Genomic DNA, 104,968 nt, shown 5'->3' with positions numbered 1-104,968 from the left:
TTACGGAGTGCGATTATCAGTCTTAGTTTGGGAGCAGTATTGTCTCAAAGTTGGCCGAAACGGTCAGCAGTGTCTTTGAGAAATCGTGTTTTGGGCCGATTTTAAGCAGCCACTGCGTCTGATCCGAGGCGGGCATATTGCTCCCTCAACGGGCAGTTGGTCTTTGGACCTTCCTTTAGCATGCCTTTGTTACGGAGTGCAATTATCAGTCTTAGTTTGGGAGCAGTATTGTCTCAAAGTTGGCCGAAACGCTCAGAAATGTCTATGAAAAATCGTGTTTTGGGCCGATTTTAAGCAGCCACTGCGTCTGATCCGAGGCGGGCATTTTGCTCCCTCAACGGGCAATTGGTCTTTGGACCTTCCTTTAGCATGCCTTTGTTACGGAGTGCGATTATCAGTCTTAGTTTGGGAGCAGTATTGTCTCAAAGTTGACCAAAATAGTCACAACGGTTTTTCAAAGACACTTGCGACCGTTTTGATCGACTTTGAGACAATACTGCTCCCAAACCAAGACTGACAATCGCACTCCGTAACAAAGGCATGCTAAAGGAAGGTCCAAAGACCAATTGCCCGTGGAGGGAGCAAAATGCCCGCCTCGGATCAGACGCAGTGGCTGCTTAAAATCGGCCCAAAACACGATTTTTCATAGACATTTCTGAGCGTTTCGGCCAACTTTGAGACAATACTGCTCCCAAACTAAGACTGATAATTGCACTCCGTAACAAAGGCATGCTAAAGGAAGGTCCAAAGACCAACTGCCCGTTGAGGGAGCAAAATGCCCGCCTCGGATCAGACGCAGTGGCTGCTTAAAATCGGCCCAAAACACGATTTCTCAAAGACACTGCTGACCGTTTCGGCCAACTTTGAGACAATACTGCTCCCAAACTAAGACTGATAATCGCACTCCGTAACAGAGGCATGCTAAAGGAAGGTCCAAAGACCAACTGCCCGTTGAGGGAGCAAAATGCCCGCCTCGGATCAGACGCAGTGGCTGCTTAAAATCGGCCCAAAACACGATTTTTCATAGACATTTCTGAGCGTTTCGGCCAACTTTGAGACAATACTGCTCCCAAACTAAGACTGATAATTGCACTCCGTAACAAAGGCATGCTAAAGGAAGGTCCAAAGACCGATTGCCCGTTGAGGGAGCAAAATGCCCGCCTCGGATCAGACGCAGTGGCTGCTTAAAATCGGCCTAAAACACGACCCCAGCATCGCCGCGACCCCTTAAAAAAATTTCGCGACCCCGCTTGGGGTCGCGACCCTAAGGTTGAGAACCACCGGTCTATACAGTGCGCCGCCGCTGCCCGCGCGTCACGAGGGGATGCCTATACGCACTTGGTGTGCCGTGTGCCATTAGACCGCCGAGAGCTAATCAAAGCCGGAGAGTGGACACACACACACACACACACACACACACACACACACACACATACACTTACACACACACACAGAGTGAAAATCTAACACGAAAACAAAACAAGGAGCCACGTCGTCCACCACCGTAGAAAGCGGGGCGCACACACATCCCTTTCCCACTCTCTCTCTCCGTCCGGCCGAGTGCCGCAGACTGATTCCGAGAGTCGTTGCCATCGCTCTGTCCGTCCCTCTCGCACCCACACGGGACGCACGGCCGCGCCACGAGTGCGAGAGAGAGAGAGAGAGACACACGGCGACGCGGACGACTCTCGGTCGGAGTCAGTCTGCCGGGCTTGCTGCTACACTGCCGCCGTGCCGCCCTGCGCCGCCGCCACAGGGACTCCCCCCGCCCGTTATTAAAACCACACCGCACCTCTTTATCCAGATGGAAAGTTGGGCCGCCCAGTGTTGTTTCTTCCCAAACCAAAACCGTGCGTGTGTGTGTGCGCGCGTGTGTGTGTGTGTGTGTGTGTGTGTGTGTGTGTGTACGGGCCCGGCAAAAAGGGGAAACAACTCACTGACCGCCCCGCGCCGTGTCTCTGTGCGCGGCGGAAAAGCCACGCCAAGCTGTACGCTTCGCATTTTGTTATTCAATGCAGGGCCGAATAAAGCAATTTGTCGACGGCCCCCTGACGGTTGCCTGCCTGTGCCTTTGGCGCGGCCCGGCGTGGCGCGGCGTGGCGTGGCGGCCCCAGCACGTAATCATATTCATTCGGATGCATCACCCTCGGGGCCCCGCGCAGCCCTAAGCATGATTGCGCGCGCCGCCCACGCCGCCCCGCCCCGCCCCGCCCCGCCCCAGGCACCGCGCCCTCCGACGGCGCAGCAACCCCTGACGCGCGCGTGCCTGTAAAACCACCCCCGCCATCTGACTCACATATGGAGCCGTGGCTGGCGGTGCGGCGGGGCTTCGACACGGTCGCCGTCGTCGTCGCCACCACCATCACCATCAGCTCCGCGTCGCCCCCAGCGCACCATCTCCGGCCCGGCCCGGCCTGGCCGCCACCATCGCCACATTCATTACCACCGAGAGCACCAAGGCCTCCCCCGGCGAGTCCACTCGGCACACACCCCATGGTGCGTCGAGGCGCCGCCCCGCCCCCGCGGTGCCGAACCCTTTCGGAGCCCTGCGCACACCACCACACCAACAGCACCGAGTTCGCCGGAAAAAAGGGTCCGGATTACGGCCTTAAGCGCTCGGGGACGCGCGCCGCGGGGACGCCGCCGAGGTCCTCGGCCAGCACGCCGCCACGCCACGCCGCGCCACGCCCTGCCGGACGTCACGCGATTCTCTTTCATTAAAAGAGGAATGGTGGCCACCACGCCGCCGAGGTCCGCGAGGGCCGCGAGGACCGCGAGCTAGATGGAAAGCGGGGAGCGGAGCGCGCTTTAGCCAAGCCCCGCGAAAGCCCCGCGAAAGCCTCGCCAAGGCAAGCCGGGCAGCGCGGCCGAGGGCAGCAAATTGGGGGCCAGGCAAAGAAGTGACACATTCCGGAGAGCCACTTGAGGCCAAGGCAGGCCAAGGGCCAAGGCGCCGCGCCAAGCAGCGCGCCAACGAGGCCGGGATGAAGGGACGCCATCCACACACACACAGACGCACTCGGACACAGACACGGAGGAGTGCAACGACGCGCACACACAGTCACACAGACGCAGCGGGGGCGGAAGGCCATGGCAATGGTCTTTGCGTTCTCGCCGTCCGACTCAAGCCCCGCAGGCCGGGCTGCCCGGAGGCCGCCCCGAAACTAGGTCGGCCGGGGTGTGCATCGCGGGGCGGGGCGGGGCGGGGCGGGGCGGGGGCCACACAGGCTGCACGCTGCACTGGGCCCGGCAGGGTGCGGCGGGGTGCGGCCGGCACACCGCATCCTATTACAACGGTAATGACGCTTTAAAGGGCCGGGCCGCACATGCACCGTGCACAAAACCACGTCACACGCCTGCAGACTCATTCCGACAGTCGTTTTCGTCGCTCTGTTCACTTCCCGGCGCGGCCCCGCCGTGCACCGCAGACGGACTCCGAGAGTCGCTCCGTCTCTCTCGCACCCGCACGGCATGCCCCGTTCGGCCCCGTGAGTGCGAGAGAGACGGAGCGACAGGCGGCCGCCGCCAAGTGAGCATGACACACGGGACACACAAAAGAAGCGCAAGGACGTCGAGTTCACCGCGACGCCGCAGCGCTGCGCCGCCAGGGCTGCCAGGCACGCCGAGGCACGCCGAGGCACGCCGACGCGGCGCTGGCATTCAGCGGCAGAAGCAGCAGGAGCATGGGCGGCGGAAAAACAGAAAAACACGACGGGGAGACAAAAGAAGGCGTTACACTCGGACATAAACCACGCGGGGGAGGGGGAGGGGGACAGCTATTGGTCCGTCATCTTCCTGGCATTAGCAGTGCGGGGGCGGGGCGGGGAGGGGAGGGGCTGGGGGTACTTAGGCCCAATGCTGTACTCTCTTCTTTTTGAGCCGCCACTTTTTTCCCGCCTCTCCGCCGCCGTCTTTTTTAAACGGAGCCGTCTCTTTCTTCTCAGGTCTGGCTGTCCGACCGCCGGCTCCGCGGTCTGTCTGTCTGTCTGTCCGTCTGTCTGTCTGTCCGCCCGTCCGTCACGGAGGGCGCAGGGCGGGGTGCTGCCAGACGCCGCCGCGCCCTGATGCAGAAGCAATTGGCCCAGCCCATCCAGCCGCCTCTCTCTGTCTCTCTCGCACTCGGGGCGCGTCCCTGAGGGGCGAGAGAGAGAGAGAGAGAGAGAGAGGAGAGAGAGAGAGAGAGAGAGAGAGGCGGAATGAGACTACAGGGGTGCGGGCGCGCATCTCGTCGCGTCTCCGGCAGCCAAACAGAGGTGTAATTCTACACCCCGCGCGCCCAGCCCGCCCAGCCCGCCCAGGCCGCCCCGCCAGCCTCATTTACACCCCTCCTTTGTTTCACGCTTATGCGAAATTGGTCGCGCTGACGTCATCACTCGGGCAAAGAAAGGCAAGCGGAAAATCCGCGGCAGAGAATGGAATGGAGCACGCGCACCTGGCATGGCGGTCCGCGAAAAAAAATCGTGAAAAAAGAAATTGCGCGGCCTAGCGCCGCCGCCGCCGCCGGGAGTCGAACCCGCGACAAAAACGAAAAGCGCAGCGTGTGCACACTGCAAGCTGCGTGCGCCTGGCTTTCGCCAAGGCGTAAATGAACATAGACTCGTACTACACAAAGACGGGCTCAGACAAAGGGGGGTAGCCACACAATGGCCACTACAGTGGACCCCCTCCCCCTCTTTACACACCTTCCACCCCGCCCTGTCCGCCCCCGGCGCACTTTAGCTCACCTACCCTGGAGAGTCAAGAGCAGGGCGCCAGAAAAAAAATGAAAAAAATGTAAAACTGTAAGGGTGCGGCGCCAAGAGAAATAATACTAAAAAGCAGGAGGAGCACACAGCGGCATGCAGTGCCAGACGAAGAAGGCGCTACATAAATTTGTGAGTCATAACCCGGAATCGGCGGCCCTTCATCGAGAAGGGTGCGTCGTGCTGCTGCTGTGAGAGAGAGAGAGAGAGAGAGAGAGAGAGGGGGGGGGCCTCCGCTGCAGTGATGGCGACGTTCTTGTCCGCGTCGCAGTGTCGATTCTCCTCACGACGCTGTGTCCGACTCGAGGCACGGACCACGATGATGATTAGGATGGGGGCGGACGGGCGGGGCGGGGCGGGGCGGGGCGGGGTGGCAGGGCGTTCGGAGCTCATTGCATTACCCGGCACGAAGGTCGTCAGGGAGTAGAGCTGTGTCGCTTCTATACATACACCCTCCTGGGCCGGCCCCGGCGGCCCCACCAGCCCGAACCGAAAACACACAGGGGCCAACAGTCAGCACAAGTCCCTACTGCGAGTCTGCGATCCCCGGCCCAGGCCCTGGCCCAGGCCGCTTGGCCCAGGCCTCCCCGCTGTCCCAGTGTCCCTCGCAGTGTCCTCTCTCCCCGGCCCAGCTCGCCAGCCCCGGCCAGCCCCGGCCAGCCCGCGCGGCAAGATCACGCAGTGGGTTACGGAGGGCCCTCCTGGGGGGCTCCCGCAGCTCACAAGGGCACACAGAGGCCCCTTGCGCCCCTCCCCCTCGTCCTCTCTCTCTCTCTCTCTCTCTCTCTCTCTCTCTCTCTCTCTCTCTCTCTCTCTCTCTCCACACACACACACACACACACACACACAAAAATTAACACTCGCTCATTCAAGCACACACTGTTAATTGCAAGGAACGTCTTTTTGAGCAGACGAGTTTGTTGGCGGTTATGATTCGACTTGTTTTGTTTTTCCGTTTCCGCCGTATGGCTCGCATTGTACAATCCCCGGCAAAAAGGCACAAAAAGTGGCGGGATGAAGGCGCACGGACACGCAAACCCGCCCAGGCACGTCGGCGCCGCTACGCTCTCTGCTATGAGCGTGAGCGCGCCAGCCAGGCAGCGCGCCGTGGCGATAGGCCAGCCCGCCACACACCCGTGGTCGGCGGGCTGGCCCATGCGGCGGGGGTCTCGTTACCATTACCATTAAGGGCGAGACCACCACTGATCGTATGCTTTTTCGGCGTCTCGCCCACCCCGTCCATCTTCTCTCTCTCTCTCTCTCTCTCTCTCTCTCTCTCTCTCTCTCTCTCTCTCTCTCTCTCTCTCTCTACCTCTCTCGTTGCGCCCTTTTGTCTTTTTCTCTCTGTCTCGCTCTGATCGTTCGTTTGCAGCCCAACGGGCCGCGCCGGCCGCCCACCCCTCGCACACCTGCGACTCTGTAAATCATGCCACCGCTGTTATGCCCTATCTCTCTCTCTCTCTCTCTCTCTCTCTCTCTCTCTCTCTCTCTCTCTCTCTCTCTCTCTCTCTCTCTCTCTCGCACACACACTCACGCGCGCGCCTCCATACCAGAGCGCCATCCCTTTACCGCGCTTCTTCGGAGAAAAATGGACACGCCGAAATTTATGGAACGCTGCTGGTATTCTGGGGGGAAGAGTTGTGGAAAAGGAAGGGGGAGAAGTGGCACTGCGGAGCGCTGACCAGAATGGCTTTCCAAAAGGCGCGGGGGAGGGGGGGGTCGAGTGCGTTAAGGAGTCCCCGCCCCCAAAAGGTGGACAAGCCTCGGCGCCACAATGGGTCGGGGATCAAGGCGCGCACGGCACGCACGCATTCAGGGGACACAATCCGAGGGGGAGGGGGGAGGGGCAACTAGTGACCCGGTGCGGCTAAAGCCTTGTCACTCTAAGGGCGACATACGCACACTCGCACGCGCACATTCACACACACACACGCACACACACACGCACACACACAGAGTCACAGCGACGTGATTGGAGCCACCCCCTCACCCATCCACGCGAGCTCGTCTGCTCTATGACCAAATTAATTTTCCCGCCAATGAGAGCCAACAGAGGCATAGCAGCGCTTTATTATCGCAGCCGAGCGATTTCGGAAGAGATTCGTTTCGACGCTCCGTCTCTGTCGCACCCGTGGGGATGTCCGTGAGGGTGCGAGAGAGACAGAGCGCCCTCGCCCGGCAGGATGATGGCGCCAAAGTTTTGACTCGCGTGTGGACATGTCCGCGCGCGTGGCGGCGTGGCCGTGCCCTGCCCTGCCGCGCCGTGCCGTGTGCTACCCTGACCCGGCCCGCCTCCATCCCGTCCATCCACCTTCGTGTTGCCCAAGAACAACATCAACAGCAAAATTTCAATATTGATTAGCCCCGGGGCGTTTAATTAAAACTACAAGCAAAAACCCGGGGCGCTCCGTGCAGGCAGGCATTACGGCGGCATGAAGCTCTCAAACGGGATCAGTGCAAAAACAAAACACACTAAAAATGTTTGTTTTGCTACAGCGTATGGTTTCCATGAAACAAAAATTACAGAAGCATACGCGTTGATGTTGCAGTAGCAGAGAATCTCATTCAAAAAGGATTCTCTATACTATGATAAAAATTCTCTGCATATTTCACCATATTATAGAGAATTTTCACCATAACATAGAGAATCTTCTCTACACGACTTTTAGAGTGCGGGCCTTGACAGCTGCTGGAATAGTTTTCCCTGGCCCTCCCAGCTGCCGGAATAGTTTTCCCTGGCCCTCCCAGCTGCCGGAATAGTTTTCCCTGGCCCTCCCAGCTGCCGGAATAGTTTTCCCTGGCCCTCCCAGCTGCCGGAATAGTTTTCCCTGGCCCTCCCAGCTGCCGGAATAGTTTTCCCTGGCCCTCCCAGCTGCCGGAATAGTTTTCCCTGGCCCTCCCAGCTGCCGGAATAGTTTTCCCTGGCCCTCCCAGCTGCCGGAATAGTTTTCCCTGGCCCTCCCAGCTGCCGGAATAGTTTTCCCTGGCCCTCCCAGCTGCCGGAATAGTTTTCCCTGGCCCTCCCAGCTGCCGGAATAGTTTTCCCTGGCCCTCCCAGCTGCCGGAATAGTTTTCCCTGGCCCTCCCAGCTGCCGGAATAGTTTTCCCTGGCCCTCCCAGCTGCCGGAATAGTTTTCCCTGGCCCTCCCAGCTGCCGGAATAGTTTTCCCTGGCCCTCCCAGCTGCCGGAATAGTTTTCCCTGGCCCTCCCAGCTGCCGGAATAGTTTTCCCTGGCCCTCCCAGCTGCCGGAATAGTTTTCCCTGGCCCTCCCAGCTGCCGGAATAGTTTTCCCTGGCCCTCCCAGCTGCCGGAAGTTTTCTTTGGTCCTCCCAGCTGCCGCAGCGCCGAGGCGAGCTGAGGCGGTTGTCCTCGCAGGTACACTGTGCGGGACGGCGACTTCCAGAGTGGCGCCGCGAGGAGGCGCCGCGCGCAAACGCTAACCCTGCGTCACCCTGGATAGACAGCTCAGAAGAACAATGAGCATCCCATAAATTGCGAGCAACGTAGTGTGCACGGCGTGCCCTGCCCGCCCTGCAGGGCCCGGGGCCAGGGCCGGGGCCGGGGCCGGAGGGCCGGAAGGGAAAAGGGCGGGAAAACGGCGTCAAAGGGACAGAGGGGAGGGGGAAGAGGGCAGGGGGAAGGGGAGGGGTGACTGCGGTACACTGCACAGGTCGGGCCCCGGGCAAATATTGGCCAAACCGAGCGCCAAAACCTCGCCGGCCCGAATTATTCCGACTTCCGGCGAGGGAGAGGAACTTCGCGCGCAAACGTCCTCGGGGCACACGCGTCCGCGGGCAGGCAGGCAGGCAGCCAGGCAGGCAGGCAGCCAAAGCAGCCGGTCGGGCATTGGTATTAACGTTAGCGTCACCCCAAGAAAGCATCTGCAGTACAAAGATGGCGCACCACAGTGGGCCACCGTTGCAGGCGGCCACACGCGTTTTGAGCTCCATAGTCACTAAACAGGACTCGAACGGATCGTGTGACCCCACCAATGGACTCCTCGTTCGGAGAGCAATCCATTGTTGGGGTCACACGATCGATTCGAGTCCCATTTAGCGACTCTGGAGCTCAAAACGCGTCCGGGATTTTGACCGCCTCCACCGGTCTTCTGGCCCACTGTGGGGCCGTGTGTCGCGTCCGGCACCGCCTCCACCACCAGCAGGGCCAGGAGGGGCTCCGCGATGACGCATTCTGCCAGCGTTCCCCATCTCACCGGGCGCACGGCGAGGCGCTCGGCCTACGTGGCGGCGGGGTCGGCGTGGAATCGGATCTGGAGCCTCCGCTCGGCCCGCCCGGCCCCGCCCGGCCTGCAAGCTTGTTTTGTCCCCCTGCAAGACGTGAGCCTGGAGCAAGCCTTCCTGCTGCTGGAGCCTGGAGCCTGGAGCCTGCCGGCACCTCCAAGTTTAAAGAGGGCCGTCGCGCTGCACTTTAACTTTGACTTTGACTTGCCGGGACCGGCCGTGGCCGGCCGGGGCTCCGGGCGAGGCTGGGCCAAGCACGTGTCGCCAAGTCGCACCTTCCTGAGGGCCACAACTTTTAATTGGTTATGACCCTGAAGAGAGCGGGCGCGCCGAACGCAACCCTTGGCGCGGCCAGGCGGGGCCAGGCCATGCAGAAGGCAGACTTGCCGAAGCGGCGGCCCCGCCAGCACACTGAGAGTCGTTTCCGTCGCCCTGCCTCTCTCGCACCGACTAGGGACGCCCCGGTAGTGCGGGGGAGACAGAGCGGCGACGACGACGCTCGGAATCAGCCTCCGGCGGGCGGCAGGGCCGAGTGGAGGCCGAGCGACCCGGCGGCGCCGCGCAGCCTCTTCTAATATTTGCTTCACTTATGGCGAACCCCTTCGCGGTAACCCTTGCGACCGTGGAGGCGCGGGCGTGAGTGTGTGTGAGTGTGTGTGTGAGTGTGTGTGTGAGCGAGAAAGATGGAGGGAGGGGTGGTAAGCACGGGCGGAACAGAAAGACGGACGAAGAGCCGGACGGACGGACAGACGGACGGACAGAGCCGTAGCCGCCAATCTAAGCCGGTTGTACGACGGGGTGGCGGTGGTCCTAAGACCTTCCAATTTGATGCCCTTCGTAGGGCATACCATTAACCGCAAGAGCAGCCCTCCGAGTCCAAGCCCAAGCAGGCCATGGAGCAGGCAGCCGCCGCCCGCCCCGGCCGCGTCGGCATGCCTTCCGTGAAGCGTTGTCCAGCCAGCAGACTCAGGTTCCGGGAGTCCTTTCCGTCGCTCTGTCTCTCTCGCACCCATACGGAACGCCCCATGAGTGCGAGAGAGACAGAGCGACGAAAACGACTCTCGGCATCAGTCTGCAGTGGCGGCGGCGCGCGCGGTTCGACGTTCGGTTCGACGTTCGGTTCGACGTTCGGTTCGATCCTCCTCCGGTCGAACGTGTCCGTCAGCCAGGCGGCCGACCAGGGCGCACGCGGCGCAGTCAGACTTGCAACCGCAAAGCGCCGAGCGGCGAACGCCAAGCGGTGATGGACGTTAGGGGCTCAAAGGGGAACGCCCCGCCCCGCCCCGCCCCGCCCCGCCACCGCACCCAGGGCCGCGCGGTGAAGTTGGGGCGAATCTGCCCGCGGCCACTCGTTTGACAGGGAGAGCGAGAGAGACGGGCAGAGGCGACGGCATGGCCGTTTGGCACGAGTGAGACAGAGAGAGAGAGAGAGAGAGAGAGAGAGAGAGAGAGAGAGAGAGAGAGAGAGAGAGAGAGAGAGAGAGAGAGAGAGAGAGAGGCCGGCGATTGGCGCCAGAGCCCGGCCGCTCCAAACTTGGTTCATAAAACAGAGGTCTTTGAAGCGCACCGCAACAGTCGTGCGAGGCTTTGGCCGAAAGGGGAAAGTGGCGGGGGGGGGGGGGCTCAGTTTGGCACCGGCCTCCCAGGCCGCCCAGCGCTCCGCCAATTAAAAAGATGAGCCTGCCACTGTGAGAACGCGCGCGTGTGTGTGTGTGTGTGTGTGTGTGTGTGTGTGGAATCCGGCAGCCCCCTTCTCTAGGGGCTTGTGCCGCTGCGCCCTTAGTTTCGTCCGAAATTAAGCCGAATGTATCAACTCTCTTCTCTCTCTCCTCCCTTTAGTGCCACGTGCGCGCTCACACGCACACACACACACACACACGAGACCACGGGGAGGAAAAGAGACCCCCGGCGGGGACAGTGGGCTGTAGGAAAGCGCGGCCTCGCTCCGAGCCCCGCCGCGCCACTGCGGGGGCACTTCGGACTTCCGACTCGCAGGCCCGGCCAGGCTGGCGGGGCCGTTTCCGAGAGTCGTCGCTCTGTCTCTCTCGCACCTACACGGCGCGCCCATGGGAGCGAGAGAGACAGAGCGACGAAAGCCACTCCAGTCTGCCGGCTGGCGGCCTAGGCCTGGCCGGGCGAGACGGCGGCGGGGAGCGAAAACCACTGTTAATTCAATTTCTGCCAACGCCGCTGCCGACTCGGCCCGAGCCTCTCGGCCTCGCCTTCGGAATTATTCAATTTCATCCGTCGGCGTCTCAAAGGGGAAAACGCCCACGAATAATCATCAGCGGCTGGATTTGGATTTAGTTGGGAACGCCTGTTGTTTCGGACTGCAAACAGCATGGCGGTTCGTTCGTTACTGGAAAATCGCAGGCTACCGTACAGAGCAAGCGCCATATACTTTCCTTCGCGTTTTGCTTATTGTTCACAGTGTCCCCAGCAGGACGAACCGCGACAGTGCCCTGTCCGCCCCGCCGCGCCCCGTGGGCGTACGTCGTCGTCCCCGTCGCACCCTTCCTGACTCCGACTCGGTGACTCCGTGACTCTCGTCCCCGGCGAGCGGTGCCGGAAACTCACGGCCCTCTCTATAAAGCGTGCCCCCTTCCCCCTTCCCCCACCCCTCCCGGCCCCACAAGGGGCGCAAAAAGCGGCCACACTGTATCATTGTGCGCGCGGCTTGCCCGAGTAGCTTCTTGCACACGGGGAGGTCCTTGGGTCCTTCGGCCGCAACCCTCTTCAACCACTCATAGCCACGCCACTAACAAGACCGCACCGGGGGCGGCGCGGGGGCGGCTCGGGGGCGGCGCGGGGGCGGCGCTGGAGGTGGAGGCCGTGGGGGTGAAATCATTTTTTTGTGCGTCATTTTTCCGGAGGGGTGGTGAAGGCGTATAGGGGTGTCGCCGTTTAAATACCGCTGCCGTGCATGGTCTGTTTCGGTGCGTTCCAGAGCGTTCCAGTGCTCAAAGGCTAGGCTAGAGTACACATCGTTATCAACATCATTATCATCATCATCTCGGTAAAGCCTCCGTTCCTCATAGTTCAAAAAAATACATGGAGCTGAGTAAACACTCCCCATCCCCGAAGAACACCACGAGCGCTCTCTCTCTCTTTTTCTCTCTCTCTCTCTCTCTCTCTCTCTCTCTCTCTCTCTCTCTCTAAATGTGCGTCGTGTTTGTCTGGCGGGTTGCCTGCTTGCGGGGCGGCACGGCGGGGCTGGCGGGGCTGGCGGCCATCGCATCGCCTCAGAGGGTTGGTTGGGTCAGCCAAGGTCCCGCTTCGCTGCGACCAAAGCCTTTTACTCTTTTCCCACCCCACTTTCCGTTTTTCTCCCCTCTCCCATCCCGGTCCACTTTTTTGGCTTTTTGTTCCTCTTTGTTCCTCGGCTGCTCCAGCCGCCTGTCCAGCACGGTTTGCGAGGCAGTTGCAACACACCCGACCTTGACTCGGGTGTTTTTCCCCGTTTTTTTTCCTCGGCCCCCGTCGCGTATTTTGAAGGAAAAGCTCCCCTTTTGGTCAACTTACTTGGTGACAAATGGACGGCTGCTTTAGCCCTTTTTTTCTTCCCTCTTTTTTTTTCGCGGCGTGGTCACGTCAACGCCACACTCAGGCTAATACCCCGTCGGCCCTCCTTACCTGCAACACGAAAAAACAACGGGACAAACTGTCAGTACACCGCAAAGAAAAAAGTGGCGGGAAACATTATTTACGCTCAGTGCGGGGGGGGCGGGGCATCGGGGGGCTACCCGACAAAGCGCCCCATTCAACGCACTTCAACATGAATAAAGAGGCAGACGACGGAGAGAGCCCTTCAGTTCCAGCTGGAACCACCGCGGAGGGGAGGGCCGGCCTTGCAAGTCGTGCGAAACCGTGCACACGGGAACGACTTAGATAATTGACTTGCTTCACTTTTTTACATTTCACACACACACACACACACAAACAAACAAACAAACAAACAAACAAACAAACAAACAAACAAACACGCGCGCACCTCTTTGCGCTGCAGCTGACCTGTGGCTGCCGTTTGGGTTAACGAGGCACATGATGCGACCCAAATTATTTATCAGCTTAGGGCGGGGTGGGTTTGGGGCGGGGCCGGGCGGCGGTCGAGGGTGCCGGCCAGAGAGATGACAAAGAGAGGTCGGGATGCATTTAGAGAGACCCCTCGCGCCGAATTTGCATCGCGCAAATGAGCCTTTGCCGTGTTTCTTTTCCTTGGCCGGCGTCTCTCTCTTCGCCGCCGCGCCGCCCAGGCGGGGCTGGCAGGCAGGCAGGCAGGCAGGCAGGCGGGGCTGGCAGGCAGGCAGACAGGCGGGGCTGGCAGGCAGGCAGGCAGGCAGGCAGGCAGGCGGGGCTGGCAGGCAGGCAGGCAGGCAGGCGGGGCTGGCAGGCAGGCAGGCGGGGCTGGCAGGCAGGCAGACAGGCGGGGCTGGCAGGCAGGCAGGCAGGCAGGCAGGCAGGCGGGGCTGGCAGGCAGGCAGACAGGCGGGGCTGGCAGGCAGGCAGGCAGGCAGGCAGGCGGGGCTGGCAGGCAGGCAGGCGGGGCTGGCAGGCAGGCAGACAGGCGGGGCTGGCAGGCAGGCAGGCAGGCAGGCAGGCAGGCAGGCAGGCAGGCAGGCGAGGAAGTCATTTGTTGCCGCCTTCTGTTTAGTGCTTCATCCCTCGCGCCATTTACAAGTTTATTTTTCCGAGCAGCGCCATCAGCCGCAGAAGGCCAGGAGGAGGTAGGGGAGGGCGGGGCGGGGTGCCCTTCGCCTAGCCGCGCGTATGTCGCGTCGCGTCACCTCCGCGAAAAATTTCACAAGGCTGCGGCACCATGCCTCGCCCCTGATCGAACACTCTCCACCGGAAAAGCTGTATTTTCTTTCTTTTTTTTGGGGGGGGGACGTTTTGCAGTGTGTCGCTCCGCTCTGCTCGGCTCTGCCCTCGCGGACGCAATGCATTGGATTCGCAAAGGGAATGGCGCGTTGGCGCGGCGCATCAACTTGCTAATGCTTGGACGCCTCGCGCCGCCGCCTCATTCCGAAGGGTCGTCGCTCTGTCTCTCTCGCACTCACGGGGCGCCCCGCAGCGGTGCGAGAGAGACAGACCCTTCGGAACCGCAGGCGGCTGCCGGGGGGAGTCCATCCGTCCGCAATGAGCACCAGCACCACGACCACCACGACCAACAGTGGCAGCAGCGCGGCGGCCACCGAGTTGAAAGTCCATCATTGGCAGCACAAAGGCAGGCAGAGGCAGGCCAGTGCAGCGGCAGTCTTTTTGGACTGCAAATAACCCATGTCGCCCCGCCCGGCCCGGCCCGGCCCGCGCGGCCCCCACACAGATGCTAATCCGGCGCGGGACGCCCGAAATTGGTCCGCGAATCGAGCGCCGCCCCGCCGTGGGTCCGCGAACGCGACGCTAAAAGCCGCCGCGCCGCTGCACCTGCGCACAGTGGGCGCAGGCGGCCAAAGCTCTACACGCGTTTTGAGCTCCAGAGTCGCTAAATGAGACTCGAACCGAGCGTGTGACCCCCACCGATGGATTCCTCGTTCGGAGAGCAATCCATTGGTGGGGTCACACGTCCGGTTTGAGTCCCATTTAGCGACTCTGGAGCTCAAAACGCGTCTGGAGTTTTGGCCGGGGTCCGGCCCACTCACCCAGACGTTATTCACCCAAAACCCAACAGGCCCAAAGTCAATACACCCACGGCCAATTCACCCTCTAAAATTCACCCGAGGTCCGTTAACCCGTTCTCGATCTCACCCACGTCAAAATAATTCGCCCAAGCCAACTGTGGGAGCGAGGAGTATTGCTTAAAGAGAGGGGTATTGTCAAAAGCCACAGAGCGGTCGGTGATCGGCCAGGGAAAACTATTCCGGCAGCTGGGAGGGCCAGGGAAAACTATTCCGGCAGCTGGGAGGGTCAGGGAAAACTATTCCGGCAGCTGGGAGGGCCAGGGAAAACTATTCCGGCAGCTGGGAGGGCCAGGGAAAACTATTCCGGCAGCTGGGAGGGCCAGGGAAAACTATTCCGGCAGCTGGGAGGGACAGGGAAAACTATTCCGGCAGCTGGGAGGGACAGGGAAAACTATTCCGGCAGCTGGGAGGGCCAGGGAAAACTATTCCGGCAGCTGGGAGGGCCAGGGAAAACTATTCCGGCAGCTGGGAGGGTCAGGGAAAACTATTCCGGCAGCTGGGAGGGCCAGGGAAAATATTCCGGCAGCTGGGAGGGTCAGGGAAAACTATTCCGGCAGCTGGGAGGGCCAGGGAAAACTATTCCGGCAGCTGGGAGGGCCAGGGAAAACTATTCCGGCAGCTGGGAGGGCCAGGGAAAACTATTCCGGCAGCTGGGAGGGCCAGGGAAAACTATTCCGGCAGCTGGGAGGGCCAGGGAAAACTATTCCGGCAGCTGGGAGGGACAGGGAAAACTATTCCGGCAGCTGGGAGGGCCAGGGAAAACTATTCCGGCAGCTGGGAGGGCCAGGGAAAATATTCCGGCAGCTGGGAGGGTCAGGGAAAACTATTCCGGCAGCTGGGAGGGCCAGGGAAAACTATTCCGGCAGCTGGGAGGGCCAGGGAAAACTATTCCGGCAGCTGGGAGGGCCAGGGAAAACTATTCCGGCAGCTGGGAGGGACAGGGAAAACTATTCCGGCAGCTGGGAGGGCCAGGGAAAACTATTCCGGCAGCTGGGAGGGCCAGGGAAAACTATTCCGGCAGCTGGGAGGGCCAGGGAAAACTATTTCGGCAGCTGGGAGGGCCAGGGAAAACTATTCCGGCAGCTGGGAGGGCCAGGGAAAACTATTCCGGCAGCTGGGAGGGCCAGGGAAAACTATTCCGGCAGCTGGGAGGGCCAGGGAAATCTATTCCGGTAGCTGGGAGGGTCAGGGAAAACTATTCCGGCAGCTGGGAGGGCAAGGGAAAACTATTCCGGCAGCTGGGAGGGCAAGGGAAAACTATTCCGGCAGCTGGGAGGACCAAAGAAAACTATTCCGGCCTAGAGTCGGCCTAGAACCGTTTTGGCCGCCTGCGCCGGTCTCCTGGCCCACTGTGCGCGGCGGCGGCCCTCCTGGGACCCGGCCGGCGCGGCGTGGCCGCGGAGAGTGCACGGCGACTTCCGGTCCGCCCTTGCTCTAATCTGGACGCCGCCGGGGGCTGTTTGTGGCCGGCCTCGTCCAAGGCCTCGTCGTCTCGGCCTCCCCTGGCGGCCTGGTGGATGGCCGGGCCGGGCCAAATAATTGGGGGGAATCTTTGGGACGGCCGGATAGAGAGGAGACGTGCCCTCCGCTATGGCGGCCCCGGCCACCACCACCAACGCCTGGGGCCCACCCGCTCTCATCCTCCCGTTTTGATTTGATCTACCTGTTTTCGTGCGCCTGTTTTCATGCACCTTTTTTGATACACCTGTTGGCCTGTTGGGTTCGGACCTAGGTTGCAGCCGTTTTGACCCACCTGCTTCGGTGGGCCCGCACGGACCCCGCCATACCGTTTTCCATAACGTTTTCCCAGTCAAGACATGATAATGGCGCGGCGGGCAAAAAAGACAAAAGGGGGCAAAGCGCTGCAGCAAAGGAACGGACAAAAGTCGATCATCCATCAAGTTAATGAGCAATCACTCGGCGGGGGTGGGGGCGCCGTGGCCGGGGGCGTGGCGGGGGAGGGGAGGGGAGGGGGAGGGGAGGGGGAGGGGGTCGTTCCAGAAGAGCGTGCCGGCGAATCGCAGCAGTTTGACGGTCACTGAAGCGGCTGGGGTGGACTGCCGCTGCCCCGCCAGGGCCGCCAGGCGCCCCGGGCTACGCGGCTGGAGGGGAGGGGGGAGGGGAAGGGAGGGGGTCTCGACCTCCAAGAGGCTCATTATTTTTCCAGCCCGGTTTGGTTTGGAGAGCGGGCTTCACCGTTCGAGTTGAAAGCACACAAAGAGAGCGGCCAAGCCGGGCCGAGAGCCGAAACCGAAAGCCCAAATGATGCTAGCCATAGCGCGTAGCCGGCCAGCCGGCCCAGCCAGGCAGCCAGCCAGCCGACGAGGCGGAACCGGAAGGACAACACAGTCGCGACAGGAACTGTAAAGGCGACCGAAAAATCGCATCCCCCTTCAGATGACACATTTACCGCAAACAAAAGAATTTAAATTAATGGAAATATGCACCACAAAGTATAGCCCTGACCCTCAGGAACAAGCAGCAATGACGCTCCAAATCGCACTGACCGCTCGAATTTCCGTGGTGAAACCACAGAAGGTGCACGAAATCAACTTGGCGACTGCCAGCAGGCATTTCGTAAAATCGTTTATCTGTTGTTGATTTTTTCTTTCTTTTTTCTGCCGTCGTGGTAATTAGTCGCCGACATTGAAACATTTCCCCGTCGGATTCGCGTCCGCGGCATCAAAAGAAAGAGAGAAGGAGGAGGAACGGGAGAGAAAGGCGGCGCCTTTGTCGCCGACGCTCTTTTGTTTGGCGGGGACTTCGGCCGCCGCCGGATTGACTTTCCGCCTCGTGCATTTGCCCGCAGTGTCGTGGCTCAGTCGGTTAGCCGGTGGACCGCCGAGCGCAAGGGCGCGGGTTCGATACCAGTCGCAGGCCAGATGACCGGTGGAGGCGGCCGGAAGCCCAGACGCGTTTTGAGCTCCAGAATCGCTAAATGGGCCTCGAACAGAACGTGTGACCCCACCAATGGATAGCTCTCCGAAAGAGGAATCCATCGGTGGGGTCACACGCTTGGTTCTAGACTCTGGCGCACAAAACGCGTCTAGGCGTTCAGGCCACCTCCTCCGGCCTGCTGGCCCTCTGAGAATCGGCCTCATCTCATCATTTCTGGTCCAAACTCACCCGTTAAGCTCCCGCACGCACTGCTGCGCAACGGGCCGGCCTACCTCGGCGCCTGGCGCCTGCGGTCGGGCGGGTAGGCAACCCAACGCACGGCGCCGCCTTGCGGGAGGGAAACCCGCTCGGGGGCTCCCTTAATTTCCCTCTTTTCTCACGGGGTCTCAGCAGCAGCAGACTGATTCCGAGAGTCGTCTTCGTCGCACTGCCTCCCTCCCAGCTGTACGGGGCGTTCCATGAGCGCGAGAGAGACAGAGCGACGAAAGCGACTCCCGGAATCAGTCTGCAGGGCGCGGCCGGGCTTGTGAACTCGAGGTGTTCCGTACAGGTGTCGCAGGCCCCTGGGCCGCCCTTCGGCCTGACCGGCCGGCCCAGCAGTTCCCCCCCCCCGCCCCGCCCCGCCCCGCCCTTAACGACCCTTCGGTGGGAAGAGCGCCAAATGACCAAACCCTTGAGTCGGCGACAAGGGTCCTCTGAGGGCACGCCGTGCCGGCCAGTAGGGGTGGTCGAATGTACACTTTTTTCGAAATCTCAAAAGTTAGATGGCGCATTTTGTAGTATTTTTTCTGCTGATTCCGAATATGTACTTGGTTTTGAGAAAGGAGTAAAACTGAGGGCGCTACCAGCCTTTTAAATTTTGAAAAATTGCTTAAAATGCGAATTTTTAAAATTTTACTTTTTGTCCGTTTGAAAATCACAGTACATTTTCGGAATCGGCAGAGAGAATGCAACAAAATGCGCCATCTAACTTTTGCATAATATTTGCAAAATGGATATTTTGACGAAAATAGTGTTTTTGACCACCCCTTAAGAGCGTACTTTTCTCAAAATGTCCATTTTGCAAAAAATATGCAAAAATTAGATGGCGCATTTTGTTGCATTCTCTCTGCCGATTCCGAAAATGTACTGTGATTTTCAAACGGACAAAAAGTAAAATTTTAAAAATTCGCATTGTAAGCAATTTTTCAAAACTTAAAAGGCTGGTAGCGCCCTCAGTTTTACTCCTTTCTCAAAACCAAGTACATATTCGGAATCAGCAGAAAAAATACTACAAAATGCGCCATCTAACTTTTGAGATTTCGAAAAAAGTGTACATTCGACCACCCCTACCGGCCAGCCGGCCCAAACCTTTCCTACTTATTTCCCTGCTGTGCAGGTGTGCAAGCAGTGTACCAGAGCAGCGCTCCCTGCCCTCCCGTCTAAATGCGTGGGGGAGTAGGGCCTTCAACGGCAACAGCCTGAATGAAACGAACGAAAAACTTACGGCTTAGTTTTACTAGTGTAGAACTGTGAAAGGCAATGTGGACTTCCCCCTCGAAGAAGTTGTCTCGTGCAACCCTTCCGTCGACGGGTGCATCGGAATCTAGCTTCCCGCATTTTACAGGCGGTACAACTGAGGCTGCACGTTACACCTTCCTTGACGCGAACAGGCTACGCCCTTCTTGAAGGGCCCTCCTGCACCTTAATGCATGGGGAAGTTTCCTAGGGACGCTTCGAGGAAGGCTTAAGACCGGGAGGCCCTTCTGCGGGCGTAACGCCCCGCCTTAGTTTTGACGGTGTTGTGGCAACACTGGGCGGCGTTGTGGCACGGCCGGCACGGCACGGCCCATGCACGAAACAGAAACACGTATCATTTCTCCGGCAGAAAGAAAAGAAAGTTGCTGACAACGCAACGCGCTGCTGCCCGTGCTATGCCAGCGGACCGATTCCGAGAGTCTCGCGCTGTCTCTCTCGCACTCACGGGGCGCCCCGCATGGGTGCGAGAGAGACAGAGCGACGAAAGCGACTCTCGGAATCAGTCTGCGGCGCTGCCACCTCGGCCAGATAAATCACGGCCTCCTCGATGTGCCGCCGCCATGGCACGCCACTGCCCCGCCCGCGCCGCGTGGGTGCGAGAGAGACGGAGCGACGGACCGCTGCCGGGGCCACCACGCCGCACCACGCCCACCGCGTGACTGATCGCCAGCCCCATTAATAATCGACAAATAGCGAAATGCGCAGAGGGAAGCGCGCTCCAAAAATGGAAACTACATCAAGGTCATTATCCTCCGGGCCAAAAGAGGATATTAGGACACCCTTGTTAATGCGCGAGCGGGCGGCACCAAAGTTAAGAAGGAAAACATTATCTTCCCTCTGGCCGTTGCGTGGGGCCCTGGGGCCGTGGCGTGGGGCGTTTACGCGCGCGTCGCCGCTCCAGTAGTTCTTCAGTTCTCCCTTCCCTCCCTTGTTTGTCCTAATTGCGCGTTTATTATTCATTAGCAGCCCAGGCTCGCCAACCGAACAGCGAACAACGCGAAAAATAAATTCCCCCCGTATTAATTCGCGCACGGGGGACTCGGGGGGCGTAAAGGGGGAGGGGTTGTCGTCAACGTTGTCCTGCACACTGATTCCGAGAGTTGTCATCGTCGCTCTGTCTCTCTCGCACCTGTACGGGGCGTTCCATGAGTGCGAGAGAGGCAGAGCGACGAAAACGACTCTCGGAAATCAGTCTGCTGGACAACAATCGAATGAACCCCCGGACTGACTGGAGGAAGGCGTGCCCCGCGCCGTCGTCGCCGTCGTCATCGAGGCCCTGCCGAACAAGGGGCGCCCGCCCCGCCACGCCCCGCCCCGCCACGCCCCGCCCCGCCCAGACTCGGCGACGACAAAGCTTTTTGTTTGAAACGTTTCAAGGGAGAGCGAGGGAGAGCCTCTGCGAGGAGAGCTCGGCGAGGAGGGCCTCTGGGAACAAGTAGGCCTGCGCCGCAACACTAGCACGGCCGCGCGGCCCCGCCGGGGAGGGGAACGGCACGGGGATCATGACGGCCAAGTTGGGGGAAGGCGGGGGAGTGAGATCGAGTTTCAGGGCCCCGCCACGCCGCCACGCCACACGGGCCGGCTAATGCAAAGCACCGCCAGACTGGTGCCGAGGGTCGTCTCCGTCGCTCTGTCTCTCTCGCGCCCATGCGGGACGCTCCGTGAGTGCGAGAGGGACAGAGCGACGAAGACGACTCTCGGAGTCCGTCTGCAGCACGGTAGCCGCAAGCAGCGACGCCTTGCAGTGCACCGCCACCGTGCCGGCCGACTGCTACAGATTTGCAAACAACTCGTTTGACTCGGAAGCCGAAGCCTACGGGCGGGGCGGGGCGGGGCGGGGCGACCTGGGGAGCACGCGCATGCATATTCATCCGACAAAGAAAGCACGGAAGGGGTTGCTCATCAGGCCGGCCAGCCAGGCAGGGCGGCAGATTCGAAAAGCCAAAGTGCGTGGCGGCGTGGCGCGGCGGCGAAGCGAGCCAGCGGCTGCGAAGAGCGTGGCGGGGCGCAGGGCGTGGGGGGCGAGGGGCGTGGCGCCCGCCCGGAGCAAGGCCCGGAGGGCTTATAAACCCAGCAGGCCGGGCCGGGCGCTGGGCACGGCCTAAGCCGTAACGTTGGTGACCGCGGCACTCACGGCCTCCGCACGGCCACCAGCGGACCGACGCCGAGAGTCGTTTTCGTCGCCCTGTCTCTCTCGCACCTATGCGGGCCGCCCCGTGAGCGCGAGAGAGACCGAGCGACGACGACGACTCTCGGAATCAGTCCGCTGCCACGCCGAGGCCGCCGTCAGCGCCACTACCCCTACCGGCCACCAGCCACGCCTACTTCGTGCCGTGCTTCTAACCTGGGAGAAACTTGAGAACGCCCGCCGCGCCCCGCCGCGCCCCGCCGCGCCCCGCCGCGACAGTGTGCCATACGATATCGCCGGGCTGTGTCCACGCCTGCGACCTGCGCCCCCGTGTCCAGGCGAGGCGGTAACGCTTGTGAGGAGTTGTGGGCGACGGGGAGAGGCCGAGAGAGAGAAAGAGAGTGATTGAGAAGGGGGAGGGTGAGAGAGAGAGAGAGTGAAAAAGCGAGAGAGAAGGGAGAAAAGGACGACGACGTCGTCACCACCATCGCGGCGGCGTCGCGCCGCCCGCCGCCGTCGTGCGGCCCGGCCCCAGCCTCGCTCCGACGCCCCTTCACCCCTCACTGCACCTAAGCCACGTCGCGGCGCGCGTGTGTGTCTGTGAGTGTGTGAGTGTGTGTGCGTGGAGCGTGGCGGGGGTGAGGTAGTCTAGTCCTTCCTCCGCCGCGCGCGGCGCTTCGGCCCTTCGGGGCGCCCAACGAGAACGCTTTATCACGTCCTCCCTCCGTGGCGTGGCGCGGCGCGGCGGGGCGAGGCGAGGCGACGACCCCCTCGCCCTGCACCCCTTCCCCCACCCCCTCCCCCTCCCCGGCGTCACTCCACCACATCGCGTCGCGACGCCGCCGCTGCCGCCGGTCCTCGTTTCGTGCCGCGTCCTTTCGTCCTTTCACAGGCAGTGATTAATCATGTGCCACTTCCGCGGAAAAGCGCGCTAGGCACGAAAACGGCGCCAATTTTGAATCGCCGGACGGGGAGGGGGAGGGGGAACGCGGCGAGGCGGGAAGTGGCGCTCACACACACACGCACACACACGCACACACTCGCAGTTGTTATTGTTTTTATTGTTGGCGCGGCACCCCACCGCAAAACCACCCCCCATCATCACCACGACGTCGTGATTGACTCCGGACGGGGGAAGGAAATGTGTGTGCGCTCCACACACACACGCGCACACACACACACACACACGACGACACACTCACACACGCACAGATAGACACACGAGCGCGCGTGCTTCGCCAAGTACATCGTCGAGTGCATCGTTGTCGTCGGACATCGCCGCCCCCGAAGGGTGCTCTCTCCAAGGGGTTACCCACTCAAATTTTTAGCGTACACAGGATTCGTGATTACCAAAATTACCTTGATTACCAGGATTACTAAGATTACCGGGATTACCAGGATTACCTAATGATTACTATGATCACCAAAAGATTACCACGATTACCAAGCGATTACCATGATTACCTAATGATTACCATGATATCTCAGCGATAACAAAGTCTATTAGCATTCTTTGATAATAACCGTGTTCTCACTTTCACTTGAATGCCTCGTCTCCGGAAACAGAGCTACTGCGAATAATGCATAGTGTATTTGCCGGCCAAAGCTCACCATAGGAACCAGCCAAGGTGATGAGAAGTGACGGTGTTGCGCGATTTCGTCTGCTTGGTTTTCTTGGGGTATGGTACAAGATTCTGGCGTGGTCGGGCGTAAGAGAAGTTTATTTTGCCGCCATTCCACCCCTGACTTCCAAAGAGACTAAGTTATAACAAGTTCCATTTTTTGGTTAAATATGAAAAACTGCAAACAAAAAATAATTATTAATAATAAAATATGGTGGAGAGGCAACTTCTTTGAGAGTCCTCTTAAGTAGTATCTTTGTCAGCAATAGTTTTGGATAGGAAAATAATAGTCAATTTAGTTCACAAAAAATTTAAAATGTGGCACGAGGACGCACATACCAGATACGCCTTGGGTGGCTTCGGGTCACTTCGGGTGTCCGGGGAAGACACCTCCCCAAGCAGGGACTATGTCGGCCTCCACTCCCACACTGGTGCCTTGCGGGCCTAATTGGTGGCCTACCTTGACATTGCCATTACTATTAAGGGCTAGACCACACATGATCGTATGCCATTTCGGGCCCGACACATGCCCGCCTGCACTGCGGGCGTTAGACTCCCGCCCACACAGTTGCGATTACCAAGATTACCACAGGATTACTACGATTACTACAAGATTACCACACGATTACCACGATTACTACAAGATTACCACGATTACCAAGATTACCGAGATTACCACGATTACCCATGATTACCGAGTGGGTGTACACAGGATTACCTCAGTGGGTAACCCCTTGGCTCTCTCTCTCACACACTCCCTCCCTCGCTATCTCTCTGTCTCGCTCTCTCTCTCTCTCCGGGGAGCTGCAGGCAGACTCATCCCCGTCGCGATCGGCACGGTGTCAAACGGATTGCAGTAGCATGGCACCCAATCTGTGAGGGGTGGGGGTGGGGTGGGGGTGGGGTGGGGACGTCCCGGTGCCATTAGGGGGTCGGCCGGCCCTCCTAAATCACGTGTGTAAGCAGCGGCCAGCGAGACGTGGCCAGCGCACAGTGGGCCAGAAGACCGGTGGCCTCATCGCCTCGCTCCTGCAGGGCTGGCCCCATGAGTGCGAGAGAGACGACACCCTGCCCGGAAACAGCCTCGCTGCCCACGGCCCGCCTGGAGGGGTCCGAAGAATTAAGCAGACAGTGTACCGGCGGCGGTGTCGGCCGCTAAACTCCTCTGACGTTTAAAATTTCCCGCTGCGCATAATTTTTAAAAACGAGAACTGTGTGTATGTAAAGCTTGGGAGGGGGGGCTGGTGAAAATGAAGCGCTCAGACGTGTTGGCGGGCAAGGGGCGTGGAGGGAGGAACAGAGAGAGAGAGAGAGAGAGAGAGAGAGAGAGAGAGAGAGAGAGAGAGAGAGAGAGAGAGAGAGAGAGAGAGAGGGGGCCTTGCCTCTCGGAATCATTCTCCAGGCCCACGCGGCTGCGCCGAGGGCTGCGCGTGGCGTGCATGGCGTGCGGGGGCCAAGTTTGCGACAGCTGTACGTTCGGATGACACACGGGGGGGTCCAGCGCTACCGGTGGGAGCGGCAGGGGGCGGCCGGGGGCGGGCCGGGGGCGGGCCGGGGGCGGGCCGGGGGCGGGCCGGGGGCGGCCGGGGGCGGGCCGGGGTGTGGGGGTACAGGTTGGGTCAAAAGTCAGTCTGCAACAACGTGCACACGAGTTATTGCAGTCCGAAAGAACACGGCAGAAAAAAACACTGCGGCGAGGTTAGGGATCGCGAGACGGTCACGGCTCTCCATAGGCGCCCTAGATGGATTTAGGGTAAAGAGTCTGGGCGGGGGGGGGGGGGCTAACCCCTTTACATGCCCAGCACAATAAGAGCCCTGCCCCGCCCTGCTGCCACAAATCTGGAAACGTTTTCTCGCCCTATCAGATCTGCCCTACTCCTTTCCTCTTACCCAGTTGCCCCCCTTCTCAACTTCTCCTTCTCTCTCTCTCTCTCTCTCTCTCTCTCTCTCTCTCTCTCTCTCTCTCTCTCTCTCTCTCTCTCTCTCTCTCTCTCTCTCTCTCTCTCTCTCCCGCTCTCCTTCCGCTTCCTGCCGCGAGAGGGCGGGCGTGCGGGGGCGGCTCCACGCGTCCGGAAGTAGTCGTGGAGTGGAGGCACGCCGAGGCTCGCCGACGAGGAGCTCCAAGCCGCGAAGGGCGAGCACGGCGGGCACGGCGAGCATGGAGAGCGCGGAGAGCACCAGCACCGCGCGGAGCGTGAGAGGGCACGGCAAAACCAGCGTTTACAGCACCTTCCGAACAATGCTTTAGTCGCTCTGTCTCTCTCGCACCCACACGGAACACGCCATGAGTGTGAGAGCGTCGAAAGCGAAATAGCTCTGCAGCGAGAAACAGAGCGCGCGCGCTAAAGAAGGGTCCATCGTTTCAAAAAGCCAAAGTCATAAATCTAGTGCCACGCCACACTCATCAGAGTCCGACAGGCAGCGGCCGCGACGAGAAGGAGACATCCTGTGAGGACGACAGCAGGGCACAGTGGGCCAGAAGACCGGTGGAGGCGGTCGAAGTCACGGACGCGTTTTGAGCTCCAGAGTCGCTAAATGGGGCTCATACGGAACATATGACCCCACCAATGGATTGCTCTCCGAACGAGGAATCCATTGGTGGGGTCACGTGTTCGGTTCGAGTCCTGTTTGGCGACTCGGGAGCTCAAAACGCGTCTAGGGTTTTGGCCGGCTGCGCCGGTCTTCTGGCCCACTGTGCAGGGCAGCGCGGCGCAGGCTGCAGCGTTGGGCTGCAGGCCCCCGCGCACTTGTCACTCAGCCCCGCGTCGAGTCGGAAGCACTGGAAGGACAAGCCTCTGATTGGTCAAAGGGACGCGGGCCTGCCGACTGATTCCGAGAGTCGTTTTCGTCGCTCTGTCTCCCTCGCACCCACGCGGGGCGCCCCACGAGTGCGAGAGAGACAGAGCGACGGGATGAGTCCGCCGGCCATGGGATGGGAGGTCCGGTCCAACAAAGACACGGCCGGACGCGGCGGAGCGGCCAAACTTGACGGGGCTCAAACAGCGACTTAGCGACCACACTACAAATCCGGCCGCCGAACTCATCCCGTTTAATTGCGACCCGCCATTGTTGCCGTGCGAGGCGAGGCAGCCGGCAATCAATCCGTCCGCCAGCAGACTCATTCCGAGAGTCGTCGCTCTGTCTCTCTCGCACTCATGGGGCGTCCCGTGTGGGTGCGAGAGAGACAGAGCGACGACTCTCGGAATCCGTCCGCAGCGTTGGGGGCCCCGTCGGGGGTGGCGCGTGGCGCTCCACTTCCGGCTCTCCAGACACAACTCGGGGACTATTTCGAGACAGTGGCGCGGCAGGGGCGGCCAGGGCCAGAGGGCGTAGCTACGCGTAGCGGGGGGACAGTGTAGGCGGATAGCAGGGCTGGCTGCGCAGATTGTAAGCTCACAGGCTAACCGTACCTCGCCTGCTTGTATACATCCCTCGTACTACCACCGGCACCGGCGCGTACTACAATTGCCGTTCGGGGGCAGGGCGGGGCGGGGCGGGGCGGGGCAGGGCTAGGACCCCCGGCGCCCATAATCAGTACATCAGCAAACAATGCGCACCCCCGCGCAACGCCCCCAAATCGGCACCCCCTCCACTACGACGCCCCCACCCCCCTCAGCCCGAATCAACACTAATTCACCTGTATCACATTCACACCCCCACCGACCCACCCCGCCCCCTCCATACACGCGTTACAGCCGGCTCAACACGGGCAGTGGACAGGTCATATCGTCATGTCGCCATTTGCTTGCTGGCTGACACGGACACCGCGCCACCGCACACACAGACACACACACACACGCAGGCAGATACAGGTGGTACCTCACTGACACGAACCCCAACCCCGACTAACATGCTCACACAGACACACACGCGCACGCGCGCACACACACACACACACGGATGCACACAACGCAAGCGCACAAAGGATCGGCAGCTGCCCGTCCGCCGCGCGTTCGGCCACTGTGAGTGACCAACTTCACGACCTGATTGTGGTCCAAACTCGTCCAATCGGACTAGTTCCGTTCCGACTCCAGCAGCGGCGGCGCAGCGCCCCTACACTGCCAACCGCTCGCCGCGCCGCGCAAAATAGTTGGCTCGTTATCGAAAGCCAGTTTGCAGCGCTTCCTTTGTTTGTTTTGCTTTGTTTCGGCGGCGCATCTGCTCGGCCCGGCCGCACTTTGCGCGACTGTACCTCGGACTGTACCGACCACTGTGCGTGCCACGCCACGCCCTGCCGGCTGCAGGTTCGTTATTGCGTTTGACACCCTTCGGCCCTCGCCGCCCCGGGCTGCGTAGCGCTGCGTGGCGCTGCCGCTGGCCGCCGTAGGGCGCTAATGCTATTGGCTGGCGGCCCTGGCTGCGCTGGCTGGCACACCGGCAGGGTCGCCCCAAGGGTGCGCGCCGCGCTGACGCTGTCAGTGTGTCAGTGACAGCAGGGGGCGGCCGGCCGCTGCGGTGGTTCAAAACGCTCCGGACGACGACGAGGACGCCCACGACGTCGATGCGGTGCCGGTGCTGGCGGCGCACAGTGGGCCAGAAGAAAGGTGGCGGCGGTCAAAACTCTGGACGCGTTTCGAGCCCCAGGGTTGCCAAATGGGACTCGAACCGAACGTGTGATCCCACCAATGGATTCCTCGTTTGGAGAGCAATCCATTGGTGGGGTCACACGTTCGACTCGAGTCCTGCTCAGCGACTCTGGAGCTCAAAACGCGTCTAGAGTTTTGGCCGCCTCCGCCGGTCTTCTGGCCCACTGTGGTGGCACTGTGTAGTCCTGCGGCCGATGGCCGAAAGCACCGACGGGGCAGTCTAGGGCTTCTGCTGCTTGTGGCGCTCCGGCAAGCCAGGCAGGCCAGGCAGGCCCTCCACAATGCGCTCATCTCTGAGTCAATAGCAGCTTGTCTCCCCTCTCCAGGCCTCGCCTCCCCGTCCCCGCCACGCCCGCCACGCCCCGGGCCGCATCACTGTGCGTTGGACCGGAACTCAGATCCAAGCAGGCGGTCTGGCCGGCCGGCCCGGCGCGGCCCGGCGTGGCGAGGACGTCGTGGCCAGAACCACGGCGATATGACGACGGCGCGACGGACGGCCGGCCGGACTTTCGGCGACCGCCGGGGAACTGGACGTCCACGTCCGATGTCCGATCGGCGAGGAATTCTTTTCGGAAAGAGCCTCGCCTCGCCGTCCTCGTCGTCCCCGCGGCCCCGGCGGCCCCTTTTGCCCGCTTGCCCCGGAAATGACAAGGATGTGGGGGTGTCCCGGCCGTCCCCGCCGCCCTGGACGTCCTGAGGCGGGGATACGGCGGCAGTGTAGTGACAGCGGCGATAATAACATTTCCCGCGCCCTACCACACGGCGCCGCCAGGCCGCCAGACCCCGCGGCGCAGTGGTTAGCGCGGTGGGCTGTGGAATCGAAGGTCCGTGGTTCGACCCCCGACCCGGAGTTTCTGCTTTCGATTTTGAAACGCATGACGGCGTTCGTATAGATCAGACCCTCGCAAAAGCGATTCCGGCTTTGCATCCCCTTTCTCATCATTCTACTGCCGACAACAGCAGCGCGTTCGGATTGGTCTCTGATTTCAACGCCACACTTGTGTTTCACGAGAGTGACAGCCCCCGAGCCAGCCGAGGCGAGCGCAGCGCGCCGTGCGCGACAGGCCTCTTTGTTTTTTCATCGGGATCGACCGCGGCTCGGTTATTACAAGCAGGAGGGTGCAGCGTGGTGCAGCAGCGGGCAGCGCCAACCAGGGAGCAGCCTGCACCGCCTGCACGGCCTGCATTGATTGCGCGACACCACTGCAAAGTGCAAATGCATCCGCATTGCATCCAAACTCTGTTTGCACGGGGCGGGCCAGAACTTGGTGCGGCCGCCGCAAGCTGTACCCACCCCACCCCACCCCACCACGCCCCGCCCCGCCGTAGTGCTAAGTAAGAGCTGTCGTGCGTAGCGAAGAATAAGTCGGTGTCAACCGGCACCGCCTTGCCAGCCAGACGGGGGCGTCTCAGCTGCGCCACGGCACCGCCGCCGCTGCTGCGTAGCGCGTAGCGCCCTCTGGCCGGAAGTTTTTATCTCCTTAATGCACTCCGATGCGCGCCTCAAGGACGGCCAGTGGCGGAGCCAGGGCCGGCCTGCGGGGTCACAGTGGGCCAGAAGACCGGTGGAGGCGGACAAAACTCTAGACGCGTTTTGAGCTCCAGAGTCGCTAAATGGGACTCGTACCGAACGTGTGACCCCACCAATGGATTGCTCTCCGAACGAGGAACCCATTGGTGGGGTCACGCGTTCGGTTCGAGTCCTATTTAGCAACTCTGGAGCTCAAAACGGGTCTTTGCCGCTCCATCTCTCACGCACTCATAGGGCGTCCCGTGGGTGTGCGAGAGAGGCAGGGCGACGAAAACGACTCTCGGAATCAGTCTCCTTGCTGACGCTGCTGACGCTGCTGACGCCAGGTGAAAATATTTGTTATGACACCCCACCCGATACGGCTCGCGGCTCAAGGGCGCGCCCGACCGGCTGGAAGGCCTTGAGGCCCAAGGACCATCAGACACCCATTCATTCCAGGCTTCCAGGACCTTTCAGGCCGAAGCCGCGCCGTGCGAGGGCCGAGGACGGGGAGGGCACAGCCTGTGCCACAGGGCGCTGGTCCTGTTTTTCTGTGGCAGTGTAGCGGAGTCGAGCGGAGCGACAGAGAAGGAAGATGGAAGGGTCCGGACGGGCGATGCTCGAGCTGTATCAACAGACGCAGCGAGCAGACGTCTGTGTGCGTGACTGGAGAGAGAGAGAGAGAGATGGAAGCACGCTGGACCGGCACGGCAGCAACACAGTCGAGGGGCACAAGCGTTCCGAGAAGCGCTCGCATGCTGGAGGGAGATCTTGAACCGTCATCTCGAACTCGGCCTGCACACTAGATGTTTCTGTACGTTCATATTGACCATAATTGTACAATTGCGACGTCGACTTATTCAAACACCGATTACTGTAAGCTAAAGTAATAGTTTTCCGCATTGTGCTTGAGTATTTATGAAATTGTGCCTAATTTTTGTAGAAATTTGTACATGACATGCAACTGCACGTAGTAGTGACAGTCCATACGCGTTTCGGGTGAGCTCGGCAGCACCCCGCGCGAGGCTAGAGGCCCCTCGAAGTGGAGTCATTCCCCGTCCCGAGTCACTCCGTCAGTGTGTGACCCACCTGACAGCCACAGCAGCACGGCCAGCAGCGCCAGGGGCGGATGTCGCGTGGGCATCATATCCACGGCACTCGAACACACACACACACACTCACACACGCGGAGCCCGGTGCGGGACGCGGGTCGCCCTTTCGGGGCTCGTCGTGCACGTGGTCGCGGACGTGGCGCCGGCGTCCGGGGGCCTGCTGGCCAGCGTGCCGGCCTCCGGGGCCTGCTCCGGGGCCATGGTCCGGCGGCTGTCCGCGGCGCCGTCCCTCGTGGGAGCGCAGGGGTGGCGAGGCGAGCTTCGCGACGCGAGCGACGTGCGTGCCGGCGGCGCGGCGACGCTGGGCGACGGTCCGACGTGCTGTAGCGAGGAGGGCGGCCGGCCGACTGCCGAGCCGAGCCGACGCCGACGCCGACGCCGAGCCAGCGAGAGCCGAGCCGAAGGGAGGAGGATGCCGCCGTCGACGTCGGGCCGCGAGGCGCGAGGCGAACCTCGCCAGCGGACCCAGCGGAGAGGACGCCCAGGGAGGGGTGGGGGCGACGCAGGGGTGGGAAGGGGGGAGGGGGTGCCGGGCCGTCGCCAGCCCAGCCAAACTACCCCGTGCGTCGCCTTGGCGCTGGACCACGGAGGGGAAGGGATGTGATTGATACGCACACACACGCACCCACATGCACACACACACACACACACACACACACACACACGACGCCGTGCCGCGTCCGCGAGCAGAGAGATCTTCTTGTTTTGTAGGTTTTGTCCGCCCTGGGGACCGCGCCGCCGGGACGACGCGACGGCCGGGTGCCCCGCCTTGCTGCTATAATACACCCGGCCGGTGAGACGCGGACGCGGCGGCGCTCTGGTGCGGATCGTCTCGTCGCTCTGTCTCTGTCCCACCTCATGGAGCGTCGCGCGGGGTGTGAGATGGTGCGAGAGAGACAGAGCGACCGAGCGATGCTCCGGAATCGCTCCTGGAGGGAGCTGGAGGCTGGCTTGGAGCATCGCGCTGCAGTCTTGGCGGCGCGGTGCGCGGTGCGGATTGCACGCGCCAGCGAACACCAGCGGGCCTTCCGTAGGGGTGCGAGCGAGACAGAGCGACGAATCCCCGTCCGGAATCAGGCTGCAGGAGGAAGAGAATGTGAAACAGGGATGAAACGCTGGTGGCGGCGTGGTGGCGGCGCGGGGCGCTTTGTCGCTCCCTTTCGGCCATTCAGCACCCCGCGGGCTGCGCGCGGGACCGGCGGCGGCCGCGTCGTCGTCGCTCTGTCTCTCTCCCACCTTGAGGGACGCTCCACGAGTGCGAGAGAGACAGAGCGAAGAAAACGACTGTTTTTCGCCGGGTGAGTCTGCAAAGTCTGTTTGCCGCCGCACCTTGACGCCGTCGTGCTTTACCGACGGTCCCTGCGGGAGATCCAGGATCACCCAGAGACCCAGACGAGGGGAGAGTATCAATTCATTCATTGCAGCGGGCAGTGGGGGGGGGAGGTCAGCTGTTGGGGAACAAAACGAACCCCCCGCCGGCGGTGTGTGGGTCTACCTGGCGGTGCAGGTGTGTGGGTGGCTGGGAATGCAATCACGCGCGGACCAACAAGTCCGTCTCGCCCTGCGCCGTGAGTGCGAGAGAGACAGAGCGAGACTCTCGGAATCAGTCTGCTGCGGACGGGCGGACGGACGACGTCACACCGGGAGGTGTGGGCACCACAAGACGACACACCGAACGCAGGCGTGAAATGCCGATGGGATGGGGCTGATGGGACGGGTGCATGCGGGTGTCTGTTGTGTCTGTCAGAGTCTCCGAATTCCTAACGCAGCTCGACAGCCCGACGCGGCGCTACCCCTTGCGGCGTTCCGCTGCCCAGGGGTAGCGCCGTCCATACCCCGCGCGCGGCGCGCGGCCACCCCCGACGCGGTGGGTAGCGCCGCCTTGTTTTCGCCGAGCAAAGCGAAGGGCAGTCCCCCCTGGAAGAAAGTTTCAGCGGTCGGCTGCATTCGGAATTGTGCAGGTCGAAGCCAACCGACCCCCTTCGTGCTGTCTGAGAAGAGACCCGTCCGAGCTGGTGCTGAACAAAGCTCAGTTTTTCGCACGAAATAATTCAGGGAATCGTCCGGTGCGGTGTGAGAGGACTATCCAGAGTCGTCAGTCAGCCTGTCCTCCACCAGTCGGGACACTTTGACCCGCGTGCTACACTGGTGGCCCTCGTGGCCCTACACTGTTTGCCCTTGGGTCGACCGACATCGATGATTGGAGCGTATTGAGTGTCCCCGCGCGGGGACGTCGGACTGGTCGGACAGAGCGAGGGGGTGGGGGAGGGGGGTCTTTGACTCGCGCCGCGCCTGTGACCTAGGGTCACCGCACGCACAGTGTAAACTACCACGGCACGGGTTACGCGGCGTGCCGGGGCTGGCGAGCCTTTACGCGTGTGGCGTAGGACGACGCATTGGGTCCGAGTACGCCCCCGCCGCCCCCGCCGCCCCCGCCCTGCCCCCGACCACCCCGTCCGCCCCCGCTGCAACCCCCGGCGCGAAACACAAGCCCAAGGCAGGACGCCCCGCCCGGACGGCCCGCCCAGAGCCCGGGCCGCGGAGTATAGTTCTTATCGATTGGGTGTGGCCGTGACGTCACCCCACCCCTCGCGGCCACCCTCGCGCGCCGTGGCGGGCGTGGCGGCGGGGCGTGGCGGGGCGCGGCGGGGTGTGGCGGCGGGGCGCCTCGGGTTCGGGCAGTCGGGACGCGGGGCGCGCCCTCGACAGTCGTCGCCTCGCTCGTGCCCTCCGTCTGGTCCGCCGTCGAGTCCGTGTCTAGCGTCCGCCGTTCCACCATGGGCCGCGCGACGTCCTAGCGCCCTCGCTGGTGAGTACGCCGTCGTGCACCCTGGTCACCAGCCCGGGTGGCAACCCTACCTCCGCGACGCACTGCTTGGCGTCGCCAAAACGCGGCCGTCGCTCCGCTGGCGCGCTGGTCGTGCACGCGCGGCCCAGCCGCCCAGCCCAGCGTGCGGCCACCGTGCCCCGGCTGGACTCGGTCCGCCCGCCGCGCTCCGCTCGCCCCGCACCCATCGATCCGTTTGGCGGACGGCCCCCGAGCCCCCGAGGCCCCCGACGGGGCCTTGCTGCGCCTTGCTGCGCCTTGCTGCGGCCGAGGCTCTCGGCCCCCAGCCTTCGGGAGCCCCCAGCAGCCCCCGCAGCCTCTCAGCATGCACTCGCGGCTCGCGGCCCCGACGGCGCCCTTGGGGGTCCGAAATGGCGCACCGTATGGGCTTGCTGCTGCTGCTGCGCGGCCCCATGGCGGCGCGCGCCCCCTGGACGGCGTGAGGCTTAGCCTAGCCCAGCCAGCCCCACGGCCCGCGGTGGCGCGGTGCGGGGGTACAGGCAGCGGACAGGGATGACGTCTGGGGAAATTTTCGCCCGTAAACCGCGGGTCCGGCTCCAGCGCGCCGAAGCAGGCCTTGGCCGCGCTGGCGGTGCTGGTGCTGACGGGGGGCGGGGGCGGGGCGTGGGGGTGGCGCCGGGGGCGGTAGGGTAGCGGGGCGGGTAGTGCTGACGTAAGAACATCCCCCGCGACCGTCGCCAGGACACGGCTCCGGTTACAGCTGCTGCGTCTTTGCTTGCCGACGCCCCTGCCATAACGTTCTCGTCTTCCTCTCCAGCTGGGCCTGCTCGGCCTGCTCCAGGAACCAGGCGCCACCAGGACCGCCTCGGCGAAGCCAGCCAACTTCTCGGACTTCTCGGAGTCTGTACTCGTCGTCCGGAGCGTCGTCTGCTTCTGATCGGGTGGGTACTGCGTCGTGGGTCATGAACAGCAGCAGCACCTGAAAAACCCCAAAACATGGCCAAGTGACCCAACAGACAGGATCCAAAATTAGGGAACGCACCCCTAGCTGCGTGCGATCCGCAAACCCATTCAACCAACCAATTCAGACTTTTTCGTAGCTAATCATGGGGCGGGCGATGAAAAAAGTTCAAATTCAAGCTTACATTCCTCAACGAAGACAAAAATTTTCTGTGAAATGAGTTTCAGAACGTTTGCGTTTGGCGATGCCAGCCAAAAACGGCGAAAAGTTCGCGCGGTGCAGGGTAGGCAACCCATAACCCTTCAGGGTGCTCATACTCTAGTGATTTATTTGATTCAGATCAGAATTTCCCCCATAAGGGTGATATTAAATGATACCATACGGTCCGTCACCTTTGAGACAGTCTTCATTTTCTTTGACATCGAAGCTATCTAAAGTATCAAGTATGGCTTTGTGACTTCATATTGGCAATACTTAAAAACTTCCTGTGATGATTTTGATTTAAATCTCTTTGTTATGAATGGGCACCCTAACCTAGTTTGCTGTCAGACGACTGACAGAAGGATAAGGAGTTTGACGGAAAGAAATCTTAACAGCCATGCCCCCAACTTCAATTGGGATAGCGTAGCACACATTTCGAATGTGCTCCCTTTTTCTTGACCAAGCTATGTTCATTAGTACCACTGATACCTAGAGGGAAGATACTGAAGTATGCAAATATTGTATATTCTGTTTTGTATTTTCTTAAACAAAGGCTTTGATCCAATGACTATTTTTGCTTTGTTTTACAGACGTGAAAATGTCGTCGGTCAAGGTAGCTGTGAGGGTTCGGCCCTTCAACAACAGGGAGATTGCCAGGGAGAGCAAGTGCATCATTGAGATGACGGGCAATACTACCTGTAAGTATTTGCGTGCTGTTTTCTCCCTTCGCTCAACCTATAACAACTTGCAGTAACATTCATTTTGTAATTTTTCACCATAGCCATAGCCAATCCAAAGACAAATGACGCCAACAAGAACTTCAATTTTGACTACTCGTACTGGTCGCACACAGATGTGAGTAAACGCTGCCGTTTCTTTATGGTTGATACACTAATATTTTTAGCTTTTAGAGATATAAATATCTTTTTGTTTTATATAATTATAGGAAACAGATCCAAGTTTTGCAACCCAGAAAATGGTGTACAATGACATTGGCGAGGAAATGCTCGAGCATGCCTTTGAAGGTGGGTACAATTAAATTTTTCTGGTTTTATATCGTGGGTTGTCAATGTTATATTAATCTTGTCGATTTTAACAGGCTACAATGTATGTATCTTTGCTTATGGGCAAACTGGTGCTGGAAAATCCTTCACAATGATGGGCAAACAGGAAGAAGGACAGGAAGGAATAATTCCTCAAATATGTAGTGACTTGTTTAATCGTATCACGGACACCACCTCTGAACTGCTCCACTATTCAGTCGAGGTATGTAAATGAAGTACAAAACTGTCATTCTGAGTGCTCTGCATGCATGTTCTTATGACGTTGTTTCTTTCTTTTCAGGTCAGTTACATGGAAATTTACTGCGAGAGAGTAAGGGATCTTCTGAACCCTAAAAATAAAGGCAATTTACGAGTTCGTGAGCATCCTCTTCTTGGCCCCTATGTTGAGGACCTCTCAAAATTGGCCGTGACAAACTATCAAGATATCCATGATTTAATTGATGAAGGCAACAAAGCCAGGTAGCAGCCTGATTATTATCTTGTCATCAGTTTGTATTGAGAGTGGTCATTGTTGCCTTTGTTTTAACAACTTTCTTTATTTCCTCTTCACAGAACTGTTGCTGCCACAAATATGAATGAAACCTCTAGCCGTTCACATGCAGTCTTTACAATCTTCTTCACTCAGCTTAGGCATGATGAAATGACTAACTTGTCCACAGAAAAAGTGAGCAAAATATCTCTTGTGGATCTGGCAGGGTCTGAGAGAGCTGACTCTACTGGTGCCAAGGGAACTCGCTTGAAGGAAGGTGCAAACATAAACAAGTCCCTGACTACTCTGGGCAAAGTTATTTCAGCATTAGCTGAAGTTGTGAGTATTTTCAGCTGTACATACATACCTATGACCTTTTTGAATAAAGTCTGTGAAATATTAACTAATATACTCTTTTATCTTATGTCATCTTATCTTCCCAACATCTTTAGTCGGTGAGTGCTTGTTTTAACAAATGCTTATGTGGGCTATATCCAGCTGGTGACTGGCATAATTTTAAGATCCGTTGCCGTTACAGGTCACAAAGAAGAAGAAAAAAGCTGATTTCATTCCCTACCGTGACTCTGTTTTGACATGGCTTTTAAGAGAAAATTTGGGTGGCAATTCTAAAACGGCAATGATTGCAGCCATCAGTCCAGCTGACATAAATTATGATGAGACTCTGTCCACCCTGAGGTAAGTGTTCCAAACCTTTGTGTGTTTTTTCCTGTCCACCTTTTAACCATTGTGGTGTGTCCATAACATTGCTTTTGTGTGTGTGTGTTGTAAGGTATGCGGACCGTGCTAAACAGATTGTATGCAAGGCTGTTGTGAATGAAGATGCCAATGCTAAGCTTATTCGAGAACTCAAGGAGGAGATTCAGCGACTTCGTGATCTCCTTAAAGCTGAGGGGATTGAAGTCCAAGAAGGTAAAGTTTAAATCTAATCAATTTTCTAAATTTCTATTGCAAAAAAAAAAAACAAAAAAAAAAAAACTAGTTGGTTTAGACTGATCTTATCCTGGAGAATAGTTTGTAGATACTGACTTGAGCATGGTTTTCCTTTCATTATGGAAACTGATTGTTAGTATGGAATAGTTGCAGATCATCTATGGACTGCCATATATGTGTCTGTATATTATGTCTCTCTCAAAGCTCATTTGAAAAATCTATTAAATACTTCAATTATCCTGCCACTAAATGCACGGATGATTCATTATTCAGTCATCAAGCCCCAATTTATTTTAATGTTCACCTGTTGCAATTCTATTCCTCATGCATCCCAGGGCCTGATGGAAAAGTTTATTATGAAAAGAAAGATTCCTCTAGTAAGTAATGTGTTGGGGCATGTCAATTAACTGCCATTGCTGGTTTCCATTTCCATCGACTGTGGCTTTGTCTGGAATGGCTTCTCCCTTCCTAAACCTCATCCTCATTATTGTACCTGGGAACTTATGAATTGCCTACACAGTCCTTGTGTTCGTATCCAAGTGGACAAGGTTTAATGTAGCAAGTTGGTGGCATTAGCATAAAGGCCTATCCTGTTTTGCTTCCAAATGGCTTTCAAGTTTTTCAACCCGGCTTTTATGTTCATAAGACAGGAGAGTGATTGAGTTACAGTAATGTAGTAGTCTATACAAATTCATAGAGTTAGTGTAGTTTACGTAATTGTATGCACAGGATTTGTATGAATTCTGCTGAACAGGATTCATCATCAAGGCTTATGGAGCTTTTAATTATAGTTTTATTGAATCTTGTTTTTTAGCTCAAGAGAGTGTTTCCCTTCTTTCTAAGAGTTCTTTGTCATTTGTATGCTTTATGCATCATGTATGTTTGGGTCTTGGCCAAGGCAGTAATTTGGCCTATCTAGCAGAAAATGTTCTTTTATGTCCATGCCTTTTAGCAAACTTTCAATTTGCTTGCAAAGCAATTGGTTTGAAAAAAGATGATGTTACATACTTTTATTTTGTTCCATGCATTAACAGTTTGAACTCTGGCATGTGCGTGCATTGCTTAGTACAGGTCATAAGCATTCATCGGTACTTACAGTACTTTCCCCCCATTTGCTTCAGAAGAGCATGAATCATGTGTTCCTGCTAATTGGAGAGTTAAAAAAAAAAAAATTCTACTTGGAATTAACATTTTTTTGTGCATGATGAACTTTTCCAGAGGATGGTGGTGGTATGCGTATGAAAATGCCAGAAGGAGGTCGCCCACGCATGACCTCAGGTTCAAGCATTGCTGAAGATGCTGTGGATCAGCTTCAAGCAAGTGAAAAGTTGATTGCAGGTAAAATATATTTCTTTTTTTTCCAGAATAATTTCATGTTTTCAAATGATGTTTCCCATGTTTAATTCTATCTTTTAATTTCTTAGAATTGAATGAAACATGGGAGGAAAAATTGAAGCGAACAGAAGCCATTCGTTTGCAACGTGAAGCAGTTTTTGCTGAAATGGGAGTAGCTGTCAAGGAAGATGGTATAACTGTTGGTGTGTTTTCCCCCAAAAAGGTTAGAGAGTTTGCTAAAAACAGGCAGAATAATTTTTTCCATGCTGTTAACTAATTTCTTATCTTATATACATTTTTTCAGACTCCTCATTTGGTGAACCTCAATGAAGATCCATTCATGTCAGAGTGTCTTATTTATTACATTAAGGATGGAGTGACCCGAGTGGGATCATGTGACGCTAATATTCCTCAGGTATGGTTTGGACTGTGTCTTTTCAACGCCTCAGTTGAATCCAATCTATGTTGAACCATTCTAGAGTTTTGAAATTGAAATAAGTCTGACCAATCATTGTTGTCTTGTGTTGTGCAGGACATTCACCTTTCTGGTTCTTTCATTCAAAGTGAGCATTGTGTGTTTGAAAATGTGCATGGGGTGGTCACACTCAGGCCCAAGAAAGAAGCACTGTGCTATGTCAATGGACGGGAAATTAACACAGCAATTGTCCTGAAGACTGGCTCAAGAGTCATTCTTGGAAAGAACCACGTTTTTCGATTCAATCATCCAGATCAAGGTAACTTCTTGACTACTTTAGAAATGGATCCTTGCATTCTTTGTACTGATTTGCATTCCCACACAGTTGTGTAATTTTTCAAACTCACCTACTTGATACTCTGCTTGATTGCAGTTCGAGAACAACGCAAATCATGTGTGATTGAAGCTTCAGAAAATGAACTGGACCGTAAGTTATAGATTGAATTTTTTATGGAATGGTTCCTTGTAAATAAAACAGTGTCTGTGAGCATTTGTCTTGTTTTTCTTTCGTGACCATTTAGCTCAAGGGAACCAGCCAGGAACTAAAATATCTCCTGCTGAGACACCCAGTGCAAATGAAACAGTGGATTGGGATTTTGCCCAAGTAGAACTCTTAGAGAAGCAAGGTATCGATCTGAAAGCTGAGATGGATAAACGATTATTGGCTCTAGAGGAACAGTTCCGTAAAGAGAAACAAGAAGCAGACAATATATTTGAGGAACAACGAAAGGTATGTTCATTGTCTTTTAAACTCACTGATAATGTCACTCCGTGATGACTTTAAAAACCAATTTAATTTTTCCAGAACTATGAAGCCAGAATTGATGCTCTTCAAAAGCAGGTGGAGGAACAAAGTATGACTATGTCCATGTACAGTTCATACACTCCTGAAGATTTTAACACTGAGGAGGACATTTTTGGTTTGTAGTTGGCATCTTTATTCTGCACATTTTTCACCTAAAATCATGCAATATCATTATCATTTGTGTGCATTTTCAGTCAACCCATTGTTTGACGCAGAATGCAACTGGTCTGATCGAGAATTCCAACTAGCTGCATGGGGTTACCGCAAATGGAAATATCATCAATTTACTTCATTACGAGATGATCTTTGGGGCAACGCTGTGTTTCTGAAAGAAGCTAATGCAATATCAGTGGAGCTGAAAAAGAAGGTTGGTCATCATAACTGTTTCTTTAAAATAGTATTAAAACATGAGTTAATAACATATATGATAAACAATGTTTCTTCCCCCAGGTTCAATTCCAGTTCACTCTATTGACTGACACGCTGTATTCTCCCCTACCACCTGATCTCCTTCCTTCAGCATTGCTCGATGATGATGATGAAGAAAGACCCTTCCCAAGAACAGTTGTTGCTGTTGAAGTACTGGACTTGAAGAATGGAGCCACACACTATTGGACTTTGGACAAGTTAAGGTACTGTAGTTCCAGGGGTTCAAGCTTCTGTTTGCTTTCAGTGGGCAGCCCTATGTGATCATTACTCGTTTAGTCTGGTCATGTCTTCCTCAACCCTCGTGTAGATCAAGTTCTGTAAATTTTAAGTGTACTCGGTCGGATGTGTGTAAAACTTGTCATCTGCTCAGTGATAAAAATTGCATCTCTCTTGAGGCTCATTTCTCAAAGTATCAGCGTATTCCTGGTTGTATGGACGCAGTGCAGTGTAGATCCTGCTGCATTTTGCCATGTAATGCACAACAAACTTAAAAGGAGACTTTGCAAATGTTTTTCTTTCACCATAGTTTACACGCACTAAATTCTATGGCACGCTTGTTTGCCTCTGCATATCGTCCAAAAATTCATTAACTTGGTCTAGCTTTAAACAAATGTCTCTCTTCCATTTTTTCTGATGGAAGTATCGTTTGAACTACCCCCGGTCTCAGAGGTAAAGTCTCGTTGTTTTACCTTGTAGACTCCGGTTGGAACTGATGCGCCAAATTTACAATGAAGACGTTAGTCCAGACCCAGGGACACCAGAACAGAGCCGAGAAGACTTTTTCCAATGCTTCTCACCGTGTTCTTATAAGAAGCCCTTAACCATCCTGTTGCCATCAAGGTTGGTCCTTTATGGCTAACTGGTGTTCGGCCTGCTCCACCTTGTGCATTGCATCTGCCTTTGCATTGTTGCATTGCTTTGTTGCAGCACTTTGATTTTCTGTCTCAGCCCCCAAGACTGTAGCCTGCTTCCTGCTCTCACCTGGACACAAATTGAGCCTTGTTGGCTTTATATTTGATGCTTTTTATTTTATTCATCACTTGTCTTACAGCATGTTCGTCTCTCCTGTCATCTGTTTTTATTATGTATCCTATCTTTGTGTAATGTTTCTGATTCTGCTTTCATATTTTCAGCATTATCGATTTCTTATGACAAGATCTTGTAATGTTTGTTGTCACCTTGCAATTTATTTCTGTGAAGAAGATAGCTAAATGAAATCTTCTATGGCTTAGATTGCTTTCAAGCTCGCTCTTGCTTTTTTTTTCTCATAACCGGTATTTTTTTATAAAAGAAAAAACAGTGCAATTGGTTTTGTCTTTGTTTCATCTGCAAACCCCGCCAGGGGCAACACTTGATTCAGATGCAGAATTTATTTTTCAATTGATGTTTGTTTTATTTTCTGCACAAATCTTGCAAACCTTGTATGATGTCAGAGGAACTTTATCATTTATGCTTTAATGGCCACATAGAGTTGTACTGTATGAGTATTTTAATTTACGTTTCTAGTTTGTAGCGGAGTATATGTGCACATCAAGTCTGTTCTTCAGTTCCTTATGTAGCTTGATTTACTCATATTGTAAGTGTGCTTTGTTTGGCTCTCTAAAGGACCAGCTTTGATCGTAACTTCTCCAGATGTGTTGCTATTTCCAGCTGCAAAAGAAGTGAAAGATTGTTCTGTGATAGACTCTGTCTTGTGATGTTTCCATTGTAATTTTTCTCAAAAAAAGTTTTTTTTTCTTTACCTCAGGCAACGGCTGGAGTTAATGCGAGAAATGTACCACAATGAAGCTGAGCTCTCTCCTACATCCCCTGATTACAATATAGAATCACTGACTGGCGGAGATCCATTTTATGACCGGTTCCCCTGGTTCCGCATGGTCGGCAGGTAAGTTTTTTAGATGAGCAGAAGCATTGTTGCCTGCCAAACGTAATGTATGGTAAGTTATATTTTAAAAAAATAAAAATGTTTTTCTTTTTGTTACAGAGCATTTGTGTATCTGAGCAACCTTATGTACCCAGTGCCTCTTATTCATAAAGTTGCTGTGGTCAATGAGAAAGGAGATGTTAAAGGTTACCTTAGGGTTGCTGTCCAAGCTGTTGTGGGTAAGTAACACACACAATACTTCTGTGGGTTTAAGGAAAAGTTTTCTGCTTTGTAATCTTATTCCTTTTTATTTGTTTTTGAAATTTTTCAGATGACGAAACTACTGAACATTCCAGTGGGGTACGTCAATCAGCTCGTATTAATTTTGATGACGATCTGGTTGCAAATGGTAAACGCTACCAAAGTAAAAATGCATTCCTAGCTAATACTACAGAGCGCTTGGAGGAACGATTTGTTGAGGGCCATGATGGAAAAAGTGAAGGTAAATAGTTTGGATCTTGTGTATTATTTGAGTTTTACTCTTAAAACTTGTAAACTAACTTATAATTCCTTAAAAAGCTCCTGAGATGTCAGAAAAAAGTGATGGAGTTGGCGATCTTTCACTCGTCCCTGAAACAAAAGACGATGAAATTCCCGAACACCTTGTTGGGGGAAAAGAATTTACATTCCGAGTCACCATTCTTCAAGCTGTAGGCATCAGTACTGAATATGCTGATATTTTCTGCCAGTTTAAGTGAGTCTCCTAATTTTTCAAAATAGTATAGTTTTAACCGACCTTTAGTTGAGCTATATTGGAAAAAAATGCTATTTTATTACAGTTTCCTACATCGACATGATGAAGCTTTCTCCACTGAGCCTGTCAAGAACACTGGGAAAGGAGCGCCCCTTGGATTCTACCATGTTCAAAATGTAAGTTTCAAACTAATGTGAAGGGTATCCTCCTCACCTATTTATAGCTGCACTTTTGTCTTGAATGTACTACTTTGTGTGTTTCATGCCTTTGTAGATAACTGTTAGTGTAACCAAATCCTTTGTGGATTATCTCAAAACACAACCTCTAGTGTTTGAGGTATTTGGCCACTATCAGCAGCACCCACTTCACCGAGATGCCAAGCAGGACATCCACAGGTACTGGAAGAAAACAGTTTTAATTCTTTGCTACTTTTGCTCACAAGTTGAGACTTTTGTGTTAAATCTCCTCTTTTTCTTCAACAGTGTACGAGTTCCACCAAAACGCATGCAGCCCCCTTCCATTCCAATCAGTCCTCCTGTCCGTTCAACTAAGTATGGCATCACACCAGCTCCCTGCACCAGCCACATTCACTCAAAATATGATGTGCTGGTGTGGTTTGAAATTTGTGAACTAGGTAAATCTACTTAGCTCTCTGCCGCTGTCAATGTTCTGATTATTTTCAAAATAATTCATGAAATAAACTCCTGTTAATTTAACAATCAATTCCAGGTCCGAATGGCGAATATGTTCCAACTGTGGTCGACCACAGCGATGAACTGCCTTGCCGTGGCTTGTTTCTCCTGCACCAGGGCATTCAACGGCGCATTCGCGTCACCATCGTCCACGAAATGGCTAATGAACTGCGTTGGCGAGATGTGCGGGAACTTGTTGTTGGTGAGTTGTTCTAGTTAAAACTAAAAACGTTGCACTCATTCGAGACTCTGTGAGCTAGCCTCCACTATAAACTGTGCGCCAATATCCTTAGGTCGCATCCGCAACACTCCGGAACCAGAAGAGGAGGACAGTGACAGCTCTGTTCTCTCTCTGGGACTGTTCCCTGGGGAATACTTGGAACTTCCTGGGGAAGATCGTTGTGTGTTCAGATTTGAAGCAGCATGGGACAGCTCCCTTCACAATTCCCCATTGTTAAACCGAGTTACTCCTTATGGGGAACATATTTTCTTGACAATATCTGCATATATGGAGGTACATTTCTGATTACTGATGGTCTCCCTTTACATATTGGAGTGCTGAATGTTTCGAATGTATGGAAACAATTTGACTTGTTACAGCTGGAAAATTGTGGAAGACCTGCAATCATCACAAAGGATCTGAGCATGGTCATATATGGACGAGATGCGCGCACTGGACCCAGATCACTCAAACATCTTTTCACGGGGAACTATCGCAACATGGAGGCCAACCGTCTTACTGGTGTTTATGAACTGTTGCTGAGAAGAGCTTCTGATGCAGGTAGCCCAGGTTTGTTGCATCGCATTAGATGGACCTAGATGTAGAGGCTGATTGCATGAGGAGTGAATCTTTAAAAATGTTATTAAGTTTAAAGATGAAAAAAAGAATATGGAAAACAAACAATAATGAAACATTTTTAATTAACACATGACGTTAATTTTCAAAAAGAATCAACCATCAACCATGCTTTGTTTCCAAATGTGTGTTGTCCCCATTAATGTTCGATACGGTTTGTGTTTAATGTGGTGTTCAAGATTATCGCAGATCTCTGCTCATGATGTCCATCTGCAATCAAGTTGGAGTCTTTGCAGTAAAAAGCATGTCTATACAGCTTGCTGCCCATGAAAGTTTAGTGTTATCTAGGCCATTTCTGATACTATTGGAATGTGTCATCGAATGGAACTGAAGTTTTCTCCCAAAACAGTCTGGAAATTATCAGAATCTCTTCAAATCAAGTATAGATTTCACTCTGAGCTGTATTGTGGCTAGCTCTTCTAGTCTGAATAGTGTAGCATGATGTTATGTCAAGTTAAGACTAGCAACCTTGATGCCCCGGTTTTGTGTGGATTTTACTAGTTAACTGCATGGTTTAGTTTTTCCATAAACAATTTTGTGATTATTTTTTTTCAAGCAGTCCTTGAGCTTGGTTTGTTTTGAGCTCTGACATGTATCCAAGTTCCCTGAAAGTGCGTAGTTTTAAAGGCATATGAGCTGGAGTATTTCCAATTAGAAGTTAGTATATTGGTGCATTAGATGCACACCACCTTAAATTTTAAATTAGTATTTGACTTAACTATCCCATCTTTGTTTTGCCCCAGTTGTCTTTTGCAATCTTAAATTGAACCCTACCTAGGACCATTACAATGCATGGATTTAATCCACTGGTTGGTTTAGCAGCCTAATTTGTAGCCCAATAGACCATGAAGTGCCAATGCCTTCAGTAGAATTCAACTAATTAAATTTTGTACATTGTTCCTGAGACATGTTTTTAGTTAAAATAACTCAAATTTGAAAAAAAAAAACAAAAAAAAACAATAAATAAATGAGACCTTGCACTGTGACTGGAATAAAATATATTCCATAATGATCAATTCATTATTGAAACATGATATGCTTGTCAATTCTCAGGTGTTCAAAGGAGACAGCGTCGTGTGCTGGATACTAGTATGACTTATGTCAGAGGAGAAGAGAATTTGCATGGATGGAGACCACGTGGGGATTCCCTAATTTTTGATCATCAATGGGAATTGGAGAAGCTAACTAGGTTAGAAGAAGTGGAAAAGATGAGGCATCTGCTGCTACTTCGTGAGCGATTGGGAATTGACCGGGCTCAGCCACCTCATCCAAGGTTGCATGATTTTACCAAATCAGAAAAGGTAAGCTAAAAACAGAAGGTTCTGTGTTTCTCACCCACCTTTTCTCCCTGCATAAACATATTTACTACATTTGCAGGAGGTGTGCAACATGGTTGCTAAGGCTAATGCTGAGGGGCACGCGAGTCCTGTCAAGCTCAAGAGTCCTGATGAGTCGGTTTATGAGCCGTGGGAAATGACAGACCGAGAAAGGGAACTAACGATGAAGTGCGTCAAGTTAATTCAAGGGCGCATACCTAACAAGGATCTTCCAATGCCAAAGATAGACTTATCCCCTGGTGATGAGCCGACCGACATGTCCTCTTGCATGTCTTCAACAGCCTCTCAGGAGTAAGCATATTATTAATTATTGCCCTTAGGCAAGCACTTCATTATAATTTTAACCAACTGTCTTCATTTTCTAGTCTCTTCTCACCTGATCGAGCCTCAAGAGCTCTTCCAGGGCCTGATAGCACCTGTCCAAGTGATAGCTTGTATTTGAATGGTATTCATCCCCAATCACCAACAAGTGGTGCATCTTCCCCATGTCGGGATCAGTTAGTGCTGTACGTTCCTGAGATGGAGGAAATCCGCATTAGTCCTGTCATTGCTCGCAAGGGTTATTTGAATATCTTAGAACACAACACAGGCAGCTGGAAGAAGAGATGGGTTGTAAGTACACTTAATCCAATAGGAATATATAAATATTTTTTATTTACTGTATTTCAATTCAAAACATACTTCTGTCCTACAGGCTGTACGGCGCCCCTATGTCTTTATCTTCCGAAGTGAAAAGGATCCAGTTGAGCGAACTTTAATCAACCTAGCCACAGCTCAGGTTGATTTCTCAGAGGAACAAAGATCTAAAATTCCAAACTCTTTCAGGTACCTATTTTCACTAGGTTGCTATCATTTATTATTAAATGGTTTCAAAGTTTTCACAAATGTCCTACCCTTGGTTTTTCTAGCATGACTACCAAGCACCGCTCGTTCATCATGCAAACTTTGAGTGATAGGGAGTTACATGATTGGTTGTATGCTATCAACCCACTGCTCGCCGGGCAGATCAGGTGAGATGCAATCCTTTGTTCTATTATTGTATAATATCTTGTTGTGTTAAACCAACAAACTTTTCACACTCCTTAAATTTTTGCAATTTAGGTCCAAACTAGCTCGTCGAGAACCCGGACAAGTAGGGAATGGAGCAATACCTGTCATGAATGGTCCCAGCCACCAGCAACAGCCACTTCAACCCATCCAAGATGTTGCAGCTGGCGCCAACTGACCTCTATTCTGCCACTGTAGAATGTCATAATCGGTCATCAATGCTTCTTTTGCTATAATTTGGCGCTGACTTTATCTCATGTTGTGAATACTCCTATGGTGTCTGATCTTTGGACCATTTTTATTGTGTATCCGAGAATGCATGAATGGGGTGGGGACTTTGCAAAAAAAAAGTATAGATCTTTCCACTTATTGCAATATTATCGTTGTGTGTATCTTAGCCTCAACAGATAGCTTGCATATTTTTTTTATTGTGAGGGCTCACATTGGCAGCCAAGCGTGCTTGTTACACAAAAAGTGCCAATTGCCATTTTACCAGTGGTAGATTTGACTGTCATACTGTTGTGGTTTTCTTATGTTTCCTTTTCTCTTGGAAAGGTTCCTTTGATGTCGTTTGTTTCTAATGTAAAGCAGAATAAGGACAAGACCTGGAGTAGGGTTGACTCAATAGGCGGATGTGATAATTTATTTTGTTATTTTTATTTTTGTAAACACTTTTATAGTTTCTGTTGGAATTTTGTGAATGTATTCACTCTTCAGTGATAATTGTTTTAGCTTTGGAGCAGTGCTCTTGATGATATTCTGTATCTTAATGATTGTTTATTTTTTATTTTAAATAGTAACTTAGTAGTTTCCATTTCTGAGTGACTTTTGTGAAGTGTGCCATTTCTTTTGAATACCTGGTTAGACCCAAAGTTATGTGTCAGATGTACTTTGCTGAATCTGCAAATACCGAAGGCTACGAGATGGTGCTGCTTGTCCTTGAGCTTTTCGTTGGGAGTGATGCATATTTAAATGTTTCAATTGACTGCTGTAGAAATTGTTTTGGGTAGGAAATCATGACTTGAATTCAACCGGTGTGTTTGCTTGTCAGATTTTCTGTTCAATACATTTTTATTTTAGCTGTCCATAACGGCCATGTACCATTCCACAAAATTGAACCCTCCTCTTTTTAATTTCCATAGATCTCAGTGAACTGCAAAGTTGTTTTGCCCTCTCCATTTTGTTTCAAATGAATGTAATTTTTCCCCAACGTACCAACACCCATTGCCAACTTGTTTCCTCCTGCGAAATTTGTGTGAGAGTTTATGTGTGCTGTAGAGAGAATGCTTTTTTGTGATTCCTTGTGAATTATCCAATCATCTTAACTCTCTTAGAGTCCTTAACTCTCTTTTTGCGGATAAAAATATTTTTAAATAAGTCAGATATGATTAAGTGTTAGCCTTTTTGTAAGCTCTTCAATCTGAAAGTATAGTCAATAAGTTATTCTGTTCTAATTTGAATCCAATCAACTTTTTTATAATTTCTCAAGTTTCAGTCATTTTCCAGTTAATGAACTTGTATTTTTAAAATTCTGGATCGAAAAGCTATTAATGACTCATTCTATTTTCTAGTGGTTGGATGAGTAGCTGTATGAATCATGCATTAAGATGTAAAGCTGCATCTTTAAGGATTGGTTGTAATTTACAATGTATGAGTGAGATTTCCACTGATTGTCACTGCTCTCAGTTGTTAATAACTCGCTAGCTGATTACTGTATTTCCGCATGATACTCCTATTTCTCTAGTCAATGTGTGGAGTTATGCAGGAACACGTGAGATTTGGTGCACAATTATTTTTAAGAGTGTAACCCCCATTAGTTATATGTGAAAGATAACATTTAAAAAATTATGAAAGCCATCTAATTTTGGTTGTGTATGAAAACCTTGCCACATTTTCCTTATGTGTATGTTGTGTTAGTTGTCCTCCCTAAGATAACCTTTTAAACAGTTGTACAAAGTCTTCATTCAACTTCTCTGCTGATAGTTCATATCAGCCGACCAAGTCATAAATTCTCCTATTGAAAGTGCTATGTTTCATCCTGAACATTTTGTAATCTACAGTTGCATCATGTAAAGGGCTTTTGTTCAATGTTGGATCTACCTTAAATACGCAACATTGAAGTAATTATGTTGACCAAATATATTTGACAGCAAAAGGTTCTAATGTTTTGGGAGGATTAAAATTTTAAGTTCAACTTATTCCAATGGTTTGTGCAAATTTGACTGAGATTTTTCATTTAAAATTTAAATCCTGTACCATATTTCTATTGAAGTTGAAGGAGCAGTGAAGTAGTCATAATACTGCATTGAGGTAAAGAGAGATACTTAGAAATAGTGTTAACGACTGTTTTACTCTTGAAATGTTTGAAGTTATAGTCTCATTATGTGAGGCCTTTGTATTGAAATCTTCAAACAGACTTTGCTTTTATACTGTTAAATGGTGCAAGTTTACCTCAATATTTTTCCTACACTTGTAATAATAATGCACATTCGCTCGATACCTCACTGCAACTGCAATACTAGCTGTAAATGTGCTGTGCCTTTTGGTCCTGTGTAAATTTGTCTCGTAAGAAGGAAGTCAATGTATGAAAGATGCTATTGTTAGTTGTTTAAGTGGTAAGTTGTTTAGGGAAAGTGGCAAATTTCTTTCACTAAGAGAAAATTAAAGTTCTTTTTGTTGCTAGATAGCTTTGTTCCTAAGGTATTTTGTCTTTATAGTGGCCAATGACTGCTTCTCTATTTAAGATCTGGGAAATTTTATCCAGTGTTACAGATGAGCAGCAGCATGTCACATTTTTGTAAAGGACATCTTGTGTAAGGTTTTCTACATCTAGTCTATATGTCACGTGTCATGTGCTTGTTTTGGCCAAGTTTCCACATTTTATTGGTGTTTAAATGGCAAGTTGATTTTGTTGACACTATTGAGCAATTTGCTAAAAGACCTACCAGTATGTAGGTTTCTTCAAAATTTAAGGATAAAAGATGAATTGGGGAGTTGACAAATCCAGTCTTTCTTGTTTCTACTGCACTCAGCAATGGAACTAGTCATCAAAACTATTTTAAACTTGCTTTGCTTTTTAAATCATGTTTGTACTATTAAGGCAATCTCCATCAAACTTCCAGTGAATCATGCTTTTGTCAGCCTTATCATCATTAAGTCATCAAAGAATTCAGTATTATCTTACCTCAAACGCTTCATTGTTGATTCCTTTACTGTTACGCTAAGATTAGCTCTGGTTTGCGACTCTTCTGCCTTAAATAAATTGTGAGCTACCAATTTAATCAAGCCTCCTTTAATTTTGTGACGCAAGGACATTTCCTTTGGCTTTTAATGTGATAATAAATACAAAGATGTAATTTTTTCTGGTTTATTATTTACACTGACCTCAGAAACCACAGTGCGCACTGTCGTCTGTGAGGAGAAACAGATCAACGACAAGGGGGCTGGGAAGGAAAAGGGAGGAGCGGATCCAGGGCGCTGCAAAGGGGGCAACTACCCCCTCCTTGGACGGAAGCCGTCTGCAGACTCATTCCGAGAGTCGTTTTTCGTCGCTCTGTCTCTCTCGCTCTCATGGGGCGTCCCCTATGGGTGCGAGCGAGACAGCGGCAGAAACGACTCGCGTAATCTGGCTGATGGGAAGGTAGGCAAACCTCACTCTGCAAGTAGGCAAAAAGCGCCGCGTCATCCTCTCCTTACACGAATCCTGGATCCGCACCTGGGGGGAGGTAGAGGGGGGACAGGGCAGGAGGGCAGACCTAGGGGAAGGCCGGCGCCCCGAGCAGGCTTTGCACGAACTGGCCGTACATGGCGGCGCCCTCGGCGTTCTCCTGGAAGCCCCGCAGCTGGGTCTTGCACCGCTCGAACCAGCCCGCGATGTTGGGGTACTGCGCCAGGTCCACGCCGATCGCCTGCACACAGATTTTATCCACATAGAAAAACACGCCCGAAAAATTGATCGATTGAATTCGGGGGACTGGTCGGTTGGTTACCTGCGCGCTGGCCACCGAGGCCACGATGACCGTGTCCGCCACGGTGAGGCTGTCCCCCGCCACCCACGCCGAGTCCGCCAGGTACTTCTCGAGCTGCTGCAGCGCGTCCAGGACGGGCTTCTTCTTCGCCTCGGTCGCTTGCGTCTCCACCCGCATGATGATGGGTTTCTAAACGAGACAGCCGAGCAAGCGAAGCGTGAGAAAAATGAATTGTTGCAAAACCAGATTGACCAGTATTTGAACCCGCGTCAGATGACTCTATGCAAGAGTCGTTTTCGTCGCTCTGTCTCTCTCGCACCCACACGGGACACCCCATGAGTGCGAGAGAGGCAGAGCGACGAAAACGACTCTCGGAACCGGGCTGCAGGGACACTCACTGTGAGGCTGATGATGGCGCCGTACAGTGTGGTGGCGTCGAAGTACAGCCTACGGTCCACCATGGCTCTCTTCTTCTCGTCCTTGGGGTACAGGTCGTCGCGGGCCGCGTACTTGGTCACGAGGTACGTGCAGATGGCACGGCTGGAGCCAAACAAGGCCGAGTTAAAAAAAACCTTTGTTTTCCCAGGAAACAAGTGCGGGACACTGTAAGAGAATGGCGTACCTTTCCCACAGGACGAAGCCGCCGTCGTCGAGTGTGGGTATAGTGTGCTCGGGGTTCAACTGAAACATACAGTGCGCCTTTCCTGAGAGGAGGTTCTGCTGAAAGCCAAGTCAGCTGGTCCAGGGGGAGATGGAGGCTGTGCCTGCTCCAGAAGGCAGCGGGTCGCCCGAAAAGTAGGCAAAAAGCCGCACTTTGCCTCTGTAGGTAGGCAACTTTCTTCTTTTTTAACGTTTTTGAACCAATTTTCAAAAATTTCATGTGGAATCCCCAGTAAAATTCGGGTGATCTCGTAATTTTGTGTACACCTAAAATGAGCCGCGCCTCGTGCCGCGTTACCTTGACGAAGTCCTCGGCGAGGTGCTCGCCGGCCAGGATGTTGACGGTGCGGATGTCCAGGTCCAATCCGATTTGGCGCGCGGTCACCAGCACGGAGCGGCAGGGCGGCGAGGCGCTCAGGTAGTACAGGACGGGCTTCGGCCCGTCGTACACTGGAAGGGAAACGCCCGAGGGTTCAAATCCCCGCAACTTTCTTCCTTTCCTTTTCAGTGAAATTGAAACTTTATCACTGTTTACGTTATAGACCGGTGGGCCTACCTTTGTTCTGGATGCCCAGACCGCCGTTGCTGGCGCTGCTGAGCGGCTCCGACTTGGCACACATGCAGCCCATGTTGTCTGAGTTGTCTGAAAACGCGTCGCGCTCACGCCAGTGCACCGCCAAAGCAGGTACTGCAGGCACTGCCCACCGCGGGCATCAATGCAATCGAACATAGAGGTGTCGGGGCCGCCCTGATAAGGGCGCCGCCGGGCAGGTGCGAAAGAAAGAGAGAGAAAGAGAGAGAGCACGAGGACGGGCGGGAATGTGCGAATGACGCTCGAGAGTGTGTTGAAAGCTAATCGCGAGCCCGATTGACGATTATCGGAATGTCTGATGATCGGAATCTCGAAATTCGGACACCGGGGCGCGCGCGCGGCGCTGAGAGCGGACAGCCCTTCGGACAGCCCCGCCCCGTTCGGCGGCAACGCCTGCGGCTGACTGCGTAGGCAACAGGCAACTCGCCGGCACGCGCTCCGATTGCTCTGTCTCTCTCGCACTCGCGGAGCGTAACGTACAGGTGCGAGAGAGACAGACGGCTCTCGGAATTAGCCTGCTGGTTCGCAGACTGGCAAGGCCGGCCGGGATGACGGGCCGAACTTAATCAGCGGGGACTTGCATCACACCATCAACAAGGCGCCACCTGATACGCCGCGGCTCGCGGCTTCGGTTCGAACGACCGACGAACTCATGGCAAGACCGAGGCAGTGACACGCAGTGACATGACTGGCGTGCGCGCTTCAATTTGATGTCACGACTAAACGCAGCCAGGGCGTGGGATTCCGCAACCCTAGCACTTCTGTCGCCGTGTCTTTATCTCACTCTCACTAGAGACGCCACCCGAGTGTGTGTAATTGAAATTGAAATTTGTTCATTGGGTCCACTTTAAAAGGACTGAAGAGTCTCGCAACAAAAGGAGAGAGAGGGAAAGGGGGGGGGGATTCGCCCCGCGATCCGTGTCCTGGACAGTCATCATGCCCTTCACGGTGGAGGCCCCTACGCCCTTCACCCCGCCGCCACACACCTCTGGAAAAAGGGGAACTGCACTTCTCGGTGTTCGAACCCGGGACCCGCGACCCGTCTCGGGCATGCATAATGTTTGCGAGGCAGAATACACGCCGAGCCGTGCAGTCATTGCCCTGCCTAGAGGTAATGGATGTTGACACTTGACTCGGCGTGTGTGTGTGTGAGTCCATGCCGGCGTGTGTGTGTGAGGGCAAACTTAACTGGCGTGAGGCGAGGCAAACCAAACATTACTTTGGCTCCAGCACGAAGCCGGCAGATCCTCCACCTAGCAACAGGTTGTGTGTGTTCTGACGCCTTCATCAGCGGCGACAACAGGCCCCGCCCCCACGCCGACGGAAAACAGTGTCGAAAAGTTAAAATATCTCGCGGGACGAGGAGGCTAGCTCCAAAGGGACCAAAAAGCTGGAAAGGGCGAGGTCGCGTCCGGACCAGTCCGGCTGCAGTTTGCGGCAACACGGTGGACACGGCGGTGGCCCCGCAGCATGCAACTTTGCTGTGAGGATGTTCGGACCTGCGGCCATGCCCCTCGCTCCCGCGGGTCCGGTACAGTCCGGGCAGAAACCGCACGCGACGCGGCCAACGCCCACACGCCGACCAAGCTGACCTGTACACTGCGCGCGTTATCAGTGGGGATCGAGAGGCATCGATATCCCACGCACTGAGTGCGTCAACGACGGCCTCTGTCGCGCGGAGTAGCGACGGGCCGTCTCTTTTGCCGGTGACTGTACCCAAGCCACCGCGTCCCGCGTTGCTACCCCCTAGGAGCACCCCCAGAGCGCGTAGCGCCGCCGTTGGCTGGGCGTTTTGGCGCGGACTGTGCCGGTTGGTGGGTTTGTCTGCGCGGGCCGGGGGGCGGGCTGGGGGGCCGGGTCGTGCCCTGACACCGCGGCCCCCTCGCCCAGTCCCGACTCCAGCGACGCAGTGGCGGCTGGGCTATAGTATATAAGGCGTCTCTCGGCCGCGGGCGCCGCTAAAGGTGCTACTGGTGGTGCCGCGGAGGGACGACCAGCACCTCACCGCCGACGCCATGAACGTCCTCGCCGCCAGCCGGCTGGCCGGCACCCTGGCCCTCTACCTCGCGGTGGTGAGTCAACTGCACTGGCAAAACAGAGGCACACAAACGATCTACGCCGGTAGAACGGCGTGTGCTATGCTAGCCATTAAAAGCAATAACCCGTTTTCAGCCCATTTTGGCGCCTGTGAGGTGGGCCACCGACGGGGCCCGCAACGCACCGGAGTGCAGACGGTGGCCTACCTTGCCCCTTGCGAGTGCAGGGGCGAGGTAGGCCGCCATCTCCACAGCAGTGTGTGGCTAGACTGGCCGGTGGCCTACCTCACAGGCGCTAAAGGCCAGCGACAAGCATTTCAAAGCACTTGGAGGTGGATCAGCTGCGATGCTGCCAAACGCTCACGATGGAACAACGCTTTCGTTGCCACAGCGTAGCGGCCTACCTGAGTGTAAATAGCTCGACGAAGGGGTTCAGATTGAGGTTCAGAGTTCGTACTAAAAAATCTCATTCAACGAACGTTAATGAAAGCAGATGATCCATCGTGTTTCACAACTGCTGTGATAGCCGAGAGGTTAGAGACGTGGGATCGAGTTACCGCAGGCCGGCGTTCGAATACCAGCGTCACAAAAGTTTTTTCGACTTGCTATCCTAAGGGTGGTGGTTCGAGGCCATGAGAGCGGAGCCGTGTGCAACAGGCCCACATGCCGGAGGTTCGACTCCTAACAAATATTTCCATTTAATTTTACTGCCTCACCCAGTGCGGTTCAAACCCGTAAACGTGAGCCCACTCCGAGCATGGGGCGTGGTGGTCCAGGGAGTAGAGGCGTCGGTTCTGAGTGCTAGGGTCGGCGGTTCGACTCCCCCAACTTCTTGCGAAATTTTGACCGGGTCGGTCGAGTCCTGTTGCGTCAAGAACCCACCTCATGCCGGTCCCCTCATCATGGGCCGTGGTGGCCGAGAGCGTAAAGTCGTGTGATCCCAAGGGCGGGGTCCGGGGATCGAATCCCATCATTTCATTACATTTTTCAACCGCCTTCCTCCCAGTGCAACTCAAACCCGTCGTCCAACACGCTGCCAGACGTACAAGCGTGATAGCGTAGTGGTCAGAGTCACATTCACCTGGCCACTCCGCTGTGGGTGTCTAAAAAGCAATCCGCTTCGGCGGGTTGGCCTCGGCACTGGAGCGATGGAGTATTTGATCCATCAATCCAGACCACCCGGTGTGTGGTTGCGGGTGGTGCCTCCTTGACTTGTCGGGGAGGCGATGATAAGTCCTTTGAAGCTGGCCTAAAACGCTGTATGTTCGGTACGGGAGCGCCGGACAGTGGGGGTACCATGGGGTACACAACCAACCCTACGAAAACAAGAAGCTCCCACCAAACCTCTTCTCTGTCTGAGTCTCTCTCTGTCTCTCTGTCGTCTCACTCTACGTCCCGCCCCTCAAAGAGCTTCGTACTGGGTGCTCTCACCCAGCTGCCTGAGCTTTGGGGTCCTACTGGGTCCCCCGGCGAACGCTTAGGGTCGCTGACGGGATTAACCCCAGGTACCTGATAGCACCGGTTCCCATCCCGAACACCGAAGTAAAGCAGGAGGCCTCCCCATTAAGACTGGGGAGGGGGTGTAGAGTTCAAATTTTTTCTTTTCCCTTTCAAATTTCTCGGTTAATACTCGTTTGGTTTCCTTATACGGGGTAGTATGCGGGCTCATTCCAAAGATAGTAATTAAAATTGTGTATGAAACAAAATATATTGACCCGAGCGAGGTGGCCGGTGTTGGTACTAGCCGTGCCGAGCTGTGGCCTGCACCGCCCGCCGCCGAGCCCGAGCTGGCCCGGTCGAACTCCACACCGGCCCCAGGTTTTAGGCTTCGGGCGTGTGAGTTGGGCTGCCTAGCCAGAAGGCGCTGCGACGGGCACGTTGGGTTGCCTGCCCACTCGGCGGCCAGAAAGCAAGCGTTTCTTTCCTGCCGCCAAGCTGATGTGCGTGTCTGTCTGCCCCTCCAGGTGACTGCCGCCACACTGGTCGCGGCGGTCGCGGCCAGCCCCGTCATCGAGGACGTGATCCTGGAGGGCCCCGCCGAGGCCAGCCACTGGGTCACCAAGAGGTACGTCCTTGTCGCTCTCATTGAACTCCTCAGACCAACATGAGGCCTACGAATACCAACACCCGCGCGAATACCCCACCTGTTGCAAGGCGTGTTTTACACCAGACTAACACCCTGGGACTGCTGTTTCCCGTGCTCCACGGCAGAAGTTTTTCGCAAAAAAATAATAAATTTAGTCTCTGGTGAAAGTTATATTGCTTCGTGGTCGGCTTGATCACCGGGCGACTCCGTGCTCCTGGCCGCTTCCTGGCGCCGATAAGTGGTGTCCATCCGCCGGCTGAGTGCTGACCTGTGGACCGTCATGTCACCGCGCTCCGCTCCGCTCTCCGCCGTCGTGGCAGTGGCGGAGCAGGCGTAGGCACGGCGCGGCGCAGCGTCGGCGTGATCGGATCCGAGTCAAGACAAACAACGCAAAAAAAACAACAAACAGCACAAACCTCCAAAAAAATACTAGACGCGGCCCAGTGCGGCACTCACACTGGTAAAACAAATGATGTCACACTCTTGTTTTACCAGTGCGGAGAAAGGGTGGAAACGGCCGGTTGCATTGTCGCGCTCGATTTTTCATCCAGCCGAGCGGCGCTTCCGGACTTCCGGTGTGGTGGCACTGCCACTGCCGGCACTGCGCTGCCCCATTGGAGCCGTCCACGTCGCGGACCAATCGGCGGTCTCGGATTCGGCGGCAAGTTTCGAATGGTTTCGAACGAGGGCGCCGACGACGACCGTCGCTCCGTCTCTGTCGCACCCGCGGCGTGCCCCAGGCGTGCGCGCATTGTTGGCGGGGCGTATTGTCGGGCACGTGCACATTGTTACGTAACGCCGCGTTGCTGTGCGCCGTGCGGTGCGGGCCGTCCGTAGCGCAATCTAATAGTTCCCTGCGGACTGATTCCGAGAGTCGTTTTCGCCGCTCTGTCTCTCTCGCACTCATGGGCGGCACTGTACAGGTGCGAGAGAGACAGAGCGACGAACACGACTCGGCAGACCGACACGCTTGACCCGCGTACATGTGCCTATCGGCGGGCCGTGGCGGACGAGACGGCGCCTGCCTGCCTGGTGCCTGCCTGGTGCCCGCGCCCCGCGGCCTCACAGTCACGTCGCGCCCATTGGCGGCTGGAGGCCTGCAGGCTCAAAGGGCGTCCCTCGTAGGTGCGAGAGAGACAGAGCGACGAAAACGACTCGGAATCAGTGTGCTGGCTGGGCTGTTGTAAACGCGCTGCTGTGGCCGATTCGGCGCACTTGTCCGGGCTGCCCATGGCGGCCCATGGCCTGGCCGTGGACTCCTTTTCCATTAATAACACTTGCGTGCCCCGGGCCGCCCCGGCCGCCCCGGGCCACCGGTCCACGCACCGCCCCTGCGCGCCGCGCGGAGAAAGCTGGCACGCCACGCCGGGCCCACGGAGGGCCCACGGAGGGCCCACGGGGATCCCACGGAGGACCCCGCCTTACCCGCCCGGCCCGGGGCCGCCGTTCGAACACGGCGCACGACGACGACCCATGACAACCCGCGCGCGGCCCGTGCGCGCCCCGATGCCCGCGGCCTGCACACTGATTCCGAGAGTCGTCGCTCTGTCTCTCTCGCACCTATACCGCACGCCCCATGAGTGCGAGAGAGACAGAGCGACGACTCTCGGAATCAGCCTGCTGGCCATGCAGTGCGACGGCGTGGTGATAGAGGGCGAGGGCGCTACTGTACGGCGGACGCCCCCGCCAGCCTCGCGCAGCCTCGGTTGTGCTGCAGACTGATTCCGAGAGTCGTTTTCGTCGCTCCGTCTCTCTCGCACCCATGGGGCGTCCCGTTTAGGTGCGAGAGAGACAGAGCGACGACTCTCGGAATCAGTCTGCTGTATTATCATTTAAATGCAAATGCCGTCGGGGCCCGTCGCACCTGAGCAGCCCGTCGGCCATTCGGCCATTCCGTTTCCCCGCTCCAGTTGTGTTTATCCAACATTTTGAAGGCAGTGGCGGCCCTGCCCTGCCCGCCCTGCCCGCCTGCAGCAGACTCATTCCGAGAGTCGTGTTCGTCGCTCTGTCTCCCTCGCACCCATCTGGGCCGCCGCTCAAGAGAGCGACAGAGGCAGGGCGACGAAAACGACTCTCGGAATCGGTCGACAGGCGGCGGGTGGCCAGCCGACTCTGTCCCTCTCGCACCCTTTCGCAGTGCCCCGCGAGTGCGACAGAGACGGAACGGCTCGGCAGACTAGCCAGACTGAGTAATGAGACGGGCTGAGTCACCCCGTCTGACAACCACTGCACTGGGAGTCAATCAGGTCGTGGGCACCTTACCTTGGTGAAAGAGAGAGAGGAGCCGGCTTGTGAGCGAGCCGCGCACAATGAGTCCCAGGGCGCAGAAAGTGCTAATCGCAAAAAAAAAATCAATAAATAAAAAAATCGTGGGAACATAAACATGTTCAACTAAACGGGGATTCGAACCCGGGCCATTCTGTCTTAGGTAGTAGTATCTCGAAATAATTGGCGCGTTCTTTCCTTTCGGCCACGCCCCGCCGATTACGCACAGCGCGCACCGGCTTGCTCACGGCGGAAATCCAAACAGCTGACCGCAGTCTGTGACGTCGGCTTTGCCCCTCCCCCTCCCTTCCCCTCCCTTCCCCTCCCCCGCCTCCCTCTCTCTTCCCTTCCATTTCTCCGGGCCCCGTCTCCTCATGGAGGGCAGTTTCCACTCCCGGAGAAGGGCCTATACTGCCTGCGAGTCGTTTTCGTCGCTCATTCTCTCTCTCTCGCACCTATACGGGGCGCCCCATGAGTGAGAGAGACACAGAGCGACGAGAACGACTCTCGGAGTCGGTCTGCTATGCTGGGACACCTCCGTGCTTTTCGCGATTCCTTCCGCGCCCTATCCAAACAGGGACGCGCGTCCGAGTGCGGCACAGTGGAAGAATTCCTCTTCTGGCCTTTCTGTGCTTTCTGGGATTTCGGAGCGACGGGCGCAGTGGGGCGAACGTTCGGAAAGTACGGAACGTTCCGTACTTTTCTCCGTACCAATTCCGTACAAAAGTACGGAATTTTTTACAGTGTAGTCCTCCGCTTTCGGCTGCCACACTGAAAAATCCCTTTAGTGCCCTGTACTTGGTACTCGGTTTCCAGTGTCTCATTGCCTCATCGACCGTAATCGCCATCACAGCCCCTGCAAGAGTAATTGCTAACTGATTACATTGACGATAACGGCAAGTTGAATGTCACGGAAGTACTATGACCACTCGACAGCTAATTGCTGCCCCAGGGACTCGTCGTGGGATCGGAAATCGACGTCCTCGACGCCCCCCCGACACGACCGGCTCACTGCGGCACTGGTAAAACTGAGCCGCAACATAACGCCGTTTAGCGACTCTGGAGCTCTAAACGCGTCTAGAGTTTCGTCCGCCTCCACCGGTCTTCTGGCCCACTCACTGTGCGTCCGGCCTTCAAGCTCACTTCAGTTTCACTCAGTTTTACCAGTGCAGGCACTGCTGCTATTTCCGTTTGTGTATTTGGCTCTGACCTTCCCCAACGCGGAGTCGCGTAGGCCGTAGGCACTACGCCTTGCTTCGCCTCGCTTTGCCTAGGCCAACTCCCCCCTCCCCGTCTATCCCCTGCGGTACCTAAAACCCCCCACGTTACATCATGATGATGATAACGGCTGGGGAGGAGGCGGGGGGACGTGGACCGTCTTGATTGGGTGCCCGAGGTACTCGATGGGGCACTACTTGGCGCCCTAGGCTGCCCCGCCGTGCGCCCCCGAGGCCTCCAACAAGGGCCCAGCGTGATGGGGACGCGGGGGGCGGGGCCGTGGGGGCGGTGGGGTTGCGCGTGGTGGGGGCCGCAGGGGCGGGGCGGTGGGAGGGGGAGCCGCGCTGGGCCGCAGAGTGAAGTCTGCCCGCGCGCCGCTAGCCCCATGCCGCCAGTCGGGACACCGGCGTTCGCGTAGCAGCAGTGTAGCAGCACGCAGAGGACGACGAGGACGCCGACATCGAAGTGAAGCCAGTGTGTTTTGCCGCCCCAGGTCCGCCAACAGCACCGCCATGGCCGACCAGCTCAAGGACCGCCTCGCCCACGTGAGCCTGGACCACGCCGACAGCTCCAACCGCGCCTGCGGCCTGGACCACCTGAGGGACCCCCGCCTCAACAAGGTCAGTACCGACGAAGCGACCGCCAGGACGGCGTCCACGGGCACGGCGGGCACGGCGTCAGCAGGCCGTCAGCTGTTCGACGCCGCGGCCCCCGAGGGGTGGGGGGAACAGCTGACGGCGGCGGCGCGCGGCGTCGCGGTGTCCGCGGCCTAAGGGCGTGCGGCGGCGCGGCTCGCCGAGGAGCGCACCGCGATTTGAAATGCATCGTGGACGCGTACGCGCGGACGGCCTGGTTCGCGTCCGCCAGGAGCCCACCTTGCGGCGGACGGCTATTTTAGCACACTTTGGACCTGTTGAGCGTCTCGCCTCACGCGGCCTCATGCCGTCGAGTAGGCCCGAGTCTGCTCTGGGCGTAGCGGAAAAGAAAAGCAACGTTGTTCGAGGAAAGTGAAAAGGCGCGAGTCACCTTGCTGTCTCTACGCCGCCAGCTTCAAAGTCTAAGTTCAGACATGGTTTGGGCGAAGATGGCTCTTCCCATTCACGTGCCGGAGCTTACTGGGTGTGTGATCGCAGGGTTCTTTTCAAAATCGTGTCATAAGTAGGAATGGAAATCTGTGTGCTCGTTCTCGGCCGGGAAAATAAACCGACGCCTGAAAGTGAAAATAATGGCTGCCGTAAGTCCGAATCCTGCACGGAAAAAAAGGATTAGTTGTGACAACTAACATGTTAGTTGAAAAGCGTCCAAAGAAGATTTTAGTTTCCACGACTAAAAGTTTGCTGCTCGAACGAATTTATAAGTTGGAACGACTAAAAAACTACAGTTGGCTCAAGGATAAAGTTGATTGTGCCTACACAATGTTAGTTGTAAGGATTAACACGACCGTCACGGAAGAAAATAAACCACGCACAGAAAAAAAATCTGCGGCGGGAATCGAACTTAGGACCTGTCGCTTGTCAATCAGAGACGCTGCCCACTGCGCTGCGGACATTCTTAGGAGACCCGACTTTCGGGCGATCATTTAATCGTCGCTTGTCCTAGCATCGGTCAGTTTGCTGTATCAGCGTCATTGGTCATTCTCCCGCTATCAGCTCACCACAGCGCAGTGGATAGCCTCAGCAGCTCTCAGATCACAGATTCCGCGATCGATACCCGTTGAAGGTTTTTCTTATACGAAGCTTCTTTTCTCTCGTGACGCTCATGTTAGTCATCACAACTAACATAGTGTAGGCACAATCAACTTTATCCTTGAGCCAACTGTAGTTTTTTAGTCGTTCCAACTTATAAATTCGTTCGAGCAGCAAACTTTTAGTCGTGAAAACTAAAATCTTCTTTGGACGCTTTTCAACTAACATGTTAGTTGTCACAACTAATCCTTTTTTTCCGTGTGCAGCGTCCATCCGCTCGGCGGCCAAGGCCGGCCAAGGCCGCAGACTACACCAGAAGGCGCTAATCGAATTCGACAACCCGGCAAAGCGTGCGAATTTTCGTCACCGAGAAATCACCATAATTTGGCACTTCGCACGTCGTTGTGCCGGCAGGGCGTCTCGGTCCCCTCTCTGCCTGGCGTCGCGTCGTCGCGTGTAGCGTTACAGCGTTGCCGAGGAAAAGCAAAAAGCAGAGCCCTCTCGAGAGTGGCAGCCCGCCGGCCCGTCCGGTGACACCGCACCGCAGGTTCGGATAGTAATAGAAATAAGTGCCGGCAGATTACGTGAGAGGAGCGGTCTTATCGGTAAGGGCCTTGGGCAGCCCCGGCAGCACCCGTCGCTCTGTCTCTCTCGCACTCGCAGGGCTCTCCGTAAGGGTGCGAGAGAGACAGAGCGGCAGGCGGTCGCAGCGCGCCGCCGTTCGGACACGCGTGTGGGCCGCGGTCTGAAAAATGAATGAAAGCCACACCTTGATGGGCTGTGTTTCCCAGCCCTCGCCCGCCGTGTCCCCGTCGCCCAGATCTAGGCCGTGTCTCTGCAGTAATACGCTGCCCCCGTCCCTCGTCGCCCTGTCTCTCTCGCACTCGTGGGCCGCCCCGTAGCGGGGCGCGAGAGAGACGGCGGGCGACCAGTCGTCTGATTGATGGGTTCGGGAGGCAGGTGTGCCTGCGTTCGTGTAGGCCAGTGTAGGCCCATAGTGACCACCACGACCACCGGGGCCAGGCCCAGCCAATCCCTGTCGAGGGCCCGGCCCGAAGGCCTGGACGTGACAGGAAAGGGAATTGGACTTCCCCGGCCAGCATCTCAATCAGAGCGGCAGACTGATTCCGAGAGTCGTCGCTCTGTCCCTCTCGCACCTCTACGGGGCGCGCCACGAGTGCGAGAGAGACAGACTTTCGGACCGCGCGGTCCATTGGCATAGGGAACGCGCCCTCCAACGCGCTCCGCGGACATTGTTAAATGGCTTCATTTTTACTCTCCCCCTGGCTGGCCGTGGTACCGCTCGGCAGCGGTACGCGGTAGACGGCTCGCGGTTTCGGGCCGAGTGACCCTGACCCTGTGATAAAGAGGTGACGCAAGCCGCCACCGCACTGCCAACGGCGCCAGCCCAGCCGTGTCCATTTTTTAACGCGGCCGAGAAAACGCGCGTTGCTCTCCGCCAAGCTTCCGGCGCGGCGGCGCCGAGTTCGCGCGTTCGCGCGGTCCCGGTTCGAGTCCCGCCGCCGCCGCCGGAAGATGACGCAACTGCACTTTTTAATTTTTATTGTTTTTTACACGCGGTAATTACTTTTCGAGCGCTGCGGGTCCATTTCAGTGACGCGATGCGTGCGTAATTAGGACCCCCCCCCCTTTTCCCGCTTGTTGCAAATGAAACCGCAATCACACCACACCCACATCGGACCGACTTTCCCTCCCCCGTGCGCACAGTGGGCCAGAACTCTCTCGGAGAGCAATCCATTGGTGGGGTCACACGTTCGGTTCGAGTCCCATTTAGCGACTCTGGAGCTCGGCCCACTGTGCGGCGTGCCGTGGCGAAGTCACGTAGTGCCTCCGCGTGATGGGGCGCTGTATCGCCCTGCCCCCTGCCTGCCCGCCTGGCCGCGCGACGCCCCATCTGCTGCCGAGGGTGCGCGCCTTTCCAATATCGCGCCACCTACGCCCAAAACAATACGCCGTATCGCGGACTATTCTCGGCCCACTTTCACGCCCACACCGCAAAAAAAAAAGTTATGAAATGGCGCCGTTTTTATGAGACCTGTTTTGAGGCGGCGGCCTGCCTGCTGGCACTGCTGGCCTACCTCCCAGGCGCGTTAATGAAAAATGCATCGAGTACGTCATCGGCTGGCTGGTCGGCCCGTCGCCTCGTCGCCACGGCGACGGCCCACAGTGGGCCTGTCCGGCTCGCCCCGCCCCGCCCCGCCCCGAACACCGCACACACCCACCGGCGGGGCGGAAGGTGGAATTGGAATGAAGCCGATGTATGACACTGCCGACCCAGACTGTACACTGTTCCCACGTGGGGGCCGGGGGGGCCGCGCGAGTACACTCCATCGCCAAAGTTTTGCATCGACACCGCGCTTGCGTCAGACTGAAGACTGAATCCGAGAGTCCTTTTCGTCGCTCTGTCTCTCTATAAGGGACGCCCCATGAGTGCGAGAGAGACACAGCGACGAAAACGACTCTCGGAATCAGTCTGCTGCTGCAGCACACGGCCGCGGCGCGCGCTCGGAGACAACGAGGCGAAACTTCCCCGAGTCCCGGAGCGCCACGCCGAGAGCACGACGCTCTGGGAGAAGTCTGGGGCGAAGCGCGCCAGCGTGCCCCGCCTCCTGCAAGTTTGGCGCTTGACAAGTCGGAGCGGGACGAACGGCGTTGTGGGACTGGCTGTACTTTACGCGGAGTGACGCCGCGTCGCGGTGTGTGCGAGTTCATTTGGTTACCGTGCCGGCCGAGGCGCGGCGCCGAGGCGGGCCCCGCCCCGCCCCGCCCCGCCCAACAAGAGCGACAAGCAGCACAAAGGTGCCAAGTGCACGCGCCAATTTACCGCCAACAGCGGACAGACTGATTCCGAGAGTCGTCTTCGCCGCTGCTTCGTTCTCGCACTCACGGCGCGTTCTTTACGGGCGAGAGAGAGAGAGAGATGACTGCAGCACTGGCGACCGACGGCCACCAACGGTGCCACCGTGACGACGGTGTTGACGTTGGCGGTGACGCCGTGCCCCCCTGACTGCGGCGGCGCGCGCGAATTCGGAATTTGCATCGCGCACCAAAACAGAAGCCGCGCGTGTCGTGTCCACGGCCGGCCGCGTCGCGCCAGAGGGCGTTGTTGTCACGCACGCACGCACGCACGCACGCACGCACGCACGCACGCACACACGCACACACACGCACACACACACACGCACGCGCGCTTCGATTGTCCCGGTTCGGAAGACCGCGTCGTCATCGAGACAAGCGGGGCGATATCGAGTTTATAGCGGGCTTCTGCGGCGGCTTGGCTTTCCCCGAAGCTTTCGCCGCGCAGATTAATACAGAGCAGCAGCCGAAAGCCGAGAGGTCCGTCGCTGCGCGTTGCTCGGTTACTCCGAGCGCGTGCACCTGCCGAGTGGAGTGGGCGCGGCTGCCGGCGGCCCCCCACGGCCCGGCAGGCCGGCACACACTCTCGACACAGTGCCCCGACCTTAGGGCAATACATGCGAGGTCGCACCGCCGCGGCCGCGCACCCCGGACGTGGACGTCGAGGGCCCCGCCGTGCCCCGCCAGCGCCTCGCAACGACAGGGCCACGCCCCTTCGCGGCAACGGGGGGAAATGATTGAAGCTGCTTTAGTGGCAATATGCTTCGGTCTTTCACGAGGGCGTTTCAAGGTGGGGAAAGGCGGCGCGGGGAGGTGCGGGATGGCGGAGTGGAGCGGGGAGTAGTAATGGTTTTCGAGAATCCGGCAACAGCAGCGGCGGCCCGGGCCGGCCCACCTGCACAGTAATTAGAGGAGAAAAAGAGAGTTAAAGTACGAGAGAAGGCACGACAATGTAAGAGCCGAGGCGAGCGGATGAAGATGTGCCTCGGCCGGCCCGGCCTGCCACAGTGGGCCAGTGGACCGGTGGAGGCGGCCAAAACTCTAGACGCGTTTTGAGCTCCAGAGTCGCTAAATGCGACTCGAACCGAACGTGTGACCCTACCAATGGATTCCTCGTTCGGAGAGCAATCCATTGGTGGGGTCACACGTTCGGTTCGAGTCCCATTTAGCGACTCTAGAGCTCAAGACGCGTCCGGGATTTTGACCGCCTCCACCGCTCTTCCGGCCCACTGTGCGGCGGCGGTTCGTCTGGTGGAGAGTCCGGCGGAGAGTCCGGTGAATCACAGCTGACGCAACCCCGGCCTCCAGCTCGCCCAGCACGCCCAGCACGGCCAGCACACTGCATGATTCCTACTCATGCAGGTGAAACGCGCACCTGCGCCGGTACCGCATTGTCTACTTCCGAGTCTGGGTCTGGGGGGCGTCGGAGGCTTGCTGGCCGACCGTGGCCGACGCACGTCGAGAAAACTTGGAAAGCTTTCGCACAGTCATTTGCTTCTCGCCGTTGGAAAAACGTTCCATAGTCCTCCTCCGGAGGAGGAGGAGGAGGAGGGGGGGGGGCGCCAGAAGAAGCAGCGAGCTTAGCTCAACAAAGGTGCAGGCAGATGGGGGGCCCATCGACCAGTACGTAGTGGTCGACCCGGTGGGGGGCGGGGCGGGGCGGGGCGGGGCGGGGCGGGGCGGGGTGCCCTAGCGTGATATCTCTGCGCGAAGAAACAGGACGGCAATGCACGCGCACTCCGCCCCGCGGCCCGCATACACCGGAAGCGGAAAAGTACCCCTTGCATCCTCGGCGCCACCTGGCGGCGCACCGCGCAACCGCAGAGGCCAGCGCCAGCAGCGCGCCCCTCGCCTCCGCGGCGTCCGCGGCCTGGCCTGCGTGCTCTCGCGCCACAAGTAGCCTATCGGGGCGATTTACTTAGCGGGGTCGTCGGCCGGGTGCCGCGTGCCGCTGGATGGCGCGCTGGGCTCCCGCTTGCAGTGCAGGGGGCGGAATATATTAAACCATGAACGGCGGGTTAACGCACGGGGTGGGGCTCGACTCGCGCTCCGCTGTGCCGCAGAATCGGGGTCGAGGCTGGCTTGCCGGGCTTGCCGGGCGTTATGCCGGAAAAGCTCCCCCTTCCTTGGTGCGGCGGCGCCCTCCCGTGCCCGCCCCGGCAGCCCCGGCCGCCCCCGCGGGGTGCCCCGGCACATGGCAGCGTGGCGGCGGCGGCACGGCGGCGGCCCCCAGTGGCATGGTGCACGCCGACGACGCCGAGGCCGCGGCCAGCCTGCACCCCTGGCGCGACATGACCTGGTGGGACCGCGCCGCGCTGCAGGCACCGCCCTGGCTGTGCCTCGACAACCTCGCCGCCTGGGACGGCACCGTGAGTAGAGCAGCCCCACGACGGTCCTGGAGTCCCCACTTTAGGACTCCACGCAGCGCGACGGTGGGGTCGCCCCCCGTTTGCAAGTGACCATTTGCGCCGGGGCTGCGGGGGCACCCTACAAAACACCCATTTGCGCACCCTCACGCCCATTCAGGTGTTTACGTGCCTCCTCGTCCGTCGAGTTTCATCAGCGCGTTCGACTCATCGATACTTGAACGCTGATCGAGTCTGAAGCACTCGCCTCCTTTGCTTATCAACGTCAGCGTCAAAGTCATGATTGGTCCAGCAAAACAATATAAACACCAGAAACCGCACTGTCACTGTCAACACCTAGTCCACACCTGTCTCACATTGCGGCCACCGGATCAAGCCCCGGTTTCCGAAAGCCATTTTCGTCGCTCTGTCTCGCACTCATGGAGTGTCACGTGCAGGTACGAGAGAGACACAGCTATGAGAACGGCTCTTGGAATCAGTCTGCAGGGCAGGGCTGGGTTGGGTGCCCTCCGGCCCCACTGCCCGACCCTTCGGGCCTTCGGGCCTTCGGGTCTGCGGTGACGCAGGTGTAGCGAGTCTGACATAACACGATATCAAACGGCCATGCAGGGGCACTGGGGGCAGGGCAAGGCAGGGGCCTTACGGCGGGGGCCACAGATTGTGTTTGCTATCACGCCGTGTGTTCGGCAAGCACATTAGGCTATCGGCTGGCCGGGTTTGTCCTGCCCCGCCGTGCCTGCAGTCTAGAGCTGAGGCACCGGCAGGGTGGTGGCTGGTCTCGGTCCAGGCCGTCTATAAGCAAGATCGATCTATTTGGCTTTGGAGCCGCCCCGGGCTGTGGTCTAGCCGTAGCACCGCCAGCACCGCCTGCACCCCGTCATCAAGTCTGGCAGCCCATTTCAGGCTGTTTGCACAGATAGCCCCGCGAAGCACTGGCCCGGCTATGGGAGCACCACCACGACGCCCTTCGTCGTGTGTGTGTGTATGTGTGTCTGTGTGCGAGTGTCTGTGTACTGTACTGATTAGGGCGGTCGCCGCGGGCCGCCCCGGCCAAACTACACCCCGCCCCGCCGCCGAGACCGCCGCGCTCCGCGTGACAGGGTGACAGTCCTTTGCGTTGATCCGCGAGATCACGCGGAGACCGGCTAGAGCTGGCGGCGGTGGCGATCCGCGTGGCGGGGCGGGGCGGGCGGGGCGGGGCGGGCGGGGCGGGGCGGGGCTGGCGGGGCGGGGCGGGGCGGGGCGGGGCCCATCAGCTGATGGTCCGGTCCACGTCGGCGGCCTGATAGAGCGGCGCGGAGGCCCGAGGCCCCGCGACGTCAGGTGGAGTCGCTGGTGATAGTGCGACCCGCAGGCCGCAGGCCGCAGGCCGCGGAGGTGGCGGAGCCGACACAGAGGGGACCCCGGCGAGACCTTGAGAAAGTTCCTCCTCCTCGCGGCACCGCGGCCGGGCCAGCAAGACACACTGTACAGTATACTCCACGCCACTGCCGGCAGGCCGGCTGGCCGGGTCGCCGTCGCCGCGGGGCGCCCAAGCCGCGGCTCCCATTTCTCCGCTTTTCTTTTTTCGAATTTGAAAAGGCGGTCGGCCTTGCCTCGCCTCGCCTCGCCTTGCCGCGCCGCCGGCCGGCCGGCCATCTCGACAGAGAAAGCTTTCAATCACGGGGAAAGACAACTTCTCGTCTAAATTTTCCGCCAAGTCACCGATTACGTTTTCGCGCGCTGGTTGCCTCGGCGCGGAGCGCGGAGCGAAGGCCCCCGCGTCCATAACCCGCGACACGCACGCGAGCGGCGGCCACGCACTGGCACACTGGGAGCGCTCGCCGTGCAGGCAGTGCAGGCCCTGATGATGATGTGTCTCCGGGGAGCTGACCGGACGCGGCGCGCGAGTTAACGCTGCAGAGCGATTCCGGACAACATCGCCTTCGTCTCTCTCGCACTCATCGGGCGCCGCGTGCCGGTGCGAGGGAGACAGAGCTGTGCGTGGAGTCAGTCTGCCGGCCGGCCCCCAGGGGGCTCGGTCCAGCCGGCAGCCCGGCTCGACTTGACGGGATCGAGATATCAGTCCGAGATTGGCCGGCGGCCGGCCAGGTTATGACAGGCACCGTCTGGAACACGCCCCGCGGCCGCGACCACCGCGACCACCGCGACGACGCAGTAATGGCACCAGATTGGGCGACCGGTGGCGGCCCGGCCCGGCCTGAGGCTAGGTGAGGCTGGGCTAGACTAGTCGCGGACGCGCCGAATGGCTTTACTAATGAGGATATAACGCGCCGACTGTCCGCGCTTAAGGCGTGGCACGCACAGTGGGCCAGATGGCCGGTGGAGGCGGACAAAACTCCAGACGCGTTTTGAGCTCCGGAGTCGCTAAATGGGACTCGAACCGAACGTGTGACCCCACCAATGGATTGCTCTCCGAACGAGGAATCCATTGGTGGGGTCACACGTTTTGTTCGAGTCCTGTTTAACGACTCTGGAGCTCAAAGCACGTCTAGGGTTTCGGCCGCCTCCACCGGTCTTTTGACCCACTGTGCGGTGTGGCGTGGCATAGCGTGGCGTGGCGCTGCATCTGCGGGTAACGACAACCCCCCGCAGTTGCAAGGGGCGGCCAAGGTCGAGGGGGGAGGCGACTTAGGTCGACTTCCCGGGCTGACGCGGCCTGACAGTGACAGTCCTGGGGGTAATCAGCAGCGACCCCAGCGCGGATCCAGGATGCAGGAGGGAGGGGGGGCGCTCGAATGGCCTTAGACTGCGCAGCTTCCGGATCCGCACTAAGGATCTACCCACAACTACCCCTTTAGTATATTAATTAGAACCAACCGAGAAGGTTCGGTTTGGTTCCCCCAAAAATTTCTGAAGATTAAACTCCAGGCTTCGCTATCGCTACAGATCATAGGGACGGGGCTCCGGCCCATGCAAATGGGCAACCTACCCTGCGAGCGCGAGGCGCGTGACGGCAGAGACGGGCAGCGCCCTCTGTCGGCGAACGGCCGCAGCGACGCTCCGGGCCACGCACGGCGGCGGCGGGCGGCTTCTGGCGACTGGCGTCAGTGCATTGGTACCTGCAACAGTGTACCGCCATGCTTTCGATTCGGTGTGATTCGAGTCCCGTCCAAACTGGGGCGGGGCCTTTGGCTGCTGCCTTTGGCCCTTTGGATGCCTTTGGCGCGCGTCCGGGCACTACAGCCACTCCAGCTCCGGAGAACCCTCCCGGGGGCCGCTCCACTAGAAGCGCGCTCAGTCAAAGGCCGCCTGCAGACTGATTCCGAGAGTCGTTTTCGTCGTCCTGTCCCTCTCGCACCTACACGGGACGCCCCATGAGTGCGAGGGAGACAGAGCGATGAAAACGACTCTCGGAATGAGTCTGCTGTAGGAAGCGGCTCCGGTCTCATTACCGGCCAGGCGATAGTACATAGTAAAGTCTGACTCCGGCGACCCCGGCCGGCCTGGCTGACGGCATGGCCTCTTTGCTTTGCTTACTTCCGGCTAGGCTCGGCCAGGCTCGCCTTCCTGTTCAATACCGCCTGCGTCACGGCAGGCTTCACGGCAGGCACGGCACGGGGAGGGCGCCGCCACACAGTGGGCCAGAAGTCCGGTGAAGGACGCGTTTTGAGCCCCAGAGGGTGCGAGAGAGACAGAGCGACACGCCTGCCTCTTTCTTCTGCCTTTTACCCACCCGGACTTTTCCAGGACCCCTTTCCTTCCGCGTGCCGCCGTCTCGTCTCCGTCGTAAACTCGGCAGATGAATTTGGCCATCTCAACGGCCTTGTCGACCTTGGCGACACATGTGGCGCGGCTCGCCTGGCCACGGCGCGGCCGCTCAGATATAGCCTCTCCGTACTGTACAGGTTCACGTGGTTCACGCGCGTCGCTGTAAGCCTCTCTAGATGATGACGGACCGGTGGACCTCATCAGCCCGTGCCGTAATAAGCCATTCCGGACCCGGCGGCCCACCAGCCCACCCCAGCACCGGCACACCAGCAACCCTCGGCAACCCTCTACAAAAAAAAAGCGCGAAATTTCCCTCAAATCAAAGGAAAATTTTTTCCCGCGATCTCTTTTGAGACTGGCCCCTTCATTCAAAATGGAAATGCCTTTGAGTTTTGACTGGGCCAATAAGAAACCCAGAAAGTTGCTGACGGTGTGCGAGGGATCCGCCGCCCACACGCCACTCACAGTGCCGTGTCGAATGGGCTGCCTATTCTCCAGGCGCCACATCCAGCGCGGACTCATTCCGAGAGTCGTCGCTCTGTCTCTCTCGCACTCATGGGGCGAAAACGACTCTCGGAATCAGGGTGCTGGACGGCTGCTCTCCGCTGGCCTGGCTAACCGCTCCTTGTCGTTGCAGGGCATGGCCTTCTCCCTGGCCGAGCGTCAGGCCCTCGGCATCCACGGCCTGCTGCCGCCCCGCTTCAAGACCCAGGAGGAGCAGCTGCAGCTGTGCAAGATCAACATCGACCGCTACACCGACCCCCTCAACAAGTACATCTACCTGATGGGGCTGCAGGTGAGTCTCGCGAACCGCGGTCGTTTTCGTTCTCAAACGCTGTCAAACCAAGTATGGACAAACGTGAGGAACTCCTTGCTGCGGAGAACGCAAAGTCCACACCTCCGCACAAAGTCTCTGGAGTTCTCCACACTTGGCTTCACAGAGAACTGGGTCCCATTAAAACTGGACTTTGAGGCTTGCCGACGGCAGTACGCAAGACTGTCGCAAAAAGGAATCCAATTGACACATCAGCAGACCGCCGCCCACATAAATAACGCTCTGTCTGTCTCGCACTCACGGGGCTCTCCGCAAGGGTGCGAGAGAGACAGAGCGACACAGTCCAGTAGTATTCCAATGCAAACAAACGGCCGGCTGGAGGTCACGGATTCGCGAGTGAGATTATCACGAAAGCCGCGTTCTCCGAACACCTCTGCGGCTTTCCGATTGGTTCGAGGCGAAGTGGCCAAAGTCCCGCAGACGTCGGGGCGCGGCGGGGGCCTCTGATTATACGCGGGGGCGGACCGTTGTTCGAGGCCCCGGCAGACTGATTCCGAGATTCGTTTTTGTCGCTCTGTCTCTCTCGCACTCACGTTCGCCCCCGAATAGGTGCGAGAGACAGAGCGACGAAAACGACTCTCAGTCTGCGGGGGCGCGGCCGGCCACCAGGCCGACCGTTTACTTTCAGTGATACCGCCGCCGCCGGGGCGTTAATCGAAGCACCGAGTCACAACATAACAACACGCCAGGCGCCAACGCCTCCTGGCGACGTCGACAAATGAAAAAGACTTTTGTTTTTCGGCGACTGTACTTTACGACCCCTTTTGATGACGCTGTCATGACGCTGCCCAGGACCGCAACGAGCGGCTGTTCTTCCGCTTCCTCTCCGAGAACGTCAACGAGTTCATGCCCATCGTGTACACCCCCACCGTGGGCCTGGCCTGCCAGAAGTTCGGCCTCATCTACAGACGGCCGCGCGGCCTCTTCATCACCATCCACGACAAGGGCCACGTCTACGACGTCATCAGAAACTGGTGAGTCTTGGGCCGTGGTCGAGAGCCATACGTTCTTGCCTGCGGAGGCGAATGACTCGGGTTCGAGACTGACCGTACCGTTGGTATTCTTTTCATTTTTTTTCCAGGCCTGAGAGTGACGTTCGCGCCATCGTGGTGACCGACGGCGAGCGCATCCTCGGCCTGGGCGACCTCGGCGCGTACGGCATGGGCATCCCCGTGGGCAAGCTGGCCCTGTACACGGCGCTGGCCGGCATCAAGCCCAGCCAGCTGCTGCCCGTCACCCTGGACGTGGGCACCAACACCCAGTCCCTGCTCGACGACCCGCACTACATCGGCCTGCGCCAGAAGCGCGTCAGCGGCGCCGCGTACGACGAGTTCATCGACGAGTTCATGAAGGCCGTCATCCGGCGCTTCGGCCAGACCACCCTCATCCAGTTCGAGGACTTCGGCAACCACAACGCCTTCCGCCTGCTGGAGAAGTACCGCGACAGCTATTGCACCTTCAACGACGACATCCAGGTCAGAACAACGATCCGCCGCGCCGAGAGGCGCAGTGCACGTGCAATGTGTTTGTGTCAACGGGACTTTGTTTTACATTGCTGTTGTTGTGTTCCAGGGCACCGCCTCCGTGGCCGTCGCCGGCATCCTGGCCTCGCTCCGCGTCACCAACACCCGCCTCTCCGACAACGTGCTGCTCTTCCAGGGCGCCGGCGAGGCGTCGCTCGGCATCGCCGGCCTCTGCGTCATGGCCATGAAGAACGAGGGCACCTCCGAGGCCGAGGCCCTGAAGCGCATCTGGCTGGTGGACTCCAAGGGCCTGATCGTCAAGAACCGCCCCGAGGGTGGCGTCACCGGCGAGAAGGTCCGCTTCGCCCAGGACCACGCCCCCGTCAAGACGCTCACCGAGGCCGTGAAGCTCGTCAAGCCCTCCATCCTGATCGGAGCCGCGGCCATCGGCGGCGCCTTCACCCCCGAGATCCTGCAGACCATGGCCGCCAACAACAAGCGCCCCATCGTGTTCGCGCTCAGCAACCCCACCAGCAAGGCGGAGTGCACGGCCGAGGAGGTAGGGCGCCACGGGGACGTCCCACAGTGGGCCAGAACACCGGTGGAGGCGGTCAAAACCCCGGAAGCGTTTTGAGCTCCAGAGTCGCTAAGCGGGACTGGAACCGAACGTGTGACCCCACCAATGGATTGCTCTCCGAGCGAGGAATCTATTGGTGGGGTCACACGGTCGGTTCGAGTCCCATTTAGCGACTCTGGAGCTGAAAACGCGTCCTGAGTTTTGGCCGCCTCCACCGGCCCTCTGGCCCACTTTAGCGCCTCCTGCACGCGAAGGGACTGGCTGACCTTGCTGTTTCTCGCCGCAGGCCTACAACCACACCAAGGGCCAGGTGGTGTTCGCCAGCGGCTCCCCCTTCGACCCCGTCACCTACAACGGCAAGACCTACCACCCCGGCCAGGGCAACAACGCCTACATCTTCCCCGGCGTCGCCCTCGGCGTCATCTGCGCCGGCGTCAAGCACATCTCCGACGAGATCTTCTTCCTCGCCGCCCAGGTGAGTGCACAGTGGGCCAGAAGACCGTGGATGCGGCCAAAATTCTAGACGCGTTTTGAGCTCTAGAGTCGCTAAATGGGACTCGAACCGAACGTGTCACCCCACCAATGGATTGGTCTCCGAACGAGGAGTTCATTGGTGGGAGTCATACGTTACCTAGACGTGCCCTGACACCCTCTGCCTTCTCCAGACCCTGGCCAACCTCGTCTCCCAGAAGGACCTCGACTCCGGCAGCCTGTACCCGCCCCTGGAGGACATCCAGCACTGCTCCTCCGTGATCGCCGAGGCCGTCGCCGAGCACGCGTACAAGACCGGTAAGAGCGAGGGCGCCTCGCCGTCGCTGCCGACGGGATGGGAAGTCATGGGGGCGTCATGGGGTGGTCACAACCAGTGGTGTTTTGCAACCCGACATGTAGTTAGTACTTCCAGGTGAAGGAATTGCGGTTAGAAAAGTTCGAATGATTTAATCATAGGGTGTCAGATCATAATAATGCAAATCACACGCGGAAAAAAGAGTAAGCTGTTTCGGTCAAACGAAAATTTAACTGAAGCAACTGCCGCTCGTACTTCCCGCGTGTCGAACCAAAAATCCAGCTTCTCGAATTGCATAACCATATTCCAGGTGGTCCTAACTCACTTTTGGTCATGGTGTTCGACAAGGCATAACGGCAATAACTCTCCTGGTGGGATGGTTATCCACATGTATTTTTTTCTCTCACAATCATTGGCCTGGTTTGCATGTCATGACTCACATCACAGGGGTGGCCAGCGCGTACCCCAAGCCCACCGACATGAAGGCCTTCATCCGCTCCCAGCAGTACGACCCGCACTACTCGTCCTCCCTGCCCGCCATGTACTCGTGGCCCGACGCCTAGGGGGGCACCGGGGCGGCGCGAGGACGCCGACGGAGGCCGAGGCGGCCGCGACCAGGTGCTGTATCACCCTCTGCATGCCGCACCCTCGCTTTCGTGCTTTCGCCCACTTTCCGCCTTTTCAGCCTCCCCTTGCCATTCTCGAGTTCCGTTCAAACGACTGCGCTTTCGTTTTCACGTTCAGTTTAGGCCATTATGGAGTGTGCTTGACAGAGCCGGAGGTCCATAGCCTTGCCTGGAACAATTCAAAATCATGTTCAACTTCCTCAAAGTGCGCAGCTGTGTGCATACAAAGCAATTTCGCATTCCACGTGGCTTCTGCATGAGCGACTCCCTCCCACTGCCCGAGCTGTGGGGGAAACATCTGTTTCCTTTCTCTCTCTAGCGCGGCCCAGCAGCGCTCTCTCTCTCGCTCTCCGGCTGGCGGGAGCCGCGCGTGTCTGGGGTGGATTTGGAGGGGCGAGTGAGAGGAGAGCAAGGACCCTTGTAAGAGACCTCCAACAAAATCTGTAATGTGTGAAAATATCTAATAGTGTTTTGGCGGGTGCAGGCATTGCCAACGTGTACCCGGAGCCTGCGGACAAGAAGACCTTCATCCACAGCGCCCAGTACAACTACCAGTACGCCTGGTCCTCCGCCCTGCCCGCCGTCTACGACTGGCCCAACGGCGCCGGCGCGCACATCTCCAACGGACACAAGGCCTAGGGACACCACCAAGAAGAAGAAAGAAAGAAGAGAATTAAAACATAAAAACAGAACGACGATTTGTCCGTCCTTGGGACATTCCGAGAACTCCCCGAGACTAATCAGTGACATTGTGATAATATGACGCTGTGTGAGTGTAGGCGATGATCATATTGATCGGAAAAGGAAATTCGTTTTCATTAAAATAAAAAAATGTTTGTGAACGTGGTCACTTGCATCTCCACGACTTTGAGGGACGAACCGAGGCGATTCTATCCGAGCAGCCTTGCCACGATCTCTTACCACAAGGAGGGCCTATGGCTCGGCCTAACTGTACATTTCATTTTCATTGTAATTTATTTATTTTCAGAGAAGGATTTTTTAGGGAGCGTGGGGTAAAAAATAACCGAACAATGGAGGGGAAGGGATGGGTTCACATGAAAAATGTATGTATTTTGTTCCATGATATTTCTGGAAATTCTGTTCTATTATTATCATTCCGAGGCGCAAGAAAAAAAATAAATTGTTAATTTAGGATTATTTACATTTGTAACTTTGTTCTTTGTTAGCACTAAGCTAGCACGGAGCGCATACTCCGAGTTGTTCTTCCATGCCTGTTTTTCTTAGAGAAATAAAAAACTGCATTTTTAAAGATTTTATTGTTATTGGATAACTTGCTTACCCCACACTTGTTCCCCGCGTGAACACGATTAAATCACAGATTAATTGAAAATTTTGAGAAAGACTGCTGTATCACGCGCCATTCGATTTCTGAATGGTGCCAATTGAAAGCTATCATAGCGTCACAAACTTCCGTTTTCGGAGACTCTGGGACGCCGCAATGGTCACCTCAGATTATCTGAGTGTCTAGCAGTGCTTGAATAAATTCCCTTCACTTCACACGCCAGTCGACCATCGCTCACTACACTGTCAGTCTAAAGCTGATCACTTCAGCGCCACACTTTGAACGAGGCCGCTCAACGCGCCGCGCGCCACAGTGTTTTGTTTCAATGCAGCCAAGTTTCTCATAAGCTGCTCCAAGGTGACGAATTTCTCATAGCCCACACGCACACACACACGCGCAGCAAAACACCACTCACTGGATCGCACACACAAGACACGTGCCTTGCGGCGTAACGTCGATTTGCGTAAGTTTATGCAGGATTCGCATGATTTTGTCGATTCAATCGACAGTGCTCTCCATTTTGTGATCAATTCTGTCCGCGTAGTGCGTTTAGTTGCGTCTCTCCGTCTCATAAATTGAAATTCGCGAGGAACCCATGCGGCTGTGAGGTTATGCGGCGCCCAGAGCGTCGTTGTATTTATGTGTCAGATTTTTAAAAGATTACTCTTGGTCCTTTTGCAGGGTTTGAAGGCGCACTTTCCATAGAAATATGTCATTCAGAGGAGGAGGCGGCGGCGGGTACGGCCGAGGTAAGTCGCTCTGTGTGTTCATTGGTCTTTCTGCCTTGCTGGACTGGTAGATTCCTGATGTCTTGTCTTTACTCCGTTGTTTACTTTGTAATGGTCTTACCGACCCGACACTTGATCAGTTTGAATTGATTTTGGTATTCATTTCCCATGTTCTTACAGTGTTATTATATTACATCTGTGTTGTGTTCATGTGCATCTGTAATCGTTATCATTTTGTTCATTCTGTTGCAGGAGGTGGCGGTGGTGGAGGAGGGTTCCGTGGTGGAAGAGGTAGAGGTGGCGGCGGAGGTCGGGGGCGCGGCGGTGGAGGAGGAGGAGGAGGATATGGATTTGATGGTCCTCCAGAACAGGTAATTATCATTGACAATGTGTCTCTTATTTGAACTAAGCGCACTGCGCTCTTATGCTCTCTTGTAACTCGGTTTTCCATTTGCAGGTCATCCCTCTTGGACACCTGTCACATACGTGTCAGAACGACCTTGTTCTAAAAGTAGACCTTGAAGATGTTCCATATTTCAATGCCCCTATTTACCTGGAGAACAAAGAACAAGTTGGCAAGATTGATGAGATCTTTGGCTCAATTAAAGACCAGTATGTTTCAGTAAATCTAGGCCCGAATTTAAAAGCCCAGTCTTTCACCCCTGAACAGAAGGTAACTGTCTGATACCTGATTCTGATCTGCTTGGATGTTGGAGGTGCTCACAGCTGGAGCTCTGAGTAATATCGTTGTCTGCTTTCAGTTTTACATCGATCCTGCGAAGCTCTTACCCCTCGCCAGGTTTCTCCCACAACCTCCCGGTGCCCCTCGCGGTCGTGGTGGCCGAGGTGGTGGCGGTGGGCGAGGCCGAGGCCGCGGGGGCGGTGGCTTCGGAGGCCGTGGCGGTGGAGGCCGAGGTCGCGGTGGTGGCGGCTTCAATAACCGTGGCGGCGGCGGTGGAGGAGGTTTCAGAGGCCGGGGCGGCGGCGGCTGGGGAGGTGGTGGCGGCGGTGGTGGCGGCCGAGGGCGAGGAGGCGGTGGCTTCAAGAGATACTAAATCTGCTTTTCCTTATTCAAGAAAATTTTTTTCTTTTTTGTTCTGTTGTACTTTTAAGGATGTGTGTGAGAACTTGTGCCGCATTGAAAATTCGAATTGTATTAGACAGGGCATAGTTTTTTTTTGAAGTGTTTTTCCTATGTCAAAGCAGCTGTGTGCTGCTGTTTAAATTTGAGACTTCAATTATATCAATGTTCTTTGAGACTTATCATGAGTTATGATATCATGTCGCATGGCGGAATGAATTTGGAATTGATTGTGCAACCATTTGTTGGAGGTGAAGTCTAAAAAGGGTTTAGGCATAGACTTTTTTTTATATGTAATTAGATGTAATGATGTGATACTTTTATTGTGACCAGGTGGAAGATGACATTGAGCCAGTTTGGCCTGTTGTTGTTAGTGTCCTTACATTGAAATGTATTTTGTTCTAAGCTCTTTTGTGCTTTTAAATACACACCAATGCAACCTGACCTATTTGGTTTGTTTTTATCTCCTTACTTGGTCCTCACAGTCAGTTAATTTCAAGCTGTTACAGTAATTTGAAACCTAGGCACAGGATAATTCAAATTTGATGAAAGTATACTAGACTGTAAGTCAGCACATACTTCTCTTAAATTAATTTATTTGCTGTAGGATTTTTACACATGTTTACTTTAATTATCAAAATGTAAATGAGTTGCCTTGACAATTTCTGCTTTTCTCAGAAGCTTCTTCTTCCCTTTTTCTGTTGGAATTTTCACCTTTTTCCCTATTTTTTCTTCTCTGTCTCTTGCAATTTTCTCCCAATATTCAGTCTCTCTCAATCCTGTAACAAACGACCAACAATGGATAAAAACTTTCAAACATGCCATGTTAAAACTTAAAACCTACCTGTAACAATAGACATATTCTTCCAAAAGTTTATTTGAAGTAGGTGTTGAGCCTCTGAAGGTCCTGAACATCTCAAATAGGCTTCAAAGGCTCCTTCACTAACATCAACATACTGGACTCCAGGTTGGGTCCTGGCTTCAGCCTATAACATGAAGAATCAAACATTACTTAGACTCCACTTAAAACCAAACATAGCAGCAATAAATCATTAATCAGTTGACTGACACGTACCTTGAAACCTTTCACATCAACCATTGGTTCATTAAACTTGACACAAACTATGACTCCTGGGATGAAGGTCGTTCTTGGTTTGGGAGCATCAATCGGTGGGGGAGGCGGCCTCATCTCTTCATTACGGCCATGATCCCAAGCAGGATGAGGTGTATAGGGTTGCCTTCGCATGAATCTAGCCTCCCAAACCTGCTGCTTTACCCTCTGCATGTTAGCTCTCTGCATTTGAAGGTATTTGTTCCTAAGTCTTTTCCATTCTTTTCTGAAATGGATCACAATTTATTTAACTGTAGCTCTTTAAGCATAAATAAAAGGATATTGGCATCACAAACTCACCTGGACAAAACTACCATTCCATTTGCAAATAGTTCCCTCTCCTTGGGGCGTTTTTTCTTCTTCCTGTTCTTTTTCTTCTTTTTTTCAGATGTTCCATCATCTTTGTTTTCTGTGCTACTTTCATTCTCACTCGTTTCTGAAACAATTAAGAATTGATATCATGGCAGATTATAGGGCAGCAAAAAAGAAGGCTTACTAGCTTAGATGCAGACTTGAAAAATCATACCAGTTTCTCTCTTGGTGTCAGTTCCATTCTGTTCTGAAGAAGCCTCTTCCTTTCCATTTCCAATCTTCTTTTCCTTTTTGCTACCACCTTTTTCATCACCTTCATCACCATCATTGCATTCCCGTTTTCTCTTCTTTAAAGATGGTTGTTCACATTCATTTTCATCTACAATTGTCTTACTACTGTCTTTCAGTTTTTCACTATCACAAACGTCAGTATCAGCTTCGTTGTCATTACAGGAATCAAGATTACTGACTTCACATTTTCCCACTGGTGTCTTGGATGTATCATTGGGATCAAAAGTTCGGATGCTACACAATTTTTCTGGTAGCATGTGAATGGAGAGACATCTGCCCTTTTCTTCAAATATCTGGGGACACAATTTCAATAATAATAGTAATAACAATAGCATAACTCAAAGGGAAGAGAAGGGTTTTTGAACTCACTCGAATAGTTTCAGCAGCCTCTTGGACAGTGTCAAATTCCACAAATGCAAATCCTTTTATTGCACGTGTGCTGTGATATTTTGGAATTGAGACGTATACTACTTTACCAAACTCTGAAAATACTTTCTTCAACTCATCATGGGTAATCTCTGGTGGCAGGTTTTCCTGTACAGTTAGAAGCATTAAGATGCATCACATGATAATGGACTTGACAGAATTTAAAACTATTAAGACAACTCATTACTCACCACATAAATAGTGCACTCATCTTCATTTTCCTTAATTTTAATTGGTGTCTTCCTATGCACTTTAAGAGAATCCTCAGATAACTCCAAAAAGTCAGACTTTTTAATAGCTTTTGCAATTTCTTCAACTGAAGACACTAGCTGAGTGATTTTGTTGAATTTCAAAAATTCTTCAAGGGGAACATCTAGAAAATGAAATGTGAAATACATTAGGAAATGCAGCAACTATATGATCACCAATCCAGTAGAAAATAACAAATTAGGGCTCACAAGGGTCATTTTCAACCATCTGTCTAAGCATCCTGTCTTTTGAAATATTTGCATCACTAAAGTAGAACTCCATCTGTTCGCGTACTGTTTTGTAAAGTAGTTTCTTTCTGCGTCTTTGCTTAGTTTTGATATTTTCTTCTGATGCATCGAAACCTTCCTCCATGTACATGTGTTCCCCTTGCATGTTACCTGTAACAAAAATTTCAGGTGAAAGCGAGTAAATAAATGCAAATGGTGTGATAAAGAGGTAAGAACGGACACGAAATCAGAAGCCGTAGCATTGAAAGGGTCTCTGACATGACTCAAAACATCTGTATGATGAGGTTAGGTTACTTATGATCAAATCATCAGCCATGTAAAGATTGTCATTGAATGTAAGATTACGTCGTGAGGAAAGGAACAACAAGACAAATCCGATACAAAGTAAGATTATGACTGACACTTAAATTTAAAACAAAAATGAATGGTCCCATATACGATAAGTCAAACAAGAACCAAACTCAGCCCAAGGCATAACTGTCTGAAGAAGTTTGTTACTATTGAGAAAAGCCTTACCGTGAGGAACCATCCATGCCATTTTGATCTTCTCTCAAAGTTACAAAAGTAGTTGCAAATGCAAACTACCTTTAAAAACTCTGTCCGGCAAAAGTTTGTTCGTTCGTAGCTTCGTAACAAAACAGACTAAATTCGACAGTCAATTTTTTGGGGCTCCGTGATTGGTCCGTTCGAATGTCACTGCCTTCTCGCTGGACGCAAAACGTACCCAAAGTCAAACGCCGGCAAAAATGAAATTCCTGAACCTGTACATGAACGTGCCTCTCCATAGCCTCATGTTTCAGTCTCATGTTTGGTAATTTTCAGCTGTGGTGGTTATGCTTTGCCCGTTCTGAATCTGGTGCCTTCCTCCGTGAAGATGGCTGATATATTTTATTCTCGAGACGCTATCCAACTGCTTAAAGGAAAGAAGTTGTATATGATCGGAGACAGCAGTAAGTAGCATTCGGTCCAGAGAGATGAGATAGCTCGATGGCCGTGTTTTGTGTTTTCGACAGGTTAAAGCGCACAGTCTATCTTCTGGTTTCCTGTTTCGCAGATATGCGTGCCTTGTACAAGGATGTAATTTGCCTCCTTAATCACAATCGGCTGTTAACCGAAAAGCAACTGAAATCTAAGGTATGTCACCTGTTGCCTCAAGAGGGTGTGTGGGGTGGGCCTTCTTGTGATGTTGTGATTTCGTTTTTCTCAGGCAGAAAAGCATTTTCTTGGAGATGTCTTGCTGCGTGGCTCACCCCTGACAAAGGGAAGGGCTTTTAAAGAAGACCGACGTTACCTGGTTAGTGTGTGTTGGTCAACAATAACGTTACAGATCAACCATCACATGAGTTTGCATTATGCTTTGTTTTTTATCTTCTCAGAGAAACAATCTTCACGTCGAATTCCACTTTGTCACTAAATGCTTGAATGAAGATATGGAGACAATGATGAGTGACTTTAGGGAGAAGAGAATAACATCCCCCGATATAATAGTGATGAACTCAACTCATTGGGATGTTGCGAGGTAAGCAGTTTTTGATTGAACAATCTGAAAATAAATGTTCGAAATTGGCTCAACAACTGCCTATGTAACCAGGTGGGGTCCCCGTGGAGTAGAACTGTTCAAAGACAACATGGTCAAACTGATGCACCTGTTCAAGTCATCTCTTCCACCATCTACGTTAGTAATATGGCTAACTGCTCCCCCCATATCTGTGAGAATATTAGGAGGCTATATGATAAAGCAGGTAAGGAAGACACCTCCTAGATGTTCGCACTGGTTTTAGGAACACCATCTAACTTTTGCTGTACCCCACGCAGTTAGAATTTGCGCAGTTCACGATGCGCTTCCATGTGATGGAAGCTAATACATTTGCCCAAGAACTGATGAATCAGTTTGGGTTCAACTGTTTAGATGCCCATTACCACCTGCAGTGGCAGGTTCACTGGTGAGTGCCCTGCCACTGACTGCCTGTGTCCAACACGCACCTGCACTAGTTCGGCTCTCACCTCCTGAGTGCCGAGATCTGGAATGGACTTGCACTGGCTTCTCCTTCTCTGTTACACTAGGCGAAACCAAGACGGGCTGCACTGGTCGAGTCGAGGCATGAGGTTCCTGGGCAACCTGCTACTCACTCACATAGGTAAGTGAACCTGGGTTCGACTCCCGCCCAGTAGACTTATTTCGAGAGTCGTTTTCGTCTCTGTGCTCTTGCATTCATGGACGCCCCATGAGTGCAAGAGAGACAGGGCGACGAAAACGACTCTCGTGGTGAGCCTGCGGGTCGGTGGGGGTCTCCACTTGATTCTCGTCGTGTTTTCGGCGCAGCCCTCGCTCTCGGCGTGCCGCTGCCGGGCAACTACCACACCAGCTTGCTGAGCAAGCACAAGGCCCTGGCGAGGAGCCGCGCGGCCGCGGACGCCGCCAAGGAGACCAGCAAGGAGGCCGGCGACGAGGCCACCACGGCCGTGACGCCCCAGGCCCAGGTGCCGCGGGTGCTGGAGCCCTCCGCCGGCCTGCCCCCGCCGCCGAGGGCGCGCAACCCGCGGCCTCGCGTCGCCGTCGCCGTGCGCCGCCAGCCTCGGCAGCAGCAGCAGCAGCAGCAGTACGACGACGCGGCGTTCCGGCGGCCGCGGCCCGTCCGGAGGGACGTCGACGTGTGGGACCGCGGCCACCCGCCGCAGGCCATGGGGCCGCCTATGGGGCCGCCTAGGGGACCCCCTATGGGACCCCCTATGGGGCCGCCTGTGGGACCCCCCATCGGACCCCCCATGGGGCCGCCCATGGGGCCGCCCATGGGACACCCGATGGGACCCCCCATGGGGCACGGCAGGAGACCGCAGTACAGGGGTGGCTACTTCGTCCACGGCGGCACGATGGGGGCGCCGCCGCTGCCGGCCTACCCCGCGCCCGAGCTGCCGCCGCTGCCGCCCGGCCCGGAGCCCGGCGACGGCCACTACGCCAACGACGACTGGGGCAACATGAACGACAATGCCGGTACTGGTAACTATGGCGGCCCGCCCCCGTGCACGTGCCCGTCGTGCTACTCGTACCTGGGGCCCGCCGCGGACCGCTCCGCCACCACCTCCTCGTGGAGCAGCGCGGAGCCGCCCGGAACAGCCCGACTTTGTTTTTAATTCCCGGGGAGGGGCGGTCGGCCCCGCCCTGTCGGGGCGCTCGCGGCTTGGCAGAGACATTGTTAGGATTCCGCTCCGTTTGTGCTGTCGGCGCGCTTAGCGTACTCGTCGGGGGCTTTTATTTTTTCGGGTGAATGGACCTCGGCCCCCTTTGAGTGGGCTTTGACGGCGTGATTGAGCAGGGTGTGCTCGCGCCCCCCGCTCGCTCTCCGGCAGAGGAGGGAAGAAGACTTTGGCGGGAGTTTCGCCGCCGCGTCCGCGTGGGCACCCTTTGGGGGTAGGTGCGAGGAGGGGTCGTCTCGCCTCTCTGTCTCTGTCGCACTCCTGGGGCGAGCCGCAGGGGCCGCAGGGGCCGCAGGGGTGCGAGAGAGACAGAGCGACGGCACGACTCTCCGGAATCGCTCGGCGAGAAAACTTGGTCGCAGCACGCGCTGGCTTGCTGGCTTCGCTGGCGTGGATCAAGACTCCGGTTCGTTACTGTCCGGTTGCCGAGCCGAGCGTGGCCGAGCGCCGGGCGCGTTGGCGGGTCGAAAGGCTCGAAGGCCGGAAGTCGAGTTTGGAAGAGTCCGCCGGAGCGCGCGGCGGGGCGGCGACGCGGCGGCACTTAATTTCTCACGATGTGCTGCAGGCCGATTCCGAGAGTCGTTTTCGTCGCTGTGTCTCTCTCGCACCTACACGAGAAGCCCCACGAGTGCGAGAGAGACAGAGCGACGAAAGCGACTCTCGGAATGAGCCTGGTGGTGGCGGTGCCCGACCTCGCGCTGGGGGTCGTCCTCGCCCCCGTCTCTGTCGCACCCACGCGGGGCGCTCTGGCGGCGCCGTGAAGCCGCCAGACCGCCCGCCGCGCCACTACAGGATTCCAGCGCTGTGCGCGGCAAAATTAGAAAAATAAGAGAGGTACTCTTATTTTTCTAATTTTCCTCCGCCGTCCGCGTTGTTCCTCGCGGTCGGCGACAAACCGCCGCGCCCCTGCTCCAGTGTTGATTTTTGTTTTGGTCGCTGTGTGCAGGGGCGTTCTTCACGGCGTTCTCGGAGCCCCAGTCGCCCCAGCAGATTCAGTCGCTGTGGGGGCCGCTGAGGTCAGCGCGCCCGAATTCGGGGCCGTCTAGACGACCGCGGCCGTACTGAGGGAGGACGCTGTAGTGTGTTAACTTTTTAATTGTATCGCTCTGGCGATATTTGTTTGACTGAGCCTCTTGAGGCACGCTGTGTCCGTTTCTTACGGGTTTGTAATGTTTTTGTATTTAAGTTATAAGTAATTAAACTACATGCTGGCACGCTGTGAAATTTATTTCCTAGGGTTTTTGTGATGTTTTGTATTTAAGTTTTTTAAATAATTAAAATACTTGACTTATTTTGTCTTTGTTTTGTTTCTGAATGATTTGTTGATTTAGAACCATTCGCCCCAGTGTGGTCATCGGTAAGAAAAGATCCGTGGGATCCAGGAGTCCTGCAGTCGTCCGCCGCGAGCAAGGGGCAAACAACTCCGAAAATTTTTGTACACCGTTATTTCAAATTCAAGAAATTTCGCGTCATTTCATCGTTATTTTTCGTTATTTCGACGTCATGTCATCGCAAATTTCACGTCATTTTACGTTATTTCGACGTTCTTTCACGTTTTCAAGGGAAAACGTATAAGTACTCCCAAATTCAAGTTGTTTCCCCCTCGGCCGCGACGGTTCCTTTTCGAAACTTGTGAGAAATGATTGCGGTATCCGTGCCGGCCGTGCCGACCGTGTCCACACCTGCCGGTCGCCATGCCGATGACTCGCCGCGTTTTCGTGTCACCTGTCTGCCGGCCGCATGCAGCGTGCTTGCAGTGCCCTGGCCTGCCCCGACCGGACTGTACTTGGCGTGTCGCGGTGGCCACACCGATTCCGAGATTCGTCGCTCTGTCTCTCTCGCACCTGCACGAGGTGCCCGTGAGTGCGAGGGAGACAGAGCGACGACTCTGGGAACCGGTCCTCGGGTACACGTTTCACGTTTCATGCCGTTTCGTGCGGCCGACGTGAATTCGCAGCGTCGTGGACGATAATGGCACGGTCTGCGCCGCGCGCTGCCTCGCCCTCGCCCGCCCACAAGCAGGCCGTGTCCGAAGTTGTTTTCCGAAACTCGGCAAGTTTCCGAGTCCGAGCAGCGCGTGTTATCCATCCAGGCCGCCGCCCCCTTTGAACCCGCCCAGGTCCGAGGACGACAGTGTCTCAGCCCGGGTGCTTGGCGGTGCTTCGCCTGGATTGGCTCGAAATAGGGCGCTCCTGGAGCCATTCGCCTCCATGTAGTGCCGCCCGAACGACCGCTGCAGGGTTCGCTTACGCACTTTGACGGCACCGGCTCGGTCGCGGACCGCGAACCGGCGGGGCGGGGCGGGGCGCACCCTGCAAACCGAACAGTGTGCTTGGCACACCTCACCTCCATGCACAGTCCACGTGTGTGCTAGGCGTGCACACTGTTCCCAGCACACTGTCCAGGACCGTTTGCTGCACGTTTAGGAACAGTGCATCCGACCTGGCTGCGTGTTGCAGTGTGCATGTAGGCGCGCTCCAGGTGGAGTGTGCCATGCCCACTGTTCGGTTTGCAGAGCAGCTGTGACGTGCGTGCCGCCGAAGGCAACCAAAGGCGCGTCCTCTACATCACGGCGCAATTTACCACCCCCGGAGCCCCCCCCCCCCCCCCCCCCCAGGCCCTGGTTGCCACAGAAAGGCGGCTGGGCCGGCTCGACCCGGATGGACCATCCCCTGCTGCCTCTGCTGCCGCCTCGAGCGCGGCGCGGCGGGGCGGGGCAGGGTGGCATCCCTTTGAGAGCTTGCGCCCCTGCGCTGCGCTTGCTGGGCTCGCCGGGGTGGGGGCGGCACGGCACGACACGGCCCGGCTGCCAGCCCGCCCCCACCGCCCCCGTCCGGGCTGCTCTGCTGCTCCCCGCTGCCGCCACAGCTGGGCCTGCGCTGCGTGCTGCGCGTGCTGCCGCTGCGGCGGGGGCAGTGGAGGCGGCGAGGGCCCCCACCCGTCCCCGCCCCCGCTAGCGCCCCCACCCTCGCCGGCTTGGCTCGCTAGGCCCCTCCTAACCGGCTCACCGGCGGGGCGTGGCGGGGCGTGGCGGCGCGGAGTGGGGCCCGGCTGGCCCGGGCACGGCGGTACGGCACGGCGACAGTGATGCAAGGCGCGCCGAGGGCTACGGACATCAGCAAGCACACCGTCGGCGGCGCCCTTTGAGCCGGCGCGTGCGTGCCCGCGTGTCCGTGTGTGTTTGTGTGTGTGTGCGTCCGTGCGCGGGGCCGGGCCAGGCAGCCGGGCCAGGCCCGGGCGCGGCAGCGGGCCGGGGGCACGCAGGCGCGTGGACCGCCATGGACAGCGGCGTGTCCGTGGACTACAGCGCGGCGCTGTACCTCAACACGAACGGTGAGGGCCTCCAGCACGACGTCAAGGACAAGAAGGACGAGGAGGCCATGGACGGCAAGGCGGCCGACGGCGAGATGAGCATCTGGCCCGCGGCCAGTGCGGGCTTGGAGGACAACGCCGGCCTGCTGCCCCCGCACCCCACCAACGGCCTCAGCATCCACAACGGCCCCAACGGCCTGGCGGTGCACAACAACGGCCTGGTGGGCCACAACGCGCCCAATGGCCTCAACGGCATGTCGTCGCCGTACTTCCCCGTGTTCAACGGCGGGGTGCAGCGGCGGGCCATCACGTCCTCGCAGAGCTACGCGCACCTGCAGCGCCACGGCGCGCCCCACGGCGCGCCCCACGGCGGGCCGCAGCCCCAGTCGCAGCCCATGTACCACCTGGGCAAGTCCTTCACGCCCTCGCACTACGGCCAGCCCTGGGCCAGCCAGCACGGCGTCATGCACGGCCAGCAGCCCGCCATGGGGCCCTGGTCCAGGACGGGGGGCTCCAGGGGCGGCTCGGGCGCCCCGATGCCCGGCATGGTGGGGCTGCCGTCGGGCGGCCACCACAACCGGAAGGCGAGCCCCACCTTCGGGCAGCAGCACACCGGCCACACCGGCCACAGCGCGCACAGCAGGGTGCTGACGCCCACCAAGCAGTTCCGCCGGAGTAGCACCTTCCCGACCAAGGGCATGTACGCGCAGCCCCCGTCCTTCGACGTCGCCGACGAGAACCACGTCATGTACCCGGTGAGTAGCGACCTCCACGTCCCAGAAAGGCTAGCCAGCGGCCCGGGCGCCGGTAATGGTAATGGAACGCGGCAGCCAGGCGGCCCGGCGACGGGCACGCATCCGGGACGGCCTACCCCGCAGGCGGCCGCCGTGCCCCGTCCACCCCAACGGCCGCCAGACCACGCCAGACGAGCCGACGCCGACGGCGAGCCACAGGAATGCGCTTGACCTTTCCTGCATCGGGCTGGCCCTCGGTTTCGGCCCTCGGCCTGGCCGGCCCGGTCGGACAGCGGTTTGCTGCAGTGCTGCAAAGTTTGTTGCTAGCTTGTTGCTCGGTGCACGGGGCGGGGCCTCGGGGCGGGGCCTCGGGGCGGCTGTCCGTCAGAGCGGCTTGCGGCCTCTCCCTGGAACCACTTGGAGGGCTGCGCCGGGCTGCGCGGCACCAGCACGTGGCCCCGGGGGCGGCGGGGCCCGGGGGGCGGCGGGGGCCCCGGGGGCGGCGGGGGCCCCGGGGGCGGCTTCCGTGACCGACCGGGCCTCTGTCGGCCATCGACGCGAAGGGTGAAGGGTGCTCCAAGGGCGGGGCGGGGCGGGCGGCGAAAACAAGCCCAAGGTTTGGTTAACCGCGGCTGGCTTATCAGCCACGCCGCGTCGCGCGCGTCGCGGCCGCAGGACCTGATGGCACGACCTCATGACACACACTGACTGACGCGCTGAGCGCAGACACGCTCACACACATCAACACACACACATCACGCAGAGCTCACGCCCTTATTTGCGTACGTGATAGCTCGGAGACGCCGCTTCTGCCTCGTCACAACGATGCGTCTCCGCCTCGATGTTCAACATGAACAACGCACGGGCGTGTTTGTCGCCGCGCCGGTAGCGCCGTGGCGCCGTGCTCCGCACGCGCGGGGCGTCGCCGGCCCCGCCAGCCCCGCCAGCCCAGGCCCAGCCGCCGCTCTGCTGATGACAGTCTTTTGATAACAAACTTTCGCCGCGTCGGTTGCTGCTCTTTTTGTTTTCGCTCGTAGTTTCGCTGGCGGATTCTGGTGCCGTGTCAGCGAGCACTGTTGCGCGGCCGGCCGGGCCGGGGTCGCCGCGGCCGCACAGTGGGCCAGAAGACCGGCGCAGGCGGTCAAAACTCCAACTATAGAGTCGCTAAACAGGGCTCGAACCGATCGTGTGACCCCAGTAATTAATTCCTCGTCCGGAGAGCAACCATTGGTGGGGTCACACGTTCGGTTCGAGCCCCGTTTAGCGACTCTGGAGCTCCAAACGCGTCTAGACTTTTTGGCAGCCTCCACCGGTCTTCTGGCCCACTGTGTGCCGTGCCTCGGCCGGGTAGGCAACCCGACACTGCTTGGAGGGGAAGAGCGCCCCGACGCCCTGCGACGCCCTGCGACGCCCTGCGAGGTGGCGCCGCCGCGCCCAGCAGCACCGCCGGCACCGCCCACGTACGGCACCTTTGCCCGGGCGGCGGGTCAGGGTGAAGGGGCCCGAAGGGGCGGGGCGGCAGGGGCCGAGGCCCCCGGGGGGCGCGGGGGCGGCCAGGGGGGAATGCGGTTAGCTGGTTCCTCTCGGCCGCCCCCCCCTCCCCCGGCTGCCGAGTTGCGCCCCTTCCCTCAAACTGTGACAGCTGTGGCCTTTACATCCTCGTGTCTCGGGAGTGCAGCGGGGGCTGGTATGCCGCCGAGCGCTGGCACGACGGCGCAACGCCTGTATGTTCGTGTGCGTGTGTGTGTGCGCGCGCGCGCATGTGTGTGTGTGTGTTTGTGTGTCCGTGCGTGCGTGTCGTGTGTTCGTGCCTGCGACGCCGAGCTGGGATGCTAACCATATGGCAGCATCCGTGTGATGCGTGCCCCGCTATGCGTACCCGTGCGCGCGCGACCCACCCCACCCGGCCCGCCCCACCCCGCGGCACCCCGCCCCGCCCCGCCCCGCCAGGGCGTGCACCCCTTCCCTTAGAAAGGTCGGCGGCCAAGCCGGCAGGTAGGCAAAGCCAGACACTGCGGCGCGGCGCTTCACGTGTGTGTGTGTGTGTGTGCGTGCGTGTGTGTGTGTGTGTGTGTGTGTGTGTCCATGCGCGTTCCAGCCTGGAGAAGTTGAAATGAGGCCGTGCGCTCTTCCCCCTTGCCTCGCGTCTTGTTGACTCTGTGGAAACTTGTCCCTCTCTCCGTCAAGCACCCCCTGCGCCACGTCGCGCCACGCCTAGGCTTGCCGGCCCGGCCTGAGCGTTGGTCATTGCGGGCCGCGCCCTGCCATGGCCCCCGGGCCGGCGGGCCGGCGAGCCGCGCCCCATGGTTCAAACGCCCCCTCCAGCGAGGCTACGCCTTGGCCGTGCCTTGGCTTATTCAAGGGCGGGCTCATTATTATTTATTTTTCGCTGCCTTTGACGACGGCCACGCTGCTGACCGCCGCGCCGCTGCACTGTGTGTGCACTGTGTGTGCAGTGTGGGTGCACGATGCACGGGGTGGGTCTGGCCGGGCTGCCCGGGGGATGGGTGGCGTTCGGATAAAAGACTAGACGAGGGCGCATTAAAGTTAATACGGGAGACGGGGCCGCTGCGGACTGAGAGTCGTCGCTCTGTCTCCCTCTCGCAGCACGGGGGCGTCGCACAGGGGTGAGAGAGAGAGAGAGAGAGAGAGAGAGAGAGAGAGAGAGGAGAGAGAGAGAGAGAGAGAGAGAGAGAGAGAGAGAGAGAGAGAGCGACGAAAAGCGACTCTCGGCATCAGTCTGCTGGCAGCAGCCGTGGGAGTGCGGGCCGGGGGCGGGCCGGGGGCGGGCGGGGGGCCGCGGGCCCCAGAAAGCAGTCACCGGCAGGCGGCGGTGGCGGCAGCAGCGCCACTGCTAGGAGTAGCGGCAGGATAATTATAATCTATTCCGGCGCTCCGAACTTGCAGGCGAAAATAACGGAGAGAAGCGCAAGCGGGGCGGACGAGCGGCGGGCGAATTGACGCTCGGGAGAGGCTTCGGCTTTCGGCTTCAACTTCGGCTTTGGCTTCGGCTTCGAGGGGCGCGCGCCAACTTTGGCGGAAACACGATCGCGCTCCTGGGAGTGCAGCATTGCATTGCAAATTCGCCAGTGGCGGCCCAGCGGCCCACGGCGTGTCAACTTTGCGTGGCTCTCATCCCGGTGTCCACGCTGTCTGACAGCCAGCCCGCCACACAGTGGGCCAGAAGACCGGTGGAGGCGGCCAAAACTCTAGACGCGTTTTGCGCTCCAGAGTCGCTAAATGGGACTCGAACCGACCGTGTGGCCCCATCAATGGACCCCTCGTTCGGAGAGCAGTCCATTGGTGGGGTCACCGTTCGGTTCGAGTCCCGTTTAGCGACTCTGGAGCTCAAAACGCGTCTAGAGTTTTGGCCGCCTCCACCGGTCTTCTGGCCCACTGTGAGCTAGTCGGGCCGCCAATTGCAATCTCGATGCGAATGCTGCCGTCAACTTGGCGCTGGGGGACCCGGAGGCTGGAGGTCCTGGGGGCCGTCCTGGGGGCCGGCCTCGATGCTGGTCCCGATCCGGGCCGAGCCACGCCCAGGCGGTCGCCCGGGCGGTGCTGGAGTGCCGGGGAGCCGAGCCACCCCCTGGCTGCCCCCGGCCCGGGCCTCGCTCCTTGCTCGCCCTGGCTCGACTTGGCCTGCCGGCCCGTGCCGGCCTGCTCCCCGATCCCCGGCCCCGATCACGCTGTCTCTCTCGCACCTACAGGGGACCCCAGGGCACTCGGGGAATCAGTCTGCAGGTTCATTGGCCAGGCCGCATTATCGCCTGATTCCAGTGAAGTGAACCGGTCGTCTAGCCCGACGCCTTGCCCGCTGCTCGCTGGCTGCTTACCCCGCGACTTTGGAGAACGCGTGGGCAGGCGCCGGCGGAGGCGGCCAAAACTCAAGGAGCGTCTTGAGCTAAACAGGACTCGAACCGAACGTGTGACCCCACCAATGGATTCCTCGTTTGGAGAGCAATGCATTGGTGGGGCCACACGTTCGGTTCGAGTCCCTCTTAGCGACTCTGGAGCTCAACGCGTCTGGGATTTTGACCGCCTCCACCGGTCTTCTGGCAAATCCACTGTGGTCCGCAGCCGAACGCACCTGCCGTGCCATTCATCCAAGGGGAGTGCAGCACGCGGCGCTGCGGCCATGGTGGCGGCACTGCCGCCCTCCCGGCATCGCTCTGTCTCTCTCGCACTCACGGGGCGTCCCGTAAGGGAGCGAGAGAGACAGCGCGAAGCGGCGACGCGGCGCTCACCGCGCTCGACACCACCGCTGGGTCGCGTGGCCCCGCGTGGCCCGGTCGACGGCGACGTGCTCGGCGGCGTGCTCCGCGGTCGCTGCACCGCCCTCGCCGCCTAGACTAAACTAGACCAGGCGGGATACATATTCGGGCCGACGCGGCAACACTGCGCAGCGCCTGCCCCGGCAGCCCCGGCCTAGAGGCCCGGCCTGCCCGCGTAGCTCGAAGCGCGTAGCGTCAACCCGCTGGTTAGAATGGTGGAGGCAGCAGTTCGCGGCCGCCGCGGCACTAGGCGGGGCGGCATGACCTAGAGCACGCAATGTGCGAGAGAGAGAGAGAGAGAGAGAGAGAGAGAGAGAGAGAGAGAGAGAGAGAGAGAGAGAGAGAGAAATGCGACTCATCCGCCAGACCGAACTGCGCTGCAAACAATGAACAAGAACAAACCACTAACGTTGCACTGCAAAAAATTCAACAACAAAATTCGCGGGAATATATCTGTGTTTAAATTCCCGGCTTTTTAATGTGGCGTTCTTACTTTTGTCGAATTTGCCTCTCGCCATTTGAAGGACGGCTGCGGGGCCGCACCGCATGTGCGCGCCGCCAAGCCAAAAGGATGTGCCCGCTCTCTCTCTCTCTCTCTCTCTCTCTCTCTCTCTCTCTCTCTCTCTCTCTCTCTCTCTCTCTCCCCTCGGTTCATAAACGTACCTGCCTTGCGACCCTCACAATGCCCGGAGATAGGGAGAGTCCCCAAATGCAATGAAAGACGCTCCGCGTTCCGTGGGACTCTCCGAGGCGAGCCTGGTGCGCGCGGTGAGCGCGGTGAGTGCTCCTGAATGCAATCAAGCCTGCGCTGTTTCTGGGCGTTGTTAGCGAGGAGCGCGGGGCCCGTCGAGTCCGGGGCTCAAGCAGTGCAGCGAGCTGATGATGACGGTGGTCGCTCGATCACGAGCCGCGCGAGAGGCGGGATGGACTTTCGTTGTGCAGAGTCGGATTCTTTGAAATTTCTTTTTCTTTTTAAAAAGTGATGTCAGAGTTGGAGTCGTGTGCCGAAAAAGTGCGGACGCGGTCTGTCGCCAAGGAGTCGCAGCGATGCGCGCCTGGGCTTTGCGCTATGCGATGCACCGGCCGGTACTGTACACTTGTAACACTGTACACTGTACGGGACACTGTAACTCGGCCCGCCCGGGCCTCGGCACACGACACGAGGGCTCTGGGTTCCGAGACCTTGAAGCGTTCGTCGAAAACATTGAACAGTGGTTCAGTGTGTTACAGTGGGCTGTGTTCCAAAACGGGGTCTTTTTGATTGAGCTCCCCTTCTGGCTCGCCCCCGTTGGCCCCAAGTTTGTTGGCACTTCTCGCGCCATTGTAGTCTTCCGGGCCGTGGCCTGGGGGTGACGTCATCCGCCAAGAAGCCCTGCGATGCCCCATCCAACCTCCCTCTCCCGCGCACAAAATGTTTGCTGTTACTAAACGATTTTAATACATTAACGGGATGGGCGTCGCGCCGCGCAGCGAGGAAGTCGCACCGACTCGGCCCACGTCTCTCCCAGTAGTTAGTGCTGCGAGAGGCGGCCGTTTTAGGCCTCATGTACACATCGTCAATCTGTGCATTAAAGCCGTGTAGTTAAGTCCAGCAGCGACGGTCGCAGGCCTCGTCGCGGGATGCACGGAAGAAAAAAAAACACTGTTTTGCGAGGACAGCAAAATGGTTGTTTGTTCCGAAAAAAAAATGGACACAGTTTCAGCTGCAGGTGGTGTCGACGGGGAGTAGAGAATTAATATTTCTCTGGTTTCCGGCAGTGTCGCCGTGCTCCTCCAGTTTGCAGATTCGGATTCAGATCGAGTTTGCGTTTCTAACGACCTTGCTTGTGTCACGCCACACTGCCGGGGCCGAGGCCGGGGCCTGCCAGGGCGTCCGGGGCCATTCGAACACAGCGACGATCTTGATGGAGCACGCGGGATTCGAAATACACGCGCGTTTGGACCAAGGGTCCCCGGTGGCGTGGCGTGGCGTGGCTCGCAGGCGAGAGGGAATCTGGAAAAGACGTGAGTCCGGGAAGGAGCGAGCCCTCGCCAAGGAGGGTCGGGTCGGTCGCGGCCGGGGGTTGACGCCGGGCTCAAAGGCGGCTCTTCTCGCTTCCCGCGACCTCATCTTCTCCCTCCCTCCCTCTCCCTCTCTCTCTCTCTCTCTCTCTCTCTCTCTCTCTCTCTCTCTCTCTCTCTCTCTCTCTCTCTCTCTCTCTCTCTCTCTCTCTGCGAGTGCATGCGGTGGTGGGGGCCGTAGACGCACACCATTGCCCCAATTGATGCCGGCCGCGGCTGGGCGGGACGGCGGGGACGGCGGGGACGGCGGGGACGTCATGACGGCGGGGAGGAGCGGGGGGCCGTGGCCGGAAGTAGTGCCGGGCCGGCATGGAGGCTGCCTGCCGTCGCTGCCTGCTGCACACCACATGGACGACAAGCTGGCCCTGCTGCTGGTCGGCCTGCTCGCAGGGCTGTCGGCCAGGGCTGTCGGCGAGGGCTGGCCGCCGACGGGGGCCTCGGGGCCGCGGGGCAGGGCCGCCCGAATGGAAATGGCGGTGATCGATTCGGTGCTGTAGACGCGCGTCCGCGCTCGCTCACTCCTTCGCCGCGATGGACACCCTCTCACTCACTCGCTCCCCGGCGTCCTCGCCGGCCACAAGAAGAAGGGAAAGAACAGCAGGTAAGGCGGCGGCGCCCCTCCCTCCGTTTCCAATCAGATATGTACATAAATGCAACAGGCGGGGCCAGGGCGGCGGCAGCGGGCCGGCCGGGCCGAGCTGGCGGCCAGGACGCGAACGACGCGGACACGACGCGCGCTCCAGACTACATTTCAGCGGCTGCTTTCCGAAGCAGCGCGCCCGGCCGGCCGGCGGCGGCGCGGCGGAGCGCCGGGAGGGTAGGCAGCCCGTTGCGCGGCCCTGGCGGCGGGCGTGCCTACCCCGGGGACGCACGGCGCTCCCTTGGCGCGGTTCGGCCTCCACCGGCCACGGCCGCCTCCGGGCTCCGGGCTCCGGGCTCCGGGCTCTCCGGGCCAGCGCGGCGAAGCGGCGGTCGGAACTCCAGACACGTTCCGTCGCCGGCTCTATGGCCGTGTCGTTTTGCGGACAGCGGGCGGAAAGTTTAGCTGGCGAAGGGCTGCGGGCTCAGGGGCGGATTCAGAAAAGGGGGAGGGGGGACGCATGGGGGCCTTGCACCCCCACCGCCGCGGTCGGGCCTGCAACCTCCCTGGAGGTGGGCAAAAAGCACAACACCCCGGCTGAAGGCGGGCAGGAGGTGAGAACGCCGCTCTCCGAAAAAATAACAATTGTAGAGCCGCCCCTGTGCGGGCTTCGGCAAGGCGTGCCAAGGCGCGGCACTGCGGCTGAGACGGAGTGCTGCTTGACCGGTCGGGTTGCTTGGCCGGACGGTTAGATACGGCATCATTACCCTGGGCGCTGTGTGGGTCGGGTCGGTCGGGTCGGCGGGGCTGCGCGCCGCGCCGCAGTCTGGGCTGGAGATTGGAACCGACAGGGCCGAGCAGGGCAGGGCACGGCAGGGCACGGAGGGCAGCTCGGACCAGGCATAGAAGTACAGGCCTGTAGTGCGCTGCCGCGCCAAGCCCTCGTCGGCCAGCCCAGCCCGTCAGTGGGATTAGGAGCAAGTCTCCCCTCAGAGACCGGCCCCACCCGCCGGAGGGCCGGGGGGCCGGGGAGCCGAAGGGGTAGCAGCAGGAAAGGGCCGGGGGCGCCTTAGGGCGGCGGGGATCCATGATCGGCCCTCGAGACGGCCTTGATCGCGGAGCGGCGGAGCGGCGGAGGGACTTTCCTTCCGCATCGTCACTGCGCGCCGAGAAGTTGCTCGTCGCGGACCACGGCGGTTCGCTTCGACGTTTGATGGATCGCGGATGTCGCGCTGCCGCCGCTGCACTCGATGAAGGGCGTGAGGATGACGTAGTGCCCTCGCTGTCGACGCGCTGCTCGGCGCGGCCGCCGTGGCGCCCAGATGCTGACAAGGGCGGATACAGAGACGGTTTCAGTGTGTCTGTCTGTCTGTGCTGGTGGTGGCTGGCCTGTGCGTGTCTGAAGTTTCCTACCTGGAGGGCAAAGTGTGACTTGTTGCCCACCTTTGAGGACCTTTGCCCCCTTCATGGGGGAGGGGCGGGGCCGCCACCGCCTCCCCCTGGACCCGCGCCTGGATGCCGATAAGCCCCCCTCCCCTCTCGAAACTGCCCAGGAATTCGTAGAGATTAATTAGTTAATTTCATTTACTCCGTTCCGGTGGCTGGCGGTGCCGGACTGGCTGGGCAGGCTTAGGCCCTTTGTGCGTCTGCCTGAGCCGGTCCGGCGCGCCACTGGAAGGCCGGCCCACAATGCAGCCCTGAGATCTGCATCGGGACACGCTGTCTCTCTCGCGCTGATGCGGGCCGCCTCTCGTGTGCGACGGAGACGGAGCGTCGGAGCGACACTGTTGGGAGTGGCGGCCATTCGTTTCCATCCTGGTGGTCGAGTCCGGTGCACCCAACACGGTAAAAGCGGTTCCTGGTTTATTTCCAGGAACTCGCCCTTGTCTTCACCGCAGGCTTCCTGGAAAACCCGGATACGTTTCTACCGTGAAAGCACAGGACCTGCAACACCACCACCGCGTCCACCGCGTCTCCCGCGCGGACCATTTGGCAGTGGTGGCACCCCTGTTCATCGCTCACCCCGGTTCCAGGTGTTTTGCCGTCCTCTCCACCGCGGGCCTCTCCTCTCCGCTCGGCTCGCCGGAAGGCCGCGGGCCGCGGGGCTCGGCCGCCATCCGGCCGCGGAGAGCCCTCGAACTCGAAGCTCGGATCTCGAACACTCCACCGGCAATCGAATTGCCGCGCTGGGCGCTGCCTTGGCGCTGCCGGGGATGACAAAAGTCGGAAATTTCAAAGTTAGGTTCAACGTTTACGGACCGCGTGTCCCTTGCGCCCTTGTCCTTTTGGTCCCTTCGTTTGCCCTTTCATCGTCCTTTTCGCCTCTCTCTCTTCATTTCTCTTCCTCCTCCGTGTCCTTGTCCTTGTCTCCCTTTTCTCTCTTTCCGATCGATACCCCTTCTTCGTCCTTTCGCGCCTCGCTTCGCCCCCCGCGGCAACCAGCCAGCAGACTCTTCGCTTCCTTTCCTAACAACACAGCCCTTCTCTCTCTCTCTCTTCTCTTCTCTCTCTCCTCTCTCTCTCTCTCTCTCTCTCTCTCTCTCTCTTCTCTCTCTCCTCTCTCTCTCTCCCCCTCTCTCTCCTCCCTCTCTCCCCCTCTCTCTATTTCCCCTCCCCCTGTCTCTCTGTCCCTTCCTCTCTCTTTCCCCGGACAAAAAAGGCCAAAGATGACGTTTTAGTTTGCGGTCGAATTTGACGCGGGCGGTGATGTATTCTTTTGGCGCTTCCGAGAGGGGCAGCCCCGCCAGCCCCGCCTGATCGAGTTAGTCGTGACGGAGTGGGGCCCGGGCCCCGGGCCTGTGCCCTGTGCCTGTCGGCGTGGGGGCCGTCCCTAAGCCCCCACACCGCGTGGCCGGGTCAGCGGCACAGTGGGCCACGGCACCCAGGAAAATGAAACGAAAATCGATGAATGCACTGCACTCTAAAAGTAGAGTGAAGATTTTCTGAAGAAACTTCTCTGTTATAGCTGAGAGTTCATGGAAGTAATTCTCTTGAATATCAGTGTCGAAAATGGACTCTGTTGCTATACGCCGTTATCAGTCGTTTCGCAGCTATCGAACGGCCTATCGAACAAAGTCGATCAACGTCTTTTTCCCCGCGCACGAGTCGCGGGACGACGGCATGGGGCCGCAAAGTGGGCTAACCCGGTCGGCCGCCGGGGACTCCACGACACTGGAGGTGTGCCCCGCCGCTCGCGCCGCTCCCCTAAATTTTCCTGGGAGACTCGGAATGATTGCTAATTCCACGGTGAATTCCGTGCCGTGTCTCTCCGGCGCCGGAATTACTGCTTCTTCTCGTTACACCGGCATCCTTGGTCTCCCTCCCTCCTTCCCCTGTTTCTCCAACCCCTCCCTCACCACACTCCAGACGCTTCCCTCTTTCCCAGAATCTTTCATCTCCAGTTCCGCCTCGGCGCCACATACCTCAGCGGTTGCGGGTTGTTCCGGGAAACATGTACAGCTCCGGGCGGACGGACGGACAGACGGCCGGACAGGCGGACAGACAGACAGGCAGCGACAAGAATAACTTTCCAATTACTGCGGTGGCCGGCGTTGCCTTTTGGCTTCGCCCGAAACAAGGCGACCCGACGCACAGTGGGCCAGAAGACCGGTGGAGGCGGTCAAAACTCTAGACGCGTTTTGAGCTCCAGAGTCGCTAAGCAGGACTCGAACCGAGCGTGTGACCCCTTCAATGGATTTCTCGTTCGGAGAGCAATCCATTGGTGGGGTCACACGTTCGGTTCGAGTCCCATTTAGCGACTCTGGAGCTCAAAACGCGTCTGGTCTTCTAGCCCACTGTGCGACGGGGTGGTTGCGGAGCTGCGGTGTTCTCAGGTGCAGCAGGGGTGGGTCGCGGTTACGCAGCACCGGCAGGACTGATTCCGGGAGTCGTCGCGCCGTCTCTCTCGCACTCATGGGGCGGGAGAGCGGTCGGGGTGTGGCCGTCCCGGCCGTCCCGGCCGTCCCGACGTGAGGCAGGTCGCGGGTGGGTGCGAGGCTAGTGGCGTCGTCCCGACCGTCCCGGTGCGAGGCTAGCACGTGGCTCGAGCGGGCGTATCCGTGTGGGGCTGTCGTCGTGACACGCCCGACATGGCGCGGCCGACGTGCCAATACAGCCAATGCGAGACAGCGACAGAGAGAGAGAGAGAGAGAGAGAGAGAGAGAGAGAGAGAGAGAGAGAGAGAGAGAGAGAGAGAGAGAGGAGGGAGAGAGAGCTGGCGCTGCGCGCGATGGCACAACGTTTTGTGTCTGCCTGTCCCTGTCTGTCCGCTGCGCTGCGCTGCGGAACGGGAAGGCATGCCTGCAGCTGCAGCAGTTTGTTTGATCTTTTTTGGGGGTGTGTGGAGGCGGCGTGTCTGGGCGAGCGTCTCTCCTTCTCCGGGGGGGAGCGGCCAGTGCAAGGCGGAGGCGAGGCGAATGCCAGCAGACTCAATACCTGAAAATGCGCGCACTACCCGCGCGGCACTCTGCAGCTCCTGTCTGTCCGTCTGTCTGTCCGTCTGTCTGTCTGTCTGTCTGTCTGTGCAAGCTGCCCCTCGGACCGCCGCGCCCGGTCCTTTGTGCAAGGGTGTCCATCCCTTCTCCTTTTGCTCCATTTACTCACCCCCTCCCATCCTCTTCACCTGTCGCTCTCTCTCTCTCTCTCTCTCTCTCTCTCACACACACACACACACTCTCTCTTATCCTCCCACCGCCCTCTCGCCTTTTCCTCAAGGAGCAAGGCAGCAAGGCACTTCCCGCGGGTACGTCTATAAGGCGCGTTGACGGGAGGAGGGAGGGGGGGGGGCGTCGTCGCTGTCAAACTGGTTGAGGAATATTGAAAAGGAACGAGGCGGGCTTCGATCCACCGGGACTGTGTTCACACACACACACACACACACACACACACATTAACTCGGCAGCATACACATACACGTATAGATTTTTTTTGTGCATAGTCTTTTTTTCCCCACGAAATCGGGCACACACGTCAAGTGCACGCGAATTGATTCGCAACATCACTCATTTTCGTGCTCAGCTACGTACGACACCGTGCATTTTAATTCGGACAGAATTCTCGATTTCTTGCAAAGCCATTTCGTCATTTCGTGTGACGTACCCTCGCACAATGCTCTTTGTGCACTACAAAGAGGTAGCGGCTTCGCAACCCACGAAGGAAGTGGTTTGTAATACAAAACGGTGTTGTTTACATGTCTACGTGTTCAGTTCAGTTTACAAATTGACAGTGCATGGGAGGAATCCTTCGCAGGCAGCGAGGCCGCCGCTTTCCGGGTATTGCAACGGCGTTCCTCGCAGGAATTCATCCTGGCAGGCTCAGCTCAGCCCAGCGGGCCCTGCGATGCGGCTTGCCCGCCAGCGCGCAGGGAGTCAGGAGGGCTTTGCAGGGCGAGACGAACCCCAGCCAGGCAAGGGTTGTTCGTGCATGTTTGTCTGGCACACAGTAAAAGGAGAACCCGGCGCGGTCTCGGGTCGAGCCGGTCGAGGTGGCCGCGCACAGTGGGCCAGAAGACCGGTGGAGGTGGCCAAAACTGTCAACGCGTTTTGAGCTCCAGAGTCGCTACGCAGGACTCGAACCGAACGTGTGACCCCACCAATGGATTCCTCGTTCGGAGAGCAATCCATTGGTGGGGTCACACGCTCGGTTCGAGTCCTGCTTAGCGACTCTGGAGCTCTGCACGCGTCTAGAGTTTGGGCCGCCTCCGCCGTTCTTCTGGCCCACTGTGCCGCTTCGTCGTCGTCTCCTCGGAGCGTCGGGTCGGTCGCAGGAGGAAAACAGCCGCAGGGACTCGGAGGGGCGGAGACGCGGGAGAGGCCCGGCCCGGCCCGGCCCGGCGGAGACTGACTCCGAGAGTCCGTTTCGTCGCTCTCTGGCAGCTACACTCCCCATGAGCGCGAGAGAGACAGGGCGACGAAAACGACTCTCGGAATCAGTCTCCAGGCCGCGCACACGGTGCACAGCGAGGAACTGGCAGAGTTCGTTATCCAAGTCTGTAGCTGATCCAGAGACGGCCTGAGGGATGGCGGGGCAAAGTAGCACTTTTTTGTCGTCTGCAGGGACCAAGTGTCGCTTTTTCTCGTACCTTTCAGGCGGCTTTGCTCTCCGAACGAGGAATCCATTGGTGGGGTCACACGTTCGGTTCGAGTCCTTTGTAGCGACTCTGGAGCTCAAAACGCGTCGGGAGTTTCGGCCGCCTGCGCCGGCCTTCTGGCCCACTATGCGGAGCCTGGACCGCGTTCTGTTCCCTCCCGTTCCGAATCGCTAATTCCGGCGGGCGCTGGATGGGCACGTGCGGCGCGGCCGCGGAGTGCTGCACTAACAACACCGGCCTCCTCGAACCCCCTCGAACCCGTCGAGTGCGTGGATGTGTTGGAGGAGAGGGGGCCGAACTGGCGGCCGGGGGGCGTTGGAGGAGGCGAGCAGCAGCGCACGGCAAATCAAAAACCGTATACGGCAAATCAAAAACCGTATACGGCAAATCAAAAACCGTATTAGGCAAATCAAAAACCGTATTAGGCAAATCAAAAACCGTATTAGGCAAATCAAAAACCGTATACGGCAAATCAAAAACCGTATTAGGCAAATCAAAAACCGTATTAGGCAAATCAAAAACCGTATACGGCAAATCAAAAACCGTATACGGCAAATCAAAAACCGTATACGGCAAATCAAAAACCGTATACGGCAAATCAAAAACCGTATACGGCAAATCAAAAACCGTATACGGCAAATCAAAAACCGTATTAGGCAAATCAAAAACCGTATTAGGCAAATCAAAAACCGTATTAGGCAAATCAAAAACCGTATTAGGCAAATCAAAAACCGTATTAGGCAAATCAAAAACCGTATACGGCAAATCAAAAACCGTATTAGGCAAATCAAAAACCGTATACGGCAAATCAAAAACCGTATACGGCAAATCAAAAACCGTATACGGCAAATCAAAAACCGTATACGGCAAATCAAAAACCGTATACGGCAAATCAAAAACCGTATACGGCAAATCAAAAACCGTATACGGCAAATCAAAAACCGTATACGGCAAATCAAAAACCGTATACGGCCAATCAAAAACCGTATTAGGCAAATCAAAAACCGTATACGGCAAATCAAAACCGTATACGGCAAATCAAAAACCGTATACGGCAAATCAAAAACCGTATACGGCAAATCAAAAACCGTATTAGGCAAATCAAAAACCGTATTAGGCAAATCAAAAACCGTATTAGGCAAATCAAAAACCGTATACGGCAAATCAAAAACCGTATTAGGCAAATCAAAAACCGTATACGGCAAATCAAAAACCGTATACGGCAAATCAAAAACCGTATACGGCAAATACCCCCCTGCGGGGGGGGGGGAGTCCACGCATGCAGTTGTAGGTATGGGGGACCGCGCGAGGAGGGGGGTCGTGAAATGCAGAATTAGCCCGCTGTGCGCTAAATATAGGTGGGCCGAGATGAAGTAGCTGGCTGGGACGAAATTTGACTCAGGGTCACGTGGGCGGGCGGGCGGCCGCTTGGGCGGGTCGCCGAGGACGGTGACGGCTGAGGTGGCGACACACAAAACTGTGGGGGACGCTTCGTTACACAGTGGGCTAGATGACCAGTGGAGGCGGCACTCTGGACGCGTTTTGAGCTCCAGAGTCGCTGAACAGGACTCGAACCGAGCGTGTGACCCCATCAATGGATTCCTCGTTCGGAGAGCAATCCATTGGTGGGGTCACACGTTCGGTTCGAGTCCCATTTAGCGACTCTGGAGCTCAAAACGCGTCTAGAGTTTTGGCCGCCCCAACCGGTCTTCTGGCAAATCCACTGTGCGCCGTCTTTGCATGTGCGCTTTCCGAGCGCTGTCGGCCCGCCTGCCGCGCGCTCTGCTCGCCTTCCTTAATTTCTGCCCCCCATGGCGCTGGCGCTCTCTGCCGCGCTCTCTCGGTTGCCGTTGCATTGTGGTTTGCTTTCAATTAACCGGACGAGATGCAATTAGTATGGCTGGCCGTAGCCATCGGGGCCCATCCCAGCAGTCGCGACATGCGCACACACAAACACACACACACTCTCTCTCTCTCTCTCTCTCTCTCTCTCTCTCTCTCTCTCTCCACCAATGATTATCGGCGATCCCTTTCCCGTCATCCCGACCGACGGGTCCGCATGCAGTGTTGCCAACCCGAGCGTGTAAAAGTTCCCGCCTCTGCGTGCGTGTGTGTGTGTATGTGTGCGCGCGCTTGTCTGCGGTGCGCCAGACTGATTCCGCTTCCCGCTTCGTCACTCTGTCTTTCTCACACACCCCTGCGGGACGCCCCGCGAGAGGGACAGAGCGACGAAAGCACTGATGGGAGTCGCTGCGCAGCCTGGCGCAGCCCCGACTAGACTGGCGCGGCCCGGCGCGGCCCGGCGCGGCCCAGCCAGCCGCCCGCCGGCCGGCGCATAGGCAACCCGCTGGCCCGGCCGGCGCGCGCTCCAGCCCGCCTGCCTATCTCCACGGCGACCCGCCGCCACGCCACGCCACTGCGGCGGCAGGGGGAAGTTTGATGAACGCAGCGAGGAACGAAAAAGGAGCGGCCAAAAAGCGCGACGATTTTTTACGAGTCTTCAACAACAGGATTTATCGGCGACTGTTGTGGGAATAATCGGAAGAGGGGGCGGGGGGAGCACGTATGGATGAATAAACAAGTACAAACAGCAAGGGCTCGCCGCGGCCGCGGCCCAGACGGGGAAAAAGAGTCCGAAACAAAACGAATGTTTGATGAGTCGGATGACATCCCCGCCCCGTCCTGCCGCGCCGCTGCAGTGCGGCGTTATGGAAAGGCGGTGAGGTGCGCGACGAGAGGTGCGCGTCGGCCGCGGGGCGGGGCGGGGTTAGCGCACACTGTGCACGCCCCGCGCCACCGCAGCATCGTCGCTCTGTCGCTCTCGCACTCACGGAGGCGTCGCGGACGGGTGCGAGAGAGGCAGACCCTCGGAATCAGTCTGCAGCGACGCAGTCACGCGGCGCGGCGGCGGGGCGTCCAAATTGATAGAGCGCGGCACGGCGGCATTTTCGGCGCCGCCGGCTCTCCCGGCTCTCGGCAGCTAGTTAGCTGACGAGGTAACTTATTTGGCCGGGGGAGGGGGAGGGGCGGGGGAGGCCGCCGGGTGCAAGCAGCGTGCAAGCGCCGCGGCGGTGCACCGGGGTAATGCAATGCTGACGAGCCGAGCCCGCCCCGCCCCGAGCCCAGCCGCGCCCTGCGTGCGTGCGTGTGTGTGTGTGTGTCGGGCTGAGCCGGGCCGGGGCTGCGCGGGGGGGCGGACGGGATTCCGGGTGCACGCCGATTACCTGCCGATTCGAAGCCAGCCGGGCCTGAGCCGATTACGGCGGAGGGGCCGAATGCAGGCGGGGCGGGGCGGGGCGGGGCGGGGCGGGTCGCAGGGACGCCGCCAGGGGGGTTGCCTACCCTGTATTACCTCATCGCGACGAGGGCCGCGTATGGTGGCAGCCCTGTCGAAAACGCATTAGGGAGATTACGAGAGCCGCAGCGAGGAAATTCCACATTTGGGGGAAGTGGAGGCGCGGAGGGAAGGAGAGGTCCTCGACGACGTCCTCCGGGTCCTCCCTACCCGCGAGGCGGCGAGGCGGCAGGAAGAAGGATTCCGATCGGTGCTGCCTCGCCCGGACTTGGCCGACGGCGGCGGCGCAGTGTAGTCTACCGTGCACTCTGCATGGCTTTTGTGCTGCCCCCCCCCCCTCTCTCTCTCTCTCTCTCTCTCTCTCTCTCTCTCTCTCTCTCTCTCTCTCTCTCTCTCTCTCTCTCTCTCCTGCGCCCCCGACGGCCGGGCGGAGGCGGTCTCGGGCTCCGTCTGGCCAATCTGAAGACCCCCAAGTGTTCGCAGAAGGGGATTGCGCAAACGCGCGCGCTGGCCGCCGGGTGCAGGGAGGAAAAAAAATTAAAAAGAGGCTACGCCAGACCGACCGAAGGACCGAAGAGGGCAGAGGAATGGCTCTAATTATGGGCGGTCGGGTTTGGCGCCGGAAATGTCGCCGGGCGGAATATCGGGAGAGAGAGAGAGAGGGGAGGAGGGCGGTCCTGCAGTGGATCGACCTTTTAGCGCCTGCGTTGTCCCGGCAACGGGCAGCGGCCTCTTCCGCTAATAGCGCCGGCAGGACCGCCAGGCGGCCAGGAACCACCTTGCTCTCATTTCCAGGAATCATTTTCCGGACGGCTCTTATCACAGCCTTCTATTAACGGCGACGGCGGGACCATTGGCGCGAACACACACGCACACGCACACGCGCACATTCACACAAAGCGGGCGCGCTTTCTTGTGCTGGCGAGTGTGTGAGTGCGTGGAGTGCCCGTCAACCCCTCCCCCTCCCCTTCCACTGTACGTACAGCCGCCTGACGTGGACGTCCTGGTGGTGCTGAGTGCGCGGGGGCCGCGGGGGCCGCAGGTAGCATTTAGTCCCCCCACCCCTTCCTTCTTTTTCCAGCGCTTACACCCACACAGTCACACACTCGCCTCGGCCTGTACACACTGTGCGCACTTTACACACCCGGCCACGCCCTCGGGGTGGTCCATCCCTCTCGCGCCCACACTCTCACTAACTCACGCACACTCACTCGATGCCCGGTTTTTGCCTGTTCCCTCCCAGTGTAGCCCCCTACTAATTGTTGTCGGTCTTTTTGACAGCGCGTTGGCCTGGCTTTGGCGCCGAAGGCCGACGGCACGGAGGGGTAGTGGTGGGGCGGGGGCCTCCATATTATCGAGGCAAAAATGCAATTACGCTGGGTCAGCAGCGGGCACCATCCGTGGTGGGGACCATGACGGGGACCGGACCATGATGAGGACCATGACGATGAGGAGCTTGCCGGGGGTGCCATGACGATGAGGAGCTTGCCGGGGGTACCATGACGGTGAGGAGCTTGCCGGGGGTACCGTGACGATGAGGAGCTTGCCGGGGGTACCATGACGATGAGGAGCTTGCCGGGGGTACCATGACGATGAGGAGCTTGCCGGGGGTACCATGACGATGAGGAGCTTGCCGGGGGTGCCATGACGATGAGGAGCTTGCCGGGGGGCCATGACGATGAGGAGCTTGCCGGGGGTACATGACGGTGAGGAGCTTGCCGGGGGTACCGTGACGATGAGGAGCTTGCCGGGGGTACCATGACGATGAGGAGCTTGCCGGGGGTACCATAACAAGGACCATGACGGTGAGCAGGGGTAACACGATGGCCCGCGGGGGGGAAAACCCGGGGGGGGCAAAGAGAG

The 104,968-nt window shown here is 57.1% G+C and overlaps 6 protein-coding genes across 15 annotated transcripts; 4 read left to right on the top strand and 2 right to left on the bottom strand.

Annotated features, from left to right (window-relative positions):
- The first annotated feature begins 32,725 nt into the window (after nucleotides 1-32,725).
- Nucleotides 32,726-49,421, top strand: LOC117646820 (kinesin-like protein unc-104). 9 transcript variants are annotated; one of them, XM_034388053.1, is made up of 38 exons: nucleotides 32,726-32,846; nucleotides 33,643-33,766; nucleotides 34,578-34,685; nucleotides 34,769-34,842; nucleotides 34,934-35,012; nucleotides 35,087-35,253; nucleotides 35,332-35,510; nucleotides 35,604-35,859; nucleotides 35,973-35,975; nucleotides 36,059-36,216; nucleotides 36,311-36,450; nucleotides 36,807-36,848; nucleotides 37,690-37,809; nucleotides 37,896-38,029; nucleotides 38,111-38,221; nucleotides 38,339-38,540; nucleotides 38,655-38,708; nucleotides 38,803-39,011; nucleotides 39,087-39,201; nucleotides 39,302-39,453; nucleotides 39,537-39,718; nucleotides 40,212-40,355; nucleotides 41,263-41,400; nucleotides 41,500-41,618; nucleotides 41,711-41,881; nucleotides 41,959-42,133; nucleotides 42,219-42,309; nucleotides 42,407-42,528; nucleotides 42,616-42,767; nucleotides 42,863-43,027; nucleotides 43,119-43,339; nucleotides 43,426-43,615; nucleotides 44,735-44,982; nucleotides 45,059-45,309; nucleotides 45,384-45,630; nucleotides 45,713-45,843; nucleotides 45,927-46,028; nucleotides 46,120-49,421. In XM_034388053.1, exons 3-38 carry the CDS (start codon nucleotides 34,586-34,588, stop codon nucleotides 46,241-46,243), a joined length of 5,268 nt encoding a protein of 1,755 aa, XP_034243944.1. In that variant the 5' UTR covers nucleotides 32,726-32,846; nucleotides 33,643-33,766; nucleotides 34,578-34,585; the 3' UTR covers nucleotides 46,244-49,421. The 9 variants fall into 9 exon arrangements, with proteins under 9 accessions (XP_034243944.1, XP_034243943.1, XP_034243941.1 ...); XM_034388052.1 differs by having other exon boundaries at nucleotides 39,281-39,453; nucleotides 43,426-43,606; XM_034388050.1 differs by having other exon boundaries at nucleotides 39,281-39,453.
- LOC117646822 (glutathione S-transferase 1-1-like) lies at nucleotides 49,419-51,419 on the bottom strand. The gene is made up of 6 exons (XM_034388059.1): nucleotides 51,250-51,419; nucleotides 50,992-51,143; nucleotides 50,656-50,714; nucleotides 50,432-50,573; nucleotides 50,055-50,222; nucleotides 49,419-49,973 (listed from the first exon to the last, which is right to left on the bottom strand). Exons 1-6 carry the CDS (start codon nucleotides 51,320-51,322, stop codon nucleotides 49,821-49,823), a joined length of 747 nt encoding a protein of 248 aa, XP_034243950.1. The 5' UTR covers nucleotides 51,323-51,419; the 3' UTR covers nucleotides 49,419-49,820.
- Nucleotides 51,420-59,260: 7,841 nt separating this feature from the next.
- On the top strand, nucleotides 59,261-75,089 carry LOC117646810 (NADP-dependent malic enzyme-like). 2 transcript variants are annotated; one of them, XR_004587808.1, is made up of 9 exons: nucleotides 59,261-59,510; nucleotides 70,167-70,325; nucleotides 71,157-71,338; nucleotides 71,446-71,839; nucleotides 71,937-72,386; nucleotides 72,691-72,879; nucleotides 73,070-73,193; nucleotides 73,639-73,809; nucleotides 74,302-74,438. XR_004587808.1 is itself a non-coding variant. In XM_034388038.1 (8 exons), exons 1-8 carry the CDS (start codon nucleotides 59,403-59,405, stop codon nucleotides 74,454-74,456), a joined length of 1,761 nt encoding a protein of 586 aa, XP_034243929.1. In that variant the 5' UTR covers nucleotides 59,261-59,402; the 3' UTR covers nucleotides 74,457-75,089. The 2 variants fall into 2 exon arrangements, 1 of the variants encoding a protein (XP_034243929.1); XM_034388038.1 differs by lacking the exon at nucleotides 73,639-73,809 and having other exon boundaries at nucleotides 74,302-75,089.
- Nucleotides 75,090-75,440: 351 nt separating this feature from the next.
- On the top strand, nucleotides 75,441-77,373 carry LOC117646812 (probable H/ACA ribonucleoprotein complex subunit 1). The gene is made up of 5 exons (XM_034388040.1): nucleotides 75,441-75,583; nucleotides 75,802-75,869; nucleotides 76,101-76,219; nucleotides 76,306-76,521; nucleotides 76,610-77,373. Exons 2-5 carry the CDS (start codon nucleotides 75,830-75,832, stop codon nucleotides 76,901-76,903), a joined length of 669 nt encoding a protein of 222 aa, XP_034243931.1. The 5' UTR covers nucleotides 75,441-75,583; nucleotides 75,802-75,829; the 3' UTR covers nucleotides 76,904-77,373.
- A 132-nt stretch (nucleotides 77,374-77,505) lies between these two features.
- LOC117646811 (la-related protein 7) lies at nucleotides 77,506-80,238 on the bottom strand. Its single transcript, XM_034388039.1, has 9 exons — nucleotides 80,083-80,238; nucleotides 79,528-79,716; nucleotides 79,261-79,442; nucleotides 79,013-79,177; nucleotides 78,567-78,936; nucleotides 78,341-78,476; nucleotides 78,005-78,266; nucleotides 77,774-77,915; nucleotides 77,506-77,708 (listed from the first exon to the last, which is right to left on the bottom strand). The coding sequence occupies exons 1-9, from the start codon at nucleotides 80,102-80,104 to the stop codon at nucleotides 77,557-77,559; spliced, it is 1,620 nt and encodes a 539-aa protein (XP_034243930.1). The 5' UTR covers nucleotides 80,105-80,238; the 3' UTR covers nucleotides 77,506-77,556.
- Nucleotides 80,239-80,311: 73 nt separating this feature from the next.
- Nucleotides 80,312-83,953, top strand: LOC117647358 (PC-esterase domain-containing protein 1A-like). Its single transcript, XM_034389079.1, has 9 exons — nucleotides 80,312-80,516; nucleotides 80,621-80,700; nucleotides 80,774-80,860; nucleotides 80,943-81,085; nucleotides 81,158-81,308; nucleotides 81,382-81,509; nucleotides 81,631-81,704; nucleotides 81,890-82,056; nucleotides 83,948-83,953. Exons 1-9 carry the CDS (start codon nucleotides 80,441-80,443, stop codon nucleotides 83,951-83,953), a joined length of 912 nt encoding a protein of 303 aa, XP_034244970.1. The 5' UTR covers nucleotides 80,312-80,440.
- The last annotated feature ends 21,015 nt before the right edge of the window (nucleotides 83,954-104,968 follow it).

The sequence above is a fragment of the Thrips palmi genome, unplaced genomic scaffold, assembly GCF_012932325.1.
Source record: "Thrips palmi isolate BJ-2018 unplaced genomic scaffold, TpBJ-2018v1 HiC_scaffold_2, whole genome shotgun sequence".
Lineage (NCBI taxonomy): Eukaryota > Metazoa > Arthropoda > Insecta > Thysanoptera > Thripidae > Thrips > Thrips palmi.
Note: the sequence above shows the minus strand (reverse complement) of the source record. Positions and strands in the feature narration are given on the sequence as shown.

What these genes read in the sequence shown, in the direction of transcription:
- LOC117646820 (XM_034388050.1), top strand. Translation starts at nt 34,586, where the DNA reads ATGTCGTCGGTCAAGGTAGCTGTGAGGGTTCGGCCCTTCAACAACAGG. An exon ending in TTCTGATGCAGGTAGCCCAG is followed by an intron (nt 43,616 to 44,734) that starts GTTTGTTGCATC and finishes GTCAATTCTCAG; the next exon opens with GTGTTCAAAGGAGACAGCGT. An exon ending in ATTTTACCAAATCAGAAAAG is followed by an intron (nt 44,983 to 45,058) that starts GTAAGCTAAAAA and finishes CTACATTTGCAG; the next exon opens with GAGGTGTGCAACATGGTTGC.
- LOC117646822 (XM_034388059.1), bottom strand. Translation starts at nt 51,322, where the DNA reads ATGGGCTGCATGTGTGCCAAGTCGGAGCCGCTCAGCAGCGCCAGCAAC. An exon ending in GGCTTCGTCCTGTGGGAAAG is followed by an intron (nt 50,574 to 50,655) that starts GTACGCCATTCT and finishes GTTTGGCTCCAG; the next exon opens with CCGTGCCATCTGCACGTACC. An exon ending in CCTCGGTGGCCAGCGCGCAG is followed by an intron (nt 49,974 to 50,054) that starts GTAACCAACCGA and finishes ATCTGTGTGCAG; the next exon opens with GCGATCGGCGTGGACCTGGC.
- LOC117646812 (XM_034388040.1), top strand. Translation starts at nt 75,830, where the DNA reads ATGTCATTCAGAGGAGGAGGCGGCGGCGGGTACGGCCGAG. An exon ending in TTGATGGTCCTCCAGAACAG is followed by an intron (nt 76,220 to 76,305) that starts GTAATTATCATT and finishes TTCCATTTGCAG; the next exon opens with GTCATCCCTCTTGGACACCT. An exon ending in CTTTCACCCCTGAACAGAAG is followed by an intron (nt 76,522 to 76,609) that starts GTAACTGTCTGA and finishes GTCTGCTTTCAG; the next exon opens with TTTTACATCGATCCTGCGAA.
- LOC117647358 (XM_034389079.1), top strand. Translation starts at nt 80,441, where the DNA reads ATGGCTGATATATTTTATTCTCGAGACGCTATCCAACTGCTTAAAGGA. An exon ending in GTATATGATCGGAGACAGCA is followed by an intron (nt 80,517 to 80,620) that starts GTAAGTAGCATT and finishes CCTGTTTCGCAG; the next exon opens with ATATGCGTGCCTTGTACAAG. An exon ending in AAAAGCAACTGAAATCTAAG is followed by an intron (nt 80,701 to 80,773) that starts GTATGTCACCTG and finishes CGTTTTTCTCAG; the next exon opens with GCAGAAAAGCATTTTCTTGG.
- LOC117646811 (XM_034388039.1), bottom strand. Translation starts at nt 80,104, where the DNA reads ATGGCATGGATGGTTCCTCACG. An exon ending in GGCATGGATGGTTCCTCACG is followed by an intron (nt 79,717 to 80,082) that starts GTAAGGCTTTTC and finishes TTTTTGTTACAG; the next exon opens with GTAACATGCAAGGGGAACAC. An exon ending in ATGAGTGCACTATTTATGTG is followed by an intron (nt 79,178 to 79,260) that starts GTGAGTAATGAG and finishes CTAACTGTACAG; the next exon opens with GAAAACCTGCCACCAGAGAT.
- LOC117646810 (XM_034388038.1), top strand. Translation starts at nt 59,403, where the DNA reads ATGGCCGACCAGCTCAAGGACCGCCTCGCCCACGTGAGCCTGGACCAC. An exon ending in CGGAGTGCACGGCCGAGGAG is followed by an intron (nt 72,387 to 72,690) that starts GTAGGGCGCCAC and finishes TTCTCGCCGCAG; the next exon opens with GCCTACAACCACACCAAGGG. An exon ending in TCTTCTTCCTCGCCGCCCAG is followed by an intron (nt 72,880 to 73,069) that starts GTGAGTGCACAG and finishes TGCCTTCTCCAG; the next exon opens with ACCCTGGCCAACCTCGTCTC.